Source organism: Mesoplodon bidens (genome assembly GCF_964165515.1).
Source record: "Mesoplodon bidens genome assembly, chromosome: 2".
NCBI lineage: Eukaryota > Metazoa > Chordata > Mammalia > Artiodactyla > Ziphiidae > Mesoplodon > Mesoplodon bidens.
In genome coordinates, this window is record NC_138177.1 from 25,564,165 (window position 1) to 25,708,343 (window position 144,179).

At 43.0% G+C, this 144,179-nt stretch overlaps 2 protein-coding genes and 1 pseudogene across 3 annotated transcripts; 2 read left to right on the top strand and 1 right to left on the bottom strand.

The window, feature by feature from the left end:
* Window positions 1–47,471: 47,471 nt before the first annotated feature.
* On the bottom strand, window positions 47,472–81,721 carry GPA33 (glycoprotein A33; the record flags this gene model as incomplete). The annotated part of the gene is made up of 7 exons (XM_081226120.1): window positions 81,432–81,721; window positions 72,639–72,793; window positions 68,771–68,987; window positions 61,451–61,603; window positions 49,009–49,128; window positions 48,146–48,278; window positions 47,472–47,610 (listed from the first exon to the last, which is right to left on the bottom strand). Exons 1-7 carry the CDS (start codon window positions 81,472–81,474, stop codon window positions 47,472–47,474), a joined length of 960 nt encoding a protein of 319 aa, XP_081082246.1. The 5' UTR covers window positions 81,475–81,721.
* A 3,222-nt stretch (window positions 81,722–84,943) lies between these two features.
* STYXL2 (serine/threonine/tyrosine interacting like 2) lies at window positions 84,944–115,965 on the top strand (the record flags this gene model as incomplete). The annotated part of the gene is made up of 5 exons (XM_081224201.1): window positions 84,944–85,056; window positions 101,783–101,877; window positions 105,245–105,476; window positions 107,805–108,022; window positions 113,114–115,965. Exons 1-5 carry the CDS (start codon window positions 84,947–84,949, stop codon window positions 115,963–115,965), a joined length of 3,507 nt encoding a protein of 1,168 aa, XP_081080327.1. The 5' UTR covers window positions 84,944–84,946.
* LOC308612403 (dnaJ homolog subfamily C member 14-like) lies at window positions 85,249–92,530 on the top strand (annotated as a pseudogene). Its single transcript has 4 exons — window positions 85,249–85,256; window positions 90,111–91,723; window positions 91,814–92,112; window positions 92,329–92,530. The product of its transcript is annotated as a dnaJ homolog subfamily C member 14-like (transcript).
* Window positions 115,966–144,179: the final 28,214 nt, after the last annotated feature.

Genomic DNA, 144,179 nt, shown 5'->3' on the forward strand with positions numbered 1-144,179 from the left:
AAGATGGGCACAAAGCTTAATGCAGGTATCAAGACTGCTATCATTTGTCTGAGTCTGAGACCAGGAGCAAGGTGGAGAGTCTGAGCCTGGGCCTTTCACGTCTCAGGGGTCTGATATAGTACCAGGTTGGTGAAACCCCCTGGACACTATCAGAAACAAATGGCAATCCTTTCTTAAGAAATGTTTGTCCAATTTAGTCCTCCAAGATTCCCTCAGATTAAGGTCAAGCAGTAAGCTCATTAAGCACATGAAGCCTAGGAAAAGGTGAAACATTATGACAGCAGAAACAGCAAATAATGGAATTACTCATTCAGGTACTGCAGATACTGGAATTGTTGGATATGGAATATAGAACAGCTATGCATGAAATGTTTAAAGATTCATTCACAAAGAGAAAGCAATAATTATTTGAATGAACAGGCATATTTGAAGAACAAAAAACAAAGGGAAGTTATAGAAGTGAAAAAATATAAGTTGTTGAAGTGAAAAAAACTCAGTGGAAGACTACAGCTGAAAAAATTAGAAATCTGGAAGATAGGTCTAAGAAATTACCTAGAATGCAGCAGAAAGAGACAATACAATGGAAAAGGAGAGAAAGGTAGGAGATTTGGAGGAAAAAGGGAGTCTAATATTTGTCTAATTAGAATTTCCATGGAAGAAAGAATAGAGAGAATAAAAGAGAGGTGGTTTTTAGAGAGATAACGGCTGAAAATTTTCAGAAATGATGAAAAACATGAATCCCCAGGATAAATTAAAAGAAAAAACTATCCTAGAGATATTGAAGGGAAATTCATGAACACCAAAATAAACTTAAAAACAGCCAGAGAAAAATATTGCCTTCAAAAGGACAATGACAGCAAACTTCTAAAGCAGTAATGGCAATCAGAAGGTGTGAAATAATATCTTCAAAACGTTGAGAGCAAAGGAACTACAATTGTTAACCCAGTAAAACTATCTTTGAAGAAAGAGGATAAGATAAACACATTTATAGATTAAAAAAAAAAAGAAAAGAAAACATCAAGAAGACTGCAATAAAGGACTTCTGAAAGAAAATGATCCTAGACAGTCTTAAGATACAAGAAGAAATGGCAAGGATATAAAATAGCAGACGTGTATGTAAACCCAAGCAAATATTGTTCATATAAAACACTATAAGTATTATATTGTTTAATTCAGGGAGTTTATAAATGGATAGCACTAAAATACTGGATCTATAATAACATATAAGTCAGACAGGGAGTATGTTGAAATTAAAGTGTTCTAAGTTCCTAGAATTGTTCACTAAAAGGTTAATATATTATTTGACACTAGATCTTATCAAATAGGTTTGGCAAAATGTCCAGGGTAACCACTGAGAGAATAGAAATAAAGTGAATAATTTCTAAATTTATAAAGAGAAAACAATTGGAATAAGGAAAAATATGATCAATAAAAAAATAAACCCACTCCCTGGGGGAAGCAGGAAAGAGGAAAAGAAAGAAAAAGCATGGAGTTGGGGGAAAGGAAAAATAGTAAAAAGTAAAATGGTAGAATCAAGTGCAATATGTCAATAATTACCATAAATGTAAAAGAACTAAACTCACCAGTCAAAAGTTTGCCAAACTGGCTTTTTAAAAACCCAGTTATATGCTGTTTACAAGCTATACAGTAGAAGCAAATTGGCAGAAAAAATGAAAAAGAATAAAAAAGTACATATGTACCAGAGAAATACCAACCCCCACAAAATCTGTTATTAATATCAAACAAAGGACTGTTTAGCAAAAATCATTCAGTGAGATTTTTTTATATATCCTGATTAATTCAGTAATTTTTCCTTCATTAATAGTTTCCAAAAATGCAAAATTAAAAGTAATAGAACAAAAGGAGAAATTGAAAAATCTACCATCATACTGTAAGATTTAAACATGTCTTTGGTAAGTCAAGCATACTAAAAATCAGTAAATATATAGAATATTTGAAAATTTTAGTTAAACTTGAACTAACAGACAATTTGTTAACTACATTCTTTTCAAACACACATGGAATTTTTTTCAATGGTAATGGACCAAACTGTAAAACAAGTCTCAATAAATTTCAAGGAATTGACAAGTCATGTTCTTTCTCAATTATCAGTATATATTAAAAAAATTTTTTAATTTCATACATTTGGAAGTCATAATGAAATCCAAAAACTTGTGACTAAATTGATAGTAAAAAATCTGCATAACAATTCTACTAAATACTACATATTACATTAAGAAAGAGGAAAACAAATGGCTTTAAATATATTGGAAGAAAAGAAGGGCTGAAAATTAAGCAACTAAGTAACCAACTTAAGAAGTTAGAAAAAGAACAATATACTCATGAAAAGTAGAAGGAAGGAGAAAATAAAGAGTAAACATCAATGAAATAGAAAACAAAGATACAACAGTGAGGTTCAACAAAGCCCAAGCTGGCTCTTTGAAAAGATTATTAAAATAGATGAAAAACTCTGATGAGATGAATCAAGCAAAAAAGAAGGCACAAACAATAATTAGGAATATAAAAGGAGGCATAAATCCAGACCAGCAGAGGTTAAGATGTGAAATAATACTGGAACATTTCATACCAATAAATTTGAAAACCTAGATGAACTGGAAACAAATTCCTAGAAAAATGTAATTCACTAAAAGTGCTTTAAGAAGACATAGAAAGCCTACACTTCCTGTAATGGGGAAATTGAAACATTAATTTAAAACATTCTTAAGAATAAAATGCCAGGGCCACACAGTTTAACAGGTGAATCCTACTAACTTTTCGAGGAATATATCATTCCAAATATATAGTCTGTGTCCAAGTTAGGTTTATTTAGGAGAGCAAAAGTGATTTAGCATTAGAAAAATCTATAAATGTCATTCATCACATTAATATGTTCAAGGGAGAAAAGCATATTATCATTAGAATAGATGGACAAAGAAGTATTTGACAAAATTCAACACCCACTCATGATAAAAACTCTAAGCAAATTAGAAATAGAATTAGAACTTCCTTAGCCTGATGAAAAGCGTCTACAAAAATTCTATAGCAAGTATTATTCTCAGTGGGGAAACTTTAAAAGCTTTTCCTTTAAACTCAGGAACAAGACAAAAAAAATTGTACTAGGTTACTTCTATTCAACATTGTACTGGAGTTTCTAGCAAGCACAATATAAGAAAGAAAATAAAAGCACAAAGTTTGGAAAGGAATAAATAAAATTGTCATTAGTCACAGATATGACTGTCTACATAGTTCAAAGGAATCTGTGGATAAAAAGTAGAAAAAATAGGGAATTCCCTGGCTGTACAGTGGTCAGGACTCCATGCTTTCACTGCAGTGGGCCTGGGTTCAATCCCTGGTCAGGGAACTAAGATCCCATAAGCCATGTGGTGTGGTCAAAAAAAAAAAAAAAAAAGAAAGAAAAAATAGAAGAGTTTAGCTGGCTATAAGGTCAATATAAAAAAATCAAATACATTTCTATATATCAGCAACAAATAATTTGAAAAACATTTTTAAAAAGACAGGAGGGGATGGAATCAGCATGGCGGACTAGGAGGACACGGAATTCGCATCTCTGCACAACTAGGGCACCTACCAGGCACTAGTGGGGGACCATGGACACCTAAGGGGACGGGAGGAACCCCCAGAGACTACGTAGGATGTGGGGCATTGGGGGAAGTGAGTGGGGAGGAGAAGTGGAGGTGGGATGGAACTGGCACCCCTGAGGGGGGGCTAGGGGAGGGGAAGGGATCCCACGCCCAAAAGGGGAAATTGGGGGACCACTGGTAGGGCAGAGGATCAAAAGGGAACATGGCCAGTTTTCCCCTGTCCACTTGGGCCCCCGGGAGCCTGCTGAGGTCCTGGGCCTGATCCTCTGCCCACTGAGGCCCCCTCAGCCGTGCAGGTCCTGAGGAAGTGGGAGGGAGGGAAGGGGGAGCAAAAGTAAAGGCCGGACCTCTAGGTCGGCACCCCTGAGAGGTGGCTAGGGGAGGGGAGGAGTTCCTACATCCAGTGGGATCCACCAACGGTTTGGGGTCCAGCTGGGATGGGGGAGACCCTGGGGAGACGGTGGGGGGGCAGTGTGTGTGGAGGGATGGAATGGAAGGTGGCCAGAGCTTTCCCTGTCCACTTAGGCACCAGGGAGCCTGTTGGGCTCCCAGGCCTAATCCTCTGCCCTCAGAGCCTCCCTCCTGTGGTGCAGAGCCCAAGCCCTGCCCCTACACCCCCACCCAGACCCCTACCTGTACACTTGGGGACCCCCTCTGAAACCCCCTCCAACTGCACTGGGCCAAAACCCCACCCACACACTCTCATCAAGGACCTTACCGCCAAACTCCCAACACCACACTCCAGAGGCCCTCCTTTGGAGGTGCTGCCTGTCCCCTTCCACAGAAGGTCCTAAGCAGACGTCCCACCCCACACTTGAACGTTGCCCTGCCTAGGCCCCACCCCATGCTCAAATGTCACCACCTACCCACCTAGGTCCCATCCCACCCTAAATCCCGCCCCTGCCTAAGTTCCACCCCTGCCTAAACTCCGCTCCCCATAGCCAAGGCTTTTTTTTTCTTCCTCTTTTAGATTGGGGTTCTGTTTTACCTTGTTGATTCATTTATATTTTTATTTTTTCTAATGAATTGTTTTTCTAATTTTATTTTATGCTTTATACTTTGTTATTGTTCTGCTCCTTTTGGCTTGTTCCCCCCCGCTTTGTTATTTTTCTTTTTTCTGTTGTGATTTTATTTTACCTCGGTGCAGTTGTTTCAATTATATGTTTATTTTTCCTAATATATTTTTACCTTTCTAATTTTATTTTGTTTTTTATCCTTTGTTATTGTATTGCTCCTTTTTTTTTTTCTTTTTCTTTCTTTCTTTTTTTTTTTTTTTTGCTACACCACACCTTGCAGGATCTTGGTTCCCAGACTGGAGGTCAGACCCAAGCTCCTGTGGTGGGAGCTCTGAGTCCAAACTGCTGGCCTAACAGAGAACATCAGACCCCAGGGAATATTAATCAGAGTGAGGCCTCCTGGAGGTTCTTATCTCAGCACCAAGACTCACTCTATCCAACTGCCTGCAAACTCCAGTGCTGGATGCCTCAGGCCAAACAACAAGTAAGACAGGAATACAGCACCACATATCAAAAAAACAATAATAATAAAATGACAAAAAAAATATGTTACAATGAAGGAGCAAGATAAAAACTTATAAGACCAAATAAATGAAGATGAAATAGGCAACCTACCTGAAAAATAATTCAGACTAATGATAGTAAAGATCCAAAAATCTCAGAAACAGAATGGAGAAAATACAAGAAACATTTAACAAGGATCTAGAAGAACTAAAGAGCAAACAAACACTGATGAACAGCACAATAACTGAAATTAAAAATACTCTAGAAGGAATCAATAGCAGAATAACTGAGGCAGAAGAATGGATAAGTGAGCTGGAAGATAAAATGGTGGAAATAACTGGGAGGGAGCAGAATAAAGAAAAAATAATGAAAAGAATTGAGCACAGTCTCAGAGACCTCTGGGACAACATTAAACGTACCAACATTTGAATTATAGTGGTCCCAGAAGACGACAAAAAAAAAGGGATCAGAGAAAATATTTGAAGAGATTACAGCCAAAAACTTCCCTAACATGGGAAAGGAAATGGTCAATCAAGTCCAGGAAGCGCAGAGTCCCATACAGGATAAACCCAAAGAGAAACACGCCAAGACACATATTAATCAAACTATCAAAAATTAAATACAAAGAAAAAATATTAAAAACAGCAAGGGAAAAGCAACAAATAACATACAAGGAATCTTAATAAGGTTAACAGCTGATCTTTCAGCAAAAACTTGGCAAGTCAGAAGGGAATGGCAGGACATATTTAAAGTGATGGAAGGGAAAAACCTACAACCAATATTACTCTGCCCAGCAAGGATCTCATTCAGATTTGATGGAGAAATCAAAAGCTTTACAGACAAGCAAAAGCTATGAGAATTCAGCACCACCTAACCAGATTTATAACAAATGCTAAAGGAACTTCTCTAAGTGGGAAACACAGGAGAGGAAAAAGACCCACAAAAACAAACCCAAATCAATTAAGAAAATGGTAATAGGAACATACATATCGATAATCAACTTGAATATAAATGGATTAAATGCTCACCAAAAGACACAGACTGGCTAATGGATACAAAAACAAAACGCTTATATATGCTATCTACGAGAGACCCACGTCAGACCTAGGGACACATACAGACTGAAAGTGAGGAGGTGGAAAAATATTCCATGCAAATGGATATCACAAGAAAGCTGGAGTAGCAACACTCATATCAGGTAAAATTAGACTTTAAAATAAAGACTGTTACAAGAGATAAGGAAGGACACTACATAATGATCAAGGGATCAATCCAAGAAGAAAACATAACAATTATAAATATTTATGCACCCAACATAGGAGCACCTCAGTACATAAGGCAAATGCTAACAGCCATAAAAGGAGAAGTTGACAGTAAGACAATAATAGTGGGGGACTTTAACACCCCCACTTACACCAATAGATAGATCATGCAGACAGAAAATAAATAAGGATACACAAGCTTTAAATGACACAACAGACCAGATAGACTTAATTGATATTTTTAGGACATTCCACCCGAAAGTGGAAGAATACACTTTCTTCTCAAGTGCACATGGAACGTTCTCCAGAATAGATCACATTTTGGGTCACAAATCAAAGCTTGGAAAATTTAAGAAAATTGAAATCATATCAAGCATCTTTTCCAACCACAATGCTATGAAATTAGAAACCAATTACAGGAAAAAACAGTAAAAAACACAAATACATGGACGCTAAGCAGTGCATTGCTAAATAACCAAGAGATCACTGAAGAGATCAAAGAGGAAATCAAAAAATACCTAGAAACAAATGACAATGAAAACACGATGATCCAAAACCTATGGGATGCAGCAAAAGCAGTTCTTAAGAGGGAAGTTCATAGCAACTCAAGCTCACCTCAAGAAACAAGAAAAATCTCAAATAAACAATCTAACCTTACACCTAAAGCAACTAGAAAATGAAGAACAAAGAAAACCCAAAATTAGTATAAGGAAAGAAATCATAAAGATCAGAGCAGAAATACATGAAATAGACACAAAGAAAATAATAGCAAAGATCAATAAAATTAAAAGCTAGTTCTTTGAGAAGATAAACAAAATTGATAAACCTGTAGCCAGACTCAACAAGAAAAAAAAGGAGAGGATGCAAATCAATAAAATTAGAAATGAAAATGGAGAGATTACAACTGACACTGCAGAGATACAAAAGATCATAAAGGGCTACAACAAGCAACCATATGCCAATAAAATGGACAACCTGAAAGGAATGGACAAATTCTTGGAAAAGTACAACCTTCCAAGATTGAACCAGGAAGCATTAGAAAATATAAACAGACCAATCACAGGTAATGAAGTTGAAACTGTAATTAAAAATCTTCCAACAGATAAAAGTCCAGGACCAGATGGCTTCACAGATGAATTCTATCAATAATGTAGAGGAGAGTTAACACCTATCCTTCTCAAGCTCTTCCAAAAAATTATGAGGGAGGAACACTCCCAAACTCTTTCTATAAGGCCGCCATTACCCTGATACCAAAACCAGACAAAGATATCACAAAAAAAGAAAATTATAGACCAATATCACTGATGAACATAGACGCAAAAATCCTCAACAAAATACTAACAAAGAGAATACAAAACACATTAAAAGGATCATACACAATTATCAAGTGGGATTTACCCAAGGGATGCAAGGATTCTTCAATATATGCAAAACAATCAATGTGATACACCATATTAACAAATTAAAGACTAAAAACCATATGATCATCTCCATAGATGTAGAAAAAGCTTTCGACAAAATTCAACACCCATTTATGATAAAAACTCTCCAGAAAGTTGGCATAGAGGGAAATTACCTCAACATAATAAAGGCCATTTAACACAAACCCAGAGCAAACATCATTCTCAATGGTGAAAAATTGAAAGCATTTCCTCTAAGATCAGGAACAAGACAAGGATGTCCACTCTCACCACTGTTATTCAACACAGTATTGGAAGTCCTAGCCACAGCAATCAGAGAAGAAAAAGAAATAAAAGGAATACAAATTGGAAAAGAAATAAAACTGTCACTTTTTGCCAATGACATGATACTATAGATAGAAAATCCTAAAGATGCCACCAGAAAACTACTAGTACTGATCAATAAATTTGGTAAGGTTGCAGGATACAAAATTAATGCACATAAATCTCTTCCATTCCTATACACTAACAATGAAAGATCAGAAAGAGAAATTAAGGAAACAATCCCATTTACCATCGCAACAAAAAGAATAAAATACCTAGGAATAAACCTATCTAAGGAGGCAAGAGACCTGTACTCAGAAAACTAGAAAACACTGATGAAAGAAATCAAAGATAACATAAACAGATGGAGAGATATACCATGCTCCTGGATTGGAAGAATCAATATTGTGAAAATGACTATATTACACAAAGCAATCTACAGGTTCAGTGCAATCCCTATCAAACTACCAATGGCATTTTTCACAGAACTGGAACAAAAAATTTCACAATTTGTATGGAAACACAAAAGACCCTGAATAGCCAAGGCAATATTGAGAAAGAGAAACAGAGCTGGAGAAATCAGGCTCCCAGACTTCAGACTATACTACAAAGCTACAGTAATCAAGACAGTATGGTACTGGCACAAAAACAGAAATATAGATCAATAGTACAAGATAGAAAGCCCAGAAATAAACCCACACACATATGGTCACCTTATCTTTGACAAAGGAGGCAAGAATATATAATGGAGAAAGGACAGCCTCTTCAATAAGTGGTGCTGGGAAAAAACGGACAGCTACATGTAAAAGAATGAAATTAGAACACACCCTAACACCAAACACAAAAATAAACTCAAAATGGATTAAAGACCTAAACATAAGGCTAGACACTATAAAACTCTTAGAGGAAAACATAGGCAGAATACTCTATGACATAAATCACAGCAAGATCCTTTTTGACCTACTTCCTACAGTAAGGGAAATAAAAACAAAAATAAACAAATGGGACCTAGTGAAACTTGAAAGCTTTTGCACAAAAGGAAACCATAAACAAGACAAAGACAATACTCACAATGGGAGAAAATATTTACAAACGAAGCAACTGACAAAGGATTGATCTCCAAAATATACAAGCTGCTCATGCAGCTCAATATCCCCAAAACAAGCAACCCAGTCCAAAAATGGGCAGAAGACCTAAATAGACATTTCTCCAAAGAAGACATACAGATGGCCAACAAATGCATGAAAAGATGCTCAATATCACTAATCATTAGAGAAGTGCAAATCAAAACCACAATGAGGTATCACCTTACACTGGTCAGAATGGCCATCATCAAAAAATCTACAAACAACAAATGCTGGAGAGGGTATGGAGAAAAGGGAACCCTCCTGCACTCTTGATGGGAATGTAAATTGATACAGCCACTATGGAGAACAGTATGGAGGTTCCTTAAAAAACTAAAAATAGAAGTACCATATGACACAGAAATCCCACTACTGGATGACACAGAAATCCCACTACTGGGCATATACCCTGAGAAAACCATAATTCAAAAAGAGACACGAACCACAATGTTCATTGCAGCACTATTTACAATCACCAGGACATGGAAGCAACCTAAATGTCCATCAACAGATGATTGGATAAAGAAGATGTGGCACATATATACAATGGAATATTACTCAGCCATGAAAAGAAATGAAATTGAGTTATTTGTAGTGAGGTGGATGGATCTAGAATCTGTCATACAGAGTGAAGTAAGTCAGAAAGAGAAAAACAAATACTGTATGCTAACGCATATATACGGAATTTTAAAAAGCAGTACTGAGGAACCTAGTGTCAGGGCAGTAGTAAAAATGCAGACATAGAGAACAGACCTGAGGGCACAGGGGTGGGGAAGCGGAAGCTGGGATGAAGTGAGAGAGTAGCACTGACGTATATACACTACCAAATGCAAAATAGCTAGCTAGTGGGAAGCTGCTGCAGAGCACAGGGAGATCAGCTCAGTACTTTGTGACCACCTAGAGGGCTGGGATAGGGAGGGAGGGAGGGAGGTTCAAGAGGGAGGGGATATGGGGGTATATGTATACATATAGCTGATTCACTTTGTTGTACAGCAGAAACTAACACAACATTGTAAAGCATTTATACTCCAATAAAGATGTGAAAAAAAATAAAAAGGCGAAAAAAGACAGCATTTACAGCAGCAAAAAAATCAAAAACAAAACTGCGAGGTACCTAAGAATAAATCTGACCAAAAAACTGACCAAGACCTAGTTTTTCTATCTATAGAAAGACTCAATATTGTAAAGATTTTCATTCTTCCTGGACTGATCTGTAGATTAATGTAATGTCAATTGAAGTCTCAACCTTGTTTTCATGGGACTTCAGAAGCTAATTCTAGGAAGATAGAGGCGAAGAAAACCCTGGACACACCTATGGAAGAATAATATGGTAAGCAGGATGGGACTTGCTCTGCTAGATCTTTGATTATAAAACTTATTATAATGATAATTAAGGTTGTGAGATACTAAAGTAAGGATAGCCAAATTAAAGAATGGTACAGAATCAGAAGACCCATGCATTTACGAAACTGATATATGACCAAGATAATATTTCTGACCAATGGGACTATTTAGAAAATTGTCCAAGAACAATTGACTGATAAACTCATAAAGGGAAAAAGTTGAAATTAGAACACTTCCCCACCTTATTCATAAAAAGCAATTCCACTTGGTCTAAGAATTTAAATATGAACAGGAAATCTTTTAAATTTTAGAAGAAAATGTATAATAATATCTTTGAGGTTAAAAGGATTTTTTGAACACACAATACAGAAACAGTGGACTATAAAAGAAACTATTGTTAAATATGACCATTAATTTAAGAAATTGTGTTCATTATAAAAAAAAAACTACAGAGAATGTGAAAAGACAAGCCACAAACTGGAAATTATAAGCACAGAATCAAGACAGCAATTGCCTCTGGGGAATGAGAGTGAGAAAGCAGAGGAATGCATGTGTCAAATATTACATTTAAAGGGACAATAAAGAGCCAATTTTAATAGAGGCTTTTTGGTGACTAAAGCAATAAATAGTGAAATAGCAAGTTACTTTCTCTCAAATTATGATATCTTAATCTTTAAGACAGTTTATACTAGTTGTTATGGAACAGGCTAGAGTTAATGAGTTACCTGAGACTTTTCTTCTAGAAAATAAAGGCAGGAGAGCTCTGTGTGCTATCTCAGTAAATCAGATGTCTATCAGCTGCTGAGCTGAAACTTTGTGTCCTTACTTAGCTTTAGGGGAAAAAAAATCCCCAAACTGTCAGTCCAGCTGCAGTTGGATGCCACCTTGAGAATTTATTCACACAGCACATTACAGTTTGAGGACTCTAAAAAGTTCATTTCTCCACTTGCGATGACAGAGAAGGATGGCAATTTAAATAAATTTGGCTTCCCAGGAGCTGAGAGGCAAGTCTGCCAGCAGAGTCTAAGGAGCATCTACCACTGGAATTTGCTAAAAATAACATATATTTTCTGTCTCCTGATGGCATACAATAGTGTTAAGCACAGCTACTTTAACACCGGAACAGATCACAATGGAGGGTGATGAGCGCTTGAAAAGGTTTTAACTAGTAACATTAGACCCTTGACTTTTACCAGATGCTATCAGGGCTCTGGGAACTCTTCAAGTTTTCAGGCACCTGCTTTTAACCAGGAAAAAAACCTCACTGGAGGCCAAAATGCTGCTGAACATGACTTGAACTTGGAAATGAGGGCACTCGTTCCAATTCCATTTAAGTATTCTTAACTAAAATACAAGCTACTCCTGCCTAAATTTCCACGAGCCCTGTCTTTCCAGCCCAGCCAGAACATAATCTCACCCTTGCCTCTCTTAGGAGACCAAACACTTTCCATCTTGTAGTAAAGCAGTGAATGTATATTTTGTCTCCTCAACTTGAGGACACAAAGACATCCTTTTTAGTTATCATCACTACTATTATTTGGAATAGGTACTATATTCACGTACAAATTCAGAAGATACAAAGGGTACATGGTAATCCCCAAGCATGAAGTGCGTGACACCACTTGTGCCCCATGTAACCATGTACCCAATTCTGTTCTCCAGGGGCACCCAATATGGCCAGTTTCTTGGGTGTCCTTCCGAAATACTTTACACCTACAGGAACATACTCAACGTGCATGCATTCATATATTCTTTATCCTCACTTTCAAATAATAGAAATGATAGCATACTGTCCCGCATCTTGTTTTTTCCCACCTGGTGCATCTGTGAACTCATTCCATATCATTGCACAGAGTTTCTTCATGCTTTTTAACAGGTGCCTGTATTTGCACATGTATGTAGCAACACACCGCTGTATGGCGTGGCTTATCCCTACTCAGGTACAGTTAAGTCACTTCTTATCTTTTGCTGTCACAAAAGCTGCGTTGAACGTCCTTGTATGTACATATGTAATTTTGCACATGTGCAAATACGTAAGAGTCCCTGTTTCCCCACACTCACCATATAGTATGTTCCCAAACTTTGATTTTCTCCAGTGTGATAGGGTCTAACTATGTTTAACTATGGTACTACAGCGTAATTTAAATTCCATTTGTCTTAATGTGAGTGAGGCCGAGGATATTTTATATGCTTAAGAGCAATTTATATTTCCTTTTCTGCTAATTAAGCATTCCTGTCCTTTGTCCACTATGCTATTGAGTTATTTTGATTTTGAGTTTTAGAAGCCCTTTATATCTATGACCTGAGTTGCAAATATTTTATCACAGCTTATATTTTTTCATCTTTTTCGTTGTTTCTGCCATGCTGAAATTCTTATTTTTATATTGGTCATATGTAGCAATCTTTTATGTTTGGAGTTTTATATTATGTTTAGAAATACCTTCGCCATATTGAGGTGAAAAATAAATGTATATACACCATACTTACTTCTCAGACTTCCAGAATTTCATTGTTTTATATTTTAATTTTTGGTCCATCTAAACTGTATCCTGGTGACAGTGTGAGATATGGATTCAGATTGTATTTCTTCCAGATGGTTAGCTGATTTCCCTGCGTCATTTATTAAATAATCCATATTTCCACACTAATTTCAAAATACAGATTTTTCATAAATTCCTATGTATATGTAGGTCCAATTCCTGACTTTCTGTTCTACTCTATTCATGTGTTCTTATGCTCCATTTTATTTATTATAGCTTTACAATAAGTTTTTATATCTGGTATGGCAAAGGAAGAGTTTTATTCATTTTTAATCCAACCTCTACCCTGCACTTCATTTTTCTGCTTATTAATTCATTTATTTACTATTCAAACACCTTCTAAGTACCTGGCATTATGCCAGGTGCAGGAGAGAAAAAGATTAACAGCAGTCCTTACTCTTAGGGAATTCACAGAGAAGTGGGCATATAGATGGTACCCAATCAATGTTCAATGAATGTCAAATATCTGCAGTATTAGTGGTTAAGAGTATGGGCCCTGGGCAGATAGTCTCCATTCACATCTGGGCTCCACCACTTACTGGCCGTATGGCCTTGGGCAAATTATTTGACTCTGTGCTTCTTTTCTAAAAGTGGTGATAATAACACCTACCTTATGGAGTTGTTATGAGGATTAAAAGATTTAATGTACTTAGAAAATCCTTGGCACCACGTAAATTCTAGGTAAGGCCACCTCACCCTGACCCCCCAGGGTCTTCAGGGGTCTCTGAATGCTCTGATGTCTTCCCCCCAGCCTCCTCCGTCCTGGTTGGCAGAAATGTCACCATGGCCCAAGACCCCACCACCCCCTCACGCACATGGTGGCTTTACCACCATCTGCCTTGAGACTCTTGGGCGAATCTCACTGTGCTGTTTATTCCTGTTTGCATCATCCACCTTCCCCCCAAACCCTGGCCCCAAACACCAGACTCAGGTCATCCCTCTTCCCGCACAACGGACGTCCCCTGCAGCTCTGTACGTTTCTTCCCTGACCCGATCTCCCAGCCCTCTCCATCTCATAAAACCCCTCCACTGGGCCCTCTGGAGCTCAAGGGCAGTGGTGGGCACACCCTCCTGTATATACCACCTCTTGTCAGAACACTCCACCCCCGTCATGCTCTGTAGTCCCCACCACTGCCAGCTGCTTCTCTCCTACTTTCCTCATACCCCGAGGCCTAGAGGTGAGGTGGATGTTCCCTGTCTCCTCAGTGTTCTTTAAACACCATTTTCCCACTCTCTTCCTCCTCCTCCCTAAAAGCTAAACCCCAAGGACCTCTGGGCTTGAATGTCCCGTTGATAGATTGTCACCCACTATCCCTCCTTGCTGCTGTCATCTACCCCACCAGAGAACTGCCACTCATTCCTTGCCACTTTCATCTCTGGGCTCACCGTCACACCTCCAATGCCACTTCTGCCATGGTTCTCTGTGATTTCAGTCTCCATGGAAATGATCTTTTCAAATCCTGATGTCTCAATTCTTTGACATCCTCTCCCCAGTGAACTTGTCCTTTATCTCTCTTCAACTACCCCCCCTCCTAGTCATACCCTAGTCCTTATCACTACCAATAACACAACCCCACCATACATTCCATTTCAAGTGTTCTGTGTTCTACTCACCACCTCACATTTTTAGCTCGCACCTTCTGGCACCCCAAGTTCAGCAATTCTTCTACTGAACATGGAACCTACAACCTGTTGATTCGGTCACCATTTCTCCCATCTCTTACCATGCTTTGTCTTCACTTTGCTTTTTACCAAAGTCCACAATCAAGTGTTATAATCACTCCCTTAAATACATTCTCACCTCCTTCACTCATCTCTTCCTCTTTTTTTTTTTTTTTGGCACAGTTCAAATCTTTGCTAAACCCAATTCTGTGCCTACTCTATGTCAACACCCACCCATCTGAATATGGCAGGAGAAAGACACATAGCCATGCTGCCCAGTCTTGCTCTAAATTCATGACCCCCACCTCCAGGGGCCCTTAGTGTTGCTGTATGTCCCTAGTCCCTCACTCTCCCACTGTTCTAGATGACTATACATTTTCTTCTTTCCTTAAAACTCCAATACCCCCTTCCCATCCTCACTCCTAGCTTTATACTCTTAAAACTTCAACAAGCTCCCTCCGCCACATCTACCCAGTTACTGGCATCTGTCCCACACTTGTGTCCTCCCCACTCCAGCCTGTTTGAGTGGACGACTTGCTCATGACCCTCCTTAAGGCCAGCGCCACTCCTCCAGGCTACAGCTCGTCCCTTCCACTCAGGGCATTGCACCTGTAATTCTCCTTTTTCCTTTGGTACCCTTAATGCTCCTCACCCTATTCAATCATACCCATTACTGTACAAACTTGATATTATTTCTCCCATTAAAAATAAAAACAATCCTTGTACTCCTCTACTGCTCCATTAGTGGCTCCATTTTAGGGCAAAGCTTTTCTTCCTTGCCTCAATTCCTCTCCTCCCATTGTTTCTTGAACCCAATCAGGCATTTGTCCCTCTCAGTCAACAGTGACTTTTCCTATCAAGGTCACCAGTGACTTTCACACTGCTAAACAGAATGGTCGAAGTCTCAGCCCTCTTCCTGTTAATTAACCAGCAACGTGTCTTAGACACAATTGAAACAGGTTCTTCACTTGGCTTCCAGGACACCACATTGTCTTGGTTCTCTCCTGTCTTACTCATTGCTCTTCAGTCTTAGCTGCATTACCCACCTTCCTCAAAATTTTACAGTTCCTCGAGGCTCAGCCTCCAGAAAGTATCAACCCCACTGACACCCTGATTTCAAACTTCTGGACTCCAGAACTGAGAAAAAATAATTTCTATTGTTTTAAGCCACCCAGTTTGTGGTATTTTGGATGGCAGCCCTAGGAAATTAATACATATTTCAATAAAGCTACTTAAAAACCAGCAAACAAACCTTTGATGGCTTTCCATCTCAAGTCACGAACAAGTCAAAATTCTTTCTTTAGCTACCCAGACCCTGCACTACCTCTTTGACCTTGCTTTCTACCCTCACCTTTGCTCTAGCCTCACTCTTTTCCTTGCTGTTCCGTAAGCACTGCAGGAACACTCCTGCATGGGGCCTGCGCCCTGGTTGGTCCATCTGCCTGCTATGCTCTTCCGTAGATATCTGTGTAGCTCTCTCCTCATCTCCTTTAAGTGTTTGCTCAGATGTCATCTTCCCAGCGACCTCTTCTTCAAAATAACTGTCCCCCCACATTCCCTAGCCCCCATCCAGATTTATTACCATTCACTATTGCATTTAGAAGCATTTGGCATACTTTGGGAATTCCCTGTTGGTCCAGTGGTCAGGACTCTGCCGTGCATTCACTGTCAAGGGTACAGATTTGATCCCTGATGTGGGAACTAAGATCCTGCAAGCTGCACAAGGCCAAAAAAAAAAAAAAAAAAAAAAAGGCATCTGGCATACTTTGTTTCACTAACTCAATTTTTTCATGATAGCCTTTTCCCATCACTAGAATGTAAGCGCCAAGGGAGCAGGGAATTTTTCTTCCTCTTTGTTCACTGCTGTTTTCATGTTGCCTGACACAGAGTAGATGATCAATAAATATTTGTTGAATGAACAAATGAATGAATGAGTTTACCTATTATTCCCTTTTTCAGTCAAAATAATGGGGCCATCTTACTATTTGATACAGGGCTATTGTTTTTGTGGTCTTTTGTTGTTTTTACTCTTAATTATAGAAATGTTCAAACATATAAAAGTAGAGAGAATATATAATGTAACTCCCACCCTGATTGAACAATTATTAATAAAATGTGAACAGTTTCATTTTATCTATATCCCCACCCATTCCCCATACCTCCCAAGAGATGATTTTGAAGCAAATCCCAAACATCAAATCATTTTAATGTGTAAATATTTTAATATGTATTTCTGAAAGATACAGTCTTTAAAAAATACACAATATCATCACATCTAAAATTAATAATTTCATAATATCATATTATCAGTGTTCATACTTCCCCAGTTGTCTTATAAATATTTTCTCTTTTGCATTTTGTTTTTCACTTTGATAGTTTGAATTGGGATACAAACAAGTATCATACATTCTGATTTGTTGATATGGCTCTTTTATTCTATAAGTTCCCTCTTTATTTTTTTTTTGTAAAATTTTGGTTGAAAAAGCCAGCTCTGTATTTTCCCATAGTTCACTTCCCATAATTGTACTGTAGTTTCTCATAGTCTGGATTTTGCTGATTGCATGGCTGCATTCCTAAGTGTCATTTAACATGTTTCTCTGTCTCCTGTATCACCTATGAACTGGTAATTAGATTTAGACACTTGGCGTATTTTGATTCTCTTTTCTCAAGTCTGCTTTACTGGTGGTGTTTGTACTTCAAATAGGAGGAACAGTCTCTTGTTTTCTCTCTTTTTAAGGGGTGATGATCATTGCAGAAATCTACCAGGTTAGTAGTGTTTGAAAAATAGCAGTATTCTATCATTTCCTCCCCCATTTTTTAGCCGAAATATTTCTACAAAAAGAAGCCCCTCCACATTCACTCCACATCAACTATCTGGTTTCCCTGATCATTTAGGAAAGAGAGGGCAAATGTTTCATTTACCTATTTTCAAATTAATGATGTGAGCTGTTCCTAGCATCTTCCAGAGGTGACTGATGAGTTGTTGTGGTTATTTTAGCATCATTGTGAACAATAGATATAAGTATTTTTATGTGTTTTAACCTATTATAGTAATTATCTTTATTGTTGCTCAAATTGTGCTATCTTTGGCCAGTGGGAACTTGTTTAGATTGACTTCTGAATCCTATTAACACAATTCCAGTGGTCTATGCTAACTTCCTTACTCTCTGGTATGACAAAACGGCCTAAACTTAACCTGTACCTTTCGTGCCCTAGACCTGGATTCAGCCCTTTCTCCAAAGAGCCCTGTTTTCTTTTGTGGGCAACAGTATTTATTTAAAGATGCAATCTGACCACTAGTGGTGCCTCACTGGTACTAGGTCAGTGTGCAGTAAAGAACTAGCTAACAGAACTAGGTTATCCAAACCCTGCATATTCCAAAGAAAGGTTTGGCTCTTGACTGACTCCTAGGAGATAACCTCTAAATAATCCCTTGGAATATGCTGCCTGATAAGAATATCTGTTTATTGAGGACTTTGGGACACACCAGGTAGCCTGTGCTAACAATGTGACTTATGGTGGGGGCCTTGGGCCACGCAATATATATCAGTTGACCTCTGGAGGACATGCCTACATAACTGACCTCTAAAGTAAAAATCCTGACATCAATGCTAGAGTAAGTTTCTGTGGTTGTCAATACTTTGTGCAAGTTGCTATACATCATTGCTGGTAAAATTAAGTTTTGTCTGTATGATTCCCTGGGAGGGGAAAACTGGAGGCTTGTCTCTGGTCTGCCCTATGTGTCTTTTTCCATTGCTGATTTTAGTCTGTATCCTTTCATTGTAATAAACTGTAATCGTGAGTATAACAACTTTGCTGAGTTCTGTGAGTTCTTTTAGAGAATCATTGAACCTGAGGTTGGTTTTGGGGACCCCTGCCTATAGTGAGGAACTGTGTCTGGGCCTCTTAAGTAGATAGAACTAGAAAATATGTATTTTTAAAATCTAAATACATCATGATTTCATGCTGATGAAGTACAGGTCTACAGGCTCTTACTTAAACTCACTAATCTTGCATTTATATCTCCTTTCAACCACACCAAAAATATCTGGTTCTTAATGATACCAAATAATCACATTTCTTTAATCCTACAATACAACAATCTGAGAACAGCAATACCAAATCTACCACCAACAATATGATTATTGAGAACAATGTAAGGCTTTGTTTTTGTTTTTGCTGTTGTTTTTGTCCTTAGGGTAAATTCCAGTGGAAATATATGATCAAATTACTGCTTTTACAGTCATTTTAAATAGTTCCTTTCTGTGCAATTATGCTATTAACTGGATACACAGATATAATCACTTATTTTTGCTTTTTTAGTGATTACATTTTATTTAATTTTTAAAAAATATGTGTGTTTCTAAAGACAAATCTTTGGGATATTCCAAAAAAGCTCCTCCCCTTTCCCCTTTGTATATAATGATTTAAAATTTTTTATTAATCTTTTATTGGTTTTTATAACTTAAGCAAATACATACATGTATATCTATATATTATCTATATATCTATCTGTAGATATATAGGTATATAAATATATTCACATCATCCCTTTCTTATAGAAATGGTAGCATACCATATGTGTTTTTCTTCACCTTGTTTTTTTCCACTTAACAATATACCCTAAAGAACCCTCCTACACTGTTGGTGGGAATGAAAGTTGGTGCAGCCACTATGGAAAACAATATGGAGGTTCCTCAAAAAACTAAAAATAGAGGTATCATGTGATCCAGCAATCCTACTCCTGGGCATATATCTGGACAAAACTATAATTCAAAAAGATACATTAAAAAAAAAAGATACATGAACCCTTATGTTCATAGCAGCACTATTCACAATAGCCAAGACATGGAAACAACCCAAATGTCCATTGACAGAGGAGTGGATAAAGACGATGTGGTACATATATACAATGGACTACTGCACAGCAATAAAAAAGAATGAAATAATACCATTTGCAGCAATATGGATGGACTTAGAGATTATCATACTAAGTGAAGTAAGTCAGAAAAAGAAAGACAAATACTACATGATATCACTTATTTGTGGAATCTAAAACATGACACAAATGAACCTATTTACAAAAGAGAAACAGATTCACAGACATAGAAAGAATAGACTTGTGGTTGCCAAGGGGGAGAGAGGTGGAGGAGGGATAGACTTGGAGTTTGGGGTTAGCAGATGCAAACTATTACATATAGAATGGATGAACAACAAGGTCGGACTATATAGCACAGGGAACTATATTCAATCCCTATGATAAACCATAATGGGAAAGAATATAAAAAAAAGAATGTACACATATGTATAACTGAATCACCTTACTGTACAGCAGAAACTAACACAACATTGTAAATCAACTATATGTCAATAAAAAAATACGTATGTTCAACAGAAAACAAAACAAAACAACAAAACAATATACCCTAGAGATCACTGCATTGTAGCATTCCCTTTTTCACTGTATTGTATTTCATTGTGCAGCTGAAGTTGTTTATTTAACTGTTTTCTTGTTGATTCAGGTTGTTGCCAGTCTTTTGTTATCACAAGTAGTGCTGTAATAGTACCTTGTTTGTACATCTCATCATATTTTTGTAGTACATTTTCAGGATAGTATTCTAAAATCTAGATTCTTAAAATATAAATTTCCAGTGTGATTGCTGGGTCAAATGATAAATGCATATATAATTTTGCTAAATATTACCAATTTCCCCTCTATCAGGGTTATTCTGCCATTGTGCATTCCTACCAGTTATGTATTCAAGTGCTTGTTTCACCATCACCTTGCCAAAAGAGCACGTGGTCCACATTTTGGATTTTTGTTGAACTTACAGGTGGGAAATGGTATCTCAGTGTAATTTTAATTTACATTTATCTTTTGAGTGATGTTGAGCATCTTTTCACAGGTTAAGGGTAATTTTCATGCTTTTTCAGTGCATTTTCTGTTTATCTCTGATGATGTTCTTATCAGGATTTTCCTTATATTTCAGATTATTATCTTATCTTTCTGCTAACAGCCTCAAATTCTAGCAAGAACAGTATATACCAAAGAACCCTCAGGTCCTGGTGTAACTACAGTTGAAGAGTGGTATAGGGACCATGGAGAATCACAGATGACGTACAAGTACGTGGACAAAAGTACAGATATTTTCAAATATTGGTTAAGGTTTTATATTATGAGATAAGAAATCCAATATTTCTTAGGTAATTAAGTTAATTTCCTTTACTCATTAATTCAGCTGGCATTTCTTGAGCACATGCTATGTCCAAACACTGTTTCAGGCACTGGAGATATAATGATGAATTTATTCTCCTACCTCAGGGAGCTAATGGAGAGAGAATGACATTATTCTCCTGATTCGGGCTGAAAAATCACCCCTAAAGAATATATTCTTCTTTCATGTGATTTTCCTCATGTTTCCATCTGTGGTATCAAGATATTGGGGATCAGCCCCACTAGTGGATAAAAATCAGTGGTAAAATCCCTAGTTTCTGTCATAAAGATGACTTTCAGTGCTGGAAAAGGAACTTCGGCCTCATCTTGTCTCATTTGCTTCTGCTATTGAGGAAGGAAAAAAGATCCAGAGATCTTAACACTACTCAAAGTCATACGGCGTCAGGGCCCCTGGTTTTTATGTCTTACTAGGTTATTTTCACAGCATCAACCTCGTAGAGAAGTTAAAGGAGCAAAAATAATGCAAACACAACCTACCCTTTGGTCCACATCTAGTCTAGAGAATAATTCCTATTAATGGGGACCTGGGTAATATTTGGTGGTGGCATTGTTTCTGCCAGGCTGTTCCCTAGCATGTCCCACCCTTATGTGCCAAGCCATAGTGCTCTCCTGGGTCATGGAACTGGTTCAAAGGGACTGCAGGATGTTTTTAATTTCATGAGGGAGACAATGAAAGCCAGTTAGAGAAAAGTGGGAGCAGGAAGATAAAAGTAACATGCTGAGAGAGGAGGAAGGCTGCTCTGAACTGATAAACCATATAGATATTTCCCAAAGGGAAGGAGTAAAGCTCATGACATGTATACTTGTACTTAAGCAACTAACATTTATTTAGGGGTTCTTGATCTCTCTGAAAGAGAAAGTTCTGCAATAAAGCCCAGGACTTAAATAGCTAGACTGTTTGGACTCTAGCTCTGTCACTAACCAGCTGCCTGAATCCTCCTTAAGTCACATCAATCTTCTGAGCCTCAGTTTCTTTATCTATAAACAGAGTGTGGCTGTCTGACTGAGAGTGTGGATGTGAGGATGAAAATGGGTCATGTCTTTGAATATGCTTTCTAAAATTCAATGCTTCTTCCATTCCTGAACTGGCTATTCAAGAACTTCTGATAAATCAGCTACCTTCCCCCATACCCTCAAGCACATGTATATACACTGCAAGATATTTGGATAGGGAGACTGAGTAGCTGTGATTCACTGAGGTTGATTTTTCTAGAAAGTGGCTCAATTAGCATTTCAGCATGGTCTTTGAAGCCTGCTTCTGGATCCTGGGTGAGATTAGACCCTTTGAATCCACCTCACAAAGCTCCTGCTCCAAGGCAGCTGCAGTGTGTGCTGTTTTCAGAGCCATATGAAATAACTGCCCTTTGGCAGAGTGAGCCCATCTTCTCTCTAGGCAGCACAAAAGAAAGCTCAAAAGCATCTCCTGTTTTGATTGCCAAATGGGGGAGGAAGTGAAAGTAGCCTAAATTATGAGTCCAGGTGTCTCTCTACAGAAATACACTTCTGCCTCTCTGAGATGCTGACATCACTTTCTGCTGCATGTGTTTCTTGAGCTCCATGTTCTGACTCCCTGGGAGATCTGCATGTAGTTGGGGCATGCTGCAAGCCTGAAAGTGTGAAAGGTTCCTTAACCTGGCAGTAGACCAGGCTGACAGGTGTCTGTCAAGGCCTCTTGGGAACCTGGGAAGTGAACTTTAGGTGGAAACAGAGTGGCTTATCTTTCCATGGGTAGCCTTGTTTTGATTGAGGAAAAACATCATAGAAGACTGTTACACTGACTAAACAATGCTCACTTAAGACTTTCAACTGTGGAATACTTTGTGTAGATTTAATGAGAAAAATATGAAATAGAAACATGATGGGTTTGTTTAAAATACTTGAAAGAAGAATCTATAAGGAGTTGGAGACAAACTGGCAGAGTAGAAGGAACTGAGCTCACCTCCTCTCATGAAAACACCAAAATCACAAGTAACAGCTGAACAACCATCAACAAAAAAGACTGGAAACTACCAAAAAGGATATTCTACATCCAAAACAAAGAGGGAGACACAACAAGAGGGTAGGAGGGGTGCATTCATGATATAATCAAATCCCATACCTGCTGGGTGGGCGACCCACAAACTGGAAAATAATTATATCACAGAAATTCTCCCACAGGAGTGAGAGTTCTGAGCCCCACATCAGGCTACCCAGCCTGGGGGTATGGCATCAGGAGGAGGAGTGCCCAGAGCATTTGGCTTTGAAAGTCAGTGAGGGGTGATCACAGGAACTCCATAGGACTGGGGGAAACAGAAATGCCACACTTGGAGGGCACACACAAAGTCTCATGTACACCAGTGTCCAGGGAAAAACCAGTGACTTCATAGGGGCCTGGGCCAGACATAACTGCTGGTCTTGGAAGGTCTCCTGGGGAGGTGGGGCGTGGCTATGGGTCACTTGTGGGGACAAGGACACTGGTGGCAGTGGTACAAGGGAGTACTCATTGGTGTGAGCTCTCCTGGGGGTCGCCATTTTGTCACCAAGACCCAGCCCCACCCAACAGCCTGTAGGCTCCAGTGCTGGGACACCTCAGACCAAATAACCAACAGGGCAGGAACACGGCCCCAGTCACCAGCAGACAAGCTGCCTAAAGTCTTCCTGAACCCACAGCCACCTCTAAACACACCCTGTGATACAGCCTTTTTCACCAGAGGGACAAGACGCAGTTCCACTCACCAGTGGGCAGGAACCAGTCCCTCCCACCAGGAAGCTTGCACAAGCCTCTAGAACATCCTCACCCACTGTGGACAGACACCAAAAGCAAAAGGAACTACAACCCTGCAGCCTAGAGAATGGAAACCGCAATCACAGAAAGTTAGACAAAATGAGATGGCAAAGGAATATGTTTCAGATGAAGAACAAGACAAAACCCAAGAAAAACAACAAAGTGAAGTGCAGATAGGCAGTCTACCCAAAAAAGAATTCAGAGTAATGAGAGTAAGGATGATCCAAAATCTCGGAAAAAGAATGGAGGCACAGACCAAGAAGATACAAGAAATGATTAACAAAGAGCTAGAAGATATAAAGAACAGAGGAGAGATGAGCAATAAAATAACTGAAATGAAAAATACACTAGAAGGAAATAATAACAGAATAAACGAGGCAGAAAAACGGACAAGACAGAATAGTGGAAATCATTGTCATGGAACAGAATAAAGAAAAAAGAATGAAAAAAATTAGGACAGTTTAAGAGCTTCTGGGACAACATTTAATGCACCAACATGTATATTATAGGGGTCCCAGAAGGAGAAGAAAAAGAGAAAGGGCCAGAGAAAATATTTGAAGAGATAATAGCTGAAAACTTTCCTAAAATGGTAAAGGAAACAGTCAACCAAGTCCAGCAAGTGCAGAGAATCCCAGGCAGGATAAACCCAAGGAGGAACGTGCCGAGAAACATAGTAATCAAACTGACAAAAATTAAACACAAAGAAAGTATTGAAATCAACAAGGGAAACACAACAAATAACATACAAAGGAATCCCCATAAGGTTTTCAGCTGATTTTTCAGCAGAAACTCTTCAGGCCAGCCGGGAGTGGCATGATATATTTAAAGTGATGAAAGGGAAAAACCTATAACCAAGAATACTCTACCCAGCAAGGCTCTCATTCAGATTTGATGGAGAAATCAAAAGCATTACAGACAAGCAAAAGCTAAGAGAATTCAGCACCACCAAACCAGTTTTACAATGAATTCTAGAAGGAAGTTCTCTAGGTGGAAAAAAAAAGGCCACAACTAGAAACAAGAAAATTCCAAATGGGAAAGCTCACTGGTAAAGGTAAACATACAGTAAAGGTAGGAGAACATCCACACACAAATATGATATCAAAGCTACCAATTGTGAGAAGAGGAGAGCACAAATGCAGGATATTAGAAATGCATTTGAAATTAAAAGACCAGCAACTTAAAACAATCTTGTTTATATATAAACTATTATATCAAAACTTCAAGGTAACCAGAAACCAAAGTTCTACAGTAGATACAAACAAAAAAAAGAAAAAGGAATCCAAACACAATACTAAAGTTAGTTGTCAATTCACAAGAGAAGAGAACAAAAGAGGAAGGGAAGAAAAAGACCTACAAAAACAAATTCAAAACAGCTAACAAAATGTCAACAAGAACATATATATGGAAAATTACCTTAAGTATAGATGGATCAAATGATCCAACCAAAAGACATAGACTGGCTGAATGGAAACAAAAATAAGACCCATATATATGCTGTCTACAAGAGACCCACTTCAGATCTAGGGACACATACAGACAAAAAGTGAGGGAATGGGAAAAAACTATTCCATGCAAATGGAAATCAAAATAAAGCTGGAGTAGCATTACTCATATCAGACAACATAGACTTTAAAATAAAGACTGTTACAAGAGACAAAGAAGGACACTACATAATGATCAAGGGATCAATCCAAGAAGAAGCTATAACAATTGTAAATATATATGCACCCAACATAGGAGCACCTCAATATATAAGGCAAATACAAACAGCCATAAAAGGAGACATCAACAGTAACACAATAAGAGTGAGGGATTTCAACGCCCTGCTTTCATCAATGGACAGATAATCCAGACAGAAAAATCAATAAGGAAACATAGGCCTTAAATGAAACATTAGACCAGATGGATTTAACTAATATTTATAGAGCATTCCATCTAAAAGCAGCAGAATACACATTCTTCTCAAGTACACATGGAACATTCTCCAGGAGAGATCACATGCTGGGCCACAAAGCAAACCTCAGTAAATTTGAGAAAATTGAAATCATATCAAGCATCTTTTCCAACCACAACACTAGGAGATTAGAAATCAACTATAAGAAAAAAAACTGTAAAAAACAAGAACACGCGGAGGCTAAACAATATGGTACTAAACAACGATCACTGAAGAAAGCAAAGAAGAAATAAAAAAATACCTAGAGGCAAATGAAAACAAAAACAGGATGATCTAAAACCTTGGGACACAGCAAAAGCTGTTCGAAGAAGGATTATAGCAATACAATCTCACCTCAGGAAACAAGAAAAATCTCAAATAAACAACCTAACCTTACACCTAAAGAAAAGAAGAACAAACAAAAACCAAAGTTAGTAGAAGGAAAGGAATCATAAAAATCAGAGCAGAAATAAATGAACTAGAGATGAAGAAAACAATAGATATGACAATGAAACCAAAAGCTTGTTCTTTGAAAAGATAAGCAAAATTGATGAACCTTTAGCCAGACTTACCAAGAAAAAAAGGGAGAGGGCTCAGATCAATAAAATTGGAAATAAAAAAGGAGAATTTACCACAGACACCACAGAAATATAAAGTATAATAAATGACTACTACAACCAGTTATATGCCAATAAAATGGACAACTGAGAAGAAATGGACAAATACTTAGAAAGATACAATCTCCCAAGACTGAACCAGGAAGAAATAGAAAATATGGACAGACCAATCACAAGTACTGAAATTGAAACTGTGATTAAAAAACTCCCACCAAGCAAAAGTTCAGGACCAGAGGGCTTCACAGCCGAATTCTATCACACATTTAGAGAAAAGTTAACACCTATCCTTTTGAAACTCTTCCAAAAACTGGCAGAGGAAGAAACACTCCCAAACTCATTCTGTGAGGCCACCATCACCCTGATACCAAAACCAGAAGAAGACACCACAAAAAAAGAAAATAACAGGCCAATATCACTGATGATCATAGATGTAAAAACCCTCAACAAAATAGTGGCAAACTGAATCCAACAAAATATTAAAAGGATCATACACCATGTTCAAGTGGGATTTATTCCAGGGATGCAAGGATTCTTCAATATCCAGAAATCAATCAGTGTGATACACCACCTTGAAGAATAAAAACCATATGATCATCTCAATAGATGCAGAAAAAGCTTTTGACAAAATCAACACCCATTTATGATAATAACTCTCCAGAAAGTGAGCAATTCAAGCTTTCCTTGAATTTGCTATGGGAAATTGTCTCCAAACTTCTCTCACACCTGGAAAGAGAAAAATCCCTCACCCATGAGTTTCCACACTCCCATCAGGAGCTTCTATACAGGGGTACCCCAAGTGCCAAGAGATTTCACATGCTTTTTATATGAGCTACAACAGCTGCCTTTGCAGTCAAATGTTCTCCAGGCTCTTAGTGTGAGAGTAATATATCAGACCCCATTTTCCTAAGAGAAAAACTAAAGTGTAACTAATAATTTGTTGAGTGCATACTATATGCTATGGGCACTTTTATATGCATTATCTCTAATCTAACAGAGGAATTTAAATGAAATATTTAAAAATATTCCATTAACCCAAACGAAGACAGGAAAAAAGAATTGTAAGAAGAAAAACCTAAACAAAACAGAACAAATAGGAAACAAATAGCAAAAGGGTAGACTTAAAACAAATCATATCAATAATTATATTAAATGTAAATGAAACAACTTACCAATTAAGAGGGAAATATTGTCTCACTGGATTTTTTTTTAAATCCACTTTAAATACAATGGCACAGATAAGTTGAACAAAAAGTACTGAAAAAAGATATACCATGAAGACAGTAAGCATGAAAGTTTTGCTATATTAATATCAGTCAACATAAACTTCAAGACAAGGAGTATTACCAGAGATAAATAGGGACATTTCTCCCTGTTGACCATAAGTCAATTCAATAGGAAAACAATTATTTTAAAAGTATGTACCTAGAAACTGAGCTTCAAAATAAATTAAGCAAAACTGACAGAAATTAAAAAACCAATTCCTTTTATGATAGCATAAAAACATAAAACACTTTTAAATTTAACAAAATACTTGCAAAATCTCTACATTGAAAACTACAGGTTGCAGGATACAAAATTAATGCACAGAAATCTCTGGCATTCCTATACACTAATGATGAAAAATCTGAAAGAGAAAGTAAGGAAACACTCCCATTTACCATTGCAACAAAAAGAAAATACCCAGGAATAAACTACCTAGGGAGACAAAAGACCTGTATGCAGAAAACTATAAGACACTGATGAAAGAAGTTAAAGATGATACCAACAGATGGAGAGATATACCATGTTCTTGGACTGGAAGAATCAATATTGTGAAAATGACTATACTACCCAAAGCAATCTACAGATTCAATACAATCCCTATCAAATTACCAATGGCATTTTTTACGGAATTAGAAAAAAAAATCTTAACATTTGTATGGAGACACAAAAGACCCCGAATAGCCAAAGCAGTCTTGAGGGAAAAAAATGGAACTGGAGGAATCAGACTCCCTGACTTCAGACTATACTACAAAGTTACAGTAATTAAGACAATATGGTACTGGCACCAAAACAGAAACATAGATCAATGGAACAAGATAGAAAGCCCAGAGATAAACCCAGGCACCTATGGTCAACTAATCTATGACAAAGGAGGCAAGGATATACAATGGAGAAAAGACAGTCTCTTCAATAAGTAGTGCTGGGAAAACTGGACAGCTACATGTAAAAGAATGAAATTAGAACACTCCTTAACACCATACACAAAAATAAACTCAAAATGGATTCAAGACCTAAATGTAAGACCAGACACTATAAAACTCTTAGAGGAAAACATAGGAAGAACACTCTTTGACATAAATCACAGAAAGATCTTTTTTGATCCACCTCCTAGAGTAATGGAAATTTTAAAAAAAACAAAAAAAAACCAAATAGGACCTAATGAAACTTCAAAGCTTTTGCACAGAAAAGGAAACGAAAACAAGATGAAAAGACAACCCTCAGAATGGGAGAAAATATTTGCAAACGAATCAATGGACAAAGGATTAATCTCCAAAATATATACACAGCTCATGCAGCTCAATATTAAAAAAACAAACAACCCAATCCAAAAATGGGCAGAAGACCTAAATAGACATTTCTCCAAAGAAGACATACAGATGGCCAAGAAGCACATGAAAAGCTGCTCAACATCACTAATTATTAGAGAAATGCAAATCAAAACTACAATGAGGTATCACCTCACACCAGATAGAATGGGCACCATCAGAAAATCTACAAACAACAAATGTTGGAGAGGGTGTGGAGAAAAGGGAACACTGTTGCACTGTTGGTGGGATTGTAAATTGATACAGTCACTATGGAGAACAGTATGGAGGTTCCTTAAAAAAGTAAAAATAGAATTACCATATGATTCAACAATCCCACTACTGGGCATGTACCCAGAGAAAACCATAATTCAAAAAGACACATGCACCCCAATGTTAATTGCAGCACTATTTACAATAGCCAGGTCATGGAAGCAACCTAAATGCCCATCGACAGAAGAATGGATAAAGAAGATGTGGTACATATATACAATGGAATATTAGCCATAAAAAGGAACAAAATTGGGTCATTTGTTGAGATGTGGATGGATCTAGAGACTGTCATACAGAGTGAAATAAGTCAGAAGGAGAAAAACAAATATCGTATATTAACACATATATGTGGAACCTAGAAAAATGGTACAGATGAGCAGGTTTGCGGGGCAGAATTTGAGACACGGATGTAGAGAACAAACGTATGGACACCAAGGGGGGAAAGCCACAGGGGGTGGCGGTGGTGGTGTGATGAATTGGGCAATTGGGATTGACATGTATACACTGATGTGTATAAAATTGATGACTAATAAGAACCTGCTGTATAAAAAATAAATAAAATTAAATATAAAAATTTCTTAAAAAGTAGAAACAGGATTAAATAGAAAGTTAAGTGTTATTCTCATTTAAAGTATATTAAAAGAATTTTCTTGGAGAAAAAGAAAACTACAAAACAGTGCTGAGAGGAATTAAAGAGACCTAAATATTAGGAGATATACTATGCTCATACACTGGAAGACTCAATATTGTGAATATGTCAGTTCTCCCCAACTTATTGATTCAGTGCAATCCTAATCAGAGTTACAATGATTTACTTCATAAATGTAAAACTTGACTCTCCTTTAAAAGTTTATTAAAGGCAAAGGATCCAGAATAGCCAGAACAATCTTGAAGAAGAACTAAGTTAGAGGACTGATGTCAAGGCTTACTATAAACCTATAGTAATCAAGACAGTAGTATTGGCATAAAGACAAATAGATCAATAGGAAAGAACAGAGTCCAGAAATAGACCCAGACATATATGGTCAATTAATTTTTTGCAAAGGTACCAAGGCAAGGGGGAAAGAAAAGTCTTTTCAATGAATTTATTGAAAAAGTCTTTTCAATAAATGGATAAACATTTAAACAAACTTAAACTTCAACCCCTACCTCATAACACACTCAAATATTAACATGAAATGAATCAAATATCTAAATGTGTATTCTAAGAGCATAGGTGGAGTAAAGGGAGATTGGTCACAGCCAGGGAAATTGATCAAATAAGGAAATAAATGAAAGAAAATTGGAGTCTGAATTTTCACTGCTGTAGGAGGAATATACCAATATGGAAAGGGAGAAAACTCGAATGAACCATGTGGTGTGTTGGATTAGAATTGGTGGCATTGGTGTGAACTAATGGTCTTCAGTATAGAGAGGTGAATATACAAATCAATACAGAGGTAAAGTAGAGGATAATGTGTGTGTGGAATAAATATATTTCATTCACTAGATCTTTTCACTGCTGAGAGGGGCTCCCACTGCCAAATCTGGGACCATTAAATGTCAAAATAAATAATGATAGCAATGGGTCCTAGCCCAGTGGGTAAAATAGAAATGCAAGAGTCTATAGAAACTTAATAAGTTGATGAATAAACTAAAAGTTTAATGAGAAATGGGATGTTTCCATAGTCTCTAAAAACCTCTGAAGGAAACACTTTTTAATTGCAATGGGAAAACAAGTAACTTTAGAGTGGAGAAACTTTGCAGACACCACCTTCATCCTGTGATCAAAGTTAACATCATCAATAACAGGAAAACTGAAATCCTGTGCCACATAATAGGATGCAAAGAGAAGAACACAGCTTCATTTCTGTGATATGCTTGTCAAAGATGCAAGAATTTAATCACGAAGAAACATCAGACAAACCCAAACTGAGAGACATTCTACAAAATAACTGGCTTGTAGTCATCAGAAGTGTCAATATCATGAAAATCAAGGAAAGACTGAGGAATTGTTCCAGATTGAAGGAGACTAAATATACATATCTAAATGCAATGAGTAATTCTGAATTAGAGTCTTCTCCTCAAATGGATATTCCTGGGGAAACTCGTGAAACTTGAATGAGGTCTGAGGATATTGATGCTGATTTCCTGATTTTGATGGCTATACTGTAGTTAGGCAGGAGAATATCCTTACGAGAAGAAAACATATATTAAACATACATATATAGGGTGATGGGACATTGTGCAGGCAACTTATTCTCAAATGATTCAGGAAAAGTCTTTTCTGTAATACTTATTTTTTTGTAAGTTTGAGATTATTTCAAGGAAAATATTGTAAGGGGAAAAAGTCTAGTGGAGAGGTGCTATAGAATCACACCACCTTCCTGTGTATGTTTGGCATATACACATGTGCCACCCTACAGCCTCCCCCAGCCAGCTACGACATGGTTGCAGGACCAGCCGAATGAGGAATCAATCTCCCATTTCCTGGAACTGGAAAGACATCGAATGGTGCTTGTTCTTTAAGCCTTCAGAATACAGTATGAGTATTTCTGAAATTCCTTTTTTTGGAACGTAGACTGGGTCACCTCTGAATGAGCTATAACTCTTTTAGAAGGCAGAATGAGTCTCTCTCCACCCCCTTAAGAAGGTGCATGGGTGAGGCTGAGGAGGATGAACAGATCTAGTTCCTGGTAAAAATAGAATACTCCCAGTTGGTTATAGGCGAAGGCAGCTGTGTTGATTATTCTTCATTTGCACCTTCCTCCTTTCCCCCAAATCCATTCTCGTTCCCTTTCTTCTTTACTTTGTACTCCAGGAGGGCACAGCCTGATCTCTTGCCATCTAGTTTCTACTTGGGTTCTGCCAACGAGAGGTGGGCAGGATGGGAGAGTGGGAGGAGAAATGGGCCATGGTATTTCCTCCTCTGCCCACTCTCTGCACTGGCGCTGCTGCTGTGGTGGTGACGGCATCTCTCCATGATTCCCCCAACTGTTGGAAACCCTCTTCTGTGCTTCTAGCTCTTGCTGGGTTCTGGAAGGGTTCACCCCCTTCTCTCCCCTGGTCCTTTCAGGCCTTGGGGAGGTGATGGCTTTCCCAGCAATAAAGAACTAGTTTCCCGCAATGAAAGACAAAACCTAAGCAATATATGATGGACTTAATAAAGAAGCGAAATATTCTGCACAAGTGGCTACGTTTCCTTCCAAAAGTAGCTTCAAGTTAAGTAATTTTAAGAACTGATTCACTTTCCTTTATGTTAAGCTGTATGGGGAAACTGCGTACAGGGAAGGGACCATGGAGTAGATGGTATGATTGTTCAGTATCTTCACTGCTTCTCCCTGAGGAGGACATGCCCCTGCCCTATGACATGTGACTGTCTCTGGACAATGAAATGGGAGCAGAAGGGATAGTGCCTCTAACTCATCTTGTGAGTCTCTCATTTTTCTTTTTCCTTTGCCATGAGACCAGAATTGTCCTGAGAGCTGAGTTTGTTACAGAGTCCAAGCTCATACTACTTATCGTATGACAGGCCAATAAATCAAGAGAGAAGTTGCTGGGGCAAGGAATAGTGACTTTATTCAGAAAGCCAGTGGACCAAGATGGTGGACTTGTGTGCCCAAGAACCATCTTGCCCAAATTAGCGGAGGTAGTAAAGTCAAACACTTCCTGGTTCCAGTCAGCCTCCAGAGGGGATGTATTAATTTCTTCTTCCTTGCAGTCATTCACAGGTGGGACTGTTCAGGATGTTTCCTGTGAGCTAAATAAAAGTATTTTAGCTTAACGCTCATTACCTGGGAGGCAGGGTTCCCAGAGATGGGCCATTATGTATCGTTTAAGCTTATAGGCAATATCCCTTTAGTGATCAACTTGTAATAGAATACAAAGATTCTTCCCTATTACAATTCCCCACTGTCAATATCCATCCCACAGTCTTGTGGGAAAAGGGACAAAGACTGTTCCGGCTACTTCTGGAGGTGATGAATATTCCTTAGAATCTTTGGCCAGTCCTTTTTTATCTACCACTATTTGAACCTGATGAAACCCCTTAACACTTTGTTGTCTAATTTGTGCTTGATCTTGGGATTTTGGTTCCAGTTCCCAAGACATATACTCAATTCCTGTGCTAGTTATTTGAACAAAAGTAAACAAATTGGTTGACCCTTCTCCAGCTACAATGAAACTACCATCTACTTCAGTTGGATGGGTAGACCTGCCGGAGGCAAACACATGAACAGAGGTTGGTATAGTGTCCAAAGTTTTAACATAATTGGCAACTGCTAGGTCTTTTAAAGTATTTATAGATTCTCTCGCCTGGGCAGACACCTGGAGTGGCCTACCATACAATACTTCAAAGGGGTTTAATTTAAGCCTGCTTCTGGGAGCCACTGATCTGTAGCAGGGCAACTGGCAAGGCCTTATCCCAAGTTAAATTAGTATTCATTCTCTTGGTTTTTCCTGTTGATTGCAGTCTCCAGGATGAATGTAGTTCCAATGCCTTAATCCAAATCAGGGGATAATTTCCTTAAGGAGGGTTTTAACTAATTAGAAGTTACTGATTTTAAAAACTAAAAATGTAGAACTGCCACATACAAAACAAATGGTTCACAAAACTTTCTCCTTTCCTTCGGAAGGTTTTACAATGCATTGTTATCATTAACCAGTCTTACTATAACTTAAATGGCCAATTGAGACAAACGGTTCTGACACCATTCTTCTACTGATTAAGACTGGGGTGGCCGGTATTGGGGATAACATCCATTTAGCCTTCTGAGCTTTCTGGGCAGACTTGGTGACCTTGCCAGTTCCCACTGCCCTTCTTGTCCACTGCTTTGATGACACCCACAGCAACCATCTGTCATGTCATGAACAGCAAAATGGCCCAGAGGAGGAGAGTCAGAGAAGCTCAACACACATGGGCTTACAGGAACCATATCAACGATAGCAGCATCACCAGATTTCAGGAATATGGAGCCATCTTCCAGCTTTTTCCCAGAATGATGATCAATCTTCTCCTTCATTCCAGCAGACTTGCAAGCAATGTGAGCTGTGTGACAATCCAGCACAGGTGCGTATCCAAAACTGACTTGGCCTGGATGGTTCAAGGTAATCCCTTGAGCTGCGAAGCCAGCTGCTTCCATTGGCGGGTCATTTTTGCTGTCACCAGCTGCATTGCCACGACGAACATTTTTGACAGGCACGTTCTTCACATTGAAGCCCACATTGTTCCCAGGAAGGGCTTTCAAAGCTTCATAGTGCATTTCAATAGACTTTACTTCAGTTGTAATGTTGACTGGAGCAAAGGTGACCACCATGCCAGATGTGAGAACAGTCTCCACTGGACCCGCATGGACAGTACCAATACCACCAACTTTGTATATGTCCTGGAGGGACAGATGCAAGGAATACACTGGCTGGTATCTTGACAAGTCAGTCTATGGGAGAAGTGATCCGCTTGCCTCAAAGGATATGGCTTTAGGTTAGGTGTCCTGACATCCCTTCTTAATGGGATTAGTATTGGCCATGTGTTATTTGCCTTCGCTGGGGTGCTGTGAGCACACACTTCTGGTCTTAACTTTTCGTAGACTTCAAGGGGTGGGGTGTGGGGGGAAGCTCTGTCTGCTTTCCTGGGGTTTTTAGTGTTTGCCAAATTTCTTGAGTCCTGTTCAAACTTTTGCTTTGGTTCCCCTTTTCAAAGGCCTGCCAAGATGCACTAATAAGTATTGCTCTAATTCCAGCATTCCTCCCTCACTGGGATCTCAGTTTGGTTTGTGTGTGGGTACTGCCAAGTAGGCTTCAGGTGTAGAGGATTATCCCTATAAAGGAGGGTGGTGATCTTTCAATTAAAATATAAACCCAGCTGGCTAGTTATTTGCATTTAGCTCCCTATGTGAGATAACAGCAATTGAAATTGTCCTGCCCTGGGAGTGGCTCCTGGCCCAAACTGAGTGCCCTTTTGGTTCTTAGATGGTGATACCAGACCAATACCCTGTGGCCCAGAAACTAACAAGATTTTCTAATTGATCCCTAGAAGGAGGGAGAGTCCTGAGCCCCAGGGTCAGGAATTGGGGCTGGAAAAGAATGGAAGGTGGAAAAGAATGGAAGGTGGAGGAAAGGGTGGATATATTGGCATAATAGCCAGAGCAGCTGAGACACCTAGTCAGCTGGAAGGAGTTAAGGTTTGAAGCAACATATCTTCACTCTCATTCCCTTCCTTTTCTTGTTTTCCCTGATGTAAGAGCACAAGTGCTTGCACATAAAGGATTTCATCATTCTCTGCTTCTTCACAAAATAGCTATAGAGTCATTCAAAAGCCACTGTAAAGCCATAAATAGCAATTGATCATCCCTAACCATTTATGCTTCGGCATCAACCAACTGGGATTACAATGCAATTGAAAAGAAACTTGGTTACTGCTGTGACAAACAACTTAAGATAATTACTAAAATGATGACTGATATCATCTACCAGCATACACCAGAATTTTAGGAGTTACACCAGAATTTTAGGAGTTCCATATAATGTCCAGAATATGTACATTAATAATGTTTACCCATATGATACAGTTTTATCACTACTTATTTGACAGTGCTTCCCAAGTAATTCAACATACTGAATAAGCCCAATTAGTTGAGTATTCCTCTCTCTGAGATGGAGAGAAAACAAATAGTTTGAGGTGTTCCAGGGATCCTTTGGAAAACTTCAAAGTTAGCTAGAGGTCAAATGAACCTCACCCAGAATTTGATTTGGGGGAAGTTTATCAAAATATCAAAAAGTTTTAACCAGTGATAATAAGATCTCAATGGCAAATACAGATCACTTAAACAAAGAAACTCACAATTACTAAAAGCAGTTCAACATTTTAAGAAAACTGTGTCCTCTTAGGAAACCGATTCAGGTTTTGTACCACTTTACATTTAACATTCATATTCTTAATTAAGTTCAATTCTCACCTTAGCCAGTACTGACCATGTCACCTTTTTCCCTTTAACAAAAGGGATTTTCATTCCTCATACCTTCTGTGCTGAAAAACACACATCCTACATCTTTGCATACTGAAATGTTTCCCTTATGATTCTTAACCTTAAAACCTTAATCTCTAGTGAAAACCAAGAAGCAAGTAATTGTAAACTGTTTGTCATATCAGCATTTCCTGATTGACAAACTTATGCTTTAGTCTTCCTCTCCTAAGAAGGCAAAGGTAGGTAAACTTAGACCTGGCCAGCAATTAATATTCTATCCTATTTGAAATGACCCAGATAGTCAACAAATTCTCTTCATTTAACTTAGTTTAGTTTCAAGTTACGAAAATCTGGAAACACTGTTTTATATAGACATTTTCAAAGCATAATTATTCCTACGGAGTTTACCTAAAACTCTTACCTCATTTACCTCTGTTTAATTTACTTAAAAGCTTTGTCGTATTGTTATTTTTCTTGCTGACAAACTTTGTAACAGGAATAAGGTCTTATTTGATTTCTAGTAATCCTAGGGACAATAAAAGTACTATAATTAATGTTGATAATTCTAAAGACATGTCTGTATTAATCAAAGCAACAAGATTAAGTTAACTTTAATACCAGATATTAATTCAATATTGAATATTTCCTAGATCACATGAACCTGAAATTCATTCTGGCCAGTTTCTTTTATATTATTTATATAAGCACTTAATTTCCTTTAAGCCAATTAAATCTTTTATAAGTTAGTTTTGGCAATACCACACATCTATAACGAGTACAAACACAAACAAACAGAGACCTCATAGTTCTCATTCCAAAATTTCAGCCATGAATCAGGTACAGCAATATAAAACCCAACAGTTATAAAAGAGGTTGGATTCGAATTGCATTTCTGGCAGATGGGACAAATCAAGGTCACCTGTCTAGATGACTAAACCCTTTTTACTAATATTTATGGAAAAGACACACTTCTATTTGTAGCTTTTGGTGATTTTAAGAACCAAGTGGAAACTTTCTCTCCTTCCTGGGAATGTCCCACTCTTGGACAAGAACAGACAGCTTTTTTTTTTCCTGTTCCTTTCCTCCATTTGACATCAGTAAAAGTTTTAAATATCACAGAACTGACTTGGCTGTAAATGGAGAAACAGTACCAAACAAAATGAAACAAAAAACCCAAAGGACAAACAGAAAATTCTAAATAAACCCTCAAGTTGGGTCTTGAGGGTTTTACATATACCAATGACACAGGAGACCATAAATAATATAATTAACACAGCAAGGGTAGCAGTACATGGTGCACGGGGTTCCGAGATAACCCTGCTAAACCCCTTGTAGAGATCCTAACAGATAATGTGGCCACACGTTGTTACAATAAAATATCGTCTTCCTCTCACCCATGGGTTCATAGCTGTAATCAGATCACTTATGCAAAATGCGCCTCAGAGGGCTTTAGGGATAGCTGAAATCGTCCCCATTTTTAGAGACAAATTCAAGACAAAACACAAACTTCACACACAAATGCTAGCATCCAAAGAAACAAATGAACCAGTACACACATCGGGTAAAAGTCCAACAACTCTTTCCTCTCTCCAACAGGGTACCCCACTCAAATGCAAAACAAATTGGCTTATTCCAGAGAAAAAGCCCCAAATGGAGAGGAATAAAGTTTCCAGCTGTACACACCGGAGCGACTTACCCTACTGGAGAGAGCTCGTCAGCTCCCAAATGTTGATTTGTTGCTCCTACAGCCAAGCGCTGGGGTAGCCGATGCTGCTCTGGGGAATTTTGAAGGGAAGATCCTTAAGACAAGTGGTCCTGGCAGCTGCTAGGCCGTCACCTGAACATTTCCCAACCGGGGTGGGCAGCCACGAGCAGCAAGGCTCCTGGCTGGCTGTGCCTAAACTTGTTATCAAGTCCAAGCTCAAACTGCTCGCTGCACGACAGGCCAATAAATCAAGAGAAGAGTCGTTGGGCCAAGGAATAATAATTCAGAAAGCCAGCAAGCTGAGAAGATGGTAGACTCGTCTCCCAAAGAGCCGTCTTGCCTGAGTTAGAACTCAGGCTTCATTTATACTAAAAGGGGAGGGAGTGAAGTCAAACATTTCCTGGTTCCGGTCAGCCTCCGGAGGGGAGGTGTTGATTTCTTCCTCCCTGCAGTCATTCACAGGTGGGCCTGGTCAGGATGATTCCTGTGAACTAAACAAAGGTATTTTAGCTTAATGCTCATTACCTGGGAGGCAGGGTTCCCAGAAATGAGCTCTTATGTATCATTTAAGCTTATAGGCAATATCCCTTTAGTGATTAACTTGTAATAGAATAAAAAGTTTCTTCCCTATTACAGGTTGATCTTCAGCTTGGGTCCCAGAAGGAGGAAGGTGTGGAGCAAGGCTGAGCTGACCTGAGACGGCATACGTTACATGAGCAAGAAATAACCCTTTGTTATTTTGAACCACTGAGATTTTATGTTGTTACCGTAGCATAGCTTGGCTTAAGCTGGTTGATAACAAAAGACACTTCCCTTGTGTAATTTTTAAAAAGAGGATCTTTTTAAAGATCCTGCAATATATTGTGGCCCTTTCCCACAAGTGGCAAAGGCAGGTATATCTATAGACAGTTGACCGTTGAATAACATGGGGATAGGGGTCCAAACCCTGTGCAGTCAAATATCTGCATATAACTTTTAACTTCCTAAAAACTTAACTACTATTAGCCTACTGTTGACTGGAAGCCTTACCGATAACATAAACAGTCAACTAACACATATTTTGTGTGTTGTATGTATTATATACTTTATTCTTACAATACAGTAAACTAGAGAAAAGAAAATATTATTAAGAAAATCATAAGGAAGAGAAAATACATTTACAGTATTGTACTGTATTTATTAACACCATAACTTTACATTGTCTGTTTACAAGATAAATCATCTGTCAGTACCTACATCAATATCATCTTATATGATACAAAATGCTGTAGATGTTATACGTACATGTTACTAACACCAAACATCAAAAATGAAAAGACAATGTGAAAAAGAAATTCATATTTATTTACAGGTATAATGAATCATGTTTTGATAACGAAGAAGCAGCAATATGATTGCTTTACTGTAGCTAGTGTAATGTTTACAAGTGCTTCATGGTAGCCTAACCTATACACTAGTGAATGAATCATTAAAATGACATGTACACACTGCTATATTTAAAATGGATAACCAACAAGGACCTACTGTATAGCACAGGGAACTCTGCTCAGTGTTATGTGGCAGCCTGCATGGGAGGGGAGTTTGGGGAGAATGGGTACACATATATGTATGACTGAGTCACTTTGCTGTGCACCTGAAATTATCACAACATTGTTAATCTGCTATACTCCAATATAAAATAAAAAGTTAAAAAAAAGATTAAAAGGAAAATATAAGTTTAATGAGAAAACAAAAAAGAAATCACAATAGAGAAATGGTAAGTAAAAAAAAAAAAAAAATGTTTATTGGGCTTCCCTGGTGTCGCAGTGGTTGAGAGTCTGCCTGCTGATACAGGGGACACGGGTTCGTGCCCCGGTCCGGGAAGATCCCACATGCCGCAGAGCGGCTGGGCCCGTGAGCCATGGCCGCTGAGCCTGCACGTCCTGAGCCTGTGCTCCACAACGGGAGAGGCCACAACAGTGAGAGGCCCGCGTACCTCAAAAAAAAAAAAATGTTTATGGTATCCAATATTACAGTCAAATTCATAGTACAGTATTGGAAACACTGTTACATTTTTTAAAAACCCACACTTACCTGTGATGATAGGCCAGTAGGCAGTTTCTCCAATTATGAGAGAGGGAGAGGCATACTACATGATGATGTAATTGTTTGAAAACAAAGAAAACTGAAACATTATTAATTTTATATTACTGTAAATATCACTCACCTTATGCCTATATAAGGATGAGCTATCCACTTCAGTACAAGTCTTACACATGATGTTCTACACGATGAATACTTAAGCAATGATGATGATGATGACACAGAAACTTCTCATACAGTTCTTGCTGTGCAGTTTTTAGATTTTCACACGAAGACACAACACAACAGATAAATCTATTAACAGTAGGGCATGATGATTATTTCCTATTCATTAAGGGGAAGTGGATCATCGTAAAGGTCTTCTCCTCATCGTCTTCACATTGAGTGGGCTGCGGGGGCAGAGGCAGAAGAGGTGGAGGAGGGAGAAGCGGAGGCTGGAGTGACAGGCACATTTGGTGTAACTTTACGGAAATACACTGTAATTTCTGTCTGACTTTTTTGCTTTTTCATTTCTCTAAAAATGTTTCTATATGGTATGCCAATCCTTTTAATTCCTTTGGTGTGAAGTCTGTTAGCTTTTGAATTTCTCCAAGATCTTAATCTTGAAAACCTTCACTCCCCAACTTTTTTTTTTCCCATATCCACAGTTTTTTCATGACATCCCTGATAGGATCTGTTGTAAATCCTGTGAAGTCACGCACAACATCTGGACACAGTCTTCTCCAGCAGGGATTTATTGTTTCAGGCTCCATGGCTTTCATGGCTTTTTCTATAACAAAAATGGCATCTTGAATGGTGTAAACCTCCCAGACTTTCATGATGTTCTCCCTACTGGGGTTCTCTTCCATAGCATTGGCAATCATTTCCATAGAGCACTTCAATGCCTTGTGTTGAAATCATGAGGTTCTGGGTGACCAGGGGCATTGTCCAATATCCAAAGAACTTTAAAAGGCAGTCCCTTACTGGCAAGGTACTTCGTGATTTCAGGGACAAAGCATCGAAGGAACCAATCCAGAAAAAGGGTTTTTATTGTCCAGGTCTTCTTCTTGTACAGCCAAGAGACTGGCATCTGGTGTTTATATTTTCCTGTCAAGGCTGGGGGGTTAGCAGCTTTATAGATAAGGGCAGTCCTGATCATAAATCACACTACATTCGCACAAAATAGCAGAGTTAGCCTATCCCTTTCTGCTTTAAATCCTGGAGCTAGCTTTTCTTCCTTCTAATAAATGTCCTTTGTGGATTTTTTTTTCCAAAACAGGGCACTTCCATCTGCATTAAAAACCTGTTCAGGCAGATTTCTTTTCTCCTCAGTGATTTTCTTAATGGCATCTGGGAACTCGTCTGCTGCCTCTTGGTCAGCAGAAGCTGCTTCTCCTCTTATCTTGATATTTTTTAAGCCACGCCTCTTTCTAAAATTATAAACCATCCTTTACCGGTATTAAATTCTCCAGGTTTATACCCTTCGCTTTCCTTTTGCTTTAAGTTATCATATAATGATTTCACTTTTTGTCGAATCACATTAGAGTCTACAGGTATTGCCTTTCTGATAGCAATCCTGCACACACATAAAAGCTGCACTTTCAATACTAGATTAAAAGGTGTTTTGCAAAAAGTGCAAGGTTTTCGAGCCTGCTGGCATAGCTGCAGCAATGACTTCATGAATTTCCTTTTCTTTTTTTACAATGGTCCTTATGATGGATTTATTATCTTGAAATGGTGGGCAACCGCAGCTGCAGACCTCAATCTATGGTACCTATCAAGCCATTTAACATTTTCTTGTAATGTCATGACTTTTCTCTGCTTCTTGGGAGCACTTCCAGCATCACTAGTGACACTTTGTATGGGTCCCGTAGTGTTATTCAAGGTCTATGGTATTGCACTAAACACGATGGAAAATACACAAGAACCTTGAGATCACTTGTTACTGTGACATGCAATTTCCTGGAGAGATAAACTGCTCACATCATGATTAGCTGATTAGCATCACACAGCATGGTGGACACTTGCTCATCACAATAGCAACAGGAGGTGGCTATGAGATTATATATGTTAGTACAGTATGTACCATAGTTAATTTTATGCCATTATGATTTAATACTGTATCTTTACACTTGTTTAAATTTCCCTCTACTGGGTATGGTTTGTGTTTGTGAGCATAAGTTTTGGTAAATTTTATCTTTTTTATAATATATTTGTGTATATTTTATGATAGTGAATGATAAAATAGATTGCAGTACCTACATATATTTTATGCATTCATGATATACCTATCTTTTTCTTAATTTTTTTGATATTTCTAGGCTATGCGGTTTGTCTGCGAGTTTTTCAAATTGTTGCAGATCTCCAAAAATTTTTCCAATACACTTATTGAAAAACAACTGCATACAAGTGGACCTGTGCAATTCAAACCCATGTTGTTCAAGGTTCAACTGTACTAACAAGAAAACTCAGGTACAAAGATATGCACATAGCCTAAAACCAACACATGTGATAAAAATCAAATTTTTAAAAGAGAGACCCCCCCCCCACCAGCAACACTACGTGAGGCTGCCTGGATCATTTTTAAATTTTGATGAGTAGGTCTCTACAGAAATGAATACCCACGTTGCTTGAGGGTTTGAGGTTGATAACTATGAAACTTGGCACTAACAGCATGGACTTAACACCACTTGTATTTTCACTAAGATTGTTAATGTTTTAAAGTGATCAGGGGACTTCCCGGGTGGTCCAGTTGCTAAGATTCTGCGCTCCCAATGCAGGGCACCCAGGTTTGATCCCTGGTCAGGGAACTAGATCCCACATGCCACAACTAAGAATTTGCATGCTGCATCTAAAGATCCCGCAAGCCGCTACTAAAGATCCCGCATGCAGCAACGAAGATCCCTCATGCCTCAACGAAGATCCCTCATGCCGCAACTAAGACCCAGCGCAGCCAAATAAATAAAATTAATTAAATAAATAATTAATTTTAAAAAATAAACAAAATAAAAGTGATCAGGTTACAAAGCTTTATTGGTGTGCTTCTAATACTAATTTTCTTTTAAGCCCTATTATTTTTAGCTTGTGATTTGGCAGAATGCAAGGTTTTTTAGAAATGCACATATAACGTTATATCTGAAATACCTGTATTATAATAGGTAACTGCCAAATTTAAAACAAACTAACAAAACCCCCTAACTCTGTCTCCACTCCCCCTTTTTCCCCATTCGGTCATCCTGTACATACACATGGGGTTAAGAGGAAATATAGTCAATGGGAAGGGTGTGGTCTTCAGAATCAGACAGAACTGAATCTAATCCTTACTCTGATACTGACTTGCTATGTTAACTCGGATGACATTATCTCCCTGAGTCTCAGTTTCCTCATCCATAAAGTAGAGACAGTAGACAAGCTTTTTCGGAAACTGGCCACAGGAGAGGTAATCTTGGTGAGAAAACTCAATAGCCAATAGCCAAGTGTCCATGAAGAGGCCTTTCCTGGGAGCTGCACTTTCCAGTAGGGACCAGGCATCACCTCTGCAGATGCCCTGGACCCTAAACCAGAACCTCCAGGAATAGGGTCAAGGCCAGAGAAGGTTTCAGAGTCCCCACAGATGACATGATTGGGTGTACACACTGCTACAGAGGGGGAGGGATCCTTGAAGACAACCAACTTCCCTTGTTATGATTCCATGCCCAGTAAGCAGCTGAGGACATGGTGCCCATAGGGTGAGAATGCCTGGGTCAGGTGGACAGAAGTCCATTCTACTTGACAACTGTAAATAGCAAATTGACACTCTGTGTTTATCCCAAATGCTAAAGTTCACTGTACCTCAGCTTCCTCATTTGTAATATGGGCACAATAATAGGATTTATCTCATAGAGTTGTGGTGAGGATTATGAGATGTTATATGGAAAGTGCTTGAAACAGTGGCTGGCTCAGAGTTATCTAAGTGCACTGCTATCTAAGTGCTTGCTATTAGTATTATACATCAGGCTCTGTGAGGTTGGTTAATGTGACTCTGCCTTTGAAAACCAATGCCCTGTCAGAGTGCACAAAAGCAACTTAAGAACAAGACCCTGAACTGCAGCTAATTTACCAAGGTACATATTGCCTGGCAGGGAGCTCTCTGGGCAGCTAGAGTCCTTCTTTTGGTAATGATATGCATGCCTGACCTTGCCATATGCCTTAATATTTGAAAGTACAAGTGAGGATTGCATGAAAAACTGTCTCAAGTGCTTAACAAGTGTCTAGCAAACAATCTTCCCTCAGCCAATGGTAGTCTTGGACTCTCTTTTCAAACACCATTAAGACTCTGAACTGTCAGCTGGAAACCCTGAATTGGGAAGGAGGCTGTACTGTTGGGCTAATGTTGACTGTAAGAGAACCGACAATAATCTGATTCTCACTGAGCTTCTGGATTGAAATAAATTCAGCAGGAGAGTGTAGTGTCACCAACTGATAATGTGATTTGGACGCAAGTAAGAGAGACCTGAAATGGAGGACAGAAGGGTCAGCGTCACCCCCATTCCACTTGTGAGACTCCTCGTTTTCCTTCAAGATGCAGCCCACACATCACCTCCTCTTTGAAGCTTTCCTGAACCCCTCTGGCTGAGTTACTCCAGCCTCCCACCACTGCATTCTTGTGGCATGTTCTCCATTTCACATGATCATGTTCCCGTCTGTCACCTCCATTGGAATGTAGCTCCTCCTGAGTAGTGACGTCATAGTGACCTTTATATCCCCAGCAGCCAGCACTGTGCTTGGCACATAGTAGGTGCTCACAAAACATTTGTAGCTGAATGAATGCCGTTGGTCCCGATTTCCCTCGTTTTCTTGCCTAAGCCTGGAGCTAAGGTGGGTGAACCTTCAGAGCCCTTCCAGAGGCAGAGAGGTGAGCCAAGCCAGGATGGGGGGAGGTGGGTGCCTCCCTTCCACAGCTACCTCAAGAATATGTGTGTAGAACCTTGCACCAGGAGGGCTGGAAGGCACCCAAAGTATCTAGAGGACTAGGAGATGGCCTTGGGCAGGATACAGTGACACAAAACTTTATTCACTCAACAAACAGGTATCAAGGTTTGCGTCAACATGTGCCAGGCCATGAGTAAGATTCAGTTCCTGTTCTCATGAATCTCACAGGCTTAGGCAGACACAGACTGTGGTTATGACAGTACCGTGGGACAGGTGCTGGGATGGGGGGAGCATAGGGCACCACGGGAAGAACACGGAGGAGAGGACCTTGAACATATGGCAGGAGAGGGTGGCAGAGCCGAGCGCCGACTGTGGGGCAAGCTGCTTGGGGAGGAGTCATCAGGTCTCTGACAGCTGGAGCGGGATGGAGGTGGCGCTGCTTCCTCCCCTCTCTCAGGAGGGGTGTTATTTGGAGTATAACTGGCAGGGGCCTCCCCAGCATCTTCCTTGAAGCATATGCACTGACTCCCAGGCACTCGGAATGTTCTTCCACACACAGACAGGCTCTGTCCCGCCCCCGGCAACCACTAGCGACACTGCCTGACCCTACAGTGGCCACAGCCGATGGGACCCACAGGATCTGACCCTCTATTCCTCTCGCTTGACTCCATCACCTCACCTCACCTTTCCTAGGAAGCCCAAGAGGCCCACGGTTGTTCAACATAAGCCCACGAGACATAAGCTCTACCTTGGTATGAATAAAACCCACCTTAATGGACTTGAGGACATGGGGAGGGGGAAGGGTAAGCTGTGACAAAGTGAGAGAGTGACATGTACTTATATACACTACCAAATATAAAATAGATAGCTAGTGGGAAGCAGCCGCATAGCACAGGGAGATCAGCTCGGTGCTTTGTGACCACCTAGAGGGGTGGGATAAGGAGGGTGGGAGGGAGACGCAAGAGGGAGGGGATATGGGGACATATGTATATGTATAACTGATTCACTTTGTTATAAAGCAGAAACTAACACACCATTGTAAAGCAATTATACTCCAATGAAGATGTTAAAATAAATAAATAAATAAATAAAACCCACCTTAAAAAAGAAATAAGAATCTCCACTGACCATTTTATTACTACTGACGGCATTTTTTATGAAGCAAAGAATTTAACAAAATATATAAAAAATCTATTTTAAAAAATCACAGATGGACAACAGATTTACAGAATTGCTTTTCTAATCATCTAGGAAAAAATGACAGTGTTTACTTACTAGTAAATTGCATTTGGGTGAGACCGGCCACTGGGTCACAAGACCCAAGCAGCCAGGACACTGCCTGAGCTCTTAGGAGCAGAAGAAATAATCGACCAACAGGGGAGAGGCTGTGGAAGGGGCAGCAGGACAGCCCAGCCAGCAAAGCAGAGCCGGCAGCGCAGTCAAGTCAGGAACGGGCGAGGTCAGGGCATGGGTTTGGTATCGGGAAACAGAGGTGGACACGTCAGTTACTCTGGTCTTGAGAGGAATCACTATGATCTGAGAAGGCAGGACCAGCTGCAAACTAGCTCCTGTGTGTGTGCTCACATGGGTGTGTGTGCTCACATGGGTGTGTGTGCTCACATGGGTGTGTGTTCCTTTAAATTATCTCCCACTTAAATCATGAAACGAGCAAGTGGGTTTGGGTGGGAGTCATCTGTGTGTCCACAATCCCATCAGGGAGACCAGAGAGCGAAAGGCTCAACCTACCAAAGCGGTTTCCCCAATTAAGCTGGATTGAGCACCCACTAGGAGGGCTGCCGGCTGCGAGGACTCCGGGGAAAGCAGAGGGAGTGAGGCCCATGTCCTGCCCCCTGGAGCTCACACTGTAACACGGGGGGAGAGACATGCTCAGACAACTGTGCCAAGTGGCCCGTGATGGGCGTGGGACAAAGTAACAAGATTGTCCCCATCTGTGTGGGAGATTAGGATGGGGTTATAGAATTTGCTGGAATCTGAGATGGGCCTGGAGGGACGGGTAGGATTTGACAGGCAGAGATGGGAGCTGCGTAGGCATTCCCAGCCAAACAGAGAAAGCAAAGCCCCATGAGGGAGTGTGCAGTGGGAGCTGGGGTGGCCCTTGCAGGGAGCATCTGGAATGTTCAGGAAAGTTGTGGGAGATGTGGCTAGAAAGGGAGCTTGAGGCCAGGCCAACGTGGGTCCAAAGCACCAAAGTTGCATAAATGAAGGGACTCCTTTACATACTCATTTATTCTTTCATTCATTCAACAAAAATGTATTGTGCACAAAACCTCTGCCAGGAGTCATTCCCCTGGGTGCTAGGTGCACAGGTGGAGAGGGCAACTCCAGCCCTCTGGAGGCTGGTGTCACCCCCACGGAGCAGTACAGGAGTGCCATGGGGAGGTGGAGGCCACTGCCTAGTCCAGGGTGAGGGTGGGGCCCCGAGCCAGGCGCAGCAGTGGGAGGGCAGCTTCGAAGGTGAGCGCCCTTGACAAGCTCAGTCACAAGTGAGATCTCCTTGGCCAGGCCAAGCCAAGTCCTCCAGCAGCCGACATGGGGGAAGAAGCATCCCATCAATGACTGGGACCAAGGGTCAGAAAAGTGGGGCTTGGAAAGGAGAGGGGAGGCATGGAGGCAGGGGGATGGCCCCCTAATGCTCCCCCTGACCCCCTCCTGCAGCAGGCCCTGGTCATCGGCCAGCCTCGTCAAGGGACTCTCGGCCGGGGTCCCTCTGGTCTCCATTCTTATAGTCATCCTCGCCCTCCTCTTCCTGTCTTCTGGAAAGCTCTGTCAGCTGCTCTGGTGGCTCCTGGTAGCCTGCCCGATTCCTGCAGCCAGTGAGGAGAGAGGGGAAGGGTTTGCCCTCACTCACTCAGGCCTGAGGGAGCTGGGCCTAGCGCTCCCCCTGCGACAGCCATCAGATCCCCCGTCCCCACCCGTCCAGCGGCAAAGGGACACTGGGCTGAAGGGCTGGGCTCAGAGCGGAAGCAGGGTGGCACGGACTTGAGCTGAGGGCATTATGGGAACAGGCTGGCTCTGCGAGGGGAGCAGGGAGCAGCCTGTTATGGAACCTCCGCACCCCCCTACCCCTGCCCTGGGCACCCACCGGAAACCCCACCCTGAGATCAGAGACTGGAGAACTACAGGCCTTGGAGTCAAGTTCCGGACTGCAGTGCCCCTTTAGGATTTGGATGAATCATTTACTCTTTTCTCAGCTATACAATGGGGGTGATGAAAGTTATTTTTTACTGTTACCAGCTGCCCCCTGGGGTGTTATGAGTGGAAGAGGCTGTGAAGAGCTGGGGTGCATCTTCCCAATGTGCTGAGACCCTTGCCAACAGGCTGCCCCCCCCCGACACTCACGGCCGCGTGACCTCCGCATCCTCAGCCTTGCCCGTCTCCCGGCAGCAGCAGCAGTAGATGATGATGCCGATGATGATGAGTGCCGCGGCCACGCCCCCCGCGATGCCCGCGTACAGGGCCACATTCATGGAGGCTGCGAGAAACAGAGCCGCACGTCCTGAGCCCCAACCCCAGTCCCCAACGCGAGCCCCCAACACGAGCCGAGGCTCCGGGTGGTGAGCACGCCGGGGGTGAGGAACCACAGCAGCAGGCGTCTGGGAGGCGGGAGGCGGTCCCTCTCAGGCTCTGAGCGGCCCCAGTCCTCCTCCCAGCCCAGGTGGCCGCGCTGCCTGCTTCTGGTAGCATTCCATGAAAGTCATAGCCTCGTGGGAATGGGACCAGACAAGGGGGATACTCTTCAGGACGGAAGCGTCGACAAGGTCAGATGGCCAACAGATTTGGAGCCAACAGGCTCCAAAAAAAGTCCTCGGGTGTCAGTCATGCCAGCTCCTACTCTAGTTCACCCCCAAGATCATCAGGGTATCCCACCCCAAAAGGATGGGGTCCTGACTCTGTGGCAGCCCAGTCTAGGCACTTCCCCCTTTTGCCCCCTGAGCGACCCTAAGGGCAGGCAGGACTGAGCAGGTCTCCAGAAGCCAGTCTTAGGCACTATTTCCAAAGAACCTAGGGCACTGGACTGGCCTCCAGATGAGGGAAGCCTGGGACGGGATCATCTGGCCGTCACCTCAGCCACCCTGCCAATGGGAGACCCCAAAGAGGCTGCCCAGGTGACCTCCATGTTGGTCCCTGTCAGCTGACTCTGGACCACCAGCCAGTCTCCTCTGGCATGCGTCCTCCTCCCTTCCTCCCCAGACTGCTCTTACGAGGTCTGACAGCCACAGTGATGTTGCAGGACTCCACCCCTACATCATTCCTGGAGGTGCAGATGTAGTAGCCCGACATTTCCGTGGAGATGTTCTTCAGAGAGAAGATCTGTCCTGTGACTGAGAAGGAAGAAGAGTCAGGCTGAGGAGACGGGCCACCAGAGTAGAGTGAAACGGCTAGGGAAATCCTAGGCAGATACCAGCACCACCACTGAACGTGTCCAAACCTCATCTGGAATATGGAGACAATAGCTACCTCTAGGGCTGCAGGAAGATTAAACCAGGCAGGCTGCACAGTTCTGCAAGTGCTTAGAATTCAGGCAGGCACCCTGGGTTTGAAGCCTGCTTCTGCCACTTATTAACTTTGTGACTTTGGGCAAGGAACTTAGCTTCACTGAACCTTGTTTCTTTGTTTATAAATAAAATAATAATAGTGCCTGCCTCACACAGGAATTGTGAACATAAAATGAAGTACTAACAAATACAAACTCACAACCAAATGCCTGATGTATAGTAAGTCTTCAGGAAACATAATATACATCATACATTGCGTGGAAATGCTTTCTAATTAGACCATATAATTATAACCACTTTTATAATCTTCAGAAACAGAATTCCTTAGCTTGGACTCATGTGAAAGAAGGCTTTAGAATTTCAAGAACTCTGACCTCTGGATTTCTCTGCCATGAGTGGTGTGTGTGAGTGTATGTGGTATTTGTATGGGTGTGTGTGTGTGTGTGTGTGTGTGTGTGTGTGTGGTGAGGCAGGGAGGAGGCAGGCTGTCAGTCTAGACTCTTCCTCTTCTACCACTTAAGTAAGCCATTTAACTTCTGTGAGCCATAGCTGCCTCATCTGGAAGTGGGAGGGAAAGCACCTGATTCTCCTGAATTCAGGGCAATGGTCCAGATGTCCTCATGAGAAACTTTCCTGCTAAATCTATGATCCTATGGATTTCTTCACCTTGAAATGGAGAGCTTTATGTTTAGACAAATTTTTATGTCCTGTCCTCAAAGATGCTCTGTCATAACTGCTGTTTGGGGAGAAGAGTTAGAGACCTTTGTCCTCTAATTTGCTGCAGAGGCTGCCTACCCCACTATCAACAGGTGGTTACACTTCATCCAAAGAAGATGTTCTAAACTGAAAATAGGATCCAGCCACTGCCCTGTTCAGACATTTCAGAGGCAGCCCATCATCTTCAAGAACAAGTCCAGGCTTCTTAATATGGCCATGACATTACAGATCTGGCCCTGGAAATCACTACAGCTTAACCTCTTGCCAGTTTGCCTGGTGTCCAATCCTCTCCCTGCCCAATTCCACTCTGTTGCAAGATTGTATCTCGGTGTGGATTTTTCTTGTCTGGATGTGCTTCCTCAAATACAATGTCCTCTGATTCTTCCAACAATCTTGTATGGTAGATGGAACAAATATTTCTATCTCCAATATCACAGTGGTAACTGGAGGCTTAGAAAAGTCAAGTGACTTGCCCAAGGTCACAAAATTAAGAAATGACAAAACAGTAACAAAAATTCCATTTTAGGTCTAGAACTCCCTGGAGAAGTTAACAACTTACTTTAAAAAAATTATAGAAAAGAGAACAGAGAGGGTGATGAGAAGAGCATTCCAGGACCTTCCAGATCATAGATGAAGAAGAAACACAGTTCATGAGTAAATGCCCTGTTGTGGTCACCAAAAGCACACCACAGAGGAGGACGTGGATCCAGGTGTCCTGCAGCACCATCTGCAGGAACAGGCTGTGTGATTTTAAAGGCTAGCATCGTACAGAAACACATCATTTATTTTCAAGATGAGGGCTCCCTAACCAAGAAACTTTGTGAACAAAATTCCATATTTGATGGGGTGACCAACAAACCTATCTTACACTGCTGAGCCTGTGGAACTGCCAAGTACTGACTCACATTTTATGGGAATTGGTCTGAGAAGACACACCCAAAGGTGTGCTTATCCACATATCCACATCTATAGTATGAAAGAAATTGGGCTTCTGGTTGGAGACAAGATGGCAGAGTAGAAGGAACTGAGCTCAACTTCTCTCACAAAAACACCAAAATCACAACTAACTGCTGAATAACCATCAAGAAAAAAGACTGGAACCTACCAAAAAAGATATTCTACAACCAGAGACAAAGAAGAAGGCACAACAAGATGAGGTTCTCCCACAGGAGTGAGTTCTGAGCCCTACATCAGGCTTCCCAGCCTGGAGGTCTGGCGTCAGGAGGAGGAGGCCCCAGAGCACTTGGCTTTGAAGGCCAGTGGGGTTTGATTGCAGGAACTCCATAGGACTGGGGGAAATAGAAATGCCACTCTTGGAGGATGCGCACAGGTCTCATGTGAACTGGGACCCATGGAAAAAGCAGTGATTTCATAGAAGCCTGGACCAGACATACCTGTTGGTCTTGATGGGGGGGGGGCATCTCCTGGGAAGGTGAGGGGTGGAAATGGCTCACTGTGGGGACAAGCACTGGTGGCAGAGGTACTGGGGAGTACTCATTAGTATGAGCTCTCCTGGAGGTCGCCATTTTTTCACCAAGACCCAGCCCCACACAACAGCATGTAGGCTCCAGCGCTGAGATGCCTCAGGCCAAACAACCAACAGGGCAGGCACACAGCCCCACCCATCAGCACACAGGCTTCCTAAAATCTTCCTGAGCCCACAGCAACCTCTAAACACACCCCTTGACACAGCCTTGCTCACCAGAGGGACAAGACACAGTTCCACTCACCAGTGGGCAGGAACCAGTCCCTCCCACCAGGAAGCCTGCACAAACCTCTAGAACATCCTCACCCACCAGGGGGCAGACACTGGAAGCAAAAGGAACTACAACCACGCAGCCTAGGGAATGGAAATGGCAAAGGAATATGTTTCAGAGGAAGGAACAAGATAAAACCCCAGAAGAACAACTAAGTAAAGTAGAAATAGGAGGTCTACCTGAAAAAGAACTTAGAGTAATGAGAGTGAAGACAATCCAAGATCTCAGAAAAAGAATGGAGGCACAGACCAAGAAGATAGAAGAAATGATTAACAAAGAGCTAGAAGATATACAGAACAAACAAACAGACATGAATAATGCAATAACTGAAATGAAAAATACACTAGAAGGAATTAATAACAGAATAATTGAGGCAGAGAATGGATAAGTGAGCTGGAAGACAGAATGGTGGAAATCTCTGCCATGGAACAGAATAAAGAAAAAAGAATGAAAAGAAATGAGGATACTTTAAGAGACCTCTGGGACAACATTAGAAACACCAACATTTGCATTAGAGGGGTCCCAGAAGGAGAAGAGAGAGAGAAAGGGCCATAAAAACTATTTGAAGAGATAATAGCTGAAAACTACCCTAAAATGGGAAAGGAAACAGTCAACCAAGTCCAGGAAGTGCAGAGAGTCCCATACAGGATAAACCCAAGAAGGAACATGTCAAGACACATATTAATCAAACTGACAAAAATTAAAGACAAAGAGAAAATATTAAAAGCAACAAGGGAAGAGCAACAGGTAACATAGAAGGGAATCTCCATAAGGTTTTCAGCTGATTTTTTAGCCAAAACTCCGCAGGCCAGAAGGGAGTGGCATAATATATTTAAAGTGATGAAAAGGGAAAACCTACAAACTAGAATACTCTACCCAGCAAGGCTCTTGTTCAGATTTGATGGAGAAATCAAAAGCCTTACAGACAAGCAAAAGCTAAGAGAATTCAGCACCACCAAACCAGGTTTACAACAAAGCTAAAGGAACTTCTCTGGGTAAAAAAGAAAAGACCATAACTAGAACCATAACTAGAAACAAGAAAATTACAAATGGAAAAACTCACCAGTAAAGGTAAACATACATTATGGGCAGGAAATCATCCATACACAAATATGATACCAAAACCACTAATCATGAGAAGAGAAGAGTACAAATGCAGGATATTGGAAATGCATTTGAAATCAAAAGACCAGCAACTTAAAACAATCTTGTATATGTATAGTCTGCTATATCAAAACCGCATGATAGGGACTTCCCTGGTGGTCCAGTGGTTGGGACTTTGCCTTCCAATGTGGGGGGTGTGGGTTCAGTCCCTAGTGGGAGAACTGGGATCCCACATGCCTCACAGCCAAAGGGCCAAGGCATAGAATAGATGCAGTGTTGTGGCATATTCAATGAAGGCTTTAGAAATGGTCCACATCAAAAAAAAAAAAATCTTTAAAAACTAAAATAACCTCCTGATAACTGCAAACTGAAAATCTACAATAGATACACACACAAAAAAGAAAAAGGAATCCAAACAGAACACTAAAGTGAGTTATCAAGAGAAGTGAACAAAAGACTAAGGAGAAAAAAAAGACCTACAAAAACAAATCCAAAACAATTAACAAAATGACAATGAGAACATACATATCAATAAATACCTTAAACATATATGGATTAAATGCTCCAAGCAAAAGACATAGACTGGCTGAATGGATACAACAACAAGACCCGTATATATGCTGTCTACAAAAGACACACTTCAGATCTAGAGACACATACAGACTGAAAGTGAGGGGATGGAAAAAGATATTCCATGCAAATGGAAATCAAAAGAGAGCTGGAGCAGCAATACTTATATAAAATAGACTTTAAAGTAAAGACTGTTACAAGAGACAAAGAAGGACACTACATAGTGATCAAGGGATCAATCCAAGAAGGAGCCATAACAATTGTAAATATATATCCACCCAACATAGGAGCACCTCAATACATAAGGCAAATGTTAACAGCCATAAAAGGAGAAATCAACAGTAACACAATAATAGTAGGGGACTTTAACATCATACTTACATCAATGGACAGATCATCCAGACAGAAAATCAATAACGAAACACAGGCCTCAAATGTCACATTAGACCAGATAGGCTTAATTGATATTTATAGAGTATTCCATCCAAAAGCAACAGAATACACCTTCTTCTCAAGTGCACATGGAACATTCTCCAGGATAGATCACATGCTGAGCCACAAAGACAGCCTTGGTAAGTTTAAGAAAATTGAAATCATATCAAGTATCTTTTCTGACCACAACATTACGAGATTAGAAATCAACTACAAGAAAGAAACTGTAAAAAACAAAAACACATGGAGGCTAAACAATATGCTACTAAACAGCCAAAGGAAATCAAAAATACCTAGAGACAAGTGAAAATGAAAACATGATGATTCAAAACCTATGGGACACAGCAAAAGCAGTTCTAAGAGAGAAGTTTATAGCAATACAATCTTACCTCAGGAAACAAGAAAAATCTCAGATAAACCACCTAACCTTACACCTAAAACAACTAGAGAAAGAGGAATGAAAAAAATTAGTAGAAGGAAAGAAATCATAAAGATCAGAGCAGAAATAAATGAAATAGAGATGAAGAAAACAATAGAAAAGAACAGTGAAACTAAAAGCTGGTTCTTTGAAAAGATAAACAAAATTGATAAACCTTTAGCCAGACGCATCAAGAAAAAAAAGGGAGAGGGCTCAAATCAATAAAATTAGCAATGAAAAAGGAGAAGTAACAACTGACACTGCAGAAATACAAAGGACCATGAGAGATTACTACAAGCAGCTATATGCCAATAAAATGGACAACCTGGAAGAAATGGGCAAATTCTTAGAAAAGCACAACCTCCTGAGACTGAACCAGGAAGAAATAGAAAATGTGAACAGACCAATCACAAGACTGAAATTGAAACTATGATTAAAACACTCTGAACAAACAAAATTCCAGTACCAGAGGGCTTCACAGGTGAATTCTATCAAACATTTAGAGAAGAGTTAACACCTATCCTTCTGAAACTCTTCAAAAAAATGGCAGAGGAAGGAATACTCCCAAACTCATTCTATGAGGCCACCATCACCCTGATACCAAAACCAGTCAAAGGTACCACAGAAAAAGAAAATTACAGGCCAATATCACTGATGATCATAGGTGCAAAACTCCTCAAGAAAATACTAGCAAACCAAATCCAATAATACATTAAAAGGATCATACACCGTGATCAAGTGGGATTTATCCCAGGGATGCAAGGATTTTTCAGTATCCACGAATCAGTCAGTGTGATACACCACATTGACAAATTGAAAAATAAAAACTATATGATCATCCCAATAGATGCAGAAAAAGCTTTTGACAAAATTCAACACCGATTTACGATAAAAACTCCAGAAAGTGGGCATAGAGGAAACATACCTCAACATAATAAAGACCATGTATAATAAACCCACAGCTGACATCATACTCAATGGTGAAAAGCTGAAATCATTTCCTCTAAAATCAAGAACAAGACAAGGATGTCTGCTTTTGCCACTTTTATTTAACATAGTTTTGGAAGCCACAGTAACCAGAGAAGAAAAGGAATCCAAATTGGAAAAGAAGAAGTAAAGCTGTCACTGTTTGCAGATGACATGATACTATACATAGAGAATCCCAAAGATGCTACCAGAAAACTACTAGAGCTAATCAATGAATTTGGTAAAGTAGCAGGATACAAAATTAATGCACAGAAATCTCTGGCATTCCTATACACTAATGATGAAAGATCTGAAAATGAAATTAAGAAAACACTCCCATTTACCATTGCAACAAAAAGAATAAAATATCTAGGAATAAACCTACGTAAGGAGACAAAAGACCTGTATGCAGAAAATTATGACACTGATGAAAGAAATTAAAGATGATACAAATAGATGGAGAGATATACCATGTTCCTGGATTGGAAGAATCAACGTTGTGAAAATAACTCTACTACCCAAAGCAATCTACAGATTCAATGCAATCCCTATCAAACTACCACTGGCATTTTTCACAGAACTAGAACAAAAACTTTCACAATTTGTATGGAAATACAAAAGACCCCGAATAGCCAAAGCAATCTTGAGAACGAAAAATGGAGCTGGAGGAATCAGGCTCCCTGACTTCAGACTATCCTATAAAGCTACAGTAATCAAGACAGTATGGTACTGGCACAAAGACAGACTTTTAGATCGATGGAACAGGACACAAAGCCCAGAAATAAACCCACTCATCTATGGTCAATTAATCTATGACAGAGGCAAGAATATACAATGGAGAAAAGACAATCTCTTCAATAAGTGGTTCTGGGAAAACTGGACAGCCACATGTAAAAGAATGAAATCATAACATTCTCTAACACCATACACAAAAATAAACTCAGAATGGATCAAAGACCTCCATGTAAGACCGGACACTATAAAACTCTTAGAGGAAAATGTAGGCAGAACTGTGTTTGACATAACTCACAGAAATATCTTTTTGGATCCACCTCCTAGAGTAATGAAAATAAAACCAAAAATAAACAAATGGGACCTAATTAAACTTAAAAGATTTTGCATGGCAAAGGGAACCATAAACAAAATGAAGAGACAACCCACAGGGTGGGAGAAAATATTTGCAAAAGAAGCAACCAATGTGGGATTAATCTCCAAAATATACAAATAGCTCATGCAGCTCTATGTAAAAAACAAACAACCCAATCAAAAAAATTGGCAGAAGATCTAAATAGACATTTCTCCAAAGAAGACATACAGATGGCCAAAAAGCACATGAAAAGATGCTTCATGTCACGAATTATCAAAGAAATGCAAATCATAGCTACAATGAGGTATCACCTCACTCCAGTCAGAATGGCTGGCATCAAAAAGTCTACAAACAATAAATGCTGGAGAGGGTGTGGAGAAAAGGGAACCCTCCTACACTGTTTGTGGGAATGTAAATTGGTACAGCTACTAGGGAGAACAGTATGGAGGTTCCTTAAAAAACTGAAAATAGAGCTACCATATGATCCAGCAATACCACTCCTGGGCATATATCTGAAGAAAACCATACTTTGAAAAGTTACATGCACCCCAGTGTCCATTGCAGCACTATTTACAACAGCCAAGACATGGAAGCAACCTAAATGTCCATCAACAGATTAATGGATAAAGAAGATGTATTACATATATACAATGGAATATTACTCAGCCATAAAAAAGAATGAAATAATGCCATTCGTAGTAACATGGATGAACCTAGAGATTATCATACTAGGTGAAGTAAGTCAGACAAAGACAAATAGTATGTGATATCACTTATAAGTGGCATCTAAAAAATGATACAAATGAACTTATTTACAAAACAGAAACAGACTCACAGACTTAGAAAAACTTATGGTTACCAAAGGGGAAAGGTGGGGGGGGGGGTGGAGGGATAAATTAGGAGTTTGGGATTAACATATACACACTACTATACATAAAATAGATAATCAGCAAGGACCTACTGTATAGCACAGGGAACTCTACTCAATATTCTATAATAACCTAAATGGGAAAAGAATCTGAAAAAGAATAGATATATGTATATGTAAAATTGAATCACTTTGCTGTACACCTGAAACTAACACAACATTGTAAATCAACTATAATATAAAATAAAAATTTTTTAAAAGGAAAGAAAAAATTATAAAAGTACTGGATGCTCATTACAAGAATTTATTCATGTATTACATTACACTCATTACAAAAATATATACATGTTATACAAGAATTTATGACATAAAACTATTACTTCAATTCAGTCCAATGTTTATATGCTCATCACATCAGCTCAAAACAAGATGATGAGTGTCCCTGTCCTCTTGGCGTTTCCAGTATATAAGAGAAGACAGACATGAAACAGTGGTGATTACAGGGTGCTTTACAGAGTTCAAAATGGAAGTGCAATTTGATCTTAATCTCACTTGAAGGGTCAGGGAAAGCCTCTATGAAGAGCAGAGAATAAAATAAAAATCATCTGTAATATCACCAGCTGTAAATAACAGCACTTTGATTTAAAGTTATTTTCTTCCAATCTTCTTCACGTACACTTTCTTCAGATTCTTCCCTTGAAACCTAGCATGCTATTCTCTGGATTCTCATTTTCTATAAAATGCTACCCCTTCTATCCTAGAATTCCATACCTTGGTGCATTTTCTGGAATACAGCTTACATGTGATGTTAACATATGTTACTGAGAAAGGGGTCTACGACAAAAGCAAGTTTAGAAATCATTGAGTTAGAGCTTCTGATGTGCTAATGAGCACTGGGCATCTCCAACAGGGGGTTTCGATATTAATGGTCTCATTTTGTAAACCAATTGGATTTTTATATTTTTAAGAGGCATCTTGAAGGAACACAAGAGCATTCTGGGAAATGCTCTATGACCCTGGGCAATGTTTCAGGGGTGTATAGCTCTTATCAGAGTCCCACTATTTTAGCACGTGAAACTCAGTCTATGTGTTAAATGTACACAGCACACTGCAGACAGATAGAAGGCAGAAGACCTCAGACTCCTCCAGGACCTTCCCAATTATCAGAGCCCAGCTTGGAGCTCCTGGCCTTGCTTAGGGTGTGGGAACATGTGGCATCCTAGGCCAGAGTCAGCACTATGCTGCCCCAGTTTCTCAAAACAAACAATGGACATTAGAAGCTACTTTTGGATTAACCAGTGCACACACATTGCCACAAGACCTGCTTTGATTCTGATCTGGGGCTCTCAAGCTCCTTTTCTTTTTGGAAAGGACCCAATAGTTCCTGAAATCTGGCTACAATGAATGTTTCCGCTGCAGTGGCGACACCTTGTGGTCAAGAAGGGAAATGCACAGGACAATAGGGCTCCCACATTCCTTCTGCTCCAGCTGGGGAGAGGTTTACCTCCAGAGAAGCCCTGGTCTGCCAGAGACACTGATGTCAAATTGACAAGATTTAACTTTCCTGCCCCCCCACCCCACCCTCTGATCCCATGTTTTGTCAACAAGCTCGGGCTGCCTTCAAGATCTTCCCTGGCTGCTGGGAGCAGGGCCCATGCCCACCCTTCAGAACATCCTCCCCTAAAATGCTCCCGCCCCCCTCCCTCCTTCCTTGATATCCAGATTACTACTCCTTCAGTACATGAATCTCAGCTGACTGGGACAGCTCAGAGCCATCACATATGTGATCTCCTCTTACTCTTTTCGTAGCCTTTCGGGAAAGCAGTAAGTATAATGATAGTCCCAGGTTTTCACATGAAGATATGAAGGGTCAGAGAGGTTGTGAGTGACTTAAGCTACAAAGTGGAGAATTCGGGACTCAAAACCTTGTTTGATGATTCCAGATTCCCTGTTCTTTTTACTGCTGGCTTGCCTCCAGGGCCCCGTGGGGCAGGGCGGAGCCAAAGGCTTTGAGAACCACTCCCACCGCACAGCACCATCCAGATGCAAGCTTGTGTTGTTATTACCATAAACCATGCTTTTCTGGGTCACTCCCAGGTCCCAATTCTGACTCTGAGTAAATCTTATCTAGAGGCAAGATAAATCTTTTCCAAAGTAACTAAGTGAATCTCCCTTTAAACTACTTTCATGCCCTCAGGTTTCTCCTCTTTTGGATCACTGAAAACCTAAGCTTTGGTTTCTAACAAGCAGAGGAGTCTTTCCTGATGGAGGCAGGAGAGCTGTGAGTGGGATGCCTGTTTCCTACAGGGCAGAGGCCAGCCTCCCTAGCCTGATGCACAGGCCCTGCACGATCTCTCATTGCCGCTTTTCTTACGGCGTTACCTCCCATCCTTCCCACATGTGTGGTTCCTGTGCTGTTCTCCAAGCTTGGCCTACTCATCCTTGAGGACCCAGGCCAGATAACAGCTAATAATTCTACCAGGCCCTGGTCTCAGTACTTTATACGTACTTTTATTTAATCTTCACAACATCCCTATGAAGTAAATACTAGTTTCGTGCCCTTTTTATAGATGTACAAATGAAGGCACAGAGAGGCTAAGTAACTTGCCAAGGTCACACAGCTAACAAGTGGCAGAGCCAGGATTCAAGCCCACGCCGTGCTCCTAACCAACATGATCTCCTGCCAGCTCAAGTGCCCCCACCTTGAAGAAACCTTCTTTGACCCCTTTATGCCTACTCTGGGTTCCAGCACCACTGGATACAAACTATTGCAGCATTTGCCACCTTGTAACCCTCAGCTTTGGGCCCACCTGTACACACTTTGCTGGAAGGTCAGACCAACCAGTGTCCATGGCTGACCTTCTGCGACCATTGCTGGAGTCCCTGGGCTGTTCACAGGCCAGAGGAGAGCTGCCACGTGGTTTTGACACATTCAATAAAACTTGCCAACCAGAAATACGCAAACAAAACCAGAAGCTTGTTGAAATCCACAATACATCTTCTACTTTACATTGAATAGAGTGGGTTCTACTAATTCCTTTTTTACTTTTAAGAAGTTCTTGTTTTGCCCCCAAACAAATGAACAGTAGAGTGGTGAAGTTCAGCCTGGTTTGACCGGAGCCCCTGTCTGTGCATTCACCCGGCAAGGCTCGCTGTCCTGTCCCATCTCCTCAGAACCGTTGTCTACATCCACTGCTCCACCTCCCACTTCCTTTCCACCCACACTGGACAGAAAGTCCTCCCAGAAGTTAATCCAACAGGACCTTCCAGACCTTGTCTTTCTTGATCTTCAGGAGTGGTGAGTGCAGCTGGCCAGGCAGCCAGTGTGCACAGGGGCCCAGGGATTCCACCGGGGTTTTCCCACATCACTTGGCTCCAAGGTAGGGATGTTTATACAGCTCTTTTTTTTTTTCCCCTTTCTTTTTTTTTTTTTTTTTTTCCAGTTTGTTTCCTGACCAAAAGGTCAAATACCAAGCTGCCCTGTACAAAACCGGTCCCCTGACAACCATAGCAGAACCTACCATTTCCTTCCCTGAGAATGTGGGACCCTTACAGCAGACCTGGTCCTGTAGTTGGGTGTGACCATAAAATGGGGGTGAGTTTGGGGGATGGGGATCCCCAGGGGAGTCTGAGATGGACCTGCCTGGGTAGGGGATGGGAATAGGAAATTCCCCACCCTTAAGTGGAGCCATAGAATTAGACTTGAGGCCTTAAATGTATACTTTAGGACATAATCATAATCAGCACTAAAATCTCACCTGGTGCTTTTGCATCGACTGGTTACTGATACTTGCTTACTCAAGAGATTTCAGTTATGGGGAATAAAGAAAACAAGTTAACATTTACTACGTTATTATTTCTCAAAACAACCTATGAGGTAGGTGCTATTAAGAGAAAATGCTGGGCTTCCCTGGTGGCTTGGTGGTTGAGAGTCCGCCTGCCGATGCAGGGGACGCAGGTTCGTGCCCCGGTCTGGGAAGATCCCACATGCCACGGAGCGGCTGGGCCCGTGAGCCATGGCCGCTGAGCCTGCGCATCCAGAGCCTGTGCTCCGCAACGGGAGAGGCCACAACAGTGAGAGGCCCGCGTACCGCAAAAAAAAAAAAAAAAAGGGAAAATGCTGCTTAGAGAGATGGTCCAAGATATTGCAGTGCCAAATGCAGGGTGGAGGGAAAGGGGCACCCTTCGGGGTGGGGGTGGGGGCTGGCCTTCCTTGCTGACCCCGTTACCTGGTGCGACTTGACGCTCCTGGTGCAGGACGTCATAACTTTTCCAGCTGTACTGGGGGGCTGGGGAGCCCTCTTTTGATCGGCAGGTCAGCTGGATGTTGTTCCCAATCACAGTCTCTCCCTCGATGCTGCAGTCTGGCTTGGAGGGCGGCACTGTGTAGGGGAGGGGCCCAAGAGAAGCCATGAATTAGTTGGCGCTTGGTGATAGCCACCCCCCACCCCAAACACACACACAAACGTACATACTGCCTTGTTTGTTCACAGGCAGAGAAATGTGGAGACCATTCTTAGCTCACAGGCCATATAAAACAGTCTGAAGTCTGGATTTGGCTGTAGTTTGCCTACCCTTGGTTTCGATGAAAGCCCCTCTCTCTGAAGCCCTTCAATGCTAACTTCTTAGGAATGTTCCCTTCAGTTAAGCATTACCGTCCTCCCGTGCTTTGCTGGTAAAATGCAATTGCCACAAGTGACTGGGTGATAGGAGAGACCCCTGGTGGCAGCAGGGTTATGTGTGGGGTGGAGAACGAGGGCCGAGAGGATGGAGAGGCCAGAAGGAGCAGACACAAGAAAAGGAAAGCCCACAGAAGGGAGGTTACGGGACTTCCCTGGTGGCGCAGTGGTTAAGAATCCGCCTGCCAACGCAGGGAACACAGGTTCAAGCCCTGGTCCGGGAAGATCCCACATGCCATGGAGCAACTAAGCCCGTGCGCCACAACTGCTGAGCCTGCGCTCTAGAGCCTGTGAGCCACAACTACTGAAGCCCACATGCCTAGAGCCCGCGCTCCACAACAAGAGAAGACACCGCAATGAGAAGCCTGCGCACCGCAACGAAGAGTAGCCCCTGCTCACCACAACTAGAGAAAGCCTATGTACAGCAACGAAGACCCAACGCAGCCAAAAATAATAAACAAATAAAATAAAATTTATTGACAAAAAGAAAGAAAGGAGGTTACCAAAACCAACTGACCACCCTCAACTAACAAGCCTAACCTGATCTCCCAGAATTCCTGAAGACCTTAAGCCAGGGTCTTTCACTCAGCACTGTTAGTTAACATACCGCTGTGTAGAGTGGTTTGTTCTACAAAACCTATCGGGCACCTACTGTATGCCTGTCATTGCTGGGCAGGGGGATGACCTAGTGAGGGAGTTTTCATGTTCAAGGAGTCCAGTGGGGGCAATAGACAAGTAATCAAGCAAGGACCAGGCAGGAGGCAAGGATGCTGAGACAGGACAGGCATGACAAGGGACACTGACCCAATCACAAAGCCAATAGTAGACATGATTGGGGGAGGGGGGCAGTCAGAGAAAGAGAGGGAAGGGCACTCCAGGCAAAGGGAGCAGCCTGTGCAAAGGCCCTGAGGCAAGAAGCATCGAGTATGCCTGGGACTTCAGGTCGTGTCCTTGAGGGTGGGAAGAGGAGGACACCCGGTAGAGAGGACCGTTACTGGAATTCCCCAGTGGCAGGCTTGTCCCCTCTGCTTCTTTCTTTATGTGCCCCCTTGGATGGCTTGTTTGCCCCAGTAAATAGCGCTGCCCTTTCTACAATCTAGACTGCACAGGTGCATGGTCACTGGGCACGGAGGGTGAATTCCAATCTCTGTTTGGCCCAGAGTTGCCAGGAGAGGCTACCCAGGACGCATCTCTCCCCTCTAGCGCCACAGCCCATGATATTTCCTCTCTGACACTGGTGGTGGTGGCTGGGTGTGCCCCACATCTCCTGCTATCTTAGTGAGGGCCAGCCAGGCATGGGGTGAGCGTGGGGCAACAGAGGCATTTCCTACTGCCGCCCCCAATCGGACAGTCCCTAAACCTAAAAGGCCCCAGGTTCAAGGACAGGACTCAGGTATCCAGGCCCAGACCCACAGGACTGAAGCAGCCTGGGAAGGGAGCGGCTGCTACCCACAGGCCACTCTCACAAGTTGCCCTCCCGTCCTCCCTGCTGACCCAGCAAGCAGGCACCTGGGGGACAGAGAAAGTGAGCATCACTTCCGAGGAGACCCGAACCAGGTCAGGGTTGGTAAGCCAAGCTTTATCTCTTGAGCTCTCCAGAGGGACAGGAATATCCCTCCCCACCAATCAAAACTGTCACCTTTGTTTCCAGGTATGCCTTTACCAGGAAGCTAAGGCTTTATTCCACAAAAAGAGAGCCGGCCACAAATATAATACCACTTTCGAAGTCTCACATTGACTCAGAGTCATGCTGAATGTGCATGACTTGTAGCCAAGCCTTTCCACAACCGGGTTTCTTTGTAATACAAGCCAAAAAGGAGAGAGAAGGGACTGGGGCAAATGAGCACCTAGAGAAACACAGAAAACCATGCTGAACATTTCCAAAGACTAGCTTTCTTTTTTTAATGCCAATAGCTGCCATTTGCCAGTAGGCAGTGGTTTTTATTGTTTTGTTTTGTTTTTAATATTTATTTATTTATTTGGCTGCTCGGGGTCTCAGTTGCGGCATGCTAGTTGCCGGCATGCAAACTTGGTTGTGGCCTGTGGGATCTAGTTCCCCGACCAGGGATCAAACCCCGGCCCTCTGCAACGGGAGCACGGAGTTTTAGCCACTGGACCACCAGGGAAGTCCCAAGACTAGCTTTCTTATACCACCATTTGCTGAGGGAAAATTATTGAAAGCAAACCCTTAATCCACTCCGAGGCGGCAGGAGAGATAATGGCAAACAAGGGATCAACCATCTCCTAAGAGACCCACCTTATGGAGGAATGTATCAGGGTCCTTTCCCAGGGCCCTTAACCTCGGCCCCCAAACTGCCTTCCCGGCTCACCTCATCCTAGGCACCCCCAGCCCTCGCTCAGCTCAGACCCCTCCCTGAAGCTCCCCTCCTCAGTCCCCCTCGTCAAGAACAGCTAGGACCTTGAATCAGACAGATCTAGTTCAGACTGCCCTTCCACCCGCTGCAGGGGTGGTGTGAGACCCGCGGGGACTCTTGTGGATCTCGGGTTCTCAGTTGGTGCGTCCCATGTCCCCAAACAGAATGCAGATACCACCTGAATACTTATAGAGGGCGGAGTGAAGAGAGGGAGCCGGGGACCCTGCGGGTTCGCAGGCCTCTCCAAAGCCTGCAACTCCTGCCGAAGACGTCAGGGGGCGCCAGAGGCCGGGGAGACGACCTATCCTGCCCGGCGGCGCCAGGTCCCCGGTACCCGGGCCAGGTGGTTTCCCCGCGGTGACCAAGAGGGCGCGCGCTCCCCCTCGGTCCGGAAGCTCCGTGTTCGCGCCAGTTTACTGTGAGGTCACGCAGCCCGAGTGGGTGGACTCACATAATTAAAGCCCTTCTGCCTAAAATTAGCCCAGCAGCAAAGCCATTCGGAGAGAAAACTTTTAAAAAAGGGGGTTTTACTGGGTTTCTTAACATATAGTACCAAATTATCTTTTTTTAAAGCAAAACATTCTTTTCACCGAGTTGCATAATCTCAGATTAAATTGTAGCCTTTGCCCTTCGAGTTAACTAATTCCTCTCTTAAAATGCAGCTGGCCCTGAGAGGGGAGGGGAAGTTGTGATATTCGCACCTGAGTGGGTTCCCGCTGCCTTCCCCGAAGCTGCCAGAAGAAAATGGGAGCTATTTAAGGGAAGTCAGAAGGAGACAGAATTTGCCCGAGAAGGACCAGCTGGGTCAAAGTGAGGGACTCAGCTGCGGGCGAATCAGGGCAAGGGGAGGGATGGGAGTGGGGTGGGTGACGGGGCAGTGCAGAATACAGAAGAGAAACAGGAGAAAATTACTCATTTTCCTGGCTGAGTAGTATCTCCCCCAGGAGCTAATGCAAATAAAATTAACCGCTATGCACGCAAAACGGTTTGATGCACCATTAATTACAATAGCTTAAACTGGAAACAGCCTGAGTGTCCAGTCCAGGGACAGAGGGACTCTGCGTCCGCTTGCTGGAGTGGCATGAAGCTTAAAGAACAGTAAGTGCTAAGACAGCAGGAAGTGTTAGGTGATGTGGAATGAAAAGAGAAAAGTGCCAGTCGTTAAGCTACAAATTCAGTTACGTACATAAATAAGCATGTGGATAGGATCTGGAAGAAGACATGGAGAGATATAAAACCCAGTGATATAGGTGAATGTTTTTCTTTTCTTGTTTCTTCTTCTTTTTTTAAATTAGTTTTTTAAAGAGGCAAGGGATCACCAAGCACAGCTATTTGTTTATTTGTGTTTGGACTAAGGTTGTTGTAGCCGGGGAATAAGAACAGGACAGCACAGCAGAAATAGGCTTCTTTCTAACAACCTTCTGTGCATTAGATATTTTGACATAAGGAGCCCTCCACAAATAGGTAGAATCCCCTGATTCAATGGAGCCGGTAGAAAAACACATCATGGCACTCCACCTAGTCTGGGGCAACTAAAACACAGCTGTAAAAATGCTATAAGGGCTTCCCTGGTGGCGCAGTGGTTGAGAGTCCGCCTGCTTATGCAGGGGACGCAGGTTCGTGCCCCGGTCCGGGAAGATCCCACATGCCGCGGAGCGGCTGGGCCCGTGAGCCATGGCCGCTGAGCCTGTGCGTCCGGAGCCTGTTCTCCGCAACGGGAGAGGCCACAACAGTGAGAGGCCCGTATACCGCAAAAAAAAAAAAAATGCTATAAGATGATAAAATGTGGTGGTGTCAGCCTTGTCCATGAGATTAGGGGAGGATGTTCCTAAAGCTCTAAGACCATCAGAGCTCCCCATGAAAACCCTGAAATAAACATCCATGCACTCACAGGGTGGCAGGGCTTCAGTGTCCCAGACCCTAAGCTGAGACCTTCAGTGTGGAAGAGCAATTAGAGAATCTCAGTTCTCAATGAGTGATGTTTCCAAGATGGGTACGTCCTGTGGACAAATGAGGGCGACGGGCACATCCAGGGCTGGCATTGCTCTGCCCCTTCAACCTCCTTTCGCTGGCATGGGCTCAGGAAGGGGAAACACAAATTAATGCTGTGACATGATAAAACATACTGGCAAGTCTACATCTGCCATAGAGTGAAAGAGAGAGTATACCGAGAAGTAAACCTAGAAGAGTTTGGGAATCATCCCGAATTGGAAGGGTTGCTGGTTGGGAATGGCAAACTTACAGGGTGGAACGGTGAAGGGCTTTGGATTTGATTTCCATCAAAGCTTGGACACCTTCTACTGGTCATTTAACCTCTCAAGTCTCAGTCTTCCCTTCTATTAAATATGAGTGTTAATGCCCACTTTCACAGATGTATTGCAAAGGTTAAATGAGATCATATCCATAAAGCACTTAGTGAGATGCCTGGCACATAGCAGGCCCTTAATAAATGATAGCTGTTATGATTGTGAATTTGTGTTATCTATAACAAGACCCAGCCCTTATTCCACTGCTGGTCCCCAAGATTTAGGGGGTCCACACAAAGTTAAGGAGAGGTGTGAAGCTTATTGGATGTTAAATTAAAATACTGACTTGGACTGAACTGGGTTTTTTTTTTTTTTCACCTAGCAAATTAACAAAATTTACAAAACTTAAAAAAATTGATAATATTCAGCACTGGCAAGAATATAGGAAAACAGACATGGTCACATAATGCTCAGGGCAGTAGTAGTTGCTTTAGGGAAAAGTAATTTGCCAGTATGGAGTAACGTTTAATGAAGGCATAGTCCTTGACCTAGAAATTCTACTTTTTAAAATTTATATTTCCTTGATGCCTAATGATGTTAAGCAATAGAAATCCTTCTTTTAAGAATCTATCCAGGGCTTCCCTGGTGGCACAGTGGTTGAGAGTCCGCCTGCCAATGCAGGGGACACGGGTTCGAGCCCCAGTCTGAGAGGATCCCACATGCCGCGGAGCGGCTGGGCCCGTGAGCCACAACTACTGAGCCTGCGCTTCGGGAGTCTGTGCTCCGCAACAAGAGAGGCCGCGCATAGTCAGAGGCCCACGCACCGCAATGAAGAGTGGCCTCCACTTGGCACAACTAGAGAAAGCCCTCGCACAGAAACAAAGACCCAACACAGCAAAAATTAATTAATTAATTAATTAACTCCTACCCCCAACATCTTAAAAATAAAGAATCTATCCAATAGAAACAAATATAATACAGTGAAAGAATATATATATGTATATATATAGTCAGTATTGTTGGTACAAAAAAAAATGGAAACAGCCTGAGAATGCTCATCAGTATGGGACACTGGAATAATCATAGTACATCCATGCACGGGAATGTATTCTATTAATAGGTAGATTTGTATGCATTGATCTGGAGAAATGTGTATGAAACATTAAGAAAAAGTTACAGAATAATCTTTATAATATGATCTCTTTTTTTTTAAAGAAAAGTAAAGAAACAAAAAGAAAGTGTGTGTGTGTGTGTGTGTGGAAAGGACATGGAGAAGAGTGTGGAAGAATACACACAAGTACTAGCCTTGGCCACCTTGTTAGTAGGAGGGTGCAAGGAGGAGATGGTTATTCTTTATTTAGGGCTTTATTGTTTGACTCACTACAATGATTCAAAAACCCAGGCAGCCACCTTCTGTAATTAAAAATAAAATCCCACTATGTAGTGTAAAGGGGAAAAAAATGAAGGAAACATGACCCATTGCTTTAGGTTGAAGTATTGCTACCTCCCACGGTGGGGGCCATTTCTTAGAGTGGACACAGGCTGGGTGCTCACTAAAGTTTTTCCAATAACTGTTTGATGTTGAGTCAGGTGTCTACTTTCTCTTGGTCTCATCTGCAAAATGAAGAGACTAAGAGTAGGTGATTGTTCAATTATTCCAAAACTATAAACTCCAATAATAAGCTATTTGTGTAGAAAGAATGTTATCATGGGACATATTTCAGAAGCAGTAGAACCTGATCAATGGTGAGTTGGAGCCGAGGGGTGGGGAGATGGTGGTGTAAAGGGCTTCTACTGATTAGCTGAATTTAGGGAAAGATGCCTGACCTGTAAGAGAGTCATTATTTGGCCCCCAGCATCAAAGCAAGGCAGTGAGAGTCTTTACAGTAGGATCTAGGATTTCCCCTTTTCTTCTGTTTAGTAAGTTTGGCATGAAAAAGAGAGGAGCTGGTGTGAGGGAAAGAGCCCTGGACAGAGCAGGGACAGGATCTCCAAGGCTGACCCCCAGGGACCACTCCAAATCAGCCCTGACCTTGGCCCTGGGGAGCTGTCTGCCCAGACAGAAGAGTATTTGGTTCCAGGGGGAGGAGCAGCACCCCAACCCCTGAGAGAGACGGGGCGAGGGGAGGAGTCTTAGCTCCTGCTCCTGCAGGCATTGCTCCCTGGCTTTACGTTACCAGCAGGGTGTCCCGTTCCTCTCACCGCCGCCCCTCTTCCTACCACCCCAGGAAGGAGAAGGAGACACTCACCCAGCACCAAGAGGCGGATGCGTGACTTGGAGACACCATCCAGGTCCGACAGCAGTGAGACGGAGCACTCGTACGTGCCGTTGTCATCCATGGTCAACCGGTCAATGGTGATGGAGGCATCTGACTGCTCGACGTTGCTTGATACATTGGCACGGTTCTGATAAAGGTCACCGTAGATGTAGGTTTTGGTCAAAAATGTCCAGGTGAGCACCCTTTCCTGTGAGGAAGAAGAAATACCACTTGGTCTTCAGCCTAAGGCCCTGGCATGATGCTCCAGCCTGCCCTGACTACCCTCATCCACCATTCCCAGGCCCAGGTGTACTGACACACCAACCCTGCAGAACAAAGAGCTCTATACAGGGTGTCCATTTGTGGATTCCTCTTATGATGTATTTATATGTTTTTAGTGAAAATATTGAAAGCCCAGGGCAGGTAGGCAGTTCATACCAGAGGAGCACTTGTGAGTAAGTGAAGCTTTCACCTCTTGTAACCTCTGGCACCTCTTACCCATTCCATTTTAGTTCATTGTCTGCTCTCAGACATTCAGTCAACCAATATTTATTGAACACCTACTATGTGCAGGCATTGTGCTAGGTAGCCATGCTTGGCTTCCAAGCCCCCTTTATTTATTTGACTCTCGCCTTTGGAATTTGTTTACTCACTGATATACTTATCATTTATCAAACAGAACATGGTACTAGCTAAGATCACTACTTCTGAATCAGACTGCCTCAATTCAAATCCCAGTTCTGCCATTTACTAGTTCTATGACCTTGAGCAAAATGCTGACCTCCCTATGACTCCATTTCTTCATCTACAAAGTGGAGATAATGATAGTAACACTTGTATCATAGGATTTTTGTAAGAGTTAAAGTAGATAATATATGCAAAGCAGATGGCATCGAGCCATGGGCTGGATGAAGCCACCTCGGGTAAATGAGTAGAGAAATGGCAAGTCCCCAAGTTACTTCATTTGGAAAGGTCCGAGAGAGGTCAGAGAGATACGAGCAAAAGCCAAGACGAGGCTACGGGAAAGCCAAGGGAGGGAGATTCCAAGATAGGAAAGTGGTTGATAGTTGGAAAAGCTAGGGAGAAATGAAATAAGATGAGGACTGAATCAGCACACTGAATTTAACAAAAGAGAAGCTGCTGGTGATTTCGGTGGAGCATTAGGGGAGGAAGGCAGACCAGACCGGGTAGGGAAGAGAGTGTGGAGACATAGTGTCAGGTCTGACTCCTGGGCATGCTCTTTACGCAAATCAGGAAAAGGTGCTTTAGTTGTTGGACAGACACACCTTTGCCAAGCTAATGGCGGTCAGGCACCCTGGGCTGGGTACCCAAGTGCATAGTCTGCCCAACCACATGCAACAGCCCTGGTAGGGGCAGATAAGTCAGGAAGCTTGGCTGAGAAGAGGAGGAGCAACACGGTGGGAGATGAGGACCTGTCTTGGGCTGTGGACCCGTCTGTGGATGCTGGTCTTTCCCAGCTCAGTTCTTTTCTGACCTACTGGCTCTGCCAAGGACTCTTCATGCCCCAACCCTCCTCCCAATCACAGCGATCCTAAGGCTTCCCCCTCCTGGGATCTCCCCCAAGTCACCCCCCAGCCCTTGCTAGGACCTGTCACAATAATCTCCTTGAGGGCATAGGTTAAACCCCTTGCTCTGCAGCCTTGCTTGCTCTCAAGGGGATTGCCTCAAACCCTTTAGGAAGTAAGGGACCCATCAGTCAACAAAAGATCTTTAGTATTTATCTCAGCACTCAGAAGCGTGCCTGCCAGAGACCTAACATCTTGTTTGCTGAATACACGTGACAGTGAAAGAAGGGGTCTTCAGTTTCTACAAGCTAAAGGCAGCAGCTGCCCTCTCTAGGTTTTTTCCTGGGGTTCTGGAAACAGATAGGACATGTGTTCTGTCCCATCAGGGTGCCTTGGGCAACAGACAATAAGGTGCCTTAGGCCAAGATTTGCTCTCCTTTCTCATCGGCCCTGCTGCTCTAGGACTTGGGTGTCCTGGGTTCCCCTTTCTTTTCTGTCAGGGAAAAAGCTAAATGCTTTCACTCTGAGTAGTTGGGGATCTAATGCCAGGCATGTGTGCATTTTAAAAGTAGAACTCACTTTAAAACTTATGAATAGGGACCTCCCTGGCAGTCCAGTGGCTAAGACTCCATGCTTCCACTGCATGGGGCACGGGTTCCATCCCACTGGGGGGAACTAAGATCCCACATGCTGCACACGTGGTCAAAAAAAAAATTATGAATAGCTGTTCCTCTTCTTACAGTTAAAGAAATGTGAATTTGATCAATAATGAGATACTTTTTCACTCATCAAATTGGCAAATATCAAATAGTTTAAGACTACTCTGTGTTAGAGAAATAGGTGCCTACACTGTTGTTGGTGAACATGAAGATTGGTCTGACATCCAATGAAAGCAATTTGATATTATTTATCCAAATTTTAAATTCACACAGCCTTTGACCCAGAAGTTCATTTTTAATAATTTATCTTATATATAAATATCTATTTATAAATAATTACAATAATATTTAAAATATACCTAGAGACATATATATAAGGATATTTATTGCAGCATTATCTGTAGCAGCAAAATGTAGGGAACAAACCAAATGTCCATCATTGGTACGTATAAAGCATTCATAAAATGTGATGCTTAATGCAAATATTTTTTTTAAAATGAGGGCTTCCCTGGTGGCGCAGTGGTTGAGAGTCTGCCTGCCGATGCAGGGGACGTGGGTTCGTGCCCCGGTCCGGAAAGATCCCACATGCCGTGGAGCGGCTGGGCCCGTGAGCCATGGCCACTGAGCCTGCGTGTCCAGAGCCTGTGCTCCGCAACGGGAGAGGCCACATTAGTGAGAGGCCCGCGTACCGCAAAAAAAAAAAAACAAACAAACATAAAAACAAATGAAATAGATATAAATGTACTGACATATGGAAAGAGTTCCAAGGTATATTAAGGGGAAAAAAAGCCAAGTGGAGGACAGTATGCATGTAGTTTATATAACATACATATTCATATACATATATGTAAATATATGTCTATGTTTGTGTGTGCATGGTATACATGTGGAGCATCTATAGAAGTCCATCCCCAAATCTGGTAATAGTGGTTGCCTTTGGTGAGAGGAATAGGGGACTGGGATTCTATGGTCAAAAGTAGATGTATTTTCATGTGTGTGAATATATACATTCACATTTTCTTGAATTGGCATAAAGAATCATTGGAAGGATACACAAGAAGCTAAATCTTAGCCAAAAGCGATATTCACAATACTGAATGATTGTAGCAGAGATACCAATCAATCAGAATAAGTGCTGCCCCCAAAGAACCAGTACCAGTGAAAATTAGCCTTGCTGGGGAGGACAGGGAGATAGAAGGATTAGGGTGTGGAAACTGGGTAGATGGGACAAGAGAGGCAGGGATAGGAATGAGACTTCTCAATGTACACTTTCATGATGTTTTAATTTTTAAGCCATGGGATTACTACCTATTCTGAAATAGAAAATAAAATCTTCCCGTAGTCCCCAAAAGAACCCAAACAGGAAAAAACTATAACAAAATTTGGCCTCAAGGGAGAGCGCTATGCTAATCAAAAGGAATGATACAGTTTAGGTCATTTGAGACTGACCAACAGAAAGATGTTTTGGCGAAGGTGACTCTTTCACACTACAGGTGGCATAATATGGCTCTCCCTGGGTCCAACATTCACTGCTCCCTCCCCACCCGTCCCAGCCTGGGCGCTAACGAGGTTTATTCAGCCTAACATTTATTGAATGGCTTTGTAGTGCTTATCCTCCAAGAGGTCATGGTCAGGTGGTACTCATGATGCTCCCAACTTTTTAAAGATCCTTACCGTATGACTCCTTAGAAGCTTGTCCCATTGGATAAATCCTTCTCGGTTGACAGAGGAAGTTTGGTAGGTGCATGGAAGGGTAACGCTCTTTCCCCGAGCAGCCCGAAGAACATCCTTTGGGGTTTCCACAGAGATGGCGTGGACAGTCACCCAGACTGGAAAGAAAGTGGGAAGTAACTGACATGGGCATTCATACTCATTGTCCACCGGACCTCTGAGGGAATGGCCAGTGATGCTCATGCAGCCACAGCTAGACACGCTACAACTGAGATCTCGGCCATGGCACACCAGCTGTTCTTCTCCAGGTCCGGGGTGAAGACAAACACGTGTACCTTGGTCCACCCTGTCCCCATCCCATAGCATCTCAACAAAGTTAATTGTGTTGTGTGATGGGTAAAATCCTGGCTTTGCACCTCAGCCCCACCTCTTACACACTGTGTAAACTTTTGTCAGCCTCAGATGTCATCCATAAAAAGGGACACTAGTATTCTCAGAGCTCTTGGGAGAATTAAATAAGATAATATGTATAAATGCTTTGCTTAATGCCTGGCACATAGAACGCTCTCAATAAATATTTCCCACCGTCTTTTTTGTTGTGATGATGATGATGATTTATTCATTTATTTAGCAAATATTTATGGAGTGCTTAAATATGGTAAGAAAGTTGATGAATAAGATTAAGTCAAGGTAAAGAGAGAGAGGGTTCTCCCAGGGGAATTTATTCTGTATAAGTTTATCAGAAAAAAGATGAGAAAAAGAGTGTGGCCACATCAGTATCTCTCATCACATACATTCTTCTTACCGTGTGACTTTGACTCTCCTCCATCAAGAGGTAGAGTCTATGTCCCCACCCCTTGGATCTGGGTGGACTTATTACTACAGTGTGAGTGACACCCATTTGGCTAGTAAATGGATTCCTTCCTATATAGTCTGGATACCCTTTAAACTGCTAATTTTTATGCTGTTTCCCAGGGTGGGCAATTTCGTACTCAGGCCCATCAGCAATATCCCTCCTTACTGCAGGTTGCTGTGTTGGGGATTGGGTTCCCATGGATACAACATGTCTCTCTTTCCTACCCATTTCTATGTTGTCCTTCTATGTGCAGTAGCTGTGTAATCAGCCCTCAGATCTTCCTCAGGAGGAATTGCTCTATATGTAGGTGTAGATTCGGTATGTCTGTGGGAGGAGGTGAGCTCAGTGTCTTTCTATGCAGCCATCTTGGGTCACTCCTGTACCAGTCCATATTTAATACACAACTTCTCTATGGCCATTTCAGGAAGTAGCATAGCATTGAGTTTAAATGCACAGGCTCCAGAGCTAGAATGCATCCATTGGAGTTCCAGTTCCTTTATCTACTAAATGTATAACCTTGAGCAGTTTACATAAGCTCTCTGTGCCAGGGTCCTCACTTGAAAAATGGGTTGTTTGAAGATTAAATAACATGAAATGTGTACATTGTTTAGAATGATTCCTAACCCATAATCAGTGCTCAACATATGACAGTTACATTATGTATATGTGTGTTCAATATATTCTCTCTCTATATATTCATATTGAATAACTTCCACTTCTCATCCCATAGTCTTTTGTTGAGGCACATCCTTAGAAGTTAATCACAAGAAATAACCACCTACCACCACCATGGGGGAACTATCATAAAGGAATAATAATTACTAATGATTATAACTAAAGAATCGATCAATTTTAGAGACCATTACAAAAGCGAGTAAAAGTCATTTTATGTTAATTTGTGAGGGAAGAGATTGAAATGAATGGATGAGAAAGAACTCATAAAGAAAAAGAAAAAATCTTGAACAAGTATAGAACACTATTTACATGCTATTTGTAAACCTGAGAAGGATCTTTAAAGGCTGATCTGGTGCCCTGAGACACACTTACATTTTCCATAATCCTAGATGAGAATTTATCCTATGTTTAAGACCTTCACGCCAACAGCCATCACTGGAAATCCTCCACAGCTAATCAAATCCTTCTCACTGATTCAGTCAGTATCCTCTTTTTCTGACATCACTGGCAGCAAAGACATCTGGTTTAACTTCTCAATAATTTCCCATCATGAACTCAGAGGATTCTGATGTTTGCAATCACCGACTTTCTCACCCGCAGTTCTGTAATAAACTGTAATAAACCCAGTTCCTTTCCCCTCTTTCTATAGGCTGTTTATTAGCTCTGTGGCCCTCGTTTTTCTGTTCTGTGGAATCTGCATCCTACTCAGTGGATGAGACAAAACTACCAGGTGGGACATCTAATCCACCATCAGAAAACTCGGAAGTGCAGACGTTTGCTTCTAGAGCCTTCCAACAACCTCCCTTTCTACTTGTTTGTACAGATCTACATTGGGTATCTTCTTTCCAGTTGCCAGAACCCACCCTCTCCCCAGTAGTTGCAGTTCTCCCATCCTGTTGCTGCCGACAGCTGTGTCCCTCATGCTCCAGAGGTATTCTTTCTTTCCTGCTCCCTCCCCACTCTCCTTTTTTTCTCAAGGCTGAGTTCTTCTGATATTCACGAAGACCATCCATCTGATAAGCCCATTCACTATAAGGTGTTAAAAACAAATAGTTCAGTGATGTGTTAACCTTCCCAAGGGTATACAAATTGGAGGAGCAGATGCTTTCACCTGCAAGGAAGGAATCAAAATCTCACAGCACAATAAGGGTTTGCTGAGGAAGAAATTTTAAGCACATACATTGTCCTAGAGAAAATGCCCAAAGGCTCTCAAGCAGAGTAGATGACTGTCCTGTGTGCCATGGGTACCACCCACGAGTACCTTCATCCTCGTACTCTCTCATGAGAGTTCATTACATACGGCAGAGTGGCCAAGAGCACAAACGCTGGAGCCAAACTGCCCAGGCTGTCATCCACATTCTTAGTTTTCCTAGCTGTGTAACCTTGCACAACTTAATTAACTTCTCTGTGCCTCAGTTTCCTCGACTATAAAATGAGGATAATCATATTATCTAACTCCAGGTTGTTGTGAGGGTTGGATGAGAACATATTTAGCATGCACAACCTTCATCCTGGCACATAAGCAAGAACTATGCCAGCATTCTATACTGCCACATTCTTCTCCTCTGCCACACTGTTTTTCCTTCCTTTTCATATCCTCAGGGCTCAAAAAACCGCCTAACACTTAGGAGATGCTCAAATAAGTGCTCCTGGACAGCAAACTGAATGAGTTCTAGAGAACTTAAGTTTAAAAGATGGGTAGGATTTGCAGCCAGAGAAACTTGGTTGAAGAACTTACCTTACACATTGCAATTGAAAATGTCAATTGACACATTGAAAATGTCAATAAAAATTAAATAAAGAAGAAAAGGAGCCCAGAGAGGGGATGCCAAGTCTGCAAGTGGCCCCAGATGGAAATGGGAAAGGTCATTTAACCTCCCTAAGTGGGTGGGGTGTGAAGAGACAGCTTGAAGCCTCCAGGATTGCTTGTAAATAATTAAGCCTTGTTAAGAAGATAATAAAGTGTCTCTTGAGAGCTAACCAGAAAGCAATACATCCAAGGAGAATAATGAAATGCTCGATGGACGGGCGGCTTTAGGCGGACACAGCACATTATGGGAACCCTTGGGAAACTGGCAGGAATGCCTCCACTTGGCAAAATCCATTTGCTCAGAGAAACCACATTCTTAGTTAGAGAGGAGATGCCCGAGGCCAGAAGGGGCCCCTCGCACCCCAGCACTAGATACATGCTCTGACATTGAGAAAGCGCTGGTCTCTAGGGAAAGGGGTGCAGCTCACACACGCACGTGCATGTTGGTTTGTCCTGCCCCCCACAAGGTGGGAATGACTCCTGGAGGCTCTCAGACTGGCAGATGGGGGAGGAGGGATGGAGAGGTGGGGAGGGGGGGTTAGAACTCCATGGATGTTTGAGGAACTCTTTGTTCAACATGGATCTTTAGGAATCTATGAATTCCGGTCAATTTAATGAATATTTCCTAAGGCCCTAGTTTAGTACAAGGCCCTGGGAAAATGATCAGAGGCATCTTCGCGCCCCACCTCCTCCAGGAATCCACCTGGACCATCCCAGCCCTTACTGGCTTCGCTGACGCACTTCAGGGAGCATGTACCCCACGCACATGTCATTCTCATGTCAGTGTGGGTCTATGTGTGCGGGCCGTCTCTCCTCATCATATGGCAGCTCCTTCCATCAGGGTTTGTGTCTCAGACTTGTCTTGTACCCATCGCTTGCTAGTTCCCACCCCAAGGTATGTACACAGAGCTGGGTGCTAATACGACTTTATTGATTGAGTGGTTCATGACACAGTCCCTGCCTAGGAAGCAGTTAGCCAGCATCACTGTCAGCCAGCATCCTAATAGAGCCTAATTAAGTGTTGAGTGCAAATGATAAGGAGTTGGTGCCCTGGGCAGAGAGGGCTGCTCCAGGGACAGAATGATCTGGGAACAGAGACAAGCCCAGCAGGCAGGGAGGACATGGAGACAAAACCTGAGTGCTGGGCTTCCCTGGTGGCGCAGGTTGAGAGTCCGCCTGCCGATGCAGGGGACACAGGTTCGTGCCCCGGTCCGGGATGATCCCACATGCCGCGGAGCGGCTGGGCCCATGAGCCATGGCCGCTGAGCCTGCGCGTCCGGAGCCTGTGCTCCACAACTGGAGAGGCCACAGCGGTGAGAGGCCCGCGTACCGCAAAAAAAAAAAAAAAAGACCTGAGTGCTGCCAAGGTCGGGTAGTTTGAGGAGCAACTAAACTTTACCTCCAAGTCAAATATGTTCTCCACTGGCTGTCTCAACACTGAAATGCCCACTGCTGAGTGAAGGCGCTGAAGCCCCTGCTGAAACACAAGTGCCCTCTGGGAGGGAGGGAAGACACAGTGAAGTGACTCTCTTCCTTTAACACGCAGGGCAAATCCATTTCCTTAATTAGCCCCTCTCATCCACCCATCCCTAGAAACGATGGGTAATGTTGATAGAAACAAATGCAGTTAGGAAATTGAGGCTTGGAGAGAAGCAGGAGAGAGTAAGAAGGAAGGGAAGAGAGATAGGATAAGAGACGCTGAGAGTAAACCAGCTTTGCTGCCTGGTGAGGATCAAAAGGGTAGGTACTCATTCATTAACACCCACCCAGCAAGTGGCTGCTGGATGCCCCTGTTCCAGGGACTCTGACAGACTCTGGGGACAAAATGGCAAGCAGAGACAGACACAGTTCCTGCGTTCATGGTGTCTGATCCTCTGCGTGAGTCAAATGATAATAAATACATAATCACAGAGGCAAATGTAAAACCACCATGGTAACAAGTGGTACACATTCAATGACACATTCAATGAGAGGCCCGTGTAGCGCAAAAAAAAAAAACCATATATATATAAATATTTATATATATTCTGACTCCCCAAAATCCGATGAGTCCTGGGGTCTATTTTCATCAACTTTGTTATGTTACTCTGCCCTGGACATCAGCAAAATTTAAGTTGTTACTGGGCAAGTTCAGATGAAGAACGGAAGTAGGGGGAAAGCCAGTACGACTTCTGGAACCCAACTTAAACTCCACCTCCTCCAGGAAACCCTCCCTAATTTCCCTGCTCTTCCTCTGGCATCCTCTCCCGAGCCATGGTGGGGAGGGCCACCCAGCTGCTTTTACATCTGACCTTTGAAGGCCTTCATTGCTCACTAGTACATAGCAATGGCTATTTCACCCCCAAACATTTCCACTTGGCAAACACATGCCCGGAGCTAGCCCCCAGGCCCAGCATCCCCGGCCCCACTGCTCCAGCCCCTTCCCCTTAGTGTAAAGTATGGAGGCAAAGGTGATGAGCCCGTGGTGCCAGGCAGGGCAGCCTGGGAGGGTGGAGGGAATGGGGTGGGGGAAGAAGACACACTTTATCAGTGTGTCTGAACACAAACCCAAGAACTGGTTGAGCTGGATGAGTTCACCCAGGGGTCACATGCCTTCTCACAGGAAGAGGTGAAATGTACTGCTCCAGGCAGTTCACAGTTAAGTCCACATTTCAACCTAAGCTGGGTGCGCGTTTTGTTTTGTTCTGTTTTTTTCCCAAGCCCAAATCCCCTCTTTTGATTCATGCATGGGTTTTGGGTTGCAGCCAGACTACAGATGCGAGGGTGTGTACTGGGGTAGGGGAGGAGGCGGGGCATGGGGGAGACTTCTAGGCCCTATAGAAGAGGATCAGAGGTCACTGGCCCAGCCCAGAAAGGGTGGTCATTTCCTTTCAGCCTCCTACCCTCTGGGCTTGAAGCACATCCTTCCGGTCTGAATCTGATGGCTGTGACAGGTCCCTCATGACTGCAATCATTCCAGACCCCTCACTCCTGTGGTGCCTACACAAACTATGTGCTCAGTAAAGAGCTGTTTGGATGAAGGAATGAACCAAGTATGCCCTCTAACCTGATGACGAGGGCCCCTCTGCCCCAGTTAGATGGGCCTCCTGGCAGGGCCTTTGAGTTTGACCCAACCCTTCCCCAGCACTGGGCTATTCTCCAGCCAAGAGCTCCAAGGTCGTGTTTTGAGAGATGGGGCAAGCGGTGGAGCCTGGGGGCCTAGGAGAACCACCCTGGGCTGGCAGGCCAGCTGGCCTGGGGCTTGCCTGTAGGAGCTGAAAAGTGAGCTCTAACTCAGACCCTCCTCCATTCTGCTCCCCAGGCCTTGGGGCTCCCAAGTTTCCTGGTAGAACTCTTCACCTCTTCCTGTAACCAAGCAGGATTCCATGGGGACTTCCCAGGACAGACTCCTCTCCCCATGTCCTCTGCCTGTCTCTTGTTTGTAGAAAAGCTTTCATCTCCCACACCTCCCCTGAGTCACAAAAGTCTGGATCAAGAATTAATCCAGGGCTTCCCTGGTGGCGCAGTGGTTGAGAGTCCGCCTGCCAATGCAGGAGACACGGGTTCGTGCCCCGGTCCGCGAAGATCCCACATGCCGCGGAGCGGCTGGGCCCGTGAGCCATGGCCGCTGAGCTTGCACGTCTGGAGCCTGTGCTCCGCAACGGGAGAGGCCACAACAGTGAGAGGCCCGTGTACCGCAAAAAAAAAAAAAAAAAAAAAAAAAAAAAGAATTAATGCAAAAATAGCAGTTGGGCCAGGAGAAGTGATAAGAATTTAAATAGTAAATCAGCCATACTGCAGCCGCAGAATGTTTAGTTCTTCCCTGAAGTACCTAGATAGCAGTATCTGCTGCACATTTCCTGAGTTGTTTTACCGTTGCTAAAACCCCCAGAAAATGGAAGAAGTTAAGTACTGGATGACCATGAGTATGCAGCTCCCAGACCTATTGGAGCCTGAGGATTGGTGATGTTAACCCCTGTGACACCATCCTGTTACCTCACCATCAACCAATCAGAGAAATGTGCACCAGCTGTTCACATACCCTGTGACTCCCTTCCCTCGCCTTGCCTTTAAAAATGCTTCCCTGAAACCTATTGGGGAGTTTGGTTCTTTTGAGCATAAGCCACCTGTTCTCTTTGCATTGCCCTTGCGATAAAACTTTCTCTGCTCCAAACCCCGACATTTTGGTTTGTTTGGCTTCACTGTGCATGGGGCACACGAACTTGGATTCGACATGCCCCAGTTTTGCCAGATCCCTGAAGCCCACAACAATTTCTAATTGCAAGCTGACACAGAGAAAAACAAGTACTGTATCATATCACTTACACTTACACGTGGAATCTAAAAAATACAACGAACTAGTGAATAAAACAAAAACGAAGCAGACGCATAGCCATAGAGGACAAACTAGCGGTTACCAGTGGGGAGAAGGAAGAGGGGAGGGGCAAGATTGGAGTAGGAGAAAAAAAAGGGTTATTATGGGATTATATGAAATCATGTGTGTGAAGTTTTGCCAGTTGTAAAGCACTACAGAATTTAAAGAATCTTTCATTCAATGAGAAATAATATGTTTAGATTTAAAATGTGGCTGAATTTTAAAATAAATAAATAAATTGCAAGCTGATGAGATCCTCAGCATGTTCAAATACACTGAATTAAAGATAATCCTAAAATCCCCCCAACCCCCATCTCTCAACTTCCTTGCTCATTCTACTTCCCGTCGGTGCCCAGGACTCTAACGCCAAGACCTTCACCCTAACCCTTAGCACTCTGTGGGTCCTCACACAATGACTTTGCTATTTAGCACTTGATTTGGAGTCTACCATTATATCAGCGAATGTCTGGTTTTCATTTTGTGGGGTTTCCATGGGGTTTCCCCATGTTTTGAATTTGCAGTGACCAGAGTATCAAGAGAACTAAAGGGCTTTGGCCTTTGGAAAGGGTCGTTCTATTTCTAACTGGCTGTTTTTCGAAGGGTTTGAGTCTTCTCTTGCTCTGTAAATGATATTGGGTAAGTGGCAGCCTTTCCCTGCCTCAGTTTTCCTATATGTGATAACAGATGTTATCACTCTCACCATTGCCTCTTTCTCTGGTTTTAAGGCGATGATTAAAATCTCAGGTAGTGAACACAAATCCTGGATCCACACACCCTGGTTTTTCTGGGACAATCCTGATTTTAAATATTTTTGTCCCAATTGTCAGATCTTACGTCTGATCTGATGATCTGATTTGGGATCAGAAAATATGGTTTTGAGAGTATTATGAATTCCAGAAATGGGCTGGAATCTTAGTTACTAATATGAGAATAAAATACATTCTGATTCTGGGTGCTGGCCTGGAACCTGCTTTTTGAACGACAGACGTGTCATTCTGCCCAGCAGGAATACAACTGTGTCATTGGAGGCCCTCCCTGGTGGGGCTCTGGGAGACCCTCAGCATTCAGCCCCTGTCTCACCCACCCCTGGGCACTACTCACCTGCACAGAGCATCCACAGCACGGGCTGCGTCTTCCCCTCCATGGTCTTGTGTCTTCTCTGCCCTGAGTCCAGCCTGGCGCTGGTGGGCCCCTGACTTTAACGAGTCCGGGCTGACTGGTTAAAGCTACGACAGCCTCTGGCCCAGTCCAGACTTCAATCCCTGTGGTTTCTCCCTTCCTGTCTACCTTTGCCCAGTCTGGTCCCCATGGCCCACCCCTCGGCTGGACTGACAGGTGAGCTCACCTGTGGGACTGGACTGCTCCACCCACTTCACCAAAGGCCCCAGAAGGAACATTCTCCACCTTCTCAGTTACCTCCTCTGCCTTCTCTCCACCTAGCAGGTGGGCAAAGTCCTGAGCTTCTCACTATCACGTGGGCTTCGCCTATAAGGGACAGGAAGTTGCCGCCTCGTAATATGAAGGGAAATGATCTCAGAGGAAGGGTTTCAAAGCCAATAAAAGAAGGGTGTTAGTCACAATTGCTAAAATACTTCAAGGCATAATACGATCTGTTAATCTACTTCCCTTCCTGGTCTACCTCACCACCACGCTAGAGACACAGTCATGAGGAAGACTGGAAATCTCTACCCCCAGAGAACTATTAATCTGGTCAGGGAGGAAGATAGTATACAAGCAACCAAGATAGTCAGAAATACAGTGACCATTTTGTCTCAGTTTGCTTGGAACTCTCCCAGTTTTAAAACAGAAGGTCCTATGTCCCAGGAATGTCTCCATCCCAGGCAAACTGGGATGGCTGGCCACCCTACTTAAAGAGTGCCAGTGTTATGGGGAGCGTGACCTGGGAAATGACATAGATAATGAAATTGGGGCAGTGGAAGGGGTTCCACCTTATACCTGGGTGATCAGAACGAAATGAGTATTATGATTCTCTATTTTACAAACAGGCTTCTAAGCCTCAAAGAAGTTAAATGGATTCTCCAAGGTCACATAGCTAAGAAGTGGTTTTCTGATTTCTAGTCCACCAGGCTAGGGACCCAGATGTCACCCTCTGTGAGTTCCGGGGTGGTGAGTAAGGGTTTAAAGGGTATAAAGAAGACAGAAGCCCTCTGTCCTCTCTCCTCCTATGTGGTCCCCTCTTTACCTGCTGCCTCTCTTAGGTGTGTTGGCTCTCCATCTTTCCCCCACCTCCCACCCACCTTCTTCTTCCCTATGCTGGGGGTCTGTCGTCTTAAGCCTCATCCTGACTGATGCCACCCTTCAGTCCTCTGGCCCATTCCCATCCTCTCTCCATTCCTCCCTCCTTCATCCCACCTCTTTCTCATACCACCTTTCATCTCCATGGAACCTTGAAGTCTGGAGGTGAATTGAACTCCCATGGTTACTCAGTGGTGGTCATTCTTCCATTCTTCAACAGACACTCACTGAGGCCCTATTTGACACCCAGGACAGGGGTTTGGCCATTGGTGATGCCATGTGCCTCCTCAGAGATGCCTTCCTGGACCACTCTATCCAAAGCAGCCCTCATCTCAGCTTTGCCAAGTTTCTGCACACACAACCCTGTTTTCTTTCTTCAAAGCTCTAACCACTATATGAAACTAATTTTTGCTACCCCAAAACTTTTTCCATGCCAACCCCTCTGGAATTCCTTCCCCCCACCATATCTGCTGTTGTAATCCAACATGTGCTTTCAAGGCCAGCTCATGTATTATCTGTTCTTTCATGAAGCCTTCCCTGACTTCTTCAGCCAGGAGGGCTCTCTCCCACCTTTGAACTCACACAGCACCCTGGATCTCTCTTGGGATACTAACTAACTACACTCTGCCTTCTGCTTGAGTTATTTTTGGTCTGTGTCTTATCCCTCCTAATAAACTGTGAGCTCATTCATTTCTTCAGCCAATTGTTATTGTGCCAAACATTGTTCCACCTAGCTGGGAAGAAGCACCATTTTAATTCCACCATGTTCCACATGTTCCACCATGTAATTGTGTGTCTTACTAACTTTGATCAAGTATAGAGCCTGGTGCATAATAGATATCAGTAGATATTTGTGAATGGGTAGACAAATGGGTGAATGGATGGATGGAGGAATTGGGTCATTATAGAATGTGTGGGGTGAGGGAGTGAACTATTGGGTTCTTGGACTTTGCTTTGATCGTAATGATGGTGGGAATTGGTGGAGTGGAGTAGGGTGGGTTATGAGCACATTTGAAGTTTAAGAAGCTCATGGAAAGTTTATATCACCCGGGGCTGCCAACTGACCATCACCATGGGAGGTGAATGTGGGGCAGGGGTTGGGAAAGGGGAGCACAGCTGTCCAGTTCAGTATGCAGAGTCATCTCTGTCCAAAGAAATGGAGCCCTGGTCACGAGAAATGACTACCCTTTAGTCTCACCATGATGCTCTCCCAACATCTATCAGAGGACCCTCCCCATTCCATATATCTGGTATTTTTTTTTCCAACCCCTTCTGTGCTGACATGGGGTTAAAGTACAATTTATTGTATTCTCCTAGATCTTTGGCTTTAGATTATCTTCAGGAAGCACTTTGAATAGCAGCCCCAGGCTGGAAGGCATGGAGAGAGAGCCCAAATCAACTTTTTCTTTAGGCCTCTCTATGAAGAATGAACCTCTCCCAACTCTGCTGCTCATGTCAGCATCCAGAAAATCAGCCAGGAGGGAAAGAGTTAAGTGGGGCCTGCTTTCGGGTCTGGGTCCTGAGCCTGCATTCCTTCCTCCCAGAGATCTGCCAGGCTGTGGGACCAGAGGTTAAATTTAGAAGCTGGCTAGGGTTTCCTGTGAACAGCTGTCCTGCCCCTCAGAGAAGGAACACTGGAGAGGGGAGGTCGGTCCCTCTCACTGATCGGAGCTTCTGGCCATTTCGTCTGGGTCCCTCAGCCCTTGGGTGGCTGCCCCTTGGTGTGGAGATACAGGCAGATCAGCGGTGAGTGTGCTTCTCCCTTCATTTTGTCCGTGAGCCCAGGACTTACAAACAAAGGGGCAGCAGCTCTGCCCTGAGTTTCAGGGACCAGCCATGTCTGGGACCAGGTCCTGGGGGATCTCATATTCCTTAATAGGCTGTGGGATGGCGCCTGAGCCAAAGGTAGTGGCTCCTGTGGCCTTGGTTAGAGACGCTGAAGAAGGCATCTTCCCGGTAAAGACAAAAGATGTGTGTGTGTATGTGTGTGTGTGTGTATGAAAGAGAGAGAGAGAGATAGGGAGAGAGAGAGGCAAATTTCTGGTTCCCCTCACTGCTTTCTTGCTGGCATCTGTGGAAGGAGCCAAGTTGTCACTTCTTAAGTCTTGCGACTCCAAGGTGGGCTGTTCACATGGCTGGGGTGTGCATCTTGGTGTCCTGATAACAGTAGCTGGATCAAGTCTGACTGGGTTTTCCTCATGGGTGATTTCCCCACCAGACTATTAACAGTTGGTGACTTTCCCATTCCTAGTTCCACTGAGGTGACATCACTGACACACCCTTTCCCCCAACAAAACCTCCAGAATCAGGTTTTCTAACTGCCCTTTTCATGCCAAACCTACAGAGGCTGACAGGCTGTCATGGCAACAAGTGGGGACCCAGAAGAGGAGCAGGTAGTCCCAAGTGAAGAGGATGAAGCCAATATGAGAGCCGTGCAGGCTCGGTACCTCCGGAGCCCCTCCCCAAGCCAGTAAGTGTGCACTTGCTGAGTTCTGCATCCCTCCAACCATGGCGGAGGTGGGCTAGGGAGCATGACGACAAGTGGGCCCCAGGGAGCCTGCAGCCACCACCTTAAATTCACTCATTCAGCAAACACTGTTGAGTACTTTTTATGTGTCATATTTTCTGGAGGAAGCAAACATGCACACAAACACACTGCAACATGGCATGGTAAGTGCTAGGATTAGCATGCCTAGGGTCTAGTGGTGGGGTGGGGGTGAGTGGGGGGCGGGCAGGGAAAGGAACACCTGGGCTTGGAATTGTCATAGGAGGCTTCCTGGAGGAGATGATGCTGGGCTTGAACCTCAAAGGATGAGTAGGAGTCTGGCAGTTCTCCCTGGATGATAGAGCTTGAGTTCCTAAGACTGAGGTTGGAAATGGAGATGGTAGACCACAGATCATAGTTGCTTTATTTTTTCTGTTTTCTGTTTGTTTGTTTGTTTGTTTGTGTCATGTGGGTTCTTAGTTCCCCAACCAGGGATCAAACCCATGCACGGAATCTTAACCACTGGACCACCAGGGAAGGGTAGACCATAGATCATAGATAAGAGAACGCATCAGGACAGGAAGAGGACCCTAGGACATCAGATCCTAGTACTAAGATAATTTTGTATCTGTGATCAAGCTGTGTCTTTCAAACTGGGATTTGTGCATGCCTGGGGGTAAGTGGCAGTGTGCCCAGGGGTAGATGACCACATGCATCTTCCTGGAGGGTCTTTTTTATTTTGTGACAAGTAATTTTAAGGTTTCTTTTACATAAAATCACTGAGGATATATGATGACGTAGAATGAAAAATTTGTGTAAAATTTTAAGAAAAATATAAGGCATCAAAGAAATGCTTAATTGCCTGCTAAAGCAGTAGTGTATGTGCCTATCCTTTTTCTTCTGCCATAAATAATAGTAGGGGATCTGACTTCTAATCTTAGCTCTGTCACTAAATTTATGTGACGAACCACTTTAATTCTTGAGTCTATGCCTCCTTACCTAGAAAAGGGGAAGCAAAGACTCAGAATATCTCAAGGTAACATTACATCAGAGTAGCTCTGATTCTGTTTGACTTTTTCCTTTTCCTCATGTCTCCTGGGGCCTTGCTGGCTCCTGTTTCTCAGGACTCAAACAGTCTTCCCCTTTGGAGTGAAATGGGAGCAAAGGCAGGTGCTCATCACCCAGGGGCCAAGGCACTTTGTCCAAATGGAGCTTGGGGACTTTTACTTTAAAATTGAGCCTTATGTTCTACTTAGAAAAACTGTTAGGATTGAGAGATTAAAATGTAGCCCTTCCCTCTCTACACTCCCAGACAAGGCAGAGGTAGTGTGCGGTCACTCAGGGTAGGCGATGGCTTCGTGTAGTAGTTAGGGTAATGCCAGCTGTAATAGCAAATGGACATTTCTTTCTCACTCAAATACATTTCAGAACAGGTACCTGAGCAATGATTCAGGAACTGAGGCTCCTTCTATCTTGTAGATCCTCCATTTTAAGTCCCGACTTCTAAAGTCACTGTGTTCGTCAGCACCAAGACAAAATGGGGAAGTGCACGAAGAATCTCGGGAGGTTTTTATGGGCCAGGCCTGAAAACGGCCATTTTGCTTCTGCTCGTATTCCATTGGCTGGACCTCAGCAAGGCCATGCTTTCTTGTAAGGGAGGACAGGAAATGAGGTCCTTGAGCCCGGGGAAAAGAAGTGGGTTTGTTAACACACAGCAGTCACAGCCCCAGTAACCCCTTTAGGCAGTTAATATTCGTGTTTCCTTTAATCCCACTCATAGAGCACACTTATTGCCTCCCCAGGGAGACAGACTCAAATCCCATTTACCAACTGCTGCAAAGTTCAAAGGCTAGGTTCTCTGGAGGGTATGCCTCCTCCCCGTCAGGGCTGAATGCAGCTCCTCTTGGTCTGACCAGGATGACTGCAAAGAAACAACAACAAAAACAAAAACAAAACTCCCATAGGATCAAAGGAGGAGTGGGAGATACGGCAGCCATCGGTCCATATAATTAATGAGGCTGTTGAGTGTCTTTGCCCCAGAAGTGGGGAGACCTCCTAGCTGTGACTTTGATGTGGCCCTTGGGGTGGAATTCCTTTGTCTGCTGTTCTCTGGGGTTTCCAGCTTCATCCCCTGAGGCTTTTTCCTTGTCTGTTATTCTCCACAGCCACATCTGAAGCGAGGTTGGAGAGGGTGTCTTCCTTGAAGGCTGTATAGCTTTTACAGACTTGTATGGAAACTTGGGGGTCCAAGGGCTGTTTTAAGGTTTATACCACCCAAAGGCCTTTTTTTTTTTTCAAAGGCTTTTTAAGCCTCATGGTTTCTTGGAAAATGTGATCTCTTCAAAAACTTAATTGGTTTCTGATCTACAGAGACCAGACTACTCCATGTGCCAGAAACCACACCCATAGTTCTTTCCCATAAATATAATCTTCAATCCTAATTTATTTCTTTGCTTTCTTATCTTCATGTTTCACTCTCAGCTTAATGACAGGTATCTTGAGAGATTATCTGAAACTTTACATTTGAGAGGGAAGTTCAGGATGCATTTGTAATTTCTAGTATAATTGTTAAAAGTTATTTAGAATGTATAGCCAACCAGCTAATGAGGGGAGGATGCAATAATACAATATATAATCAATCCAAAAGAAGTCAAGAGAGGAGAGAAAAAATAATATAGAAAAAGAATAACAAATAATAAGAAAATAGATGGATGGAAGATTTAAACCCAAATATATAAGTAATTACATTAAGCATAAATAGACTTAAATATTGCAATTAAAAGAAAAAAATTGTCAGACAATTTTTTTACAAGCCTACACACTTTTTACAAGAGATACACCTTAAAAATAAAGATGTACAGGGCTTCCCTGGTGGCACAGTGGTTGGGAGTCCGCCTGCCGATGCAGGGGACACGGGTTCGTGCCCTGGTCTGGGAAGATCCCACATGCCGCGGAGCAGCTGGACCCGTGAGCCATGGCCGCTGAGCTTGCACGTCCGGAGCCTGTGCTCCACTACGCGAGAGGCCACAACAGTGAGAGGCCTGCGTACCGCAAAAAACAAAAAACAAAAAACAAACAAACAAAAAAATAAAGATGTACAAAGGTTAACAGAGGATAGAAAACTTATACTACACTGTTCTGGTTACTATTGCTCATAACTTCAAAACTTAGTGGCATAAAACAACCATTTTATTATGTTCACAATCTGGAACCTGGACAAGGCACAGTAGTGTGGCTTGTTTGCTTCAAGATGTCTGGGGCCTCAGCTGGAAAGACTTGGAGACTGGGGGTGACTCAGCAGCTGGGGACTGGTGTCATAGAGGCATCCTCATATATTTGGCCTCATGTCAGGACCTCAGCTAGGCAATTGGCCTGAACACCTAACATGGTCTTTCCATATGATCTCTCCGTGTGGGCCAGTGTGGGCTTTCTCAGAGCCTGGGAGCTAAATTCCAAGAAAACAGGACAGAAGTGCATTGATTTTCATGATCCAGCCTCAGAAGTCACATGAAGGACCACAAAGGTTCAAAAGGAGGCAACATAGTCTCCACCATTCCACTGAAGGAGTATCAAGGTCACAGAGTAAAGAGAGCATGTGGGATGGAGATACATTGTGGCCAACTTTGGAAAGTATCAGCTGCCATAATCTCAAACACTAATGGAAAGCAAGCCAGTGAAGTGATTTATCGATAAAAGACAAAGAAAACCTTAGGGTAAGAATTACTGGGGACAAAGAGAGATGTTTCCTAATAACTTAAGGTTCAATTCACCATATAATAGATATATTCATTTTAAATTTCTATGATCTGATAAAGTAGCCTCAAAATACATAAAGCAAAAAATTGACAGAACTGAAGAAAAAAATAGAATTCACAATCTTAGTCAAATGTACATTTTTAAAAACACAACCTCAGCAACTGATAAAATGAGGCAAAAACAAAATCATCAAGAATATAAGATATGTAAACAAAACAATAAACAAAATTAACCTAATTGGCGTTTATAGAACATGTACCCAGCAAGTGCAGGATATAGATTCTTATCATGTGTACTTGGAATTTTTACCAAAAAGATCATGCACTGGGCCATACATATATCAACAAATTTTTAATGCTTGAAATCATACAAAACATGTTTTCTGACCTTTGCAGAAGTAAGCTAGAAATCACTAAAAACAAAAATATACAATAGAAATTCCAAGAGTTTTCATCCAAGAGAGCAGGACGGAAGTGCATAGATTTTCATGACCTAGCTTTAGAAGTCACATGAAGGACCACAAAAGTTCAAAAGGAGGCAGCATAGGCTGCTCCACCACTCTATTGAAGAAGTATCAAGGTGACACTGTAAAGAGAGCAAGTTGGATGGGATATATTGAAATATATGGATAACAGAAATTCAAATTAAATACTATTTAATTTGATACTGTACTATTATTTGATACTAATACTATTTACCACAGTTCAATACTACTCCATACTCATCAGACTGCCTAAAATTTAAAGGCCAACAAGAGCAAACATTAATGAGGATGTGAAACAATCAGGACTCTCCTGTTCATTGATGGTAAGAGTATAAATTAGTATAACCATTTGGAAAACTATTTCATAGTATCTAAACACGTGCTTGTCCTATGACCCAGCAGGCTCACTCCTGATACATACCTAACAGAAGTAAGTACATATGTGCACCAGAAGAGAAGTACTAATACTAGAATGTTTTAGCAGCTAACAGTCATTAAGAATATAGAATGTTGGGCTTCCCTGGTGGCGCAGTGGTTGAGAGTCCACCTGCCGATGCAGGGGACACGGGTTCGTGCCCCGGTCCGGGAGGATTCCACATGCCACGGAGCGGCTGGGCCCGTGAGCCATGGCCGCTGAGCCTGAGCGTCCGGAGCCTGTGCTCTGCAACCGGAGAGGCCACAACAGTGAGAGGCCCGCGTACCGCAAAAAAAAAAAAAAGAATATAGAATGTTTAGAGAGAGTGAACGGGAGGCGGAGCCGGGGGAGCTGCTCTTGTAGCACCCCTGGCCCTTGGCCCAGCTGCTCGAGGGGAGAGGAGTTACCGCCGCTCTTCGGCCTCAGAACTTACCATGATAGCTGTGACCTAAAATCCTCAGGAAGCCCTGGGGTCACAGCCCAGAAGCACCCCGGAGAAGGAGGGTTGTGTGGAGCCCACCACGGTGGTGGTGCCTCCCTCAGGACTTTAGGACCCTCTGTGGACCCTGAAATACTTTCATTCTCAGGACTCACGGACTCGGCTGGGCCTGCCCCTAATGGTACCCGCTGCCTCACAGCGCACTCTAGTCCTAAGTACACACAGCTCCCAAATCCAGCCCACTGGTCAGATCCAAGCCATGGCCCTCCAAGGGGTCCAGGACCCCCTAGGGATGGAGAGGACCTTGATCAGAGTGAGGCATCTTCAGAAGAGTCAGGAGTGGACCCTGGTCCACTCTCAAGAGAGAATAAGGCTGGGTACCAGGAGGATGGGAACCCTTCTTTTCTTTCCATTCCACCTGCTTGTAACTGCCAGGGAACCCCTGGAATCCCTGAAAGGCCTTACTCTGAGGGAGGAGATAGCTCTTCTAGCAACTTTTGCCACCACTGTACCTCTCCAGCTTTGGGGGAAGACGAAGAGTTGGAAGAGGAATATGATGAGGAGGAACGTCTTAAGTTTCCCAGTGATTTTCCACGCGTGCCCAGTGGAAAGAAACCTGCAGCCCGGAGACAACGGCACCACATCCCAGCCAAGGAGGATACTCGGGAGGGTGGATGCAGAGATCTCAGGTCCCCTGGTCGACATCGGCTGGGTCGGAAACGGAGTCGGGCAGATAAGCACAGAGGACTGGAATTGTGGGGGGCAGAAGAACTGCGTCACCTTGGACAGGCGGGCTTCTGGTGGCTGATCGAACTGCTGGTATTAGAGGGGAGTACGTGGAAACTTGTGGCCATCTCATCTATGCATGCAGGCAGCTGAAAGGCAGTGATCTGGACCTTTTTTGGGTCTGGGTGGGAGTCTGGGCAGGGCAGCTGGGGGGTGGGGCCCAGGTGATGTTCCAGTTTCTGAGCCAAGGGTTTTCCTATGGGGCAGGGCTATTCACCCGTTTTCTTAGGCTACTGGGTGCTTTGCTGCTCTTGACTCTGGCCCTTTTGTTGGGCTGTCTACAGTTGGGCTGGTGGTTTCTGGTAGGACTGAGTGACCAGTTAGGCTGGAGGGGTAAAGCCACCTGGCTCTTCTCTTGTTTGGCTTCTCCCACCTGGCCGTGGTGCCTGATTCTGCTGAGAGATAGCAGGCCGTGACAGCAGCTGGTAAGAATAGTTCAGCGGGGTTGGCTGGAGTTGCCTTGGGTCAAGCAGAGGACCCATAGGCAGGGGAATGCACCTGTAGCTAGTGGTCGCTACTGCCAGCCTGAAGAGGAAGCAGCTCGACTGTTGACCATGGCTGGGGCTCCTGAGGATGAGCTAAACCCTTTTCATGTGTTGGGGGTTGAAGCCACAGCATCAGATGTTGAACTGATGGTTCATCCTGACAAAAATAATCATCCCTGGGCTGAGGAGGCCGTCAAGGTTTTGCGGGCAGCTTGGGACATTGTCAGCAACCCTGAAAGATGGAAGGAATATGAGATGAAGCAAATGGCAGAGAATGAGCTGAGCCGGTCAGTGAATGAATTTCTGTCCAAGCTGCAGGATGACCTCAGAGAAGCAATGAATACTAGGATGTGCAGCCGATGCCAGGGATAGCATAGGAGGTTTGAAATGTACCGGGAACCTGAGAGTGCCAGATACTGTGCTGAGTAGTAATAGGCTGCATCTTGCTGAGGAAGGAGACTTTTGGGCAGAGTCAAGCATGTTGGGCCTCAAGATCATCTACTTTGCGCTGATGGATGGAAAGGTGTATGACATCACAGAGTGGGCTGGATGCCAGCGTGTGGGAATCTCCCCAGATACCCGCAGAGTCCCCTATCACACCTCTTTTGGTTCACGGATGCCAGGCACCAGTGAGAGGCAGGGAGCTACTCCAGATGCCCCTCCTGCTGACCTTCAGGATTTCTTCTTTTTTTTTTTTGTGGTACGCGGGCCTCTCACTGTTGTGGCCTCTCCCGTTGCGGAGCACAGGCTCCGGACGTGCAGGCTCAGCAGCCATGGCTCGCGGGCCCAGCCGCTCCGCGGCATGTGGGATCTTCCCGGACCGGGGCACTAATCCGTGTCCTCTGCATCAGCAGGCGGACTCTCAACCACTGCGCCACCAGGGAAGCCCCAGAATTTCCTGAGCCGGATCTTTCAAGTACCCCCAGGCCAGATGCCCAATGGGAACTTCTTTGCAGCTCCTCAGCCGGGCCCTGGGGCCACTGCAGCCTCCAAGCCCAACAGCGCAGTACCCAAGGGAGAAGCCAAACCGAAATGGTGGGAGAAAGTGACGAGGCCCTTCCAGTGCTGACACCCCTTCTCTTTCCTCAAATCAATGTCAGGGAGTCAAAAGGGCTGTGTACAGCACAAGATGGAGTTTGATTTATTTTTAAATATTTTAAAAAGGGAAAATTTTAAGCTCAGATTGTTCACTCAGTACTTACAGGAAGCTCTGGAACCACTCTCCCTCTTCTACCAGCACCCGGGAACTGAATCTTGTCTTCTGACAATACCAAAGAAATAGGGGGTGGCTAGAACAAAGAACCTAGGGCCTGGACCTGTGCTGGATGATCTCTCCCATAGTAGTGTGGAAACTGGGCATTTCCCTGGGGTCTGTTTGCCTTTGTCTTGTCTTTTGCTTCTACAGCAGATGACACTTTCCCCCCTCTTAAAAAAAAAAAAGAATATAGAAAGTTTAAACAACATGATAAACGGTCCAATTAACAGTAGGCTAGATAAATAAGTCTGGTATATAATTTGAATACTGCCCTAGGGAATAGGCATTTTATTAAGTGCCTATCACTTCGATGTGATTGAGCTGCTCAGATTATTGGTTGGGGAGGGCAGTGAGTGAGAGCTGGCTGTGAAGGTGGAAGGCGGGTCACTGCAGGGAGGACCAATTCTGCTGGTGTCAGAGTTGCATGTAAAGTGAGCCTGCCAAAGAATGAAAGCATTTATTAATAGAGACTTTCTAACACCATTCAGTCCTTAGCCCTTCCAGCTGCCAGTCCCCTTCCTAGACAAAAACAGGCTCAACCTGAGAGCCCCACTTACATGCTGAGCTCCCTAAAAGCATGGTCCCACATACAGATCAAATTTTCTCTGGGTTCCTAGTGACTCTTCCTGAATCCTATCCGTTTTGATGTCCTTCTCGGTTTGTGTACAGTATACTCCTTTGCAACTGGTTTTTAGAAGCTGATCCCAAATTGGCTAGCCCTTTTCAGAAATGTTTAAGGAAGGCAAACACACAGTAACACTTTATGGACATCCCTTCCTGCAATTATCATCATAAAATCTGAGGTATAAACAGTTGCATTGACTTTTGAGTCATCATCCAATCAATCCCACTGCATTACACAGAACCAGGCTTAAGCCAGCCCAGATGATTGAGTCTACAGTATCTTTAAAAATGAAAAGATAACCCACAGGCTGGGAGACAAAAATTGCAAATCACATATCTGATAAAGAATTCGTACCCAAAATATACATTAAAAAAAATCTCAAAACCCAATAAAAAAGAAACAACTCAGTTTAAAAATGGACAAAAGATTTGAACAGATACTTCACCAAAGAAGATACATGGAAGGCAAATAAACACAAGAAAAGATGCTCAAAAGTCTTTGTCATTAGGGAAATGCAAATGAAAACCACCTTGAGGTACCATTACATACATACTTATTAGAATATGTAAAATTAAAAAGACTGACCATATCAAACATTGGTGAGAATGTGGAGGACTTGGAACAATCCCACTGCTGGTGGGAATGTAAAATGGTACAACCATTTTATAAACGGTTAGTTTCTTTAATAGTTAAACATACAGCTCCCTGAACACACACCTCTATCTATATGATTCAGTCATTCTACTCCTAGGTATTTACCCAAAAGAAATTAAAGCCTATGTCCATACAAAGACTTGTACATGAATGTTCATAGCAGCTTTATTTGTAGTAGCCTGAAACAACCCAAATGTCCATCAACAAGTGAATGGATAAATATACTGTGGTGTATTTACTCACTGGAATACTATTCAGCAGGAAAAAGGAATGAATTATTGATTCATACAACAACATGGATGAATCTAAAAATAATTATGCTCAGTGAAAGCAGTCAGACAAAAAAGAGTACATATGATTCAATTTACAGAAAATTCTAGAAAATGCAAATGAATCTCTGTAGTGACAGAAAGCAGATCAGTGGTTGCCTAAAGAGTACAAGGCAGGGAGGGGGTAAAGGGAGGTCTCACAAAGGGACATGAGGAAACTCTGGGGGGATGATGGCTATCACAGTCTTGATTGTGGTGATGGTTTCACAGGTGGATACTTATGTCAAACCTTACCAATCTGCATATTTTAAATATGTGCTGCATGTATAACAATTATACCTCAGATAAAGCTGTGGTGTTTTTTAAAGGTATGAAAAGAGAAATAAAACTCTCTTCTAGAAGGCAGTATGGTGATGTGACGTGGGAAGAATGTAAATGGTGTAATTGAGGCCAAAATTCAGGTCAGCTCTGTTCTCCCACTTACTAGCCATGAGAGCTTACATAAGTTAGTCATAAAATTGGAATACCAGATTTACCCAGTAGTAGAAATAAAACAATATAAGATAACATATATTATTTATAATATATATTACATAAAATATATAATATACATGGTTACAATATAACATATAGATAGGCATATTAGGTATTTGATAAATGGTGATCCTCTTCCCTTTACCCTCCAGAGAAAGATATTTGACCACTATTTTTTTTCGGTAACTCATCAAGAAGCTTTTATTTCACCAGAGTCCCACACACTGTAGTTAAAACATCATGTTTCTCTAAGTCTGCCCCAAGCAAATACTGTATTCTGAGCAACTGATCATTACCCGAGTCTGAACAATCCACCCTGTATTTAATAAGTGCCTGAAATTCCATCCTTCTTGTTTTATCTCTTTAGCTAAAGGCTTGAGCCTTTTTAAAATTAAATTATGCACTGAGTCAGCAAATATCCCACCAGCAGACACTCAGTGCTAGTTTCTTAGGGCTACGGTAGCAAATTAGTACAAATTGAGTGGCTTAAAAACAATAGAAATATATTCTCTTGCAGTTTTGGAGGCCAGAGTCTGAGATCCAGGTGTTGGCAGGGACGCCCTCCCTCCAAAGGCTCCAGGGAAGACTCTGTCCTTGTGTCTCAGCTTCTATTGGCTCTGGGAGTTTCTTGGCTTGTGACGGCATAACACCAACCTCTGCCTCTGTCTTCATGTGGCCATCTCTTCTCTGTTTCCTCTTGTGTCTTTTTTTTTTTTAAACATCTTTATTGTAGTATAATTGCTTTACAATGGTGTGTTAGCTTCTGCTTTATAACAAAGTGAACCAGCCATACACATACATACGTTCCCATATCTCCTCCCTCTTGCGTCTCCCTCCCTCTTGATTCTTTTTGAAGTGACATTTGGCACTGGATTTACGGTCTATCCACGATTATCTCTTCTCAAGGTCCTTGACTTACTTACATCTGCAAATATCCTTTTTCCAAATAAGCTTGCATTCACAGGTTCTAGGAGACATATCTTTGGCAGGGCCACCATTCAACTCACTATAACTTTAGACCCAGCCCTGGGGCAATATAACTGTATTCTTTTCCGTGGAACCAGGATAGGGCCTTGCAAAAGTCCACCCAGTGCTACAAACAGCCATTGCCAATTAACCAGAGTTAGTCAGGGGATGAAGTGTGTTTGCTGTCCTGGCAGGGAGTCTTAACATTTCCAGCGTCATCTGTAAATCTCATCCTAGGGTGAATTAAGAACCTGAGAAAGGGGTGTAGGCAGTGGATAGCGGTGTCAAGTCTTCATTTCTGCCTGACTTAGGCACTGACCTCAAACACCTTAAATTCAAACCTAGCTGCTGTGAGTCACTCTCTCTGGAGGAACACCTGCAGCTATAGATTCATCCATCTCCCAAGTAGGCAAATTTCCCGAGGTAATTCATGAGTTAACATTAAAGTGTAAAACCGCCTATCCAGTGGGGCAACTTAACCTCCATCAGACCTCCCCAGTAACCCAGATGAGCACAGTTTAAAGTGTCAGTGTGCTTGTGATGCAAACCAGCCTCCAGACGGGCCTCCCTCCATTATAGGAAGCCTCTGCCCGCCAAGCCCTTCCATGCAGCTGGTCTGAAACCTACCTCTGCCTCTCCTCTTCCTCCTCAGCTATGACCAGTTTTCTCTTCCTCTCCAAATAAAGGATCAGACTTCTTTATCTTCTCTTTTTCTGGTGTGAAGAATGTTTTTCTGTTTTCCTTTAATTTTTTCCAAGTCAAAAATCCATTTCTTGCTCTGGCTTCAGATCTGAACTTTTCAAGCCTCTGCAGTGTTTTAGAACACCTTGGTGATCTGGGGAGGTCACCTCTCTTGACAGCATTTTCCCTTCCACCTTCAGCAAAGATCCTTAGCTGTGCTCTGCTTGCCTTTCTTCTCACGAGGTCTGCGTGCCTGATGGTGGCAGTGGAGAAGGAGATGGGGCATGTAGTGTCAGGTCTGAGTGTCCTCATTGTGTGTCCTTGGAAAATGGCTCCTCCCACACACCCTTTCTCTTTTATATTTCTTTTTCCGTGAAAATTTTTCTGCCTTGGCTCTTTCAGGGAGCCTGCTGGAAGCAGCTTGCTAAAAATCGATTTGCTTAACTGACTTCTCTCCTTCCTTGGAGCCTGAACTTTGCCTGTGTGGTCACTTTTACTGAAGCTCAGAAACCTGTTCCTTTTTTGCAAAAGCCAAATCAAGAAAGACACCCCCTCCTGGGCCTCTGCCTCCGTTTCATTTCCAAGGGATTCACTGAAAGGAAGTGATCGGCTGTCAGGGGGGAAGGTCGTGACAACCCGGTAACTGGTTTAAAGAACTGGCTTTCAAACTTTGCCAACTGTAGTTCACAGTGGGACATACCATTTACTCAGAGCATATGTGTATATTTATGTGTAAATTTTTAAAAGGTTTCACAAAATTACACCTGTCTTTACAATGGATGGTGCTATTATCTATTCTACTTTTTTTCTTTTTCTTTTTTTTTTTTTTTGTCAGATGCTAGGCGCGACCCATTGATTTTATGATACACTAATGGGTCACAGTCTGCAATTTTGAAAAACACAGGTTTAAAGAAAGCTGCCCCCGAATCTGCTCTTGGTTAGGAAGTCCATCAAACTCTGCTTTATTGTTTCTCTTCAATTCACCCTCAAGGCTTTTTAGCTACTGCTTCCTGATCCTATGATGAGGTATATATCGATCCTAGAGCCTTTCTTTCCCTGCCGGTCTTTTTTGAACAGCCAGTCCTTTCTGCTTTCCAATCACGGTGTGTCATCACACGCCATCTCAGGCATGCGGGTGGAAGCACAGACACAGTCATAAATCAAAACCTCTAGGGTCACTGTCTCACTGACCTTGCAAATATAAACAGGCCCACTTGTCCAGATCTTACCCTCCTGCCTCCTCTCTTTCTCTGCAATCCTGCTTCTCGGTGGAAAACAAAAGCAGCTTCTCAATGCCTCTAGGACATTGCTGTCCACTCGGGTCCTTTCAGGTCCTATCCCCACACCTTCTATATTAGACTCAGTAAACCATGTCTCTGGCAAAGCAGTCTTAGGACTATCAGGTTTACATCTGCTCCTCTCATAACGGGTTAACTCATAAAAGCGCTCAGAATTTACATCCTACCTTCAACACTGGAGGATGCTGAGCTGAGTTTACTGTTGCTCGCATTTTTGCATCAGCAGCGAAAACAAAAGCAGTGTGGGATTGCGGAGGGCATCTGATCTTAACCCACCCTCTTTTCTCAACCTTAAAACCTCCAGCTTCTCAAAAGTGTACTGGGTGGTCTTCAAATGTGATTTCTCAGATTCACTGACCCAGGAGCTGGAGTTCAGTCTTTACCACCAACAAGGAGGAAGGATGTTTCCCCACCATTTTTATTTTCAGATTTTAATTTCATATTCTCCCCTATCAAACTTACAGCCTCAGGGTTTACGTATATTCAGGACAGGTTATCAGTTCCCGGTATTTGTCATGTGAAACCAAATCCACACAATCTGAAGTCGATGTTGTTTGGGGAAAATGGCAGGATCAAAGGCTCGCAGAAAGACAGAACCAGGTGGGGATCCCAGGGGGCACCATCTGCTGACTTCTGGCTCGGGTCTTTCTGCACACCTGACAGGTGAGGGCTTCTGTATCTCTTTTCAGTCTGTGCCTGTAACTTCCTCCAGCGGAGACCCCTGGAGGTCTGCAGAGGAACAAAGAAAACTGACCTCTGCGAGAAGTGAGGAGCCATGCCAGCAGGAAGCCCTTATCATCCCCATAGTTACAGGAGAGTTCTTGGTTAATTACCCTTTCAGGATTTCGTTTTGATTCCCCCCCACCCGCCAGACCTCATTTTTATTATTATTTTTTATTTATTATTATTATTTTTTGCAGTACGCGGGCCTCTCACTGTTGTGGCCTCTCCCGTTACGGAGCACAGGCTCCGGACGCACAGGCTCAGCGGCCATGGCTCACAGGCCCAGCCGCTCCACAGCATGTGGGATCCTCCCGGACCGGGGCACGAACCCATGTCCCCTGCATCGGCAGGTGGACTCTCAACCACTGCACCACCAGGGAAGCCCTATCTCTTCTTACTTTTTAGACATAGTGTATGTGGAGCTCCATTTGTACTCTTGCTCTGGGGTGGGCCTGTTACTATGGAGATTGGCGAAAGCTCTCTAGTTCTAGCATCCAAGGATAATATCTCACAAACCTCACCCTTAATTCACCCTCAGTCCCCAGTCATGCTTTTGAAAATGCATCTTCTGGTCACAAGGAGTACTTGGGCTAGATTGGAAATGATCTGACACAACTGCTCTTGGAAATCCCTCAGGAACTACCAATGATGATACAACATTGTGCTGACCTGCATGGGCAGGTCTAGCCACGTCCTGGTTAGAGTCATAGGCTACTCCTTTTCTCTGTCAAAGACACTTCTTTTTTCATAGCCTTGTTGGCTCTGATCACATCATTTTCCCAAGGGGGAAATCTGATGTGGATGCCTACTACAAGGGAATTATTCTGCTAATCAATTCAACTAGACTTATCTAATTCCAAGTTAGCTCCATTCAGTTCAGCTGGACTCAGCTCAACTCAACCCAATCCATCCATCCATCCATCTATGCTTTCAACAAGTATTCTTTAAGTACTTTTCTGTCAAAGTCTATGTTGGGCCTGGGGATCCAGCTGGGGTTTCTTCCACCAACCAACTCACCTCCCCTTTCCAATCAAAATGGTATCAGTGTATTGTGTGGAGAGAAGACTGGACTCAGACAGGACTGCTCTATTTTTGCAACTTAGCCTTGCCACTTATTTACTGCCTCCGGCAATTTTGTTAACCTCTCTGAGCCACAGTTTCCTCACCTTAGAGCAGGAATAATAATACCTACTTTGTGGGAGTTTTGTCAGGATTAAATTTATAAAAGGCACTCACAAATGGTATCCAGGGATTTCCCTGGCGGTCCAGTGGTTAAGACTTTGCCTTCCAATGCAGCGGATGTGGGTTCGATCCGTAGTCGGGGAGCTAAGACCCCACATGCCTTGTGGCCAAAAAACCAGAACATAAAACAGAAGTAATATTGTAACAAATTCAATAAAGACTTTAAAAATGGTCTACATAAAAAAAATCTTTAAAAAAATGGTATCCTGGACTTCCCTGGTGGCGCAGTGGTTAAGCATCTGCCTGCCAATGCAGGGGACATGGATTTGAGCCCTGGTCCGGGAAGATCCCACATGCCGCGGAGCAGCTAAGCCCATGCACCACAACTACTGAGCCTGTGCTTTAGAGCCCGTGAGCCACAACTACTGAAGCCTGCGCGCCTAGAGCCCGTGCTCTGCGACAAGAGAAGCCACCGCAATGAGAAGCCCGCGCACCACAACGAAGAGCAGCCCCTGCTCGCCACAACTGGAGAAAGCCTGCATGCGGCAACGAAGATCCAACGCAGCCAAAAATAAAATAAATAAATTTATAAGAAAAAAAAATGGTATCTATACCCAACACAGTGGAAGAACACAGACCAAGGAACATCACTGGGAAGTTTCTAAACACTGCAAACCAAAGAAGATCCTGCAGGTTTCCACAGAGATAAAATAGGTCAATTACAAGGGCCAGTAAACACATTGACTTCTGACTTTTAAGAGCAAAACGATAATGGACAAGTTTCTAGTTCTGGGTAAGATGGCAGCCAGACCCTCCACCTAGACTCTCGCATGGATTGCCCTTATAAAATCTGGACAGAAGGCTACAGCAGCTGTTTGAGGACTCTGAAAAGTAAATAGTTTCAGGCAGATTGAGGAAGAAAACCAGAATCCAAACTACTACCAAATCAGCAGCGTGTTTATCATGTTTTCCTCTAGAATACACAACCTTGACTCAAGGCAATGTGACAATGATGGCAGCAATAGCCTGAGGTGCCTAAGAAATGAAATATTATTCAGCAATAAGAAGGAACAAATTATTGACTCATGCAATAGAATAGATGACTCTTAGATGCATTTTGCTGAGTGAAATAAGCCAGATCCAAAAGACTACTATATTATTTCATTTATTTAACCTTCTGGAAAAGGCCATACTATAGGGAAAGAAAACAGATCAGTGATTGCTAGGGGATGAGGTGCAGGGAAGTTTTGACTATAAAACGAATGGGGCATGATGGAATTTTTTGGAAAAAAAATTAGTATCCATTAAGTCCTCTCGCCTTTTATTAATCCTCTCTGGACATAAAGGAAAGACTAAGCAAAAAAGACCCAAAGCTCACCACGACACCTGGAAAAGAGGAGAACCCACTGGGGAAGAGGGCACCCACCACTGTAGTATGGTCCTAACCCTTGGTTTTGATTCACCGTGTTCCTCAAAGATGCCTTTGGACACCTCTGCTGAATTCTTTCTGGGAAATTGACATTTACCTAAATTACTCTATTGCATCCCTGGGCTTAGGCTGATCCTGGATTTCTTGCATTCAAAATCAGGACTGTGCAGTTCAGCACATCTTTATGTTTCCCTCGGTGCTGTGTCAGCCCTTCATCATCATCAGCCCACGCCCTTTAAGCAGGGAGAAGATACGGGGCATGGAAGGAATGGTGGCAGCCTACCCAGTCCATCAATCCAGCAGAACCCTGGTGGAAGCCCAGTTAGGGACATCCTACAGTATTGATAACAGAGGAGCAGGGACAAGAAAAGAAAAAGGAGCAGCAGTACATCCAAGGGTAGGAACACACAAAGAAAATGAAGCCCCATCAGCGTGAGTTCTCCCCAGTCTCTTCCCTCCATAACCCAGGCTACCATGTCATGAAACATCAAGGTGACAATTCTGGTCTAAAAATAAATAGGCGACTAAGCCATAGCATACCCAGCTTTCTGCCTTCTTAGGTTCCCTAAATTTAGGAGACTAAGCCATAGCATACCCAGCGTTCTGCATTCTTAGGTTCCCTAAACTTAGGAAGGCATTCCCTTTATCTCATTGTTTTCTTATCTGAAAAGATTGCCTCCCATTCAGATGCTGCCCAGAGTCATCTCACGTGAATATCCTCCTCTTTTAGGTACTCAGTGGTCTCAGATGCAGAAACAGAAAGCATTTTCATGGAGCCCATTCACCTCTCCTCAGCTGTTGCAGCTAAACAGATCATCAATGAAGGTGATGCCATCAGACACCGGGTGGGAGGAGGGAGAGTACAAGGGGCATCTGGAGACTCTCGGAGGGGGGCCATTAGAAGGTGTCAATGTGCTTCTCACATGCTTCCCGTCACATTAAGAGGAGCGGATCCAAAGAAGGCAGTTCCTCCAACCCCTCCTCATCAACATTCATGGGACAGAGGTGGAAATTATTATGTCTCAGCGTGAACAGTTCTCTAGGCAACAGACTGGGAGGCAGCTCCAATCTGCCCCTAGGGCCCCTCATTCAGTTTTTCAGTTAACCTCAGGGGCCCTGCGATGGCTTATGCTAGAGATGCAGACCTGAGAGCCTAAGAAATGGCTAGGAGCATCCAGAGAGTTCTGTTCAAAGGGATGTCTAGATTTAACTCTGCATTTCCACTAGTGCTTAAAGATGGTTTTTAAACTGAAATATGAATGGGGAGGAGGTAAGGAAAGGTGGGGTGGCAAGAGCTGTTAATATTTACACAAAAAAATTTAGAGCAGAAAATGTACTATATTTCATTCAAGGATACTCATTCCAGTTGGATAGATTTTTTTTTTCCTAATCAATTTTGGGCAAATAATCTTTCACAGTTTCGTTCCTCTCCTTTCTCCTCCCTTTGCACTTGGTGTCTCTCTCACTCCGGATGGGTGGGGTGAGATAAGGCAGTCCTGTTAATTACACAGGGCCCACCTGGCCTTTAGGCTTAATCTGGCATCCACAGCGGGTGGCCATGATCACTTCCCTAGTGATGAGAACCAAACATGCTACTCCTCCATGTAAGCCCAGGTCTTGCTTAGTCCCTAGGCCCTTTGTGTCCCCACCAGGGTCCCTGAGGACATCTGGATCTCTTGAGCAATGAGACACTTTAAAATACCTCATGAGCAGTGAGATATTTTACCAGATGTTGCTTGTTGATCTGGGAACCCTAGGAGGCCCCATCTTCTCAAGTAACTATTTTTTTCTGTTTTCTTTTATCACCCTACCTGGGGTCACTGTTACCTTGCTGCAAGTCAGGCCAAGGTGTCTTGATCCCAGTCTAGTTCTTTCTAAATTGCTCCCAGCACCACCCTAACTCTGGAAGTTCTTTTTCCCTCCTGTGTGGTTGGGAATTTCCCTAACCTTCCATCTTGCAACACCCTTGCATTGTGCTTCACTCTCTGGACAACTCTCCAGGCTTTGGCTCTTTTTTTTTTTTTTTTTTTTTTACGGTACGCGGGCCTCTCACCGTTGTGGCCTCTCCCGTTGCAGAGCACAGGCTCTGGACGCGCAGGCTCAGCAGCCATAGCTCACGGGCCTAGCCACTCCGTAGCATGTGGGATCTTCCCGGACCGGGGCACGAACCCGTGTCCCCTGCATCGGCAGGCGGACTCTCAACCACTGCGCCACCAGGAAAGCCCCAGGCTTTGGCTCTTGATAAGTAAAAGTCCAGGTTTAGGGGTTGTGAGAAAACCATGTCCTCTCTTTGAAAGCTTCACTTTCAGGTCTATGGGATGCTAGGGATGTTCAGCATTTATACTGTGACCTGAAGCTGAGCAATGCCTTTTTTTTTACCCTAAGCCTTTCTAGGCATTAAGCCTAAGTTTCATTAGTCTGAGTGGCTGAAGGATGGTGGGGGAAGAAAAAAAGAATAAATTACAGAAAAAAGGAAAATATACCAAGTGATACTTCAAAACATTGCCCTACTCAGTAGTGATTAGAGGGGGTAAAAATGGATGTCGAAGAACCCTCCAATTTCAGAAAAGTCTGCATATGCCACACATCTGACAGAGTGCAAAGGAGAAATGTCTGGGCTTTACTCTCTTTTGATGAAGCCTCAGCAAGTAGAAATAAATGGGAGGAATTGATGCGGCTGAAGTGTGGAGCAGAGACCTAGGGAAAGTAGGAGCTCCCAGTGGGGATAAGGGGCTGGGACATTTGTTTTTAAATTGGAAGGGGAAGAAATCAGAACAATAACCTGCTGTATAAATAGCCGAGGAAGACATTGCTGTATATTTTAACGAGGCAGTGGGGAGGTTTTTTTTTTTCCATGTAGTAGAGGAAAGATATCTAAGTAGGGGAGGGAAAGAGAGGGGCTTTTACATTTGCCATGTAAGACCCCAGGAGAGCCAAGAGTGGTGGAGAAAATAGGAACGCTTCATCTATTTTTAAGCAAAATAGAGCACTGGGATTGCAGAGGTTTTCTTCTTCCTGCTTTTGAAACGGATATCAAAGAACATTTAGAGCTGAGACCTGTGCAGGGATGTGGGTGCACATCAGGTGTTTTAGACGAGGGTGGAGACGAGAGGGAAGCTTTAGGGAAATGAAGTTGTCAGCCCTGGGCAGAACCCAGGGCTCCTGGATCCGCAGACTTGAGCAGCCCGGTTTACAGACACCTGCTCATTCTGTGAAGGGCGGGGCCACGTCTATTGCCAACTGTGGCTGCACTCTTCACCCACGAGGGAAAGAGGTGGTGCCAGCAAGAGGTTATGGCCAACACAGAGGACACTCCTTTCCTACCTACCTTCTTTTTCCCTCTCTCTACTCAGTATTTTTGGGCTACAAAGTGAAAAGAAAGGTTTTGCTCTCTTGTATACCTTCTTAGAGAAAGGAAAGATCCTACCTTCCTCCAAATTGGATAATTTGGGAGCAAATACATTAGGAGGAGAAGATAAAGTTTCACTCGAGAGGCAGGTGAATAGAATTTGAATTCAGAAATGCAGGAAGGCCCCGAGTGCTGTTTTGTGACTGGCATCAGAGCTCATAGGAAACTTTTGCCACCTGTCAGGGAGCTGGGAGGCTGAGGATCACAGGCGCCCACACTCTAGTGGGGGAAACAGACAATAAATTAAATAAGTCAATTAAAGGTGTATTAGAAGGTGACCTAGCATAAGTGACTGCTGAAAGTTTCACTTTTCCCAGAGTTATTTGCCTTCCATGTGTAAAGGAGTCAAACTAATAGAATGAATTATGTTACTAAAGAATGCCATGTAGTCATTTGGTAAATGCTTCTAAGCATCTAATTTGTGTGGGTCACTGTGGGATTTACAAGTATAAATTGGGCATACACCAGCTACTTAAGGACCTCGGTCTAAGAAATTATCAGCCAGCTTTAGAGAAAGATGGGAGGAAATGAGGGAAACTGATGTCCCTTCTCCTACCCCAGTACACCTATGCTGCTGACCCTGACCACAGTGTCCAGGCCAATGCAGGCTCCTCCTGGGTCCCCATTAAGTCCTTCCTGACAGATCAGATCCTGCTGGATCTGAATGAATTCAGCCCATACGCAGAGTCCTGGCAGCGAATGGGCAAAGAGTGGGTTCTCCCAAGGAGCAGGGAAGGCCCTGGTGTTCCTCCTCTTTGATGAGAATGCTTCCTGTCCCCCTAGAACTCAAGCCGCGGGGAGTCAAAGCTGAGGCAAAGTGTCCAGGCATGCTGGAGTCTGCCGAGCAGCTGCTTGTGGAGGACCTGTACAACCGTGTCAGGGAAAAGATGGATGACACCAGCCTGTACAACACTCCCTGCATCCTGGACCTACAGCGGGCCTTGGCCCAAGACCGCCAAGAGGCTCCCTGGAATGAGGTGGACGAGGTCTGGCCCAACGTCTTTATAGCAGAGAAGTGAGTCTGATGTCTGGGGGGGATCATGATCCTTTGCACTCTGGGTAGTGCCTGAGATGAAACTCCCCCAACTTTGACCAAAGGCTCAATAGCTCCCTCTAGCAAATTGATGCTGCCTGACTACTTTCCCAGCCCTGAACTTGGAGAACAGCCCCACCCACCCACCTGCACACAGAGATCCCCAGGGAAAAATGCTGGCATGATTGCTTATCCTCCAACCTTCTGCCAGGGCTCTCTATCATAGCCTGGCCCCTCCAGGTGCCTTTTCTGGGCCTCCCTTCCTGCCCAGAGCCTTGCCAACAAACGCCTTGCTATCATCATCAGCCCGTGACATCCATAACAACCATATAATGGGACATTTGGAGCCATTGATAATATTGATTTTATATATGTTTACCAACTTATGAAAGTGTCCACAATATATTAAGAGGATAAATAGGTTATAAAACAAATATGTATAACATGATGCTAATTGAGTAATATATATAGTATGTGTGTATGTCTGTGTGTGTATGTGCTTTTACATAGACAACAAATTGGAAACAAATGTGATGAAAAGTTTATAGTACTTCTCTCTAGGAGGTGGTTCTGTAAGTGATTTCCATTTTCTTCTTTAGGTTTCTTTTGAATTGTACAGATTTCCTACAGTAAACATGTGTTATTTTTATAATAAGAAAAAAATGTTATTTTTCAAAAGTTTATCAGTGGTTTCCAGAACAAAATCCAAAACAGCTCACTCACATCCTGCTGCTTTTGTTGTGGTCTTGCCAGTGCATAATTGGAAGCAATAGGCTGGTTGGTGAAATTCGTTGTGCTGATCTATTGGCTACTTAATAAGATCTTTTCCCAATGTAATTACCCATATATCTGGATGCAAGGGAGGGAATCTGGGGTCCCCAGGGCAGGCAGTAGGGAAAATAGCTTTGGACATTGGGTCTTGTACTCCACTGTGGTGTAATGGGTTGCCCGGGACCTGATTCCCAAAGCTGAGCACCAAGTCCTGAGTGATCCCTAATTAGCTCTGTAGACCCAGAAAAATTCACATTGTGATCAACAGGGACCCTGGGCATCTCCAGATGTCACCAGCTAAAGGCTTCTGCTCCTTATTGGGCAACCTGCCATCAGGGCCTCTTTAAACTAAGCTCTATTTATTCCACTGCAGTAAAAAGAGCTCTGGGGGCTTCCCTGGTGGCGCCGTGGTTGAGAGTCCGCCTGCTGATGTAGGGGACACGGATTCGTGCCCTGGTCCGGGAGGATCCCACATGCCGCGGAGCAGCTGGGCCCGTGAGCCATGGCCACTGAGCCTGCGCATCCGGAGCCTGCGCTCCGCAACGGGAGAGGCCACAACAGTGAGAGGACCGCGTACCGCAAAAAAAAAAAAAAAAAAAGAGCTCTGAACTAGAAACCCTGAACCCCAGTTCTTATTCAGAGTCTTTTTCTTTGAACAAGTCATAAAAGCTATCTGATTCATTTTTACAGTCTTCAAATGGGAAATATGTATACATATAGCTGATTCACTTCATTGTACAGCAGAAACTAACACAATATTGTAAAGCAACTATACCCCAATTTTTAAAAAATGGGGGGGAATAATAATAATAATACCTATAAAACAAAAAGAATAGTTGTCCTGTCTACCTCTTAAGTTTATTATTAGGATAAAATAAATTAATGCATATGAAAGCACTTTGAAAAATATAGCATGCCATATCAATGTGAAGCACACATTTTATTATCATTTTTGCCTGCCACTTCTGTGTCTTGATCACTGTGCATCCCAAAGGCATGGAATTTTAGCTTAGAGGTCTCTGGGCCAATCAAAGCTTTCGTTACACATCTCTTCTTTCTCCTGTCCTCCCTTGCCCAGCTCCCCGTCCCTTCTCTCTCTCGCCAGAGCTAAGTCACTGGTCCCTTTTTTTTTTTTTTTTTTTTTTTTTTTTTTTTTTTTTTTTTTTGCTGTACGCGGGCCTCTCACTGCTGTGGCCTCTCCCGTTGCGGAGCACAGGCTCCGGACACACAGGCTCCGCGGCCATGGCTCGCGGGCCCAGCCGCTGCGCGGCATGTGGGATCTTCCGGGATAGGGGCACGAACCCGTGTCCCCTGCATCGGCAGGCGGACTCTCAACCACTGCGCCACCAGGGAAGCCCTACTGGTCCCTTTTTATAACAATATTTCCAGTGAGCCCCAGACACATGGGTGAGCAGAGAAGGAGGTATTCACCCAGCTGTGGCCCTCCTGACCCGGCTGAAGCAGGCTTCCAATCTCAGTGGTAAGGCACCTTTCTAGTTCTGACTCTGGCAAAAAATGCCCCTGCCTCTTTCCCTCCAGGAGCGTGGCTGTGAACAAGGGGAGGCTGAAGAGGCTGGGAATTACCCACATCCTGAATGCTGCTCATGGCACCGGCGTCTACACTGGGCCTGAATTCTACACTGGCCTGGAGATCCAGTACCTGGGTGTGGAGGTCGACGACTTCCCTGAGGTGAACATCTCCCAGCATTTCCGGAAGGCAGCCGAGTTCCTGGATGAAGCCCTGCTGACCTATAGAGGTGAGGGGGTCGGTCTGCTCCAGGCTGCTGGAATTCCACAGGGGAAGGAAGCACAAAAGGAATGTTATGGAAACCTCCAGGTTATCTGCTGTCTGGAGGTCATCTATCTTAAGGCGGTTGTTGTCTCATTCTAGGACAAGGGGAAAGGAATGGACCATCATTCACCCAATAAGTAATTACTGAGGGCCCAACATGTGCCAGGTGCTATTCTAGGCATTGTGGTGAAAGACACAGGTAAAGCTTCTGGCCTTTGATACTTACATTGTAGTGAAGGTAGAAAAACTTAGACAGAAAAGAGAAAGAAAAAGAAAAATGTCAGATACTGATCAGTGTGAGACAGAGATGAGAACTGGGATGATGTGTTGGAGTGTCTGGCTAGCTCCCTCAAGAGTGGTTGAGAAGGCCTCTCGGAGAAAGGGCCGTTTAAGCTGAGTGATAAGAAGGAACTAGCCATGGAAAAATTGGAAGAAGAACATTCCTGGCCAACGGACGTGCCAGTGCAAAATTCCTAAGGTGGAATAAGCGTGGGGTATTCAGGAATCACAAGGCGAGTGTGGGTTAGCCTGGTAGATAAGGGTGGCAGGGGCCCATCGTGCAGGAAGTTGAGGACCAAGGTAAGGGAGTTAAAAGGCACCTGGATCTGATCTGCATTATGGAAAACTCACTCCCTGGGCTTTGAAGGCAAGACCGGTGGGAGGGGAGGGGAGAGTGGGAGTGAGGAAGGCAGTGCTGAGGCTGTCACTGTAGTCTAAGTGGGATGATAGGAGACTATCTACAGAGTTGACGGGACATCCATCTCAAGGAGGATCTCCATGAGGAGAGAGGCTGAAGCCCATGCAGTGAGAGCGGGTGGGAGTTCAGGATCTGGTGCCCAAAAGACCAGGCTTCAGTCCAGGATTTGCTATGTTCTCTCTATACAAGGATCTGCCGTTTCCTTATCTATAGAACAAATAGATCTAATTTTCCTAAAATTGCTGTAAGGACTAAAATTGTAAAAATGCATATAAGGGCTTACTTCGCACAGAACTGGGTAAATAATAAATGTTTAAAAAGTTACAACCAGGGCTTCCCTGGTGGCTCAGTGGTTGAGAGTCCGCCTGCCGATTCAGGGGACACGGGTTCGTGCCCCGGTCCGGGAAGATCCCACATGCCGCGGAGCAGCTGGGCCTGTGAGCCATGGCCGCTGAGCCTGCGCGTCCGGAGCCTGTGCTCCGCAATGGGAGAGGCCACAACAGTGAGAGGCCCGCGTACCGCAAAAAAAAAAAAAAAAAAAAAGAAAAAAAAGAAAAAGTTACAACCATTACTATAATGAATATTATTAACTATTCCTGGGAAGGACATTTCCTATCATCACCAATGACCAGGAAGGGTAATTTTTAATGGATACACATATATATACAGAGAGAGAGAAAAAAAAAGAGGGAGACAGAGAGGGGAAATATTTTTATGTATGTATACATTTTTATTAAATTATAATTTATAAATGTTATGTATATAATAATTATATATCTATATAAAATGATTTTCTCCCCTTTTCAAAGCTTTAAAAAACCTACTTTTAAGAACGTATTTCTTCTGACAAAAGTGGACTTGGGCGTGTCTGCCAAGAGTCTGTGGGAGAGGGGATCTCTTCCGCTGCCTTGCCGGGTGCTGACGGCCACTTCTCGGCCGAACGAGGGAAGCCATAGACGCGGCAACCGGCCGGCGGGGCTCGCGCAGCATCCCGGGCGAGTGAGGCCGCTCGCAGAGCCGAAACGCATCCCCAGAAGCGGGAGAAGCTGCCCGGAGGGTGGCGGCGTGGCAGGGAGGCGGCGGGCTGGGCGTCCAAGAGCTGCGAGGCCGGAGCAGCAAGTGTCCTGTCGCGCGGAGAGGCAGACGGCAGCACTCCCTCCAGGGCAGGTTCTCCCCGCGACCCAAAGCGGTGCCGCCGGGCCTGCGGGCGAGCGCAGCAGCTCTGCCGGGTCGACCAAGTGGTCCCCATCACCTGCCTGGCCAGTGCGTCCTGCAGACCATCTCCTCTCCCCTTGCTGCTATCAGCTGCCTTCAGGCTCACCCTCCCTAGTCTCCGCACCCCTGCGAGGCAGGGGAAGGACGGTATCCTTGTGTTGCCTTTGTGGGCACTTCCTACGCCGGGGCAGACAGTTGTCATCATCCCTGGAATTAACCTCCTGAGCCTTAGTTTCTGTGGTTTTCTCCACTCTAGGATACTTCCGAGTCAGTTCTTAACAAGGAGGAAGGCAAAACCTACCCCTGGCTCTGGGCATTTTACATAATAATCACAATGACCCCTTGAGAAGGTATTTACATTTTGCAAATTGGGAAATCCCACTCATTAGGTTAAGTGATGGCCACCATGAGATAATTAAGATTCCTTTGGTTGCCAGTAAGTAGAAAGCATCTGAAACTACTTAACAAGCAAGAAAGGCATTAATTACAGCAATACAAGGAGAAATCCAGAGACAGGAAGGTGGCCCCAGGTTGGTCTGGAACAAGGACTGGACAGCCTCAGGACTCTTGGTTCCATCACCTCTTTCTACCTCAGAGAGCATGGCCCACCACAGGCCTGACAATAACCGCTAACTTCCTGCCTCAGTTCCCTGGGGAGAAAATTTGTCAGACTCTGGTCCTTTGTCTACCTTAAATTCTATCCACAGTGGCAAGGGGGGTGGCTTCTGGGCAAGTACTTCTCATTTTCCTGGGGTGCAGAGAGGGGGAAAGTTCTGAGGAAAAGGAGAATTATGAATTGGGAGGATACAAAACAAATGCCTACCATATAAAGGCATACTGAGAGTGTGAGAGAACTGGAACCCAGCCTTACTCAAGTCCAGGGCTCTCTCCACTAGCTGTACTCTTCAAATCTTTAAGCACATCTAGACAGACCACCCCCCCCACGTCCCCCCACCACTTCCCCCCGCCATCAGCCCTTCTGCTAATCAAGATGGCAACTGCAAATTAGAAAAAGACCACCTTCCTCAAGCCACTTTACTGCTGGAGACTTTTCATCATAACCAAACAAATCAACTTTGACTTCAAAGTTAAAGGCGTCCTCTCGAGTTGTGTCAAGCATAAGCTATACATTAGTGTGGGCTTGTGCCTAACAGAGAAAATTAAAAAAATCCTTTCGTTGCTCTGGGTGAATTGGGTGGGGCCCCAAGTCTGACCCACCCAGCTCTCCCCTGTCCCTCAGGCTGCCCCTGACACTCTTCAGAGGAATCCCAGGTGTAAGGAACATAGCACGGAAAAGCATGGCACCCCAACCTGGCCTCCACCAGACTAAGTCTAATTGTATTTGATGCCCTTATGAGGAAGCCTAGCTGCCTATGTCCTGAAGTGTCCTGAAGTGAGCTGGCCTAGTAACCACCTCCAGAAGAAGTGAATGAGACCTTGGTACTAACTGTAGTAAATTGTGACCTGGTCAGCCAGTTAAAAGGTGAGGGACAGCTGAGCCCTGAGCTGGAGCAGAGAGGGGATAAGACATTGAATCTGTAGATGCTCTTTTAGTGGCTTTGATTCTGCTTGCTTACCTCCCCCTAGTGGCTGCTGGCCCTTGGCATTAAGGCCTTTCAGCATTATTGGACCTCAGGGCCCTCAAGTCTTGCCTTGGTCTCTGGCCTTCTATGTGACAAAGACATGGTCTTAACTGGTACTAAGATATAATAATAGAAGTCACCCCCATCCCATATTGTAAGATAGGACTCTTTACTGGTTTAACAAATATCCTCGAAGACTGTTGACAAATAGATTGATGACAGCCTCTAGAGAGATCTCTAGTGGTCCCAGTGTGCATGTTAAACAGTCATAGAATGAAGGCATGGTTGTCATGTTTATGAAGGATGCAAAGCAGAGGGGGAGGCTGGGGAATAACCGATCTATTGAATGGTAGAATTGAGACTTGCAAAAGCTTCTGTTAGCCTAGAAGAACAGGCTATAACGACCAAAAACATCAATAGGAATTTGTAGGGTTATCTTTATGTTTTAAGAATGCTGCAAGATAAGAGAGACATGGCTTGATAGCAGTTTTTTTAGAAGGCTTTATAGGTTTCAATTGATAAAAAAGATAATTTTAGTTCATTGTGTGATATATCCACCCACATTGCAAGCTCAGATGGCATCAGTGAAGGCCCAGTGCCCAGAAAAAGAGTGGCGAGGGGCCCACTCTACTCTGTATGGGTCAGTCCAAACCTGAAATATCTTGCTCCGTACTGACACAATTTCCTTAGGAATAAAACTGATAAATTCAAGTTTGACCTGAAGAGGGTGGCAAGTGTAGTAATGGAACATGAAAAAATGTTTGTCTAATGATTGAAAGACCCAGAATAGGGAGGAAAAGAAAAAAGAAAAAGAAAAAAAAAAACTCTAGTGAAGAATATGATCGTGATTTTCTTAAAGATATTTGTATTAAAGACCTGATTCATACAGATATATTTATTATTTACCCTTGTATGTCAGAGCAGGAACACTGGGTGCCTGTTACAGAAAGTTACCCTTTGCCCTAACATGTGAAAGAATTTTCAAAAAATTAGAATGACATAAATATGGAATGAGAGGGGTGTGTGTGTGTCTGTCTGTCTGTCTATCTGTCTAAGATACTGAGCTCTCTGTCACTGGAAGCATCTGGCAGAGTCTGGATGATGGATTATCTAGCAACAAGGGTGTTGTAAAAGGAATTCTCAAGGGACTTGTGGTCCTTTCCAACACTGAGATTCTACTTCTCTGTGATTCATTCATCTTAGCCTCATTCCTTTTCTTCTCTATTCTTTTATTTTTCCTCCTTCTGATGCTCAGTCTGGTGGAGAGAAAGTGCACTCCAGTGTTTCAAAAATGGGAACAGTGGTTAGTTCCTTTTTTCCCCACCCACTCCCCACTCCCTGCTGTGTTCAGAAAATGCGGAAAATGTTTCCTCAAGCACAGGGCAGTGTTACTGCTCTGTGTGACATCTGTAATATGGGAACAATGATGCTTGTGCCTCATGGGACTTGAGCATGGATGAATATGAGATGCCAAGGAAACATTAAATCCAGCACATCAAAACAGCTCTTAAAAAAGAATACAAGTGCCATTACATCACTATCTCTTGTGTTTTCTTCTCAGGGAAAGTCCTAGTCAGCAGTGAAATGGGCATCAGCCGCTCAGCAGTGCTGGTGGTCGCCTACCTGATGATCTTCCACAACATGGCCATCCTGGAGGCCTTGATGACTGTGCGCAAGAAGCGGGCCATCTACCCCAACGACGGCTTCCTGAAGCAGCTCCGGGAGCTCAACGAGAAGCTGATGGAGGAGAGAGAAGAGGACTTCGGCAGGGAGGGGGAAGAAGAGGAGGCAGAGGAGGGCGAGGATGCAGGGAGCACGGTTGGGGCCAGAGTGCACGCCCTCACCGTGGAAGAGGAGGATGACGCCACCAGTCACCTGAGTAGCTCCTCCTTGGGGAAGGCCAGCCGAGCCTCCAAGCCCCTCACCCTCATCGATGAAGAAGAGGAGGAGAAACTCTACGAGGCGTGGAAGAAGAGGCAGGGTCTCCCCACAGGCAAGGTCCACCAGGGTGGGGACGACAGGCGCTCAGCCTCCTCCGGCCAGAGTGAGGAGGAGCCCGAGGATGAGGATGTGGAGCGAATCATCCGGGAGTGGCAGAGCCGCAATGAGAGGTACCAGGCAGAGGGGCACTGGAAGTGGAATAGGGAGGAGGAAGAGGAGGAGGAGGGTGACGACAGCTCCTTTGTGAGGAGAAGACGGAGGCACACGATGAGTGAGAGCAGCACCTCCGACAGTGTGAGCAGCCACGACATCCGGGTCCTGAAGCAGCAGCTGGAGATGAGCAGCCAGAACCGAGGCGGGAGACGCCGTTCTGACTCGGTGTCCACGGAGAGCACCTGGGACATGTGGAACCAGAGGCTACTGGAGATTGAGAAGGAGGCTTCGCGGAGGTACCACACCAGGAGCAAGAGAGAGGAAGTAGACGCCAGCTCGGAGGTGGGGAACGGGGCGCGGGAGGATGACGAGGAGAGTGTGTCCTCTGAGGCCAGCTCCTTCTATAACTTCTGCCACAGGAACAAGGACAAACTCACTGCCCTGGAAAGGTGGAAGATCAAGAGAATCCAATATGGATTTCACAAGAAAGACTCGGAGGCAGGAGAAGGCAGCAGTGAGCAACGTGCAGAGGAGGCCAAGGGGGAGAAGAAGAACCTCTCTGACGTCAACCTATCTGCCTACCAGGCCTGGAAGCTGAAGCACCAGAAGGTGGGCAGTGAGAACAAGGAGGAGGTGGTGGAGCTCAGCAAGGGAGAAGACTCGGCCTTGGCCAAGAAGAGGCAACGGAGGCTGGAGCTGCTGGAGAGGAGCAGGCAGACGCTGGAGGAGAGCCAGTCCATGGGAAGCTGGGAGGCAGATAGCTCGGCTGCCAGCGGGAGCATCCCCCTGTCTGCATTCTGGTCCGCAGCCCCCTCAGTCAGTGCTGGTGGGGACACAATGTCAGTGCTCAGTGCCCAAAGCCACAGCTCCCATCCCTCTCAGGCCCTAAGCAATGTAGGGGGAAGCTTGGCCTCTGCCACCACCACACCTCTACCTAACCTGCCAGTGGGGCCCGGAGACACCATTTCCATTGCCAGCATTCAGAACTGGATTGTCAACGTAGTCAGCGAAACTCTCACCCAGAAGCAAAATGAAGGGCTGCTGTTGTCCCGCTCACCATCTGTTGCAAGCATGAAGGTGGCACCAGCAGCCAGCTGCCTGGGGGATGACCAAGTCTCCATGCTTAGTGGCCAGAGCAACTCCTCCCTGGGCGGCTGCCTGCTCCCTCAAAGCCAGGCAAGACCCAGCTCCGACACGCAGTCCATGCTGTCTACCCACATCACACGGAGCTCAAGAGCTGAAGGTACTGGGAGCAAAGTGAGGGGGACCAGCAAGCCTATCTGTAGCCTCTTTGCTGACAGTGTTAACCTAAAGGAGCTTGGCCGCAAGGAGAAGGAGATGCAAACAGAGCTGAGGGAGAAGATGTCTGAGTACAAAATGGAGAAGCTGGCCTCCGACAACAAACGCAGCTCCCTTTTCAAGAAGAAGAAGGTCAAGGAAGATGAGGATGATGACGTGGGTGATAGGGATGAGGACACTGACAGTGCCATAGGGAGCTTCCGGTATTCTTCCCGCAGTAATTCCCAGAAACCCGAAACAGACACCTCCTCCTCCCTGGCTGTCTCTGATAGTTATGGAAGTAGCAGCAGAGCTGGCAAAGAGATGGATAGCACTATTAATACGTGGCTCAGTGGCCTCAGGACAGAGGAAGAATCTCCTCCCCAAAGTGATTGGTCTGGAAGCTCCAGGGGGAAGTGCACAAGATCTTCCCTGCTCTGGGAGACGGAGTCTAAGTCCTCCAGTTACAAGTTCTCCAAATCCCGGTCAGAGGAGCAGGACACCTCCTCCTACCATGAGGCCAATGGCAACTCCGTAAGAAGCACTTCACGGTTCTCTGCTTCCTCCACCAGGGAGGGCAGAGAGATGCACACGTTCTCCAGGTCCATGTTCAGTGAGACCTCAAGCTCCCGAGAGGAAAGCCCGGAGCCCTACTTTTTCCGCCGGACCCCTGAGCCCTCTGAAGGGGAAGAGTGCCCAGAACCACAGCGTCCGGGTTGGGCCAGACCCAGGGACTGGGAAGATGTGGAAGAGTCATCCAAGTCAGAATTTTCTGAATTTGGAGCCAAGAGGAAATTCACCCAGAGCTTCATGAGGTCTGAAGAGGAGGGAGAGAAGGAGAGGATGGAAAAGAGAGAGGAAGGGAGGTTTGCTTCAGGGCGGCGGTCCCAGTATCGGAGAAGCACGGACAGGGAGGAGGAGGAAGAAATGGACGATGAAGCGATCATTGCTGCCTGGAGACGCCGGCAAGAAGAAACCAGGACTAAGCTGCAGAGAAGGAGGGAGGATTTAGCTGGGCAAAGTGGATCTGGGAGAGACTGAGAACACAGGGAGAGGCCATACGGCTTAGCACAGGGCTCAGGGCATACATTGCCACAGCCCATCAAGGGACAAGGTTGTGGAGAGGATCATATGGAGGAGCAGAAGTGAAATGAGAGGTACCAGGGAGAGGGGCACTGGATGTGGTGTAGGGAGGAAGCAGCGAAGGAGGAGAAGAGACATAAATGTAAGGTCCAAATGAGGGACAAGCTGACACCATTTCTGTTGCCCAGTGTCCTCTAAGCTTTGGTGCTTCACTTATATATTTGATTTTGTTCATCACAGACTAGAAAGATGAGCTTGCAAAGGCACTATAGTTTGTTGGAGACTCCAGCTTACATCCAGGAAGGCTGTGAATACACGACATGGTTCTATATGTAGAGGTTTTATTATGAGGCCCAGGAAATCTATCCTGTGGCAAGTCTCACCTCTCCCAGCAATGCTGAGTTCTGGTTGTTTCTTTTGAATGTTTTGGAACTCCATTAAATTGATATGTTGTCAAATATTTCTTCTTCATTCTGGTCACTTTTAGCTCTTTGGATATTAGCAGAAACCCAATTTAAGAGACAGATATGTTACCATGAGCCAGCCTCACCTTGTGCTACAAAATCTGTGTCTCCAGAAAATACCATTATCACCTTATTATAAAAAATAATAACCAAGTATTTAGTTTAGGATACAGTGCAGTGGGAAGACACTAGGGGGACCCTTGAGAGTAACAGAGGGAACTCGAGAAAGAGAGAACAGTTTTTGTTGTGGTGAGAGTGGCAAGCTAAAGGTAGAGAGTCCCTCTGGAATGGCAGGAAAAAAAAGCAAATCATGAGGGAGACAAGAAAAGAAGCCCAGTACAGGGAGATGGAGATGTATCTTTATGAAATCTTGTGGTCATCCTTGCTCTTCATTCCTTGGAGGATCATTGGACAATGCAGTGGGCAGTCAACTTGATCCTTCCCTGCACTCTGGATGGGCTAAGTTGGTGAGATTTCCTTACCTTTTGTTCTCAAGGGTTTCCACCCCTCCAAACACAGGTTGAATTGCTGAAGCAAGAGGCATATTTTGGGCACCTACCTCAAACACTGATGGACTCATTTCTATAGTTCCTTTCAAGCTGCAGCATTTTGCAGGGTTCGAAAACAGGCACATGCCATGCAGGGGTCCAAGATGTCTTGCTCAGTCAAAAAATCTAATTCATGAGACGAAGTTGGAAGGGCAGGAGATTAAGGAGGAATCCACCAATGGGATGAATTGTATGTGATCACTAAAACCTTAGTTTCATGGGACATGGAGATGATGCATCCTTTCTATGTGGATTAGTTAACATTACACATTGCAATGAGCACAAAGATACCAAGACAAAAGGAGCAGACTTGAGCTCAAACCCAGACCTGAACATTAGCTGCTGTCAAAGTAACTGAATTAATTTGCTCACCTTCCCTCTAACACTTCAGCCTGAAGTTCAGTTGCTGATGGAACTCATCTCCCCTGCACTGGCTGAGGGAGAATGAGGCCTTAAAAAAAACACTGTTCAGGGCTTCCCTGGTGGTGCGGTGGTTGAGAGTCCACCTGCCGATGCAGGGGACACGGGTTCGTGCCCCGGTCCGGGAAGATCCCATATGCCGGAGCAGCTGGGCCCGTGATCCATGGCCGCTGAGCCTGCGTGTCCGGAGCCTGTGCTCCGCAACAGGAGAGGCCACAACAGTGAGAGGCCCGCGTACCCCCAAAAAAACAAACAAACAAAAAACCACTGTTCAGCCTTTGTCCCATTTGCCCCTTTCCTTCTTCCTTTGCTCATTTTACTTTAGTCAGCCTTAGTCCCTAGTTTCCATGCTCAACAAGTCATTCTCATCATTCAAGATGGTGGTATACTCATAGGCCCACTGCAAGAAGGCTGGTTGTGGCCCGTTTTATCTTCTGGGTGAGCTCAAGTCTTCCTCTCTCATTTCACCCCTACAGGGAAGTTTCTGATGCAGTCACAGACAATCACTTGAGCATCTATTCTAGAAGGTTGATCTTCTGGAGAGAGGATTGAGAATATCCCTGGGACAACAGCTCTCTTTTTCTTTTCCTGATTTTCTTACCTTGAATTATCTTGCAATTTGACCATCAATATTTAGAGAGCCAAGTTCAGGGACCGAATTAACTGACAGGACAGCTGAGCAGCTGCCCCCAGTGCCCATACATAAGGATCCAATTAACACAGCTCTCTACACATGTCTTTTTTTCTAACCTAACTGGAAAATAAATAAATTGATCTCAGTCATGTCAAGAAATTTTAAAAAATTCCTAGTCAATCCTAACTAATAGTCCACTGAATGGAAGTTGAACAAACATGTGAAGCATCTTAGTTTGAAGAGTCACCCTGTCGTTCTCCAGATCTGAATTTGAGCCTGGTGGAAACAGACCAAGGAGACCACCTAGTCTGCTTTTACTTGAGCTCATAGGCTAGAAGGGCAACACTGGCCCTCATGGTCCATATGTGGACTAGCTCAAAGAAGGAAACCCAAGAGGGGTCAGGGTCAAGACCTAGAGAAAGGCTTTTGTTTACTGTGTCTCCAAGGATAGCTCCTTCAGGATCATGTGCTCAGGGAGGTGTCTGCCTGAGAGTTCAGGATTCTGAATTCAGCTTATTCCTGGAGTCCAGACTATATCTTGGTAAACCACATCAGTAGAAATTTTATATGAGTTATAATGAGCTTGAAGGGATAGCTGGGATTTGAAGTATTAAGATCCCAACTATGACTTCTGAATTAGACCTAACCTAGGATGATAGGTTGCACTTCAGCCTTCTAGTCTCTGAATGACATTAAAAGGTAAGCATTGTGTCAGTAAAGATCTCAGTAGATGATACCCAAAGTGGTAAGTGACAAGAGTTCAACGGAGGAACTATTTACAGAGGCATGGGCAGGGTTAAGGGATCAAAAAGGAATAGCAAAGCACCCAGGTACTAGAATAGTGAGATATTGATATCACTCTAGGACTGAGGGGGCAAAGTGATGGAGCTGTTTGCAGAGCCCAGCAAGAGCCATAACCACGGGAGGAGAGCCACCTGGCAACCTGGCAGGGGAGTGAGGAGAATGAATACAGCGACCTCTGTCTCCTGCTAAATATTGATCTCACGCTAGTAACTTTCATTGGCCAAACCTAACTGGAATCCAGCGGGTGGGAGAGCCCAGGAGTCTGGAGAACAAAAAGTGGATTGGGAGGGGCAAAGAGAGAATTACCAGCACAGAGGTTAATACATTTAAATGGAAAGGCCATCTCAGTAGAGCCTTTCCAATGATGTTTTAAATGACTGGGAACAATGTGCCCTGAACACAAGATCTATCCACTCTTAAGAATTAATTAACGACTAGAATATGGTTTTAGCTATGCAAAACCAACTAATGGAGTCAGTGATTTTGTTTTACAGGAAAGAAAAAGAGGAGACAGGTCTGAATCAATGGGCTTCATCTACCTCTGAGTTACATAAAAAGCTCACTAAGAGACTTCCATGATAGGGGCAGAATAGTGCACAGAAAGGGGCCCCACAAGAGTGGAAATCCTGCACAGGATGCGGAGGTAGGAAGTAAGAGAGAGAGAACACATTTTGTTTAACCTCCAAGGTGAGGCCCTAGAGGGGAAATGAAGTCATGGAGTCTGTGAAAAAAATGAGGTCATGGACATATATACACTACCAAACGTAAAATAGATAGCTAGTGGGAAGCAGCCGCATAGCACAGGGAGATCAGCTCGGTGCTTTGTGTCCACCTAGAGGGGTGGGATAGAGAGGGTGGGAGGGAGGGAGACGCAAGAGGGAAGAGATATGGGAACATATGTATATGTATAACTGATTCACTTTGTTATAAAGCAGAAACTAATACACCATTGTAAAGCAATTATACTCCAATTAAGATGTAAAAAAAAAAAAAAAAGGTGGATCCGAAGCACCCCAGCAGGAAGCAGGAGACACACCCAAATTAGGTAATTCAAAAAGGAATCTCGTAAAGGAGCCATTTACAGAGGTGTGGACAGGATGGAGAGGTATGGTGTGTACCCCAGGGTTAGGGGTTAGATCCCTGGGTCTAAAGAGGCAAGAGCTGTTACTAGACCCCTAGAGGCAGAGGGGCCTGTGCAGAGGGGTCTGTCTCACAAAAGCTGAGACCTTTGGTCTAGGGAGCCAGGCTGACAGGACCCCATAGGAAAGGAGCCAGAGAACTTCAGCCTCCAGTCTCCTGCCGCCACCCGACCATCCCCAAAAACAACCCAGAGAGAAGGGAGCGGGTGCCTGCAATCCATGTAGGTCAGCCTCCTGGGGCACAGAGGAGGGTGGGGAAGGATGGACCATGGATCTGGCATGGCAGACAGAAGATACCCAATAACAGGGGCAAAATTTCAAGCCAGTGCACCAGTTATCCTGTGGTATATTGTTGACCCTGGGTTACGAAGACTCTGCTTTTAGTGACTGGAATAGTACCAGAAGAGGGCATATGAATTTCTCTGGACTCCCTGAAACCTTTATCCCTGGCGTTATTAACCAATGACAGTGAAATAACTTCTTGCCACAACCTGCCTAAAACATGCCAAACAGAGTTGCCTCTGTGAGAAGAATCTTGAATACACATTTCTACCTACTCTTAGGATCATGTACTCCTATGAGCTTTGGTTCAGGGCTCATGTTTTGTTTTTGGGGTTTTTTTTTTGCGGTACGCGGGCTTCTCACTGTTGCGGCCTCTCCCGCTGCGGAGCACAGGCTCCGGACGCGCAGGCTCAGCGGCCATGGCTCACGGGCCCAGCCGCTCCGCGGCATGTGGGATCATCCCGGACCGGGGCACGAACCCGTGTCCCCTGCATCGGCGGCAGACTCTCAACCACTGCGCCACCAGGGAAGCCCCCAGGGCTTATGTTTTAAAACACTGTCTATTTTCTGTGTCAGCTCCTGCCGCTATGCAGGATGGCTGTCCTCTCTTTCAGGTGCCAACCAGAAATCAACTCCCCATCCCCGCCACACACACACTCACGAGGAAATTTCATGTAAAATCTGTATTTTAAGTCATACCATCCTGCACAAATATCTGCCAAATTAGTATAAATACATCCATGTGCATGTGAAGGTAATCAGTCTTATTTTTATAGCTTCCAAACACTACCACTGTCATTTCTGGACATCGTGGCCCCAGCTAGCATCTGTGAGCATCTGTGCCCTCAGATCAGCTGCTGCAGCACTGAGCCTCCCCACCGCCAGCCGTTCAGTCACCTGGATCCTGGGTGGATATGGCGTCTCAGAGCGGGTGGCAGATCCACTTGGTTTAGCTTCATGTGTCTCTAAGTTCCTGGAGGCAGAAGCTGGATTCAGCTTTGGTGGCAACTCTGACAAGTGGCCACAACCAATAATTCAATTCAATTTAGCTCAGTTTGGTAAACATTTCTTGAATGCCAGTCTTGTACCAACACTGCCCCAGGGCACTATGCTATTGAGAGAATGCTACCTGAAGTAATGGAAGATAGAGACAATCTCAAGTAAGAGACAGTCCTAAGTCCCTCATAAGAAAGGATTTTTGAAAAATTGCTCAGGTTAGAGAACTATCAAGGCACCTGGGTCCAAGCTTAATAGCCTGCCAGGTATATCGGAAGAACACCAACCACTGAATCTTGAAAGCTCACAGCCAGCTTTGACACCTCCTTTCCCTCGTCCCTCACCTAAGCCAGGTGATTCCGCTTTTTGTATTTGCTTTCTTCATTCCGTTATCACCACCACCTTTCCAAGCCGGGGCTCTTATTCAGCACCTGGCAATTGCAGCCTCATTTCCTCTCCATCTAGTCTAGAACCCAATTAATCTTCAGGCTCACAATTCTGGTTCTTTATATTCTTCTGCTTAAAAATTTTAATGGTGCCCTATTGCCTATGAAATGAAGCTAAAATTTCTTCCCTTGGTATTCAAGGGCCTCCTTCCCCTCCACTTCCAGCCCGATCCATCATTCCCTTCATGTACCGCACCTTCCACCTCTGTGGGAACAGCACTCCCTTTCGTACATTCCTCTGTGCCCTTTCTCAGGCTTTCCCCTCTGCCTCGGGCTCCCCCACTGCCCTCTCCATGCTTAGACAACCCACCCTCCGAGTTTCTCCTCTATCAAACCTCTTTTAGCCACCCTGGCCGCATGAGTTTCTTCCTCCTCTGAAATCACACAGCATTTTGTTTGCAACTGTCTTTGGCGCTTACCACAGTCTGCCTTTTATTATAGGAATTTGGTACATAAGGTTAAGAATGTCTACCTTCGGCTTCCCTGGTGGCGCAGTGGTTGAGAGTCCGCCTGCCGATGCAGGGGACGTGGGTTCGTGCCCCGGTCCGGGAGGATCCCACATGCCACGGAGCGGCTGGGCCCGTGAGCCATGGTCGCTGAGCCTGTGTGTCCGGAGCCTGTGCTCCGCAGCGGGAGAGGCCGCAACGGTGAGAGGCCCGCGTACCGCAAAAAAAAAAAAAAAAAAAGTCTACCTTTTAGGATTATTGTGGAGTTATAATTACATAATATATTATTTTAATATGCCTAGGCAGTTCACGGCATCCAGTAGAATTTAATAAGTAAATTGTAGTTTGATATATGTAAGTTTACAATAACAATAACACGTTATTTTTATTATAGTTATTATTATAATAGACTCAATGTGGTAAACTGCTTAAGAACACAGCTTTGGAATCTAATTGAAAAATGACCAACTTATTAAATTTTTACCATATTCCAGGCACTACGCTAACAGCTTTAGACATAGATTATCTACTTTATTCTCTTCAAATTTTTAACCTTATTTACTTCATTATTTTAAACGTATGATGTGCTAAACACTATGCTAGCCCCTGGGAATTCAGCAGAAGTCAAGACAGATGAGAATTTGCCCTCAAGGAGCTAATAATTTTATTGCAGGAGATAGATGGTAAAAAAAGGAATTTAGAATACTTAGAATATTACTTATATATTTATTTTGCTTATATGTCAGTCTCTCCCTACTACAGTGTAAGCTCCATGGGGTAGTTGTTTCCTGTTGTAACCCCAGCACTAGAAGCCAAGCCTAGGAAAAAGGGGACTCTCAACAAACATTTATTGTGGCTAAAAACAATAGTGCTCTGAAAGATGGAGGTGGGGAGTGGGGTGTTACTTTAGATGGGGTGATTAGGGAAACATCTCTCTGATGTTTCAAAGAAACTGTTAGGGACACCGAGGCTTAGAGAGGTGAAGTAATAAATTAGCCAAGGCCACATGGTTACTCTATGCCAAAGACAAAATTCAAATTAAGACAGTCTGATTTCAGAGCCCACACACCTTGAAGGGTGGGTGACATCTGTAAAGTACTCAGGACGGTGCCTAGTGCACAATAATTGCTCAATAAACATCCTTTATATCTTCTACTAGATTGTTAGTCTTGAAATCAATTTTGTTTTAAAAACATGGGATTATTGATTGGCTAGTGAATTAATGATTCAGCATGGATAATTTTAGGACCCAAAGAGTCAGATTTTTTCTGTTTACTGATACTTTTCCTTTTTCTTTCCTCTTTTTTTCCCCTCTAATGAGTGGGCAAGATGCTTAGCAGGTGATAGGAGAGAGAATGTCACAGGATACTGAGGGTTGGAGGGAATTCCAGGTGTCTGTGGGAGGCACAGCAGTTCAGCCAGCTGCCTGAGAGAGCAACTCCTCTTCACCAACATTGACTGCTGGACCGGAGTTGCTGGAAGCATTTCTCTCCAAGCCGCAGTAACTCTCCAAGTGCCTCAGCAGAGCCCAGTCTTGACAAATGTCCATGCTTTCCAAGGCAGAGCAGGGACTACTGGGGAGGGGGTGCTGGGAGGGGAAAGGAAAGCCATCAGAGTAATAACTGCTCCTGGCCTCCGCTCTGTGCCAGCTGCCACCAGCCTGCTCTGTCCCCGTTCACATGGGGCTGCTAAGAGCTGTTTGGGGAGAAGCAGGCATTCTTCAAAGGAACACAGAACAAGGAAGGCCCCTGTAACAGGCAAAAGGGCAGACAGCAGGCATGACTCACTGCCATTTGCTGGACGTTGAGACCCTTTGGCTTAAATGGATCATTGCCTTATTAGCATTTCTCAAACTAGAAGACCGTGCAAACAAGCGCTCCAACAGGAAGCAACGCAATGGCTTCCTGCTCCCACTCCAGTGGTCCCGGAGAGCACAGACCAAGAGAGTCCCCAGAGTTCTGTTGCTCTTCCTTACAGAATCCCATTTGGAAAGCCTGCTGACCACCTCTCAGCCACATTCCATTTAGCCTGCTGGCAGATGTAACGATTCTGCAAAGCCAGTGTTAATATCCCCATTTTACAGATAGGAAAGTCAGACTGAGAGGGATTAAGTGATGTGCTCAGAATCACAATGTAAGTAGGGAAGCAGGGATTTGAACCTAGATATGTCTGATCTTAAAGCTACTTTTTTCTACCCCACCATTTTGCTTTTAAAAAGATCTGTGCCCAGGGAGGGATTAAACCTGCAATTGCAGAGAAATCTGACTGCAGGCTGCTGACAGATTGGCCATCCAGAAGATGCAGTCCCTGAACAAAGCCCATGCTTGGGCTGGCCTTCCTCCATCCCGCGTGTTAGCTGTCTCACTAATAATCAGTCCAGTGCGAAAGAGTGCCGGGAAGATGACAAGCCCGGAACCCCCAGGGACCGCTCTTAAATAGGAGCTTTACTTAAAGGATGGGATGTTGAAAGAGGCTGAGATTTCCACACGCACTCTCTTCTGACTCCTGGGAGAGAAGCTTTCATTCCAGGGAGTCACAATATCTGTGCGTCTTTCAGACAGCGTTCTCTTTTTAAAGCTGCACAGCACAGGCAGTTGTGGAGCTCTCGATTTATTACAAAGGCTGCTGGGGGAGATGGCAGAGAGCTGGAGTGTGTGTGTGTGAGAGGGAGGCAGAGACAGAGGGAAAGAGAGACAGAGGCAGAGAAACAGAGACAGAGATATTAGGCAAATCACTCATCCTCACGGTCCCTCAAACAGAAGAAACATGCTCCCTCTTTGATAGCAGTGGGGTCAAGATGAATGAGGATTTCAGTTATTGAAACTGAGTTCCCCTAAAACCAAGTTCCTCTGCTGAGTTTATGATTCCAACACCTGTTCCCCTCCAGATGGAAGATGACCAAAAAAGGGGGGATTGAAACTGAGCAGGACCCTGAGGGTACAAAAGCCTTTCCGTGTCCCCGGTTTCTTGTTTGTAGGAAAAAGTCTTCAGCCTCCTAGACCTTCTCTGAACTCCAAAGGCAGATTCAGACAGTTACTAATTAGGAAAGGGAGGGAATGCAGAAACAAAGGAGCATTCAGGAAACAGCAGTGCAGCACAGAGCAGGGTCCTGGTTCCTCCTGAAGAGGTCTACGTAACAATATATCTCTGAGTTCTACTGGAACTAAGGCTGCCAACTCAGGCGGAGGATGGTAACTTCAGGCTGAGCACAAGTACTTGGACCCCCAGACTGGTTGGGGTCATATGGCTGATGATTGAGATTTGACCCTGTTACTTCACCACCAACCAGAGGAAGGTCACACACCCAGCAGTCTTTCTCCCCCAAATGTTGCCTATAAAAACTCTTCCCTGAAAACCATCAGGGATTTTGGGCTTTTTGAGAAAGAGCTGCCCATTCTTCTTGCTTGACCCTTGCAATAAATCTTTCTCTGCTCCAAACTCCGATGTTTCAGTTTGTTTGGCCTCACTGTGAGTGAGGCACCCAAACTTGGGATCAACAATATAACCAAAATTCAGCCAAATAAGTTTAATACTAGACCTATTCAGTAGACAAACATTATATTTATTAATCAGCAATAATTGGGACCTGCTATAAAAGATTTCCCTTGTTGGTTTCATTCATTCATTCCTTCTTTCATTCAACAAGCATATATGGAGTTCTTACTAGCGGACAAGAATTGTTCTGGGTGCTGGAAATGCAAAGATGCATGAAACATGATGTCTTTCTCTGAAGAGTTTGAATACAGTCTAGCAGATTCTTTAACAAAAGGCACTTAGAGCCCAGAGGCTACTTTAGCTTGAAATCCCAGCGTTAGACTCTTTCCTTTGAGTTAAAGCACCAGCTACAGTTAAAATGTCTGTGAATTAGGGGTAACTCAGTGGCATGGACTAGCTAGTGTCCCTTTGAAATGAGACAGACACTAAGAAAGTTTTGATGGAGGAATATCAAAAGGTCCAGGAGCCTATAAATTGTGTCAGTAGAAAAACAAGGGCAACGTGAGGCCTTTTGCAAATCAAGAAGAGGACCTCCTTTCTGCCTTTCTTCTCTGTTGTTTTATGTCTCTTAAGATACACACATCTCCGCACACGCTGCAGTGAATTACAAGATGGAGCACAGCTCACTTTCGACCTACTTACTGGCACTCCACTACAAAAACATTTTCCTTTTTTTAAAAGTCTGTGTGTGTCAGCAGTTCAGCCAAGCCGATCAAGGCTTTTTATTTGATGATGAAAATTGTGGAATTTTAGGTCATAATGTTTCCTGGACACAAAAATATTTTTTCCGATATGATTGCAAACTGGATGATTTTTTAATTGGGTTTACTATTATAAAATATTTTCACTGCCCCCATATCAGTAAACAATATAAACCAGGCACTGTAAACCTGGCCTTGCAAGCCTGACCCTCAATGAAATCTCAGTTTTTTTTTTTTTAAGAGTCTACAGTCTTTTATTTTATTGGGGTATATTTGATTTACAATGTTGTGTTATTTTCAGGTGTACAGCAAAGTGAATCAGTTATACATATACATATATCCACTCCTTTTTTTTTTTTTAGATTCTTTTCCCATTTAGGCCATTATAGAGTATTGAGTAGAGTTCCCTGTGCTATACAGCAGGTTCTTATTAATTATCTATTTTATATATAGTAGTGTGTATATGTCAGTCCCAATCTCCCAATTTATCCCTCCCCCCCATCCCTTGGTAACCATAGTTTGTTTTTTACATCTGTGACTCCACTTCTGTTTTGTAAATAAGTTCATTTGTACCCTTTTTCTTTTTAGATTCCACATATAAGCGATATCACATGATATTTGTCTTTCTGTGTCTGACTTACTTCACTCAATATGACAATCTCTAGGCCCATCCATGCTGCTGCAAATGGCATTATTTTGTTCTATTTTATGGCAGAGTAATATTCCATAGTATATATGTACCACGTCTTCTTTATCCATTCCTCTGTTGATGGACATTTAGAGTGCTTCCATGTCCTGGCTATTGTAAATAGTGCTGCAGTGAACACTGGAGTACATGTATGTTTTCAAATTATGGTTTTCTCTGGATATATGCCCAGGAGTGGGATTGCTCGGTCATATGGTAGTTCTATTTTTAGTTTTTTAAGGAACCTCCATACTGTTCTCCATAGTGGCTGTACCAATTTACATTCCCACCAATAGTGTAGGAGGGTTTGAAATCTCAGCTTTAAGACTGAGTTCTGTCCAACTTTGCTGCACACTTGAAACCAACACAACATTGTAAATTAAATATACAAAAAAGCTGAGTTCTGTCCAGATGAATGCCATATGACTGTGACTGGGTTGGCCACCAGATTCCCACAATACCCCCAAGTGTGTCCGACATGCCTGGCAAAGCCAGCAGTTCTTACCATGGAAACATGTGAACAGATCAATTTAATTCCATGGAAACATTCAAAATATCCGTCCCTTCAGCCCAGAAAATGCCATTTCATTAACTTGTGCATCTATCTACGTAAGATGACTGTCGTGCTATGTTTATTTCATTATGATGAAGTTAAGAAATGATCAAGAAAATTTTAGAATAAAAATGGCATCAGACATTACACTTTTATCTTTTTTGTTGTTAAATAAAATTATGTTTCCCCAAATCTGAAGTTTTAAGTCAATTTTCAGAAATTGCCTCCTAGACTTCCCCAAGGACTTAGCTGTATTGGTTGTACCCCAAACTCTCCCCCCATATTACCACAGAATCTCCCAACTCATCTTTGAGATGACTCCATCCAGGTTTTCAGGACTCACTGAGAACTTTATGTAAACTACAGCCAGTATATCTCAGCTTTTGTGACTCCACAGAAGCTCAGTGATGAAGCAACAGTCAAAGATAGGCATTTTAATCACCATTTTACAGATGGAAAAACAGCTGTAGGAGTTAAATAAGTCCCTCAAGGTCAGTCAACTAGGAAAGGCAGAGTAGGGGACCCATCTTATAACCCTAACCCTGGATCCCATGATTTCTCTCCTGAGCCACCTTGATAGATTTTTGTTCTAGACCCAAAGCAAGATGTGAAGGCATTTCAAATTTTTGACAAAAAGTAATAATAAAATGTATATATTACAACATCATAGACTTTTTTTAACGTTACGTGTCAGCAATATGACCTTCCACATTTTTTCACTTCCATACCAACTCTCTAGCCACTAGGAACTTTCTAGAAAATTATCAATTTCCTTGGAGTGATTTTTAAAATTTCCTCATTAGATGAAATTCTGGTTTTCCTCGAGTGTACCTTTAAAATTTCTAGACAATACTTTTTTTCCCCAAGCCTTTTTCTGGGGTGGCGATATCTTTTGGCCACATTCTGAGTGTGTACTTTAATATGGAAGAGTATAACTCAAGATTCCCATAAACATGTAAATGTCCATTTGATTAGATATTGCTACAACACATGGTCACTCAGTGGGCTAGCCCCATGATTAGCCTTAAACTAAAGTGTTCTGTTATTTTCTCCAATAAAGAACTGGATGCCTCTTTAAAGCACTTGATCATTTCTGTTTATCGAAGTCTGTTTTGCTTCTCTATATGGTGTTGTGCATTGGTCTCGGAATGTTACCAGTAATGTTCAGTGCCACCATTGGTGGAGTGTCTACAGGACCTATACCAGACATTTTTTATAAATTCTTTTACTCATATTCATATCAATCCTATGAGGTAGATAGTCTACACCCATTTCACAGATGAAGTAGATTTAGAGAAATTCAGTTACTTGCCTAAGTTCACAATCTAGATTGGCAAAACTGGCCTTAAAACTCATTTCTGCTTGACTCTTAAGCCAACACTGTCTCCCACACTTTACTTGACCTCCCAATTACAAAATGCTCTAACAGGTATGGCATAGGATTTTGGAAGCCCAAAGGCTGTTCTGATTCTCCTAATTTATTTTATCTATCATTCCCAGACCTCCAAATCAAAGATGGATATCATAACAAACACTGGGCATATAATTTTTAATTGAATGGTCTATATATTGATGTTTCCTCAGTTGGATGTCCTGATCATGTCTGGAGTTATTTTCTATGTTTGTTCCTTTTTCCTCTGGGGAGATACATGTGATCTGAGAGCATCTGTTATTTTCTGGAACAATTTTCTCATTTGGCTTTGAGCTTGCTGTAGGTATCCGATGTGCTTCCTCAGATTTGTTGGTTCACACCGCAAACATTATTAATACCTACTGCTTGAGAATATTCGGGTAAAGTGAGAATGGCCTTTGTTAGTAATGCCACTATCAGCTTTCTTAATTAAGTTGCTGATACGTTATGTTCTAGATACTCTGAAAAAGACAGAAGAGAAATGGAGCCCCTGTTAATGCCGTTCTGAAGCAGAAATACCCTCTTCACAGTGCCAATAAAAGAGATCTGCATCTATTACAGACAATCAGTATTTCCACAATGGAATTATGGGGGCTATAGGACATTGGTGAGTTTAGTGACTTTGGCAGACTTCTGCTGTCACTAGAGTAGAGGCACTGTTTAAAGGGGGGTTAATTGCTCTGGTCTGAAAGAAACATTGAGAATAATAGGAAACTCCTCCATGTCAAAAGTGTTTTCTGTAAGACATACAGTTTCCAGATTGGAAAAGGCAAAACTATACTCATTGATCGATTAGAAAATAAATTAAAGAATTAAAAGAGTAGATAATGAAGTCTAAACTTGAGTGACACAGACCTTTATACTTTTTTCAACAACATTATTGAGGGTTTTTTCCTCCATAACCAAAAAAGAAAAAAATAGAAAAGAAAATTTCAGTGAAGCAAATCTGTAACACAGAAAAACATACATAAAAAAATCATACCACCTGGAGATAATCACTGTTTTGATGTTTTTCTATACATGTATGAATATGTACTTTATATATTTGAGATCACATTATACAGACTACTTTTAAACTTAATTTTCACTTAATAGTTTTCCCATATAAGACATTTCTAATAACTTTATAGTATTTCTATCTTTGGTCTGGGACTCATTTTACCAATTTCTATCGTTGATTAGTTAGTTATGTTTTCTGGCTTTTCCTATCATAAATGACATTGAAATGAATCATCTTATACACACCTGGTTGTGTATCTATCTAGTTGTTTCTTTAGAATAAATTCCTATAAATTTACTACCTCAATGCATACATACCTAAAAAGCAAAACCCAAAAACATTTTGTAACATATTGCCAAGTTGCCTTCTAGAAAATCCGTATTCATTCAGTATCAGCAACAGTACCTAGCTCTCACATTCCCACCTATGCTTGGTATTATCAAATACAAACACTTTTGCCAATAAAATAATTTGAATGCTAATTATAGCTAACATTATTAAATGCTTCCTGCTGCCATGTGCTGGACTAATGCCTTACTAAGAGCTCGTGTGAGTCTGCCATGTTTAGGTCCTCCGTCAGCCCAACCAAGTGAGACCAACCTTCTAGTCCCAGGCTATGCTTTATCCACTGCTCTCAAAGAGACTGGAAACTAAAACCCCAACACCTTTGATTCCCTCTTTCATCTGATAATGCTCACGAGTCAGCCACCCTGGCCACCGCTTCTCTGCGCATTATCCCCAGGATGCTCTGTACTTCCTGGCTACACCTGCACACCCAGTGTTCCTCATCTCCACACCCTCCTTTTGCAGGAACAGCTTACAGCTTACACGCCCTTACAGATCCACCCTCTTCTCTGGGTGCTCCCATCCTTGCCTAGCCTAGCCTTCATTCAGGATATGGCTTCAGTGGCAGCCCTCTCAAGCAGTGACTATTTATTCCTTTACTCATCACATACCTCAGGGCCACATGTCCTATTTGCTAGAACAAACAGCTGAGGGTGGTTGCCCAGAGAAGGCAGAAATCCACAGTGAGGAGAGCAGAGGCAGGTGGCTGCTGATTTTTATTATCTTTATAGTTTTATTTAACTTGAAAAATGACATACATGTAAAACAACACACATGCATTAGTTTGATAAAAAATAAAAATTAAATGTCAAAGAATAAAGTATAGAAAGTATCAGTAATTTACCCAAAATCACATAATAAAATGTTATCTTATTGTTTTGCTTTATTTTTATTATGACTGCTGAATTTGACTTTTTTCTGTATGTTGACTGACTGTTGGTATTTTCATAGTTTATAAATTGCATCACTCATCTTTTTATTTGGGGATGTTTATCTTTTGACTAATTTATATACACTCTTTAGTTATTATGCACTTCGACTCGTATGTCTTATAAATCATTTCCTTTGTTATAGTTTTATTAATGCTATTTTCCAGATATATAGTTTTATGTCTTCATACAAATTTTTCAGTCTTTTTCTTTATAGTTTCTGCTTTGAAAAGTCTTTCTTATTCAACAGTTCATACATACCCATTTATATCTATACATATAGTTTTTCATAGTATTGTCTCACAACCCTCTGTACTTTTGGAAGGTTGGTAATGATGTCCCCTTTTTCATTCTTGACTTTAGTAATTTCTGTCTTTTTTCTTTTTTTTTTTTTGTCTTGCTCAGTCTAGCTAAAGATTTGTCACTTGTGTTGATTTTTTTTCAAAGAACCAACTTTTTATTGATTTTCTCTATTTCATTTATTTCTTTTTTAAACTTTTTTTATTGGAGTATAGTTGAGTCACAATATTGTGTTAGTTTCAGGTGTACAGCAAAGTGATTTAGTTGTACACATTTGTTTATTTCTTCTTTTTTAGATTCTTTTCCCACATAGGCTATTACAGAACATTGAGTATAGTTCCCTGTGCTGTACAGTAGGCGTTGTTGATTATCTGTTTTACATATACGTCAATCCCAACCTCCCAATTCATCCTTCCCTGCCACCTTTCCCCCTTGCCATCTACAAGTCTGCCCTCTAAGCCTACGAGTCGGTTTCTGTTCTATAAATAAGTTCACTTGCAGCATTTTTTTAGATTACACATAAGTGATATCACACTATATTTGTCTTTCTCTGACTTACTTCACTTAGTATGATAACCTCTATGTCCATCCATGTTGCTGTGAATGGTATTATTTCATTCTTTTTTATTGCTGAGTAATATTCCATTGTATATATGTACCACATCTTCTTTATCTGTTCTTCTGTCGATGGACATTTAGGTTGCTTCCATGTCTTGACTATTGGAAATAGTGGTGCAATGAACACTGAGGTGCATGTATCTTTTCAAATTATGATTTTCTTCAAATATATGCCCAGGAGTGGGATTGCTGGATCAAATGGTAGCTCTGTTTTTAGTTTTTGAAGGAACCTCCATACTATTCTCCATAATGGCTGTACCAATTTATATTCCAACCAACAGTGTAGGAGGGTTCCCTTTTCTCCACACCCTCTCCAGCATTTATTGTTTGTAGACTTTTTGATGATGGCCATCTGACCGGTGTAAGGTGATACCTCATTGTAGTTTTAATTTACATTTCTCTAATGGTTAGCAATGTTGAGAATCTTTTCATGTGCTTTTTGGTCATCTGTATGTCTCCTTTGGAGAAATGTCTATTTAGATCTTCTGCCCAGTTTTTTTTTTTTTTTTGGTTTATAACAAATTTAATCAGTTATACATACACATATGTTCCCATATCCCCTCCCTTTTGTGTCTCCCTCCCACCCTCCCTATCCCACCCCTCCAGGCAGTCACAAAGCACCGAGCTGATCTCCCTGTGCTATGCGGCTGCTTCCCACTAGCTATCTACCTTACGTTTGGTAGTGTATATATGTCCATGCCGCTCTTTCACTTTGTCACTTTTTAATTTATTCATTTTATTTATTTATTTTTTGGCACTTTTGGTCTTTCCTGCTGTACACAGGCTTTCTCTAGTTGCAGCGAGTGGGGGCTACTCTTCGTTGCAGTGCATGAGCTTCTCATTGGGGTGGCTTCTCATTGTGGAGCAGGGGCTCTAGGCACGCGGGCTTCAGTAGTTGTGGCATGCGGGCTCCGTAGTTGTGGCTCACGGGCTCTAGAGCACAGGCTCAGTAGTTGTGGCCCACGGGCTTAGTTACTCCGTGGCATGTGGGATCTTCCAGAACCAGGGATCAAACCAGTGTCCCCTGCACTGGCAGATGGATTCTCAATCACTGCACCACCAGGGAAGCCCCTTCTGCCCAGTTTTTAATGGGTTTTTTTTTTTAATTGAGCTGCATGAGCTGTTTGTATATTTTGGAGATTAATCCCTTGTTGGTCACATCATTTGCAAGTATTTTCTCCCATTCGGTGGGTTGTCTTTTGGTTTTGTTTATGGTTTCCTTTGTTGTGCAAAAGCTTTTAAGCTTAATTACGTCTCATTTGTTTATGTACTTCATTTATTTCTACTCTGATATTTATCCTTTCCTTTCTTCAACTTTTTTTATTTTTAGTTTCTTAAAGTGGAAGGTTAGGTTATTGATTTAAAGTTATTCTTTTTTAATATAGGTGTTTACACTTATAAATTTCCCTCTAAGTACTACTTTAGCTGCATCCTATGTTTTGGCATGTTGTGTTTTCATTTTCATCCATCTTAAAGTGTTTTCTAATTTCCCTTGTGATTTCTTCTTTGACCTGTGGATTATTTTCTTAAGAATGTGTCATTTAATTTCTTCCTCTGTCCATCTGTTATTGATTTCCAATTCAATTCCACTTTGGTCAGAGAGCATATTTTGTATGACTTTGATCTTTTTGAATTTACTGAGTCTTGTTTTATGACTTAGCATGTGGTCTATCCAGGAGATATCCTATGTGCCCTTGAAAAGAATGTGTATTCTGCTTTTGTTCAGTATAGTACTCTATAGCTGTCCATTAGGTCTAATGGGCTTATAGTGTTGTTCAAGTTTTCTGTTTCCTTGGTGATCTTCTGCCTATAGATAGTCTGTGTAGTATTGAAACTTCCATGAGTTTTGGCTTGTTACTTTTTACCTTTTTCTGAGGTAATTTTAATTGTTTCTATTTTCTTAGAAAATTATGTAATGAAAATTTCCAAATTTATTGTATGAAGCGTATTTTTGTAAATCTTAACATTTCTTCTGTATTTGTGGCTAGACTTTCTCATTCCTAATGTTTTATATTTGTTTATTCATTTTTGTTTTCAATTGGATAATAGATTATCTACTCTCTTGCATTTTGTCAAAAGTAACAACTGTGTTTTTACCATTTGTTTTCTAATTAATAAATGTCTGCTTTTATCTTTATTAATTCCTTCTTCCTACTTTCCTTGGGCTTGTTCTATTGTTCATTGCTAACGTCTTCAGGAGAACAATTAGTACATTTAGTCTATATTTCTATTTATTTCAGGATAAACTTCAAGTCCACAAACTTTACTCTGAGTATGGCTTTGGCTACCTCTCATAGGTTTTTCCATTTACTATTCTTACTACCATGATTTTCTAAATATTTTTCATTGTAATTTTGATTTCCTCTTTGACCCAGGAATTACTTAAGAGAGTATTTTAAAATTCCCAATTGTTTGGGTGTTCATTTTTTTTGTTAATTATTTGTGGCTGAATATGTTGGCCAGTTTTTGTAAACAGTCAATGTCTATAGGTTAGAAGTAGGGATCAGCAAACTAGAGCCAAATCCTACCCACTACCTGTTTTGTAAATAAAATGTTATTGAAACATACCCATACCCAGCCCATTTATTCATTGTTTAGAGCTGCTTTCATGTTACAACTGCAGAGTTGACTAGTTTTGATACAGATTGAATGTCCTGTGAAGCCAAAAATGTTTTCTATTTGGCCCTTCACAGAAAAAGTTTGCCATTCTCTACAGAGGAACTGAGTATGTATAGTATAAACACTAACAAGATAGCTTTTAACTAAAACATTTTTGTTTCTAAGTAAATATAAATTACAGCTATACGAAATAATTTAATAAATAAATAAAACACAATGAAAGCATCGACTAGCACAGAAATGAGTATGTTGCTGCAAGAAATCTTAGGAAACATCTCAATCCAATTCAGGCAACCATTACTCCATACTAAAACATAACCAAAGAAAGCTCAGATTGGATCATGCATACCCTGGAAGTACACAAATAATATGAAAAGTCACACTTGTCAACTTTCTGGAATATCAATATTACACGATGATTATTAAGTTAAAAATATTAAATGTAAATACATGTTAAATGTAATATTAAATGTAAATGTAATAAAATGTAAATGTAATAAAATATTAAATGTAAATACAGCGATGCCGAGGAGTAAAATGTAGAATTTGTATGCATTTCTAAGATAAAACAAATTTCGAGACAACTTTATCCTTGATTGTAGTAGGTTAATTAAGCTGCACCCTAGACCCTTAGGGGGATTCCTTTACTCACACTGCCTGGGCAAGTCCCTGCAGAATTGTGGTACAAAAGCAGGATGTTCTTTGTAATAATTATCAGTGTGTGTCTATGTGGATGTGTGAAGTACTCAATTCCTCTCTGTTCAATACCTAAGAGGTTGGCCCAGAAAGCATGAAACTTAAAACATTCTGCAGCTGAAGCAGAAATTGGCAATCTGGATAGAAGCCAAAGAAAATTCGGTCTAATACTAAGTAAAAACTTCATGTCAAGGCAGAGTTCAGAGTACTGAAAGGGCAGGTAGAGTACCTCCACAGGACAGGCAGGAATGATAGGACCCCATCCTGGGTGCAGGGTCAAACTGCTGGGACCTATGGCTGTCAATTATATCACACCCACCTCAAGTGAAGGGACAAAAGCTTTGAGCATCTTCCCAATTTCCATCTCGAAGGACCATAGAGAGTGTTCCTTCTGTTAGCTGATCCCAGGAAGCCAGAATTCTCCAGCACCTTCTCTTCTAATTGGTCTTTTTTTCTTCCATTTTCTTCTTGTCTCTGAGTTAAATGGTGTAGAGAGAAGAGAAGAGAGAATAAAACTTCCTCAGAGAGCCACAAGCCTCTGATTTTTTTTCTCCCCTTTCCTAGAATGAAATGATTAGCTAGAGAGGAAAAAATTCAACATTCTACTCATAATCATCATGAATACTTCAGTGGAAATGTTTGAGCAGCAATGCCAGTGTAAGCTGAACAGTCCTACTGAGACAGGAAGGGGACAGGGCACAGCCTTTAAAAGAATGACAGCCATTGAGGACACGACATAAACTGGTTAGAACCAACTAGGTCCAAGATGGTGGACCATTGACTTCCACTAGATCTTGAGCCTCAGTATATGCTCATTGTAATATATATTAGCAAGCTAAATGACACACCCACAGGAGCCATGACAGTTCTGAGGCTGACCACAAAAGACCAAAAAATGGGCAGTGGCCAAATTCCTGGAAATCCCACCCCATCCTTAAAATAGTTGGAATAATCCTTGTATTCATTAGCCTATGAAATTATGCAACCTTATAAAAACTGACAACCCCGTATCCTGGTGCCTCTCACCTTCTGAGATGGCCCACATTCTGTCTATGGAGTGTGTTTCTCCCATGGCCTCTCACCTTCTGAGATGGCCCACACTCTTTCTATGGAGTGTGTATCTCCCTAAATAAACCTACCTTCGCTTTACTACGGCTTGCTCTTGAATTCTTTCCTGCACAAAGCCAAGAACCCACACTTGGCGGCCATCCCAGGGACTCATCAAGGCTCAGGCGGGTCCCTGGGACGTGACCATCCTCTTGCGTCCCACTTTCTTTCCTGCCATGCTACTGCAGTGTGGTCTGCATGGACAGTATGAGGAGAAGAATGTTATTAAGACTCTATCTGTGTTTATTTAATCCCACAAAAGGGAAATGGACAGTGCATTCCAGAAACAAATAACCCTGGGTGGGGCTGGGATGCTCATGCATCTTTTCCATAGCCCAGATGAAATATCACTCAAAATTACCTAATTGGCTAATCTTTGATTCTGTAGTTGCTGTGATATAGTCCAATCTTGTTTCCTCAATAATGGCAGAGATTGCTAGCTGTCTGCCCAATATTCATTCTCTCCTCTTTTTCTTCATAATATAATTCTGAATTGGGGAGGAGGGGGAGTGATGAAATGGCCAGCCAAAAACCTGAATTTCTCAGCTTCTCTTACAGAGATTAAGTAACTCTATGACTAAGCTCTAGCTTCTAATACATTGGGCCTTTGGGAAAAGCCCCTTAAAAAGGACTGTTGAATCAGTCGGGAGTCCCCGCTGGCCTTCCCCTTCCTTTTCTTCCTGCCTGAACTGTGGATTCAACAGCTGGACATGCAATGTCCAACTTGTGACCTTAAAGTGACCTGTGAATGGTAACCACACAACAAGTTTGGCTTCTAGGAGTCAGGAGCATTGATGACTAGACAGAGCCAGCAGATCATCCCTGAATTACCCACCTCCAAACTTCATTTACATGAGAGAAAAATAAACTTATATCTTTTTTAAGTCACTGCTATTCCAGAGCTCTGTTGCTAACAGTGGAACAATTCCTAACACCCTATGTGATAGGCGGGATGTCCTTGGTTAGGTGTATTTCCCTTTGCAAAGGAAAATTGGTGATACAGATTTATACACCAATCTCCTGTAAGTTTGGTTAGTAGGAAACAAATTCCCAGAGACCTCTGTGTTTCCGGTGAACTACAAAGTTGAATTTCTGGATCCTGTGGTGCATGGAATAAATATGAGACAAGGTTACCTGAGAACCAGGTTCTCCTCTCCGTGGGTGTTGAGCCAAAAGATACAACCAAGCCAAAGAGTGGGAGGAGGAAGGATTTATTACTTGCAGTAAGTAAGAAGAACACTGGGGATCTTTCCCAAAGCAGAGACTCTCCGAATAGCAAAATAGGGGAAGTTTTGAGCTAAGTGTACATGCGTATTCATGAAGGGGCTTGGGAGGTCGACAGAGTTCAAGCTTTAGTTGATTGAAGTCATGAGGGTCAGATAAGGTCAACATCATCATCCCTTAGGTTCCATGAATTCATTCACGGTCCTTAGTTTCAGGAGTTGGTAATGCAGCTGTAAGCAGATAAGGTAAGTGGTCCCTGGAGAAAGAGAAACAGGAATGGCTTGCTTGATAAAAGAGAAGCCATTTTGGCCTAAGCCATTTTGTGATCTAAGCCTGGCCACAATGCTTGCCCTTGAATGGGTCTCAGTAATTAATGATCTTAGGGGAAATGAGGGAATGCTGGAACAAAGGAAAAGCAGTCAAGAAATAACAGTTCAGCAATATAACGGAGCCCTAGTTTCCCCTCAAGGAATGTCCATAACAATCTGATACTTTGAGTTCTGCAGGAACTAAGTACCCCCACCCAGGTGGAAGAGGGAATGATGATGTTGACCCTCCAGACTTCAGCCAACTAAAGCTTGGACTCTGTTGACCTTTGCCCCAATTCTATGCTGAATTCTCCTCTGCTCAAGCCCCTTCATGAATATGCATGTACCCTTAGCTTAAAACTTCCCCAATTTTGCTGTTCAGGGGGACACTGCTTTGGGAAAGATTTCCAGTGTTTTCCTTACTTGCTGCAAGTAGTAATAAATCCTTCCTTCTCCTTATCTTTGATTTGGTTGTGTCTTTTGACTTGACACCCACCAAGAGGCAAACCCAGTTTGGGGGTAACACAGCCACCAATGACTTTCCCAATGGGAAGCAAGTTTCCTTTCCTGCCACCCCAAACGAGCCTTTGTTGTGCCTAAAGTAACCCTGAGAGCCCATACTGGTCAGTTCTAGGACTTGACTGTTGTCTAGTAGGCATAACCCATGCTTGGTAAATACTGGTTGAATAACGGAGGGCAAAAAAAGAATCACCAAAGTGAAAGTGGCTGGAATTTCCAAGGGTGGTTGAAAAGGTTGAGGACATGTATTTTAAAATAAATGTAGGCGATTTATAGTTGGAATTTGTGTTGGTAGTTGATGGAAGGTAAGGGAAAATCCCATGTAAAGATATTCTGTGGCTCTGGCCCATGATATCATCACTTTGGAAGAAACAAGGAGGGAGGTGGGGTTGAAAGGGAAGTGAGAGCGCACTGATGACCAGTTTCCCTGAGCCACAAGTTTGTCCAAGCCACGGTTTGACCACAGTTGTCATTTCTCTCCTGGATACCCCTCTCCAGGCCAGCTTTCATTCTGTCCTGATTTGCTTCTGCCCCCACCTCCTAGACTCTTTTCGTGCGGGTCTGGTCCCTCTTAATGTGTTTATTCAGGGCAGGAGGGGACTTGACCAGGATGTTCATGGCACCAAATGCCTGTGGCTCCCTCATGCGGGAGAGTCAGACCCAAGGTGACCCAGGCAGTGACCATCTCAGAGGCTCTACTCAGGGCTGGTCCAGACCAACCCCAGAGAAACCCACTCTTCCAAAGCATTGGTCACGATTGTTATTTTAGCTACTGACTACAACAGTTCTCTGTGTGTGTTAGCTAATTAATACCCTGACCTACTCTATGAAGTCAGTTCTACCATTGTGCCCATTTTGCATTTGAGGAAACAAACGTATACAGGTTAATTCATTTGCCCAGATCACAGTTCCTAAGTGGTAGCTCTGGGAGTTACACCCAGTGTGACTGAGGAGCCAGACGCCAGCCAGGGTACTATTATTCACTGTTTTCTATGAAATATAGAAACAGAAAAGGAAGAGACTCAAAATCGCCTGTGACTTTAGCCACAGAGATAACTATTTGTTTTACTTCCTACCTGCTAACCCTGATTGTAAACCTCACCTTTATGTAGCAGTAATGTTGGCTTTCCAGGCATATTCCTGGGAAACGGTCTTTCTTCCTCCCTGTCAGTGGCATATCTTGAGACTAGCCTTTGACAATCCCTTGGTAGAATCTGTGCCCTTGCCCTCTCCAGGGAACCCCTGTGAAACAGGAGGGAAGGGGGCAGGACACCACCTCTAAAAGAATGACATAGCTCTTGAGGTTATGACAAAGACTGGCTAGAACCAGTTATGTCCAAGATGGCAGAAGATTCAACTTCCAGGGGACCTTGAGCCTCATTATGCATTCATTGTAATATATTAGCATATGCTAAATGACACCCACAGGTGCCATGACAGTTCTAAGGCTGACCATAAAAGGCCAAAAAATGGGTGGCGGCCCAAATCCTGGAAATCCCTGCCTCTTCTCCAAAATAGTTGGAATAATCCTCCATTCATTAGCCTATTAAATTAACCAGCCTGTAAAAACTAACCACCCATATTTCAGGGCCTCTCACCTTCTGGGAATGCCCACGCTCTGTCTATGGAATGTGTACTTCTCTCAATAAATCTACTTCTTACCCATCACTTTGTCTCTCACTGAATTCTTTCTGTGACAACACATAAAGAACCTGAGCTTCATTAAGTCCTGAGACCAGATGTGTGATTTCAAATAAAAGACAGTGGGTTCAAGTCCCAATCTGAGTTTTGGCTGGGTTCAAGTCCCAGCCCATGGGTTCAAGTCCCATCTAAGGTGTGCAGTTTCGCCTGCAGGGCCCATGCCAGCTGCTAACCAGACCCAAGACCTGACCCTATCTCCCTTCCCACACCAGGGTCCTGTTTCTGCAGAGACCTGCCCTCCCTTGCATAATATCTGGCTAACCTAATCTCAGGTAATATGCACTGAAGCTAGAGTAGGCTACTCCTGGCAGGTGGCATGTTTCTAAGTGGACAGGAATTTTTGAGAGATGCTGTAGATTTTAGCCAAAAGTCCAATGTAGAGTTACATTAGCCTCGTGCAGGCTTTTGGTGTTCTCTTAAAGCATACCATTCCTACTTTGCTGTCTTATCAGTGAGAGAGAAGTGTTTTCACAGTGGAACCTCTGGCTGCCAGGTTGTGATGGGGAGGTTTGGGGGGGGTGGAGGAAAATGTTTCATGCTGCAACACAGGAAATCTCAGGAAGTTGATGACCTCGGAGCCCCTGAGGACTCTGTGAGGTCAATTCATCTTGAAGGCTGTTCTTTCCTGCCTAAAAGCCAAGGCTGACTACAGAGCGTCTTCCACTCCCAGAGCACAATTAGAGAGACAGAAGGAAGAGCGCCAGGACCTGAAAATGGAGCAGGGCAGGGAGAAAGAAAGTCTCAGACAGCCCTCTCAGACACAGTACTTCCCTTTTATAAGAAATATTTAGTAATATCCCTTTACTGCCTACAAATGAACATTTTAGATACTATAACCAATTTACACATATCATTTTTAAAATCAATATAATGTCCTACCTATAATATAAAGAAAAAATAAAAGAATACATAATAAGGTAAAATAATTTAAATATGTAAATACTAACACACAGCTACACTAGAAAACATAGCAAAGAGCCAGATGCTTGCACTTTTACTTAAAATCATTGTGAACGCAACAGCTACAAATACAGATGAATATAGTTGGGGTTAAATTGGTGATTCAATATCATGTGAAGTATTGCTGTCAGAAACATGCGCTTCCGAAATTGTGAACAACTTTTGGTAAAAACAAAATACTATCTTCCCTTGATTCACACAGTTACACTCTAGGCTCAGATAATTATCTGTAGGATTTTCAACTACATAAATGTTGAGTGTAATTTTCCAAAGTCACATGAGACCCCAGACAGCTACTGTTATGGGGAATTACTTTGTGCGTTTCAGGAAGTATAGCGTCCCTAGTCAGCTGTACCCTCCAATCGTTGTGACAAACAAAAATGCCCCTATAAATTTCCAAAATACTTCCAATGGTATTACCCTCATTGAGAATCGATGTCTGGGGATACCCCCAGGAAATGATTTGCAGGACGATCACACACCCTAACTCTGTGTATGGCATGAATATTTCAGTAGCATAAGAAAGTGAGAGCTAAATACTGATCAAAAACATGGACATAGGTTACTAACATGTTTTCCAAGAAGTTAAAAATATGCTTGCCTTCAGAGTAAACTATAAAATCAACACACTAGGGTTCAACTGGGGATTTACTAAATCATCTTAGCGAGCTGGGAATGCCTACACCTGGAGATTTAATGCTAAGCTAACTGATGGTGGTAATAGAGCCAAAGAACTTTAGGTAAATTTGATGAAAATCAATTGGTCAAAGATGAATTTGCCAAAGGTCAGGTTCCTAACTGACCATTTCACCAAAAGCCAGTGTTGAAAATTAATTTGCTGAATGAGTAATTCACCCAAAACTGCCAAGTCTGGTACCTTAAAACAGGTCTAGAACAGTTTACTGTATGGATCTCTCCACAAGCTGGTTTGCTATAGTCGTGTTACTGAGGCTGGCTAGTTTCTAGGGTACTTGGCACTTTGGGTCTCAGTGATTAAGGAATGAGAGGATCTTGTGTATTTCAAATTTCACACATTGTGCACAAATCCAGTGTCGCGGGTTTTATAAATAATAAGGTAGGTTTTTCTCTGCAAATACATTTAGCCCACTTCCTTTCCTACTACTCAATCACAGCCTTATGAATAAGTTCAATCAAATATTTTGTGCATGTTTCAGACTTCAGACTCCTTTCACTTTAATGTCATATACATGAAAGAATCGTTTGCCCTTTAAACACAATTTTATACCAATTTGCCCTTCCCTATTTTTGCTGATTTTATCAGTCTTTTGAACAAAGATTTTTACCTGTTTGTTAATTTTACATATCCACAACAAATGTGGAATCTGGCAAAATTATTTGCATGAAATGAGGTCTATGTATAAATTTAGGCATGTGGCCTATAAAATCCAAGTTAGGCATAAGGCCTCAAAACTAGAGGAGGCAATAATCTGTTTGAAAGGTGAGCTCACCCATTAACGTATAGAATGTTGTACGTTAGAGAAGTACAGGATCTAAAAGGTGAAAAGCATAAAACAGGCATTCAACCGAGCTAGCCTGACAAATTCTCAGTGAAAGAGCTGTGGTGAAGCAGTTCCCATGAGTCGCACCAAACAAAACCAAAAATAAATCTTCAAAGAGTATTGAAGTTTCCACATATAAGCAATATCATATGAATCTGTGGAATCTAAAAAAAATGGTGCAGATGAACTTATTTACAAAGCAGAAATAGAGTCACAGATGTAGAAAACAAACTACGGTTACCAGGGGGGAAAGGAGGGAGGGATAAATTGGGAGATTGGAATTGACATATACACACTACGGTATATAAAATAGATAATTAACAAGGACCTACTGTATAGCACAGGGAACTCTACTCAATACTCTGTAATGACCTAAATGGGAAAAGAATCTAAAAAAGAGTGGATAAATGTATATGTATAACTGATTCACTTTGCTGTACACCTGAAACTAACACAACATTGTAAATCAACTATACTCCAATAAAAAAAAAATTTTAAGACTACTGAAGCAGTATCATACAATAAATCTGTTATAAACTCCATAAGTAGTTAATAAAAGCAGGGCTTTGATGAAACAAGAATTTGGTCAGTTGGTCATTCGACATATTGATGACCTAGAATGTTTCTTTTGAGCAAACAGAAATATTGCCTTTTGGAAAGTTGGTTTGCTTCCCTCAAAACCTGATGTGATAGGCAGAAGGGGAGTTGGAAACACAAGAGTGACAAAAGCAAGCGTGGGGAGGGCCCACTAATGATCAAGTCCCCTTCTCCATTCTGGCCTGCACATATACCCCCACTGTGGAGACAGACGCCTCAGGCTAGCTCAGCCTGCTGCCAGGATCCGCTGCATCACATAACCAATTCTTCCTGATTCCACACTCACCTGGAATGTTTCTGATTATAAATGAGCACCCACAGTAGTTTTTCTTCAGAGAGAGAATCTGTAGGCCAAGGGTCAGGAACACCTAGTCACCTTGGTGGATATAAATCTAAATGTGCATTAATAAATGGGCATCTTTGTTTTTACATTTGTATTTTATGAGCTTTGTAAGTGGGCGTCAACGCCACAGAGTCTGATCACTCCCAGGACCTTGGCAAGATTAATTTTTCACAGTGTCTGTGAGTAATGGCCAGGTCTATTCTGAATTCATCCAGTTGGCTCTGCAGGTTTATTTTATGTTTCTGTAATCTTTAAAACATAGTTCAGAAAGACTCTACATTTTAAGAATAGACTTAAAATCATTGTAGACAGAGAGGATAAAATATTTTCATTATATATTTTATATAAAAACCCTGAAGTGA